We start from the raw sequence: 134,016 nt of genomic DNA on the forward strand, positions 1-134,016 counted from the left end.
TCCTGCATAATTTATACCTATTGAATATCAACAAGCTTCGACAAATGACTAATCAGTTAATAACTTTTCTTTTTCTCCCTTGTGATTAAACTATGATTGCTAATTTTATTTTTCATGTTTTCATTAACTTTTAGGAAGAATAAGAATTTGTCAGCTTGTTCAATTGCTTAAGAACCTATAGGCCAATGTACTAATATTATCAGGAAGATTTCCTTCCTGGAAAATTAGTGTCATATAGCCTTTGAGGTCTGTAAAATCTAGGTATTCCATTCTGTTATGTGGGAGCTGTTAACAAAGGAATTGATTCAGGGCAGTGGTTAAGAGCATAGGAGTTGGAGTCAGATGTTGAGTTTTATTTGTTTCAAGTTTTTATTTAAATTCTACTTAGTTAACATAGAGTGTAATATTGGTTTCAGGAGTAGAATTTAGTGATTCATCACTTACATACAACACCCAGTGCTCATCGCAAGTGCCTTTCTTCATACCCATCACACATTTAGTCCATCCCTCCACATCCCTCCACATTCCTCCAGCAACCCTATTTGTTTTCCACAGTTGATAATCTATTATGGTTTGCCTCCCTCTCTCTTTTTTTCTTCCTTTCCCCATGTTCATTTGTTTTGTTTCTTAAATTCCATATATGAGTGGGATCATCTGGTATTTGTCTTTCTCTGATTGAATCATTTCACTTCACATAATACCCTCTAGCTCCGTCCACATCACTAACTGCAAATGGGGCTAAGGCCCAACCTTGTGTCCCTTCGTAGGGCAGTGATTCCTGCAGTAGCTGCCATGTTATTCTGAGGGTCTAATCTTCTGCCTCTACTGGCCCTTGGGCACCCAGGGTCCAATTCTTTTGTTTGATGCTTAAATGTTTGTTACTACAGAAAATAAAACTTGCCTTTGCTTTAAAAAAATTAATTTGAGATTTTCAAATCTCAAATCTTCCACTCTGTTCTCTATTTCAAAAGAGTCCCATTTTGTGTTAAGTTTCTGGATGTTTCTTATAATTCCATAATGGAAGTAAAATATTAGATGAAGGACTTTTCTTTCCAGCCTAATTTATAAAAATAATCTCCACTCTCCATCTTCTGAAAAAATTTCTTAGGGTGAAGTATGTTAGTTTGCGTAAAACTAGATAAAACTATTTCCTTAAGTATTTGAGTCTCTGATGTATGTATTGGTTATGAGAAAGATTAAAAGATTCTCTGACAAATTGTACAGTATTGATATCAGTCATCATAAATTATAATCTTTGAAAAATTAATCTTGTTGGGAAAAGACTGGGAACTACATCCTGAGAGCCTGAAGTTCTAATAGGCTTTTTAAAGTATTCAAAACTCTGATTAATGAATTTTCCTTAACTCTTGTTGCCTTAGTTTTATAAAGATCTATAGAAATTAATTTTCTATAATGCTCCAAAATCTATTATTTCAATCCCAACACAACTCATCAAAGGAGGGGGCAAGTGAATGTTTACAGATTTCCTGTCATGTATCAGGCACCTGACTCAGGGCTTTCACAAATATTATTACACTTAATCCTAACAGCTCATTTATAGAGGAGGAAACTAAAGTTCAAAGGCATTAATCTGCTTGCTGAAGGTCATCCAAGTGTTTAAATGGGGAAGATAGTGTTTTTCAGATTCCAAAGCCCACACTTGAAATAATGAAGTCCTAACCATTGTGCAAGTTCAATTCACCAATCACCATTCAAAATAAATACGTCAGTGTCAGGCCTTGAAAATATTTAAAAATAAAGATGGTACAATATTCTTCAGGAAAATGGAAAGACTAAAATATGCATGATTTGGGGGTGGCTTATTAAGAGCTATAACTTATAAATCAGAAGAGTTAAAACCCAAAGTGAAGAAAATATCTAACTTAGCTAATGATGACTTATTTTTAATTGAGGTACTGAGAGTGGAGAGGGAGAAAATGTTGGTGATAATGTTTTTATTTTTATATTTTTAACTTTTTGTAGCTTGCTTTGTTTTAGGTTATGATATAAGCTTTATGAAATCTGCTTTAGGGACAAAGATTTAATCCTAACAAACTACAAAAATAAATGTGTTTTCAGCTTCTATTTTACTTCCATCTGCTCTGTCTAAAAGCATTGGTGTCACACTGGGAAGGTGAAACTAATATTGTTAAGAGGGAATTGAAGCCAGAGATAGATAAAGAGGTTGTAATTGGGGACTTAGTCCTTAAATGAATTTCCACCTGGAAGAAAATAAGTGCAGGGATTGCAGAGAGAACTGCTGTTAGTCATCTTTGAAGAATTAGAGAGAAGAAAATCGGAATTGTAATCCCCATCCTCACAAAATAAGAGAATAAAGTGGATTCTATAAGCTCTAAATATCCAAGGAGAAGTGGAAGGCTTAATGCAATCTATTGGTGGTGTTAATGGATGTGTGGCTGGCTGGGAGGTGACAGAAGAAATCAAACCCTTTCCTTTGCCCCCAGGAAACTTCACCTTTTTGCTTCTTGAACAAAAAGCAAGGATTTGGAGCAAAGATTCATAAAATGAGCACCCGAAACTCTCTGGGAATTGAATGATTACAAGTGTTCAGTCTCAATCCTTCATCTACAAGTAAAGTACACAGTAGATGAACTACTTGAAAAATCAGGTTTTTATTCACATGTATATGCCTTCCTGCCAGTATCCATGCTTTGGATACTGAGAATAAAGGTTAGACACCCTCAGTACAAAAATTGGCCAGCATGCTGCATGGGAATATAACTGAAAGTACATTACAAGGCCATTTGAAGTAAAATACCCCTGAAAGAGAAATTTCAGAAAGAATACATGGGTGTGAATGAAATTAACAGGAAGATATTATTGTCAGGCTACATGGTTTTTGGGTTTACCCCTCCAACAAGAGGTCCCAAGTTCCATGTATCATTTGTGGCAGTGGGTTGGGTTCAAGACATTTACAATGTGTGAGATGAATTCTATTGTGTTTCTGCTTAATGCTGGAGAACTGTCAATCCCGTTTCAAGGGAACATTGGCACACGGAGTCTGACTCATGCTAAGAGTTGAAAATTATAACCTTTCAGCAGCACATTAGTCTTCATTTCCCAATTTATTTGTAGCATTTTTAGACTGCAAGGCATTTTTACAGCATACATATATTACTGCAGTTACATAAAAGTCACATTTCATTCTAAAGCAAAGATGGATGATAGATAGGCTGTCATTCTCCATTCCCCTAGAGAAAACAGATTGTGGAGTATGAACTTAACAGTATAATTTGAGATAGCAATTGAAGTGAGATAAAGAGTAGTTTAGGGAGTATCTGAATACTAAATGGGAATCAAGAGGCACAGTTGTATTCCTAAAATTCAGTGTAACCTTGAACATGTTAATTTTTTATTATTATTCAGCTTCCTTTTTGATGAAGTTAGAATGATATTCAAATTGTATCTATCTCATGGGGGTGTTCTGATGCTGCAAAAGATGAGACAGAAGACAAGGGAGTCAGCAAAGATGCTCAAGATCTCTGCCTGTTTCCTTCTCTTTAACTCTCCCATTAGAATAGCAATTCTCTCTTCAGTGTTCCTATGGCTCTTACTCCATGACTTGTATTATAGCATTTTCTCAATGATTGTGTGTGTTGCTTGGATAATGATTTTCACCAATGAGCTTTGTTTTTTTAATTTAAAGGGGAAAAATCAGCCACAGTCAGCTGATTAAAAAGTTGTAGGGAAAAATAAACCCTGCATTTAGCTGATGTAGAAATCCACTGAACTCTCCCATACCAGTTGGTAATACTATAACCAAATTGTTTCAAACTAGTGGGTTTGTCAACAATGTGGTTCCTGAACCCTGCCCTGTGATTCCTTGGTTCTTGCCACTTCTGTGCATATCTGCCCAATTCCCATTGCTAGTACCTGCAGCTCATTCTAAGGACTTTTTTCTGAGCCAGAAACCCATTCTGTTCCTGCTGGGCTGATTAGGAACACCAGGGAATTGATGCTCCCAGGATGGTCTTCAACCAATGACTGACAAGAACTGATGAACAACCACTCCAACTCTGGCCAGAATCAGCTCTCACATCCAGAGCCAATCAACTGAAGCCACTGAAGGCTTTTCCCTGTGGCACCAGAGCAAGCACATATAGCAGAGTTCCCCTAATGCTACTCCAAAAGAATCACTGGCCATTTACCCATGTAGTTGCACACTGAAGAGAAGGGAATGACCACACCATTTGAGGACTATTTGGTGCGGAGTCTGAGCAAATCACTGCACAACACCTATGAGAGTGACGGGAGTGAAGACTGAGTGGCAAATGGAGAGCTGGCCCAAATCTGTCCCCTCAGGGGACATTTTCTCAGTCCCTAGATGCATAATTAAGATGATATTCTTACCCCCAGATAGAATACCTACATTAGTTTATGTCTGGGGCATAAGAATGTGGATGGCGCCTTGGTGAGCAAAAGGTTCTACCCAAGAATATGGTAGGGGTCCTACTAAAAGCTCTCATTTTGGACCAGTAAAGAAAGGAATTGTTACATTGCCAGAAATCATTGTCTCTGATCATTCCAAGGAAATAAATATGTAGCTATAGAGTGAGGCAAGGGGGTAAGGCTTGGGTAACCCAGAGAATTCACTGGAGCCCCTCTTATTGATGTTTGCATGCCTTCCTGTAACTGTACATGAGCCATAGTAACAACTACAGCATCGCTAAAATGTTAACCAGGGGCCCAGGCCCCTTGGAGATGAAAGTGTGGCTTATCCCATAGAGTTAGCAGCCTCCACACACCAAAGTCTCACCTGAGAGTGGGGGGATCTAGAATGGATGGAGGAGAGAAGAGATGATAAAAATCAATGATATCCTTGAAACCCGTCGCAGCAGTGGGGGCTGTAGCTTGTCTGCTAAGCCCTTGTGACTGGCCCCAAACTTGAAGAAATAGTATGAGATAAAGTGAACATGGGGCACAAGTGGAAGTCTGAGGGGCTAGGAACAGATTGCAGCAGAAACCCTGAGAGCTTTGCCTCTATCCCTCCACACTTCATCTTTTCTTTACTCAATTTCCAACAGCCAGCACCTTTAATTATTTGCCAAGGTCTTTCTTTGTCCTGGAGCTGACGGGATATGCCAAGGAATCAATCCACTCCACCTTGCAGCAGCCATCCACCAATGGCAAAGTGAACTGGTAGAGGAATATCCTGATCCCTGCCCCCTCCAGTGAGATAACTATGAGTCATGTCTTCTACACTGTCTCCCAGACTTCTCAGAGGGATTAAACTCCTGTTGTTATAGAGATAGCTTGTTATTAGCACATCCTTTTGTAGCACATCCTTTTATGGTTGCCTTTTCTTCCTGTTTCATTTGCCTACTCTTCTAGTGACTTCTTTGACCCTATTTCAAATAAACTTGCATCCTTGCCTCAAATTTGAAGGAACACAACTTACCAGAAATGTGTTTTCTGCTTTACAATTGCAAAAGAAGGGGTATATATTATATAATAATTCTCCTGTAAATAAGCAAAGATATGTTCCTCTCCCAGGATAAACCCACTGTTTTTATCCCCTGTTAGGGGATTTTAAAAAGCCAGTACTTTTTCCCTTAAAACTTCATGTTTTCCTATGGATCTTCATGAGAGGACAGGAGTAACTATTGAACTTTGAAATTCTTCACTCTAGGTGGAAATAATCTGAGAGTGAATGCATTTAGAAATGAAAAGGTTATAATCTTAATAGGTAACAGTACATCAGATCTTCTGTAAAGTGCTTTGCATACATTATTTCACTTTATTTTCACAGCAACTTTATGGAATACTTAGGATTGTTATCCCCACCTTACTGGTGAGAAGATGGAACAGTGTGCTCCTATATCAGAATATTCACTTTTGGCCATGGCTGCCACGGATTTTCATGCATACGCTTTCCAATCCACTATAGAAACTCCCTTCAATAAAATAAAACAGACTTTGTACATCTACTGTGCTTGGAGCCTGGAGTACACGCCAACTAGGGCAATCCCCCAAATCAGAACCAGTAAAAAGCCTAAGAAAGATTATCAATTGTGAGAACAAGGAGGAAAATGTTTTAATAAAGGCAGTTTGTACTTACCAGGACTTTGGTTATTGCCTATACTGCTAAACTGTGCAGCATCAGTGAAGCAAACTGTTCACCCAACATGAGTACATTGCTCCTGGCATGAAAACATAGGGAATTCACAGCAGTGTTCCACTCAAGAAAGTTTTCTTTTTAGCTACAAATATGCACACTTTGGAAAAATAGAAAGGGATAAACTTAAGGTGAGACACAAAAAATATGGTTCATTAGAGAAAAAAAATCTATTAAAAAATTTTAAGTGGACTTCATCAAAAGCAAAAACAAAACAAACAAAAACCTCACTTTTGCTCTGTGAAAAGGATAAAAAGAAAAGTTACAGACTAGGATGAAATATTTTAAAACCACATATCCAGCACCTAGAATACATATAGGACACTCAAAACTCAAGAAAAAAATCATAAATAAACAATTAGCAAATAAGCAAAAGACATTAACAGACATTTCACTGTGGAGGCTATACAGATGGAAGGTAAACACCTGAAAATGCTCAATGTCAGCCACTCTGGAAATGCAAGTTAAAACCTCAATGAACTATCATTATACACTTATCAAAGTGACTAAAATAAAAAACAGTGATAGCACCAACTCCTAGCAAAAATATGGAGACACTGGATTGCTCATGCATTACTGGTGGGAATGTAAAATTGGTATAGCCTCTCTGGAAAAGAGTATGGCAGTTTCTTACAAAAATAATCATGCATTTACCATGTGATCCAGCAATTACTCTTAGTCATTTACCCCAGAGTAATGAAAACTTACACAAATGTCCACAGCAACTTTATTCATAATATCCAAAATTTGGAAGCAATCTTTCCACCAGTGAATAGTTAAACAAGCAGTGGTACATTCATATGATGGAATAATACTCAGCAATAAAACCCATCAAACTATGATACATGTTACAACCTGAATAGATCTCAAGGGAGTTATGCCATGTGAAAAAAAAATCTCAGAAGTTTACGTATGGGTCCATTTATATAGCATTCTTGAAATAACAAAATTGTAGAGATGAGTAACAGATTAGTGTTGGCCAGAAATTAAGAAGTGGACAGAAAGAGAAGCAGCTGTGGCTATAAAAGAGTAGCGTGAGGGTGCCTTGTGATGGAACTGTTCTATATCTTTAATGTGGTGGTAATCCTGCTATTCTACACATATGATAAAGTGTATGGAACAAAATAGCACACACACATGCGCACACACACACACATACACAAAGAGTACATATAAAACTGTTGAAATCTGAACATGGTCAATGGATTGTATCCATGTTAATTTCCTGGTTAAGATATGGTATTATAATTGTGCAAGATGTCACCATTTGGAGAAGTTGGGTAAGGATATATGAAAACTCTGTAATATTTCTTATAAGTACGTATGAATCTACAATTATCTCAAAATAAAAAGGTTTTAAATGCAATGAAACTGGATTATATAACATAGCAATTTTTATGTTTGTTTATATACTGATTAAAATGGAGTTTTACTTTTACAAAATAATGGATGGGGAGCTTATTTACATTTTTGATGCCAAGGTTGATCAGTTATTTCTTTTAAGTAAATAGAGAAAAGAGAACCAGCACTGAATTAAAGCATATGTGGATGATCGAAAGAACTCTTAGTTTTTCATACCTCATATGTCAACACAAGAGTGGTAGAAATTTGCTCTAGGTAGTTTCACCATAAGTGTCTTTGCCAAAAGTATTTTGCTGCAAACATTTTCTCCACAAAACTAATTGGCCGTAAGGCAATTTTACCATAAAAGATAAAATCACAAAAAATCAAAGGACATTAAAAACATAATGAAATAGGAAAAATGAATAACAAAATTAAAAAGATTTTATTGCAAAATATCAAATATTTGAATATATTCAAAATGTATAATATAGACTCATGGGAATACTGCACAAATAGCTGATTTTATTCTGCAGATTGTACCTAAGCACTCACCTTCAAAGTCTTTCATTCACAGTATCATACTTCTTTTTTGGTTTTGGGGTGGGCGGTTTGATTGTTGATTCATCTCCTCCTTTGGTATTTCACTTTTTCTTTTTTTGCTAAATTTTTTTTCCTTCATAAAGAGAGGCATCCATTTCAGATACTAACATGCACATTTCTATCTGAGTTTTGTATTGTGTTATGAAAGCTGTTCTTGGCATATTGTCACATGTCTGTCAAAGCCATTCCTAAGTTAAATGGGAAATGGGGTTTAAGATTCTGTGCTACTGTATAGACCACTATGAGGGTTAAGACTTACACAATTTAAAAATTGAAATACTGCATCAGGGAGAAATGAAATCAAACTGTCAACCAGTTGGTACAACCAACAAACTGTCAACCACTTATCTCTTATGGCAAAATTGCCTTACAGCCAATTAGTTATGCCATAAAATGTTTGCAGCAAAGAGGCTTGTGGTTAAAATACCAGATACAGTGGAAATGCTCTTGACATGGGAATTAGGAACCCTACACTCTTTCAGAGCCTAAGGCAGTTTGACCTTTAGTAATAATACAACAAAATATAATTTCCTTTAAAACATCAGTATTTGGAATGTCCCTCCTTGCCAAATACTTACTGATACTAAAGTATCTTAAAGCAGGCAAGAACAATTTTTCTCATATTTCTCCTAGTTAACTTATATATTATGATCCAACCTTTTTTTTTAACAAATGCGTGGAGGACCTCAATCATATTCATAAAATTTTAGACATCTGTTCAAATAGCAAAATGTCCCCAAGCTAGAACCTCAGAACTTCTCTGGTTTCATAGCAGATCTCATTCCTTATATATGCTACTGCCAACCTAGTAGAGCAGACTCTTCCCAATAACTCATATCCTCCTCAGTCAAAGTAAAACTTGAATTCATTCCAAATAACTGTGTCATTATAAGGACACTTATTAGCTGTATGCATTGATATAACTACCTCTCAGCAAGAGCATAGTGTGATGAAAATAGCCAAGGAAGCACATACTGACATGGTTTCAGTTTGTTTTTGTCTTTGGCTTATATCTGGACAAACAAGTTATGAGCTTTAAAAATGCCAATCTGTGACTTTATCTTGCGATTAATGTTGCTGTGTCCACATTCTTTTTTTTTTTTGAGGTTTTAATTTAAATTCCAGTTAGTACTCAGTGTAATATTAGTTTCAAGTGTGCAATATAGTGACTCAAGGCTTCCAACCTGGTGTTCGTCACACCAAGTGCATTCCTTAATCCCCGTCACCTATTTCACCCATCCCCTCATCCACTTCCCCTCTGGTAACCATCAGTTTATTCTCTATAGTTAAGAGTTTGTTTTGGGGATCCCTGGGTGGCACAGCAGTTTAGCGCCTGCCTTTGGCCCAGGGCGCAATCCTGGAGGCCCGGGATCGAGTCCCACGTCGGGCTCCCGGTGCATGGAGCCTGCTTCTCCCTCTGCCTATGTCTGCCTCTCTCTCTCTCTCTCTGTGACTATCATAAAAAAAAAAAAAAAAAAAGAGTTTGTTTCTTGGTTTGCTTCTCTCTTTTTTTTCCCCTTTGCTCATTTGTTTTGTTTCTTAAATTCCACATGTAAGTGAAATCATATGGTATTTGTTTTACTCTGACTGACTTTTTCACTTAGTTTAATACACTCTAGCTCTATCCATGTTGTTGCAACTGGCAAGATTTCATTCTTTTTATGGCCAATTGATATTCCATGGTATATATAGAGATAGATAGATAGATAGATAGATAGATAGATAGATACATATACCACATCTTCTTTATCCATTCATCAATTGATGGATACTCGGGCTGTTGCCATAATTTGGCTATTTTAAGTAATGCTGCAATAAACATTAGGGTGCCTCTATCCCTTTGAATCAGTATTTTCATATACTTGGGGTAAATACCTAGTAGTGCAATTGCTGGATCATAGGGTAGCTCTATTTTTAACTTTTGAGGAAACTCTATGTTGTTTTTCACAGTAGCTATACCAGTTTGCATTTCCACCAACAGTGCAAGAGGGTTCCCCATTCTCCATATCCTCACCAACATTTGTTGTTTCCCATCTTGTTAATTTTAGCCATTTTGACTGGTATAAGGTGGTATTTCATTGTAGTTTTGATTTGTGTTTCCCAGACAAAGAGTGATGTTGGACACCTTTTCATGTGTCTGTTGGCCATTTGTGTGTCTTCTTTGGAAAAATGTCTATTCATGTCTTCTGCCCATTTTTAATTGGTTATTTATTTTTGGGGTGTTGATTCATTTTATATATTTTGGATACTTTGTAAAATATGTCATTTGCAGTATCTTCTCCCATTCTATAGGTGGCCTTTTAGTTTTGTTGATTGTTTCCTTCACGGATACAGAAGCTTTTTTATTTTGATATAGTTCCAATAGTTTATTTTTGCTTTTGTGTTCCTTGCCTCGGGAGACCTATCTAGAAAAAAAGTTGCTACAGAGACGTCAGAGAAAATACTGCATGTGCTTTCTTCAAGGACTTTTACGGTTTCCGGTGCTATGTTCATGTTCCAATACATATGTGACTGACACTATTTTCTCTCTTGAATGTTGAATCAACTTGTTGCAATGTCAGGGAAATACATTGCAATGTGGAGACCCCTATCTCCAATACATCTTGTTTGTTATTTTAAATCAGGTAATTTTTAAAAAGATTTTATTTATTTATTTGAGAGAGAGAAAGAGAGAGAGGGAGGGAGAGTGCACGCAAGCAGGGGGAGCAGCAGAGGGAGAGGGAGAAGCAGGTTCCCTGTTGAGCAGGGAACCCAACATGGGGATCAATCCCAGGACCCCGGAATCACAACCTGAGCTGAAGGTAGACACTTAACCCACTGAGCTACCCAGGCAGCCCCAAGTCAAGTAGGTTTAAAAGAACTTTGGAAAAACATATGGCCATCTCTAGCAAATATAGACAATAAAAAGGGAATCTAGTAGAACTCTCTTTGGATTATTGCTCCAAGAGAATATTTGTATTAAAATAATTTGTGGAAAATGTTCTTTAAGGGGTGGCAGGCTTTGAACTTGGGCAAATACCATTTGAAATTTATGAGTAAGAGGTGGTAGTTACGAAGTGATCATTAAATTCTGAAGATCAAAACCAGATTGAAAATTATATAGAATTGTATAAATAGACAACATTTTAAAGCTATCATCATAAAGGAAATCAAACTTTTAAGTCACAATATGGGGTCTGAAGGGTCCGAAACACAGTAATAACAACAAATTTTTTTTTTTTTTGGTGCATTGGCCAAGAATGGGTCTAAAATTTTGAAGGAGCCAATACAAAGAAAAAGCAAATAAATAACTACCCAGATGTTTCCATGCCACCAAGCCCCCAGGTAATTCAAACCTGTTTGAGATTATTACTTCCTCAATACAGGCTTCTTGGGGTTCTCAGCACTGAGACTTTATGGGGGTAAAAGACAGACATAGTCATGTTACTAGAGGAGACATTTATGTGTATAGACATTTCTTGTCATTCTTGTCTAATCTTCTCATCACTGAAACTGAAATCATCATTCCTCACCCCTCTCCATGTCAAAAATAATAGCTCGGAAATAAATAATAACAGGAGATTGGGTGAAGAAGTAAAGAAATAATTGCCTGACTTTATTTCTTTTTTAAAAATTTAAGTATAGTTGACATACAACGTTACATTACTTTCAGGCGTGTAAATAGTGATTCAAACTCTCTATGCTATGCTATGCTCACCACAAGTGTACCTACTGTCTGTCACCATATGCTATTGCAATACCATTGACTCTATTCCCTATGCTATGTCTTTTATTCCCATGTCTTTTATTCCCATGACTTATTCATTCCGTATCATTCCATATCATTCCAAGTCTCTCCCACTCCCCTTCACCTACTTTGCCCGAGACCTCTCTTCCTTCCAGCAACCATCAGCTTGTTCTCTCTAGTTATAGATCTGATTCTGCTTTTTGACCATATATTTATTCACTTGGGTTTTTGTTTTTGTTTTTTTTGTTTTTTTTACATTCCATATAAGAGTGATATCATGTGGTATTTGTCTTTCTCAGTCTGGCTTCTTTCACTTAGCATAATACCCTCTAGATCCAACCATGTTTTTGCAAATGACAAAAATCTCATTCTTTTTATGGGTGTGTAATAGTCCATTGTAAATATACCACATCTTCCTTATCCATCCATCGATGGACACTGGGAGGCTTCCACGTCTTGCCTATTGTAAATAATGCTGCAATAAACATAGGTGCATATATCTTTTCAAATTAGTGTTTTCATTTGCTTTGGGTAATTACCTAGTAGTGCAATTATTAGATCATATAGTATTTCTATTTTTAAGGTTTTGAGGAACCTCCATACTGTTTTCTACAGTGGCTACACCAAGTTATGTTCCCACCTACAGTGCACAATGGTTCCTTTTTCTCCAAACCCTCACCAACACTTGTTATTTCCTGTCTATTTTGCTTTAGCCATTTTGACAGGTGAAAGGTGATATTTTATAATGGTTTTGATATGCATTTCCCTGATTATTAGTGATGTTCAGCATATTTTCATGTGGTGTTGGCTACTTGCACATCTTCTCCAGAAAAATGTCTATTCAGGTGCTCTGCCCATTTTTAGATTTTTTTTTTTTTTTTGGAATTGAATTGTATAAGTTCTTTATATATTTTGGATGTCCTGGCTTTGTTTCTTTTCCTGAAGGCCCCACAGTTGGAACTGTGCAGAAATGTCAACAGCTAAGCACAATTACACACACATCAGTGCCCAGATTCATGGTGCTGTCTATAGTATATTTCCCTTTTGCAATCCTTTAGATTTTGGCAAAGCCTTTCTCTTACCGTCCCAGCTGTGTTTCACAGGGACTGTGAGAGAAAAGGGAATGGTCAATTTTCTTTCTTTCTTTCTTTCTTTCTTTCTTTCTTTCTTTCTTTCTTTCTTTCTCTTTCTTTCCTTTTTTTTTTTTTTTTGGAAGGGTCAATTTTCAATGGTGGCCTGGAATTCCAAAAAAAGGTTGGAGAATAGAGATGGCAGTGGGAATTGGACATGATCCCAAGAGGGAAATAAACCTTTGGGAAGAGTTGGGGTCATGTGCTCCTGCCACCTCACCCCACTTAAAATACTTATTATCTAATCTTTATAGAAATATTTTGGGGTGCCCGGCTGGCTCAGTCACTAGAGCGTACAACTCTTGATCTTGGGGTTGTGAGTTTGAGCCCCATGTTGGGTGTGGAGATTGCTTAAAAATAAAATCTTTAAAAATACATATTTTGCTGCCCCCAGTATAAATAATAAAAATAAGAAAAGAAAAAAGAACCCGGGATCCCTGGGTGGCGCAGCGGTTTGGTGCCTGCCTTTGGCCCAGGGCGCGATCCTGGAGACCCGGGATCGAATCCCATATCAGGCTCCCGATGCATGGAGCCTGCTTCTCCCTCTGCCTGTGTCTCTGCCTCTCTCTCTCTCTCTCTGTGACTATCATAAGTAAATAAATAAAAATTAAAAAAAAAGAACCCATTGTTTGTACTGAACTGCTTAAAACTCCTTTCATATATATAGCCCTATTGATCTATCAATATATTCTTTTTGGTTTTCCCACAATAACCCCGAAGAAGGAAAAAGCATGCTTTTTAAAAATGTCCAAATAAGAACAGGGCTTTAGTACAATATATGATAATAATCTATTTACTAAAATTTTCACATATTCCATTTGCTAGGAAGAGCAAATGCCAATCATGTTATTAATTTTTGAACTTCTCAGGCCGGGGGTAAAACTAACTGCTAATAATTTAACTAGCAATTCTTCCTCTGATGCGAGGGAAGTGGCAGTGAGAGCTGGAACTAGGACCTTCACACACTGGAGTTGCTAGCCATCTTGTCATCCCCAACCTTTGAGAAAAGACACATGCAGCAGCTGCTTCAGATGGAAATCATCCATGGAAAGAGTTACAGCCTCCTATCAAATATTTTCAATGTCTTGTGCATTGAGACTTCTTTTCTTGAGAAGGCTTAACATTTTCCTTCTTGGGGCACCTGGGTGGCTCAGTTGATTAAGCATCTGCCTTGAGCTCAGGTCATGATCCAGGGTCCTGAGATCAAGCCCCACATCGGGCTCCCTGCTCAGCAGGGGACCTGCTTCTCCCTCTCCCTCTGCCTGCTGTTCCCCCTGCCTGTTCTCTCTCTGTCAAATAAGTAAATACATTCTTAAAAAAAAAAAAGAAAAAAGAATTTTTTCTTCTTTGAGCTTTTTCATATTTTTCAAATTTTCTAAGATAAATATATATTACCTTTGTAAGCAGGAAAAAAAACTACTTAAATATGAATTATACAAGAGCCCATTGTTTTCATGTGCACTATTTAGATTATGTATATGTCATCCCACAAGGCTACTTTTCTCAAGAAATAGCCATTAAGGGATACCTGGGTGGCTCAGTGGTTGAACATCTGCCTTCAGCTCAGGGCGTAATCCCTGGGTCCTGGGATGGAGTCTCACTTTGGGCTCCCCACAGGGAGCCTGCCTCTCCCTCTGCCTATGTCTCTGCCTCTCTCTGTGTGTCTCTCATGAATAAATAAATAAAATCTTTAAAAAAAAAAAAGAAATAGCCATTAAAATGTGACCATGTCAGGGTGCCTGGGGGCGCTCAGTGGGTTGGGCATCTGCGTTCAGCTCAGGTCATGATCCCAGGTCCTGGGATTGAGTCCTGCATCAGGCTCCCTGCTCAGTGAGGAACCTGCTTTTCCTTCTCCACTCTCCTCTCATTCTGTCTCTCTCTCTCTCTCATAAATAAATATATTTTTAAAAAGTGACTATGTCACCATGCACAGTGTTCTATGGCCACCAAAGTATGTAGGATCTATTCCAGAGTAGTTGACCCACAACACATCTATAAGATCTAATACAAGATCTCCCAAATCTTGTTGGTTTTTTATTTTACTTTATTTTTAAGATTTTATTTATTCATTCATAGAGACACACACAGAGAGAGAGGCAGAGACACAGGCAGAGGGAGAAGCAGGCTCCATGCAGGGAGCCTGACGTGGGACTCGATCCCGGGTCTCCAGGATCACGCCCTGGGCTGCAGGCGGCACCAAACCGCTGCGCCACTGGGGCTGCCTGGTTTTCTAAAACATAGTTTAATTTTAGAGTAACTTTATATTACAAAAAAAAAATTGAGAAGATAATACAAAGTTCTCGTACACTCACCCCACATACAGGTTCCTCTACTAACATCTTACATTAGGATGGTTACAGTTGATGGTTACAATTGATAAACCAACAATGATATGTTTTAACTAAAGGTAAATTATTTCAATTTTTTTTTTTTTTTTTTTTTTAGTTTCCATCTCACGTCTTTTTCCTATTCCAGGATCTCATCCAGGATGTCATATTATATTTAGTCATTATATCTTCTTAGGCTCCCTCTGGCTGTGACAGTGTCTCAGGCTTTCCTTGTTTTGATGACTGGGATAGTCTGGAGTACTAGTCTAGTATATTGTAGGTTGTCCCAATGGGATTTGTCTGATGCTTTTTTTATGATTCCACTAGGATTATGAAATTTTTTTGGAGGAGTATCACAGGGATAAAGTAGCATTTTTCATCACATTGTATCAAGAGTATATGCTATTAAAATGATATATAACTATTGATGTTGACCTTGATCAACTGGCTAAAGTAGAATTTGGCAGTTTTCTCCATTGTATAGTTAGTCTCTTGTGCTTCTCCCTTTACATTCGGAACTCTTTGGAAGAAAGTCACTGTGTACATCCCACAGTTAAGGAGTGGGGTGTTTTGCTTCACCTCACTGAGGGTGGGGTATCTAAAGAGATTATTTGGAATCTTTCTGTATAAAACATTTGTCTCTTCTGCCCCATTTATTAATTCATTCAATCATTTATCCATTTAACCATTGGATATTTATCCCATATTTGAGGCTCTACGAGAATGCACTTTTCAGAGAGCTATAAAATAGTGTTCCAGAGGAACATAGGCCCTGCCTGTGCTGCTCAAACAATTGATGCTCTATATTGGAACAATCTATTTCCAGGTCCAGCTCTGTCCCTCTCGGGATGGTTCTCTGCTATGGAAAATAAAAAGGATGAAAAGTGAAATGCTGAGCCCAGCCTTTCCCATTCCAGCCACACCTGACTTGTGGCTTCTGCCTGCAACATTCATTTAAAAAGTACTTGCAAAATGATTGATTAATCAATGAGAGAGTGAAGCCCTACATCTTTTAAGAGGGCTGTTTGAGTGTCAGAGAATGGAGTAAAGGATATTTTCCCTAAGATATACTGCATACAGTCCAGATAGAAGCCTTGACTCTGCATAGCATTCCTTCTATTTTCCCACATGTAGCCATTGGATTATTGCCTCTTCCAGCAAAGAGGGGGAAGGCACACTTTTGCTCCTGCGATTGAACTTTGATGTTGAACTAAGAGTTTCACATCTTTCATATGAAAATTCATATATGCACATTTGGATTTTTAGTTCATTACCAAAAGACTGGGGTCTCTTGAACTCAGGGGATGGCCTTCCCAGAGAAACAAAGCACTTCTCTAAGAGGGGGGTCAGGATTGTGGGCAGAAACAGCACATGCACCCCTAGTGCCCACATACAATAAAGGATAAGTAAATATGTGATGAATTAGTGAATTAATTAATTAACTAGGGGAAGGAAATTAGCAGACCCCACCTCCTTGGCCTCTAGTTGGCTATCTGTCCTTGAGAAATCACATCCTTGCTCTGGGTCTCAGTTTTTCTTGGGCAGGGATCAGGAAAGACTATTTGTTCCAACTATTAAAAAGCAAAAGCATTCGATATACTTTGTACGGGAAGTTCTTAGGCTTAAAATATGTTCCAGGAACCCTACTGAGAAAATGCCTTTGCTGGGTGGAAGTAGCCAGATTGATTACAATAGTGTGACAGTCACAAAAAATGTTTAAGGCAGCCACTTCCAGCAGCTTCAACAATTGCTCCTGAGATGAAAAGGGGGATGAGAATAAACAATACAACTACTCTTCATAGCTATTTCTCTAAATTAAGCTGGATTTCAGCAAAATTGAAAATTAAACAGTTTGTGCTTTTTCATTCTCTCTCCTCTATGTGTGTTAGGATTAATAATTTTTAAAAGTCTTTTTTTAAAGATTTTATTTGTTTATTCACGAGAGACACAGGCAGAGGGAGAAGCAGGCTCCATGCAGGGAGCCCGACGTGGGACTCGATCCCGGGTCTCCAGAATCATGCCCTGGGCTGAAGGCAGGCGCCAAACCACTGAGCCACCCAGGATGACCCTTAAAAGTCTTTTAAAATAAACTGCTATTGCAGAAACAGGATATATGATAAATGCAAACAAGTAAAATCTATGATTTATTTTTTAATCATCAGTCTCTACATTATCTCTACTAATATCTAGACAATATTCAAATTTTCCCAACTGACCCCAAAATCTCCTTTAGCTTGTTTGTTCAAACTAATATCCAACCCAGGATGGTGATGAAATTGCATTTTTAATTTTTTCCCTTCAGTGTCTTTTAGCCTAGTTCACTGCCCTCCTCTGACTTATGAATTAGGTGGCCCCAAATATCCTGAAGAAGTTTCCACCTTCTGGATTTGGATTTGTTGCTCCCTGAGATCGAGCCCCACATTGGGTTCCCTACTCAACAGGGGTCTGCTTCGCTCTCTCCTCCCTGCTTGTGCTCTCTGTTGCTATTTCTGTCTCTCTCTCTCTCTCAAATAAATAAAATAAAATAAAAATAAAGACTTGGTGGATTCAAATTATATCACATTATAATATTGGAATGCTTAGCCTGACCCCTGGCTTAGAGTGATGATGGTCTCATATTATATTGTAGTAGAAAGTGTTCACCTTGCATCTGAGCACATAACTATGTGGTATTATCCTAGCAGTGTAGGGATGTTCAGTCATCCTTCAACCATCTGCCTAATGATCTTTAACATATTAATCATGACTACTTGTGTCAATACTTTCATTGTTGTTTCCAAAATAATATTTCCCTATTTCTTTCCTTCTTTGCACATTAAGTGTCCATTCCCCCTTTGCATATCACAACTGTTCCAGCCACAGTGGATTCTCAGGGTGCCTCATCAATGGTCCCTATTACCTCCCTGCCATGATGACCATACATGAAAGTACAAGTGTTCATATTTGTTTCATGCTGTTTAGCATGGGAAAGGCTAACCCTGGTCACATCTTCATGAAAATGTGCCTGATGCTTCTCCATTTTATAACAACTACTTGAAATGACACCTATGTAAAGGAAGTTGGGGTGGACCATTTCCGAAGTGGGATCATGAAATAGATCTTGAAAATACGCACACTCTGAAGTGCTTTGCTTTTGCATAGGAAGCATTTAAAAGTTGGGGTTTTTTCCCTTATGAGGTTTATCCTCTTCCCCTCCCTCTTCCTCATCACTTACCATCAGGCTCCTCTATGAATTCCAGTAGGAAGAGGCCAATCCTATCCAAGCCAAGTTCACTTGCCCCCGTCAGTTGTCCTATCTGGCCCCCATGACCTCAGAATACATGACTGTTGGGATGATAGTTTCCTGAAATTCTTAAGCTTTGGATGCTGGAAAGGAACGAACACAGTTTTATTGAGTTCATCTTGTGTACCAGGCACCCCACAAGGAACATAGCTTAAGCTGCTATAACAAATACCACAGCGTGGGTATCTTATAAACAATAAAAACTTATTTCACAATTCTAGAAGCTAGAAGCAAGCAGGGTGCCAACATGGTTAAGTTCTGGTGAAGACTCTCTTCCACGCCGCAGACTGCTGACTTCTCACTGTGCCCTCACATGGTGGAAGAAGCAGGAAGCCCTCTGGGACCTCTTCTGGGGCCTCTTCTGTATGGGCATGAATACCACTCACAAGGGCTTTGTCCTCATGACTTAATCACCTCCCAAAGCACCCTCCCCCCAATACCATCACATTGGGGATTAAGTTTCAACATATGAATTCTGAGGGAACAGAAACATTCTGTGTATAGCAGAACATAATTCTGAAATGCCAATTTACGACTAAAGAAACTGAGGATAGATGGGATGCCTGGCTGACTCAGCAGTTGAGCATCTGGCTTTGGCTTAGGGCGTGATCCCAGGTCTGGGGTTCGAGTCTCACATCAGGCTCCCTGCATGGAGCCTGCTTCTCTCTCTGCCTGTGTCTCTGCCTCTCTCTCTCTCTCTCTCTCTCTCATAAATCTTTAAAAAAAGAAAGAAAAGGAAGAAGAAAGAAGAAAGAAAGAAAGAAAGAAAGAAAGAAAGAAAGAAAGAAAGAAAGAAAGAAAGAAAGAAAGAAAAAGAAAGAAAGAAACTGAGGATAGAAATATTAAGATTCTTGCCCTGTGTTTCGGACATTTAGTTGCCTATCAGACCACACTGCCCTCACTTCATTGCTGCTGATAGTCTACCCCCATTCCATAGGCTAAAAATGTCACAACTAGGGCATGGGCATGTGACCTATCCAGGCCAGTGATACTCAAGAAGTGTTCAAGGGGCTTCTGAGATTAGTTTTCCTACCTCATAGAAAGAGACTGCCCCTCTCCACTCTTTTCCCTTTCAGCTATAATCATGAGAGAATGTAATACCTGGAGTTACAGTGGCCATCTTGCTACCATAAGAGAATATTCCTGAGGACAAAAGCTGGTACACTGATGATGGCAAAGCAGAAAGACAGACAGAACTGAGTACCTGATGGAATCAATTGAGCTACCTTAACTAGCCTTGGAACTGCCCCCCGGTTCCAACCTCTTGTTACATGAGATAATAAATATCATCTAAATAGCCTATTAATACACCTAGGAAAGCAAAGAGTGAGAGTTTGAAGCCCAGTCTGTCTCCTATGAAGATAGAAATTTCAAGTCCCTGGTTCTCCTGGTTTGTTTCGAGGCCCGTGAAATCAGAAAAGACTCACAAACTGCTTCCATGCCAAGTTCTCCCCAGCTGCTTGCCAACATGTGGTGTGACACTCAGCTCTTCACAAGACTCTGGTCTCTTTCTGAACTAGGACTTATTTTCCAATGATTTGGTCTGCAACTTACTGCCACAGTTGGTCCCAAGTCTGCCCCTCCACCGAGGTTTGAACGTGCCCTTAGGATCCAGCTCTGAGAAAGGCATCTCAAGCACTAAACCTCTTCATACCTTCAAGGGTAAACGGAGGAACTTTGCTGCTGCCTGCCAAGACAAATAAATGCTGAGCAAATACTTTCAGTCTTAAGTTTATTGGCCATGTAGCTATGCTTTTTGCCCATAGATTTGCTATCTATTCTCTATGTTTTATATATATATATGTCACTAATATATATAATTATACATATTTCATATGTGTGTGTGTGAGTGTATTGGCAAGTAAGTGCATACTACTTACCCCCCATCAAAGCTCACCTTTCACAAAGTCCATATAATGTATTTTTATACTAAGGGTTTTTGTGTTTGTTGGTTTTTTGGTTTGTTGTTGTTTTTCTTTTATACTAAGGTTAAAGTGACAGATAAAAGCTTCAATCTACTCCCTTAGCGGAATTGTGCTTTAAGGATTTCCACTGCCTTAACCCAAAGGAGAAAGTCACACAGGAAGCAGAGGTACTGAGGCCACCTGGTGGGAAGAAATTTTTAGTTCTGAGGTTCTTTTCCTGTGCCACTCACCTCCCTCCCACAGACACAGTTGTGACTGGTATAGGCAGATGTGCGTTTCTCAACATGGAAGGATCTCCACTTGGGGTCATGAGATCCCCAGCTCACTTGTCAGACAGGAAAGGGTCAGCAAGGCACTGCTCAGCCAACTGCCGGGAGTCAGGGAAGCTTGTGTCCAGGACCTGCCGTCAACCCCTTTTTGTCCGCTCTCCTCTCAATTCCAAGCCTGCCTATCTATTCAAATCTCTTACATTGTTTTTCTCCCCAGTAGTCCTCATTAAAAGATCCTCTCAGCTAAATCCTGGAAAAATGTTAAGACAGGATAAGAGGGATGCCTGGGTGGCTCAGTGGTTAAGTGTCTGCTTTTGGCTTCGGGCGTGATCCTGGAGTCACAGGATCAAGTCCCACATCCTGTTCCCTGCATAGAGCCTGCTTCTCCCTCTGCCTATGTCTCTGCTTCTCTCTCTCTCTCTCTCTCTCTCTCTCATGAAAAAATAAATAAAAAATTTTAAAAGAAAATAAGACAGGATAAGAGCTTAATGTGGTGTTCTCCTGAGGTCTTCTCATGCTTATCCTAGGAACAAAGCCCTTAGGGTAAAATCCCAGAAGGTGAGCACAGCAATGATGGGATCAGGGCTGTCCAGCTGCTCCTCAGAATGCCTCCTTGACCCTCTTTTTGACACAATGACATTAACACTCTGAATAATGCTGTTATGGGCTGAAATGTTTGGGTACCCCTCTGCCCACCCAAAATTCATATATTAAATGCTAACTAATGCCATGTGATGGCATTAGGAGGTGTGCCCTTTGGGGGATGATCAGGTCATGAGAGTGGGGCCTCCATGATGGGATTAGAGTCCACATATGAAGAGGAAGAAAGCTAGCTCTCTTCTCTGCTCTTCCAGCAGAGGATCCAATGAGAAGTCAGCCATCTGTAAACCAGATGGTCTTCACTGGAATCCAACCATTCTGGCACCCTGATCTTGGACTTCCATCCTCCAGAACCATGAGAAATAAATTTCTGTGTTTATAAGCCACTTGGATTATGGTACTTTTGTATAGCAGCCCGAACTGACTAAGGCAAAGGCCATTTCATACCAGCTGCATCATCATCAGCATCAGCATCACCATCGGGGCAAGGATTTCAGGGAGGCCAGGGAGGCACTCATGTCAGGTTCATCTTGAACCTTCACTTAGTCCTAACACCGATTACTGTCATCAGTAAATACTTAGGTTGCAAGCTCCTGCTTAAGGCCTGTATATGTTATTAATTTAGTGAATTAGAAGAGGAAATGGAGTCACAGAAATGGAATCAATAGACATCCTGTCTGAGCTACACAGCTAATGAAGGGTAAAGCTTAGATTTGAATTGTTGACAATAAACAGGTCCCCTAAGGTTTGTGCTTCCCTCCCCAGCTTTATTGAGATACTGACAAATTCAAGAGTGTGTATATTTAAGATGTCATGTGATGATCTGACAAGCATATGCATCGTGAAATGATTACCACAATCAAGCTAAGGTTCTGATGTTGGGAAACCGGGAGCCTTAGGATATTGACTCTATCCAGCACTGACTACAAACATATCTCTGCAAAAATCTGATGACTTATTTTTAATAGGAAATTTGTGGGATGAAGCAATGACTAAGAACGGTAAGTTAATCAATAAAGTTCTCCCACTGCCTAACAGTATGACCACAAGTGAGTCAATCAGCATTTCTGGACCAGTAAGGAAATTGCAAGCTCACATCTTTCCAACAGAAGCAACCGATAAAGAGATTAAGGAATATGGGTGCGAGATAATAGGGAAGCATGTGAGGTTATGGATATCAGTAAAGCTTCTGCTCTGTCTCCTGGTTTTCTAATGCCACTTATTTTCAACCTACGCTGCCCAAGCCAACATGTCTGCTAGTGAAATTCAGCTGCAGATTGGGTTGCAGACCCACGAAGTGAGTGCAATTTCCAGGGTGTATCGTCCACGGCCAGAAGCTAATTCCTAACTTGGAGTAACTGAAGGCATCAACTCAACATTTTACAGTAACAGCTAATGGAGATGCCAAGCTCTCTGGCTGAGCCAAGTCATCTGTGAAACGTGGACACAATTCAATTCAAATAATAGAACAGTAGCAGCCTGGATTTGTGATTCTGCGTGACTCTCTGCTTCATTCAAATTGGACCCACTACACCGCCCGATTTCTCAGCAGGCAGTTTAGCCTGTAGGAGACATTCCATACCCAGCAACAAATCTCATTTCCTCTCAGACTGAAGAAGACAGCAAAAGCCAGATGGCCTTTCAAGGCTGTTAATTATGCTCAATGATCCCAAGATGGATGCGGCCTACTTCTCGACTTTTTCCTCCTATACCACAAGGTGGGGCTGAAGCACAGGAAATGCTTCTTAAGCGGTCAGGTGTTGCCAGCTTGGAAAAGGCAAAAAGAAGGCAAAGGCAAAGATCCTTGATCTTGGGCAGCTGAATAAGAAAGGAAATCGCAGGCCTAGGAAGGCCCCACAAGGAAGGCCTCAGTGCATAGTGAATTCCTATTTATTCTTAGTAAACCCCACAGATGCCTGAGTTTCTGGAGCTCCAGGCTGCTGGTAAATTAGGTCTGAAAATTCAAAGGAGCTTAAAAAGCAATTAAATCACACTTTGGTTCAGTAATGAAGCCAGCATTAAGCAATGGGCCAGTTAATGAATATAATTGAGCTCAGAGCCGAAAGAGCCACCAAGTCTATGTTGTAAATTCTATGCCTGTTAAGAGCTGTGTGTGTTTACAGGTGAGTTAAACAGTGAAGGAACCCCCAGGAAGGCCCTGCTGGAAATTGTAAACAACTTGTCACCTCCCCAAAACCCAAGGAGCAAAGAGAGTAAGGAGGCAGGCTTCCCCACAATTTCTAGAATGGCATGGTCCACTTGTGGCCATTGGCTACTTCCTGAAGAGAGGTGGGAGGTGTGTTTAAAATACACACTGGATTTCAAAACAATGTGATCTCATTAATCACATTATATATTGATTATATGTTGAAATGATAACATTTGGGATCTACTGAGTAAAATAAAATATTAAAAGTAATTTCCTGTTTCTTATTTGGTTCCTAGAAATTCTTTATATATGTGGCTCACATTGTTTTTCTATTGGACATTGCTGTTCTAGGAGCTAGACAACTGGCACAACTATATCACCTGTAAAATACTGAAATATTTTGGGGGCATCTGGGTGACTCAGTCTGTTGAGTGTCTGACTTGATTTTGGCTCAGGTCATGAGTTCAGGATCGTGACATGGAGCCCCACCTTGGGCTCCACATTGAGTATAGAACTTGCTTAAGATTCTCTCTCTCCCTCTCCCTTACCCCCAACCCCAGCTCATGTGTGTGCCCATGCATTCTCTTACTCTCTCTAAAAAAATAATAAAATAAAATAATAAAATATTGAGATATTTCCATACCAGCCAGATGATACCACTGCCCTAGTCCCCAAGCCTTCCTGTATCTTCATTGCTGCTCAGTGCCTCAGCCCTGCAGTGCCCATCACTCCATCATTCCTTTGCTCAAATTCTTCCAGGGAATATAAAATGAAAACCTTAGAGTTTCTGGGATGCATAGTGGCTCAGTCAGTAAGCATCTACCTTCAGCTTAGGTCATGATCTCCTGATCCTGGAATTGCTGAGCAGGGAGTCTGCATTTCTTTCTCTCTCCCTCTTCCCCTCCTCACTGCTCATTCTCTCTCTCCCTAATAAATAAAATCTTAGAGAAACTGGGAGTTTCTTATAACAAAAAAAATGCATTTCCAACCTCACAACCCAGCTATTCTAAGTATTTCTCTCAAGAGGAATAAAAACATACACCCACAAAAAGACTTATACAAGAATATCCATAGGGACTTTATTCATAATAACCAAAAACAACCTAAATATCACCAAATTGTGGTACATTCATACTATTGAATACTACTCAGCATTTAAAAAAAAAGAACTATTTTTTAAAAAAGAACTATTAAAAACACGATATGGATCAAAGTTACCAGATTTAGCAAATTAAAATATAAATATTGCATGGGACATACTTTTACTAAAAATTATTTGTTGTTTTTCTGAAATTCAAATTTAGCTGAGCATTGTATACTTTATCTGCAAACAACAGGGCTTAATCCCAAAAACATAATGTTAAGTAAATGAAGTCAGATGCAAAACAGTAGATCCTAAATGATTCCTTAAAAAGAAAAACTTTATTTATTCATGAGAGACAGAGAGAGAGACAGAAACAGAGGCAGAAAGAGAAGTAGGCTCCCTGTGGGGAGCCCTATGCAGGACTTGATTCCCGGACCTGGGATCATGCCCTGAGTAGGAGGCAGACATTCAACGGCTGAGCCACCTCAGGCATCCCGTAAATGATTCCTTTTATATGAAGTTCACCAACAGGTAAAATTAATATTTGCTGATAGAAATTAGAATAGTGGTTGCCTCTGGGAGGTGGGAGGTGGAGATTAACCAATGGAACCTCTAAAGTACTAGAAATGTTGACTGGGCTAAGTAATTACACTGGTGCATACATTTGACAGAAGTCATCACTTTGCATATACTTCATTTTACCTCAATTAAAAAAACCCCAACAACAACTATCTTCCATGGATTCTCAATACCTAAACTCTTGACAATAGTATACAAGGTCCATCCTTCTCTTGCCATTATTTATCCATTATCCTTCCATTATTCTTCATGAGTCCTACAGGCCAAGTGTGATAAATCCTCTACTCATCATTTCACCTCTGCTTTGGCTCTGTCTCCTAGAAGCTGAAGACTTTCTAAGAGATGTAGACCAACAGTCTTTTCTGGTACATTATATCTTACAATCTACCTCTATGATACCACTGTCCTGTTGCATTATTGCCACTGTCTACACCACAGTAAACTATAAATTCCTGTAGGGCAGGGACTTTTCTTTCCTCTCTGTATTCATGCGGGACAAAGTAAGTCACTTAGTATCAACCATGAGTGAAGGAACCAAATGTTCAGTCTAACCTCTCTCCTTAGTTCCTTACCTAGAAGCACACATTTTTTTTCAAATACAACATTAAGCACATATGTATATATAAAAAACATTTTATGGTCAGAAGAGAATGAAGGGCACAGTTTCCCTAACCAGAAGTAAACACTATGTTTTATTTGAAATCATTCCATAAATGTTCTATGCATAAGCAAGTATATATTATTTGTGCGTATATGTACATAGATTTATATATTCCTCCTGTTTTTACAGGTGGGAGATACTGTGTCACTTATTCCCCCTTTGACACTCCCATTCCTAACCTATTTTATGTCCTATTTTTTGTCCCCAGGAGGTGGTCCATGTATGCCTCATTATCCAGATTTCTTTGCTGGCTGGTTTCCTATTGGGTTTATCTAGTGAGAGACAATGTACAATCACCAACAAGTGATCTGGAGGGTATGCCAGAGAAGTCTGAGTATCTCTTCTTCCTTTGCTTTGGCCCCACATCCCTGGTGGTAGCTGCACCCTTCCACATCATACCTCCTGCATAAAACACCAACTCCAGGCACCAGCACCTTCAGCCCCCTCAGATCTAGGAATAGACCTTAGACCTAGGTTTCCTGGAAACACACCAAGATGGTGAAGTGAATGCAGATGGCCTATTGAGGAATGCCCTTTAGATATACACCTATAAGGAGAGGAAAGCAGGACTGACCAGAAGGAGAAGCTAACATGAAATGCAGTTCAGTGAGACCTCAGATGGTGCTACAAGGAGCTCTGGAGCTGGGATGGCCCTTCAGAATTGTTCCGAATTGAGAAGAAGGGGCTGGGCTTTTGTATGCCTACGTCATTGGCCATGGCTGCTCCCAAGAGGGAACATAACCTGAATGAGGCTCTCCCCTATAGAGGCTGAGGGCAACCAAGAGAGGAGTCATCTGTGAGCCAACCACGGTTCATATTTTCAGCCCCGTGAATGTGTGCATCAACCATGAAAAAGAGACCTGCTTGGAGAACCTCAGCTTCCACTACAGGATGATAATGCCTTCCCACTGGTACTAGTTTCTAGATGCCTCCGCCCACACTTCTGTATAGCACCCACTCATTTGCTCCACCTGGACAAATTCTGTTTCCTAATGGGATCCTGACTAACATATATTCAACACACACACACACACACACACACACACACACACACACACACATCCTTATACTCACACTTAATATGTTCTGAAACACATTCCATTTCAGTCAGTTACTGTCTAATGGCTGCAGAGTAACTCACTATATCAATAAAATAGGATGCAATTATCAAGTTCCCTTGTTAGACACTGAGGTGGTTTCCAGCTTTGTTCTTACAAACAATACTGCAGTGAGTATTTGTGTACATCTTTGCATACATCTACAAGATGAAGATAAATTCTTAGTTGTGAAATTGCTGGATCAAAGAGTATGTACATTTTAATTTTGATGGATACTGTCAAATTACCTATGAATATCATGGTGAGAATGTGAGTAAGACTATAGAGGCACTTGTTGACCAGATGCATGTTCACTACTTCCAAAGTAGTCTGTTTGATTCAAGGTCTCCCCAGCATGTGCAGTCCTTTTACCCTTCTCTCGCACCTCTCCCCACCCCACCACACATGCACACATCTCTTTGGATACAAACTTATTGCTGGCCTAGAAGAAGACCTCTCTTAGACTATGTGGCCTTCACCATCTAATTTCCCTCACGGTCTTCAAGAGGTCCTTCATGTAGATGGTCTTATGCTACTTGGCTCTCAGGGCTACAGTAGCAAGTGTGATTAGTAGAGGATTTTTTTTTAAGATTTTATTTATTTATTCATGAGAGACAGAGAGGCAGAGACACAGGCAGAGGGATAAGCAGGCTCATCACAGGGAGCCCGATGCAGGACTTGATCCCCCGATCCAAGATCATGACCTGAACCAAAGGCAGACTCCCAACCGCTGAGCCACTCAGGCAACCCAGTGGAGGATGTTCTATCTGTCCTCTCTCCCTCCAGAATTTGAGATGTCCTTAGTAATTCCATTAAGTGTCAAGAACCATAAAACTGGAGGTTAACCTAGAAAAATGAACCCTGTCATATGGGAATTCACCTTACTCTGTAATCAGTAATCAGACCAGTGACCCCCATTCTGCAGACGTTCAGACACTCAGTATGTGTTTGCTGGTGGAGGATACTAATGATCTCATCTTGACATCTTTTTTTTTTTTTTTAAGATTTTGCTTATTTATTTGAGAGAGAGAGAGAGAGCACTAGGGAGAGAGCAGAGAGCACAAGTCGGGGGAGAGAAGAAGGAGCAGAGGGAGAAGAAGAAGCAGATTTCCTGCTGAGCAGGGAGCCTGACATGGGGCTCAATTCCAGGACCCCAAGATCATAACCTGAGATGAAGGCAGACATTTAACTTACTGAGCCACCCAGATGCCCCACCTTGACACCTTTTTAAAGCCATTACAATGTCTCAAAGGAGAACCAGCTTTCAGATAAAATTTAGCTTCATCAATTCTATCACCTCAGCTCCAAATTTTCCCTTTAATTTCCTCTCATCCAAGCCTAAAATATAGATAGATTTCATTTGCTTTGACTAAGAACATTAGTATGTGAACTACATTCTCTAAAATTAGTTCTCGAACATTCTTGGAAATGGAAGAGAAGTTATATAATCTCAAGAACACAAAAGAAAGGGACACCTGTCCTTTCATCTAATGCTTTAATCTCTTGGTTTTAAAAGGAGCTTCATTTGATTTTAATAGAAGTAGAGGTCATCCAGCACAATCTGCTAGGCTTGTCACCTCTCATCAAACTTTGAATCACAACTTGTGAAAAATACTGTCCAAAAGGGCCAGAGGTCAGGCTAGAGTTGACTTCCAGAAACTGAGGCAGACTGTGGTGCCTCAGATTGCAGAAGTGCCATGGTGAGGCCTACATGCTCTCCTTCTTTCCCTTCATATGACCAGGAAGACACGACCCAGGGGCAACAGACCAGCTGCTGCTCACTGAAGCCAAGTGGCAGTAGCATCTGACTGAATAGGAGATACATGGTCAGAAGTTTTAGGTGTCCACCCCGGTTCTATGCCATAAAGCAGTTCCTCAGTCACTGGAATCCTTAATTTCCTCCTCTATAAAATGGGGCTAACATCATTCCCTGGCCTAAATAGTGTGGGTGTTATGAGGATCAAATGAGATACTGGATAAAAAAAATCACTTTGTAAGCCAAGCAGTGCTATAGAATCAAGGGGAGTTCTTACTTCCCCACTCACTCATAGCACCTGCCATCCTATAGGCCCAATGGGAATGGGTTGTCCCAGTTTGCTCAATGCAGTAAAGATAACTTCCATAGGAAATAAAGCCAGGGATCAGACATCTCAAGTTGTTCTTCCAGGACTGCGGATAAGCTTGTAATTATCTGTCTACACTCTCTCAGGTCATCCTCAGAAGTGATTATTCTGGATAACCAAAGTCAGGAATTCATTTTTACCCAGGAGACAAAGCAAAGCAAACTGACCTTGTATTTAAACCTCACAGAGTAACAGAAGTAGTAATTTTTTGGCTAATTAGCACAGCCCCAAGTCGACTAGTCAACAGAGTTAATGATATTTTCATCACACATAAGAATAAAACTGCTTAGGAGTTGTTTGTATTCATGGTTCCCTATCACGTTTCCCCATTCCCTGTTGAACCTAAACAAGACTCATGTACTGACTGCTCCTCCATCCCACTTACCAAGCACCAGATTGTCTCCACACTGGGGAAACCAACAGTGTTTGTGGCCTTCCCTTTACCGGACCCATCTATCAGATGGCACAGGTGACTATCCCCCTTTCCTGAATCACTTTCTCCACTGGGCTTCAGAGAAGCCATTCTTTTTCCTCCTATTTATCCTCTTGCTTGCTCCTTTTTGGCCTCCTTTGTTGGTTCCATCTTATCTTCCAAATTCCTTTTTTTTTTTTAATTTTTTAAAATTTTTATTTATGATAGTCACAGAGAGAGAAAGAGAGAGAGGCAGAGACACAGGCAGAGGGAGAAGCAGGCTCCATGCACCGGGAGCCCGATGTGGGATTCGATCCCGGGTCTCCAGGATCGCGCCCTGGGCCAAAGGCAGGCGCCAAACCGCTGCGCCATCCAGGGATCCCCCAAATTCCTAAATGGTGGAATGCCCAGACTCGGTCTCTGCCCCTCTTCTCCCCTCTATGTACAATCACCAACAAATGATCTCACCAGACTTGAGGTTTCACTTTCTATGGGACTAATGACTCCCAAATGCATGGACAGCAACCCTGAACTTCACTTCTGTGCATCCATAGCCTGTTCAATATCTCTCCTTGAATGTGGAATGAATATTTCAAACTTAACACATCCATGGCAGAACTTTTATTTTACAACCTGCAAAATTGCTCTCATTTCAGCAAATGACAAATCCATCCTTTCAGTTGCTGAAGCCAAAAGCATTGGAACCATCCTTGCCTCTCTCTTTAATACCCAACGTCAAACCTGTCAATGGATCTTCCTGGCTCTACCTACCTTCAAAGTATATCCAGAATCTGGTTACTTGTCATCACCCCTGATCAGTTCCAATTCACCCTCATTTACCAACTAAATTACCACAGTAGCTTCCTGCCTTGTTTCTCTGCTTTTTCCCTAGTCTTCCTATCGTCCATTATCACCCCAAACCCAGAATAATCCTCTTAAAACATTAATCAGATCATCCTTCCTTCCTTCTTTCCTTTGTTCCTTCTTTCCTTCCTACCATCTTTCCTTCATCCCTCCCTCACTCAGCCTCTCTCCCTCTCTCACCCTCATCACTAGGTACTATCAATCCTATTTAGAGGAAAAGCCAACCTCTTTACAATGGTGTATAAAGCCCCATATGAATGCTTATAAGCACCTTCAATCTGATCTCATGTCCTCATTATTCTCTCCACTGCACCCACCAGTGCCAAGCACACTCCTGCCTAAGGGCCTTGGCACTTGCTTCCCCTCCTGGGACTGATTTCTCCCTAGACAGCCACATAGTTCACCCTCTTGTTTGCACCACGCCTCTACACACAAGTCACCTCACCAGCAAAATCTTTCCTAACAATATTTAAAAAATTCCTCATGCCCTCACACTCCCATCCCTCTTAACTGCCTTTCTTCCATTGCATGTATATATGTACACATATGCAGGCACATGTATACACACATATACACATGTGTGCATGTACATATACTCGTGTACACACATACCTACCCACACATGTGCACACATACATACACATGAGCGTACACATGCACACATTTATGTCAATGTATGCAGAGACATGCACATGTATGCACATACACACACAATATATTTGCTTTTATCTCTCATCTTTACTTAAAAATCTTAGCTTCTAAAGAATACTATGTGCCTGGCAGATAGTAGGCATTTGGTTATTTCTATAATAAATAAGATACAAGTATATTTAAGCATTCAATTTTCAAAACAAAAATATGGCTAGCATTTCACATGACTTCTCAGCATAAGACTCATGATTTTTTAGTTATATTCCATATGTTTCTCTAGGTTTCAGATGGAGAGAGAAATCACATCTCCAGCTCCCACAGTATGGACTTGGCATGCGTGAGCAATGCAGTTTCTGGTACTATCTCACAGGAGTTTATGTTAGATTATGAACTCAAAAGACTTGATCAAAAATTCCAATGGGATCAGCAAATTTTTTTCCTTAATGTTTCCTTTTCAAAACTCTCATAAAAGAGCTGATTAAAAAGATAAAGTATTTAATAAATAGGATGTATAGGTTGTTATTTAGGAAAAAATAGTAAGTTTGATCCCTAGCTCACTGCTTATATCAACATAAATTTTAGGTGGATCAAGGATTTATATGTAAAAAAGAAAGAAATTGTAAAACTACCCACTAGTGGTTTCTTCCTTTTTTCTTGCTCACAAAATCCAAATTATGCTCAGATATGTGGTGATCATTTGTTTCAAATCCTTCCCAAATCCCAGGGATAAATCTTCATTAGTCACTCCTGCTGATTCCATCTCCATGGCCAGGGATTACATTGGAAATGAGTGTAAGACACAGTTGGGACTTGAGACTCACCATGGGACTGCTGAGAATGATTTTCCAGAACCATAAGGAGGTATCTCCAGTGTCTACATCTGTAGTTGTTTGTCTGTGATACCTGCAACAGTGGTGGCCTTCTGAGGCCAGCCTGAGAGGTAAACTGTTATTATGGCAAAACAAAATGATAAAAAGAGCCTGTGTCAATTGATGACATTCTCGAGCCACAAAATTAATGAATATTGGGATTTTTGTAGCTCTAGATTTTTTTTGCTATACAAAATAATAAATATTCTTTTTTTTTTTTTAATTTTTATTTATTTATGATAGTCACACAGAGAGAGAGAAACAGAGGCAGAGACATAGGCAGAGGGAGAAGCAAGCTCCATATACCGGGAGCCCGATGTGGGATTCGATCCTGGGTCTCCAGGATCGCGCCCTGGGCCAAAGGCAGGCGCTAAACCACTGCGCCACCCAGGGATCCCAAATAATAAATATTCTTAATATAGTCACAACTTTTAGCTTGATATTCTATAGCTTATAATCAAATATATCCTGATGCATTTTTTTTATCTTCTTGGAGTTGTGAAGGCCTTCCTAAATGTGACACAAAAGTCATAAATGAAAGTATTCATGAAGTTCACCCTATAACATTAAAACTTTATATTATAATTACAGAACATTAATACAAGTTTGGGGTACTTGGTTGGCTCAATTAGTTAAGTGTCTGACTTAGGCTCAGGTCATGCTCTCAGGGTCCTGGAATGGAATGCTGCAGGGGGCTCTGTGCTCAGTGGGGAGTCTTCGCCCCCCACCCATTCCCCCCTCACCTCTCACCCGGCTCTAGTTTGTATGCGTGCTCTCTCTCTCTTTCAAATAAATAAATAAATAAATAAATAAATAAATAAATAAATAAATCCTACAAAAAGGAAGGTAATACAAGTTTAAAACAGGCACATAGCAAGTCTCTAAAATATTTAAATTTGTATTTAAAATCATCTTGAAAACATTCAATAAAAAATCTGTCAAATACAAACTAAAAATGTTTCAACATGGCAAAAGAGATCGTAAAGTACAAAGGCAAATGACAAAGTGGGAAAAATAATTTTAACTTTTAGTACAGGGGCAAATATCCCTAATATATAGAAGTCTCTAAAAGTAGAGAATAAAACATCAATAATTCTATAGAAAAGCAGTTTACAAAGAATAAAATGTCCCTTAAATATATGGAAAGATGTTTAAGCTCACATAATAGAAGAAATACAACTTACAAGGGTCAGGTTGGTGACTTAATTACACAGAGAGAAACTATTTCAAAGGACTAAAATACACTAATCTGAGTGCACATCCTGAATAGATTACCTTAGGATGAAAAGACCTGTAAAGTAATATTTCAGTAATTGTGTAACCAGTAATAATAGTAATATCATTATTTTGAAAATGTTATACACATGACAGGATAAAGCAAATATTGTCATGCAAATTGGAATTTTCAACATCAAATAGTCTAAATATAAGTATAAACATAAAATCAGTGAAGTTAGGTTTAAAAAAATGTGATCCTCAATTTAAATTAGAATTATCAATATTAGGGCAGCCCGGGTGGCTCAGTGGTTTAGTTCTACCTTCAGCCCAGGGCGTGATCCTGGAGACCCAGGATCGAGTCCCGCGTTGGGCTCCCTGCATGGAGCCTGCTTCTCCCTCTGCTCGTGTCTCTGCCTCTCTCTCTCTTTCTCTCTCTGCATGTCTTTCATGAATAAATGAATAATTTTTTAAAAAAAAAGAATTATCAATATTAGCACATGATGCATTTTCTGTTGAAAAAATAAAAATATCTATTTTGGAGAAACAATCCCCAACCCACCAGCAATGAGAATCCCAAGTACCTGGATTGTGGTCTAAAAATCATCCCCTTAGTTTCCTTGGAGGAATGGCTAACTCCAGATATGGGGTAGAAAATATACAAGATCGGTGAGCCTAAAACATTTTGTCACATCAGGAAGTAAAGAAACTAGCAAAGACAATGACCTTGTGTTATTTGTACTTAAGAGTCAACTTGACAAGAAAATTTGGGCATGTAGTTGTGTTCTGGACGCTGTCTCTTTTCTGGCCTACTTTTCTTCTGTGAGGTCATGGGGTTGGATCAGATCATTTCCAGATGCATATTTACTTCCCCATCATCATAAATAGACAGGAGGTATGCCTGTGCCTGAGACCCTGGCTGGGTGACCTTGGGCACATTGCTTGGCTCATTTGATTCTTTGGTTTCCTCATCTGTCTCATGGTGATAGTGGCTCCCTCAAGCAAAAGTTCTGCCCATGCAGACTATCTTCTGAGCAATAAAATATGCAATGAAGCACAACGCCTCTGAGTAGACATTTGCCCAGAAGCTATGACCAGTAGCACTTGGCTGTAACCTGATCAGAAGTTGTAGCATACTGGGGAGAGAACAGGGGTTGGTTAGCCACAGTGCTTTTATAAAAGGATTGTCATGAGGGCGAATACTGTCTGTGCCCAACTATGCACTGTCTAGAGGCAGTTCCTTAGAGTGACAAAGTTTAAACCAAGCTGTCTCTTCATGATGCTATTAGCACACACTCAATGAGCTACCATGGCTCTGATCCCGGGAACCTCAAATACTTTCCAATTAGTGGTATTTGGCTTCCTGTTGAACTTAACTATATGGACACGGAGACTACCAGGTGAACTGGAAGGTCCAGTCCTCTTGGTTATTATATTGCTCATACAAATCAGTAATTGGCATTTTGGCTCCTATATATATTCTTTTAGGAATCTTAGCATGAGTCAGAGGTGACAACGCAATTGGGACAATGTTGAAGGATCATTCCAGCTCCAGAGTTTTCCATAGGAGCTGAGGCTTCTACTGCAACTAGCTCTGAGGCCCTGACATGCTCCAAGAGGACAGGAACCTTGTCTATCTTGCACACAGCTATATCTTTGGTGCCTGCGAGAGTGCCTGAACACCCTGTGTGCAGGACTTTATCCCACTGTATTGAAATTACTGGTGTTTTCTGTCAGGTTTCCTGGTGAAAAACAAACTGTGCAATGCAATTTGCATGGCAGGAAGTTTACTGGGAAGTGCTTTCCAGAAAAGCACCTGTAAAGAGGTAAGGGAAGGAAGATGGGGCAGAGGGAAAAGTTAAGCTATGAATCAATTCCAACAGAGGCCTCAGTTCTAGAGGAAGCTTTATAGCTGGGATGGCTCTCTGGAGTAGTCCAAATTTAGTCAAAGAAGCCATTCATCAGCCACTGAGTCCAGCGTCACTAGACACTGTCTTCCTTGAGGAGGTAGTAGGATCCTTCCAGCTGAAGGCAGTTCCCAGAGCAGGACTCCACTGTGAGCCCTCAGTAGCCAATCCCAGTCCCTAGGGAAATGAATGCCCGGTACTGAAGGGTATCTAGGTGGCACACTATTGCATCTACTATCACAGCAAACATACATGTATACCTTTTCCTCCCCCAGGACAATCTTACAGAGAGAATTGGCCTTAAAGCACAATTACTAATTCGAGTACCATGGGATCTAACTTTTGCTATAAGAAATCATTGTGGGAGCACCTAGGTGGCAGTTGAGCATCCACCTTCAGCTCAGGACATGATCCCAGGAACCTGGGATGAAGTCCCACATCAGGCTTCCCGCAGAGAGCCTGCTTCTCCCTCTGCCTATGTCTCTGCCTTTCTCTTTGTGTCTCTCATGAATGAATAAACGAAATCTTAAAAAAAAAAAAAGAAAAGAAAAGAAAAGAAAAGAAAAGAAATCATTGTGAACAAAAGGACCACATTTGTCTTAACACCATTACCTTAATGCCTGTATACCTGCCACATGGTGTGTACTGGATAAAAATTTGTTGAATGAATATATAAATTAAAAGCAAATTTTTTAAAAGTGAGTTCTGTATTTATACTTTACTGGATATCAGTTGGTCCTACTGAAACATAAAATACTTATTTATTTATTTATTTATTTATTTATTTATTTATTTATTCTTGTATTTCTAGAAGCTAGAATGGCCCCTGCGAGTGATACACTCTCCCCTACCATACCACCACTATGCACACATTGTTTGCTGAATAGTTTGATAATATGCCCACATTATACAGCAGTGAGATAAGAATCCAATCTACCAGATTCACTTTATGGGAGCAGAGGTTAAAAAGGTTTTCTATGTTTTTAGAAAATACTACATACTGGACATTTTGCATCTACTATTTCTAAATCTTCCAACAAGATAGTTCACCAATAACAAAAATGAAGCTAAGAGAGTTTAACAAATGAAACTGAGATTACTCACCTAGTAGATGGTAGTTGGAGGAGCTCAGAACTCACGCCTGCTCTGTTGGACTCCAGATCCCATGCTTTTCCCCCTACGCCAGGCTATTTTCTTGTTAGCATCTATCCCGGATGTTCAGCTTACCAGACCCCTACACTTACCAGGTAGTTACAACAGCTGTTGTTGCTCCATGGATTTCCTGGGCATGATCCTAGTCAAAGAACAATCCCAGCTAAGTCGGCACTAAACTTCTGTCTGTCTCCTCCACTGAGAACCCCCATCCCTCCCAAAAATTTGTCAGGGAGTGTCTCTCCCCAGTGGGCAAAGTCCCCTAAGGCAAAGCCAATATCCCACAAAGGAAGTTTATCTCCAACTTCCTGAAGAAGCCCAGCTAAAGGAGGCTTCCTCTTACCTAAAAACAACCTGGAGATTTTCAATTTTCAGGTGTTTCTGGAAAGCCTGGGATGCCTCAGGTATTGAAACAAGGTCTTCTTGAGAAGTTTCATAACTATTGCCTCAGTGGACTGCAGGCTGAAGTAATGAGGAGAATCTCTCTCAAACACCAACAGTTTTACAGCTCTCTCTCTTTCTCTGTCTCTCTCTGTCTCTGTCTCTCTCTCTCTCTCTCTCACACACACACACACACACACACACACATGCACACACTTTCAGAGTTCTTTGCAACATCCATTCCCAGTTCCATCAGAGCTGCCAGTGGGGGTTTCTTCATGCTTCTGCTGACACCTTTCCTTGGTTCACACCACTACCCAGGGCTTTGACAACGAACCAGAGAGCCAGCTCTAATCCTCACTTGTGCCTTTCAGCTAGTGACAGCTAAAATGCCACTTGGAAGCTGCAGCTGTGTTCAGTCTTGAGCAGAGGAGGGTCTGCTATGTTATCCCATTTTATCAAACTGACATTCAACAGTTCTGTCCAGGGATGTGAACTCATCCTGACTCTGTGTGCAGCATGGCAGTCTTGTTGGCTGCGGGTGATTTCTCCATCAGGCCTTGTTCACACCTCACCTTCAGGGAGAATTTCCTTCAGGAGGGGATCCTGCCTAGGAATTCTCAAAATGCCACTCTCCCAGCAGCCATAGTGACTACATGAAAATGGACTGTTGAACCTGGCCCTTCATCTTTTAGAGGTTAATACAGCCAGTGCCATCTGTTCTCCTTGGTTATTATGGTTCTAGAGTCGTTTAGGCTATGCTGACAAATGCCCTATTAAAGCAACAGATATGGAGGAGCTTTCAGATCTAAGCTGGAGGAATGACAGCTTGCCTTATCACATGAGGCATTTTTCAGGAAGGAAAAGCACTCACATCTCCGGGGCTTTATAGTTTTAAGGTGACCTACAGCAGGGCACACCTTGACCACAGTTAATTATTCATTACAGAAAATATGCTTTTGGGGCACCTGGGTGGCTCAATTGGTTATGTGTTCAACTCTTAATTAGGTTCAGGTAATGATCTCAGAGTTGTGAGAGCCCTCATTGGGCTGGGTGTGGAGCCTGCTTGGAATTCTCTCTCTCCTGCTCCCTCTGCCCCTCCCCCCACTTAAAAAAAATCTGCTTCAAAAAAAAAAAGAAAATACGCTGTTTGCCAATGTTCGTAGACTATCATTTAGAAAAAAAATAAATTCTAAATATATATTGTTTTTATTTTTGCAAGGAGAGATAATAAAAGTAAATCACTCTTTAGGGCAAAGAATATATGTAGTAAGAAGCAACTAATGCGACAGACCTGATAGGAATAGAATCCCAGAAGAGCTGGTAAGGTATTACACTCCCCCAAGAGTAAATCTGAAAGATGTCCCAGGAAGGGAGAGGGAGGCAAGAGCCATGAGCTGAAGCCAATTAGTGTTCAATAAACAAATGTGAGCATTTTGCTTTCTGCCTCATTTCAGGCCCACCTTCCTAACAGCTCAGATGATGAGTTCTTAAGGAAATAAAAGTTCAAATTCCCATAGCAATTCAATTTACAAAGTGAATTTTATTCGATTTGTGGAAGAACAGCTTGTGTTTTGTTTTGTGTCAGAGCCTCTTAATGGTAATTCCAGAAAAAATGTGCTGAGTCATGAATCCCTAAGGGTAAAAGATTTTGACAAGAATATGCGTGGGGGAGGGCATTAGCTGTGAGAGCTGTACAAGTTTGGCATAACAGAAGACTCATTCTTCCTCTACATGAGGCCCTTTGAGGCAAGCATTTACCCCATACCTGTACCCAGGAACACTTGACATCTGCCTTGGATACTGAGAGGCCAACACTAAGGAATAATGATAGCAACAAAAATAATAATAGCTAATATTTACTGAACAGGTGCCAGGAATGTATATGGGTTATGTTATTTAATTCTCCTAACAGCTCTGGGGCAAGTTTGACAGAAGAGGAAACTAAGGCTTTGAGAGGCTCAGTGATATGCTCACATCACCCTAGCCACAGGACCTGGGCTAGGATTTGAACCTAGAAATCAGAGCCTGAACAAGTAAGCATACTGCATCTCTGAATATTGTCCATTTATCTCTGTCAATATTGTCCAAATATCTCTGATCATTTTAACTGACTGTAGTTGAACTCCTGTCTCAAAGAGGCATTTTATTAACTGGCATCCTTCAGACAATGGACTGTGGAGCAAAAGTTCCCAAGATAGTTATTCATGAAGGAGAAATTTTATGGCACTGCTAATGTAAACTGTGTACTTTATGCGTTTAAAATAACACTCCTAACTAAGAGGGGGGAAAAAAGCGAGGCATTTTTTCCTTCAAAAGCGAGCTCCCCTTTATTTCCTGGAACATCTTGAGTTTAGATAATCCTGGATTGATTGCTGGAAGTTGAGGCTTTCTGAGGTCAGGAGACTTTCTGGCCCCACAACACTAGGGAAGACGGTGCGGTCATGACCTCAAAGTGCTGCAACTCCTGGTTCTTGGGAATTGGTCCTCGTGGGGCTTTTAAAAGTTGGTGGCTGAAACTTCTCTCCTGATGACAGAGTCACCCTTGAGAAAATTAGTTCAGCAACTGGCTCCCAGGAGGCTAAATGGAGAGAGAATCAGAGAAAGGCAGAAGGCTGAAGGGAAAGAGGAGAGCTAACAAAAGTTTCTTACTTCACATCTTTCCCCAGCTCAGCAGCAGGCACTTGGAAGGTCAAAATATACCTTTAGAGTCACAAAAGAAAGACTGTATTCTAATCAATATAATTTCATTAAGTGTGTTTTTAAAATGCTAATTCTTGGGGCATCTGGCGGGCTCAGTAGGAAGAGCAGCGGACTCTGGATCCCAGAGTCATGAGTTTAGCCCCTTTCATAAACAAATGCATAAACTTAAAAAAAATGCTAATTCTTAGGAAATGGGCACCTCTTGAATAAATTATTCACATAAACATGACTTATCTATTCAATAAAGGACTGGCTTTATTGCAACCTTCCCATCTAAGCCCCATTTCCTAGCCATGTTATAACGAAATCAAGGGATTACTAGAAGCTTTTTTCATTTTGCTTTTGGAATTTACTTATATATGTTGCCCATATCATGACAGCTTCTTGGAAGGCAGCGGTCAAAATAATATAGCAGATCGACTTGAATAAGCTGAGGTCCACTCACCAAATTCTGGGCCTGGAGTGAACATGTGATAATTAATTTTTTTACATTCAAGTGAAATGTCACTGCAATTTGCAGGGGGAGGACGGCTAAGAAGAGAAAAAAGCAACCAAACCAATGCAAAACAAACCAAAGAAATATTTTATTGTAATGAAAAATTCATTCCCTAGACAATGGAAAATGCACACACTGGATGACATTAGTAGACAAAGTGAAGATGCATTTGGACAATTATCAACATTGATGAATGTGGGGATGTCATGAAAGTTAAACTAATTTTTCAGGTTATAGGATGTCCTGAATATAATGTTGGCACAAAGGAACTTTCAACACAAAAATATTTACTTTAACTTTTTAAAAATGTCACCTCTTTTATTTCTTAACCTTGACAGTCACTAAAGAATGAGGTACAGAAAACTTTCCAGAAGTCTGAGTACGGTGTAGAAGTCCAAGGCACTTTGGAGTCCCATTATTGCATTATTGAGTAGGGTTAACTCAGTTGTGAAATTGCCCCACACTCCGGGTTTACTGCATAGAAAAGCACTATCTACCTACCTCACTGAGGTGTGGTGGGCCTTCATGCTTATAAAGTGCTTCAGGCGCCTTCCAAGAAAGGCAACATAGAAGTATAAAATCTTACATATTTCAAAAGAAATGAAAAGACAATTTTGGCACAATAAGAAAAGTGCGTCCTATTTAAAGAACCACAGTTGGCTATTTATAAAACCCTCCTCACTTCAATAAACTGCTTTTTTGTTAGGATTTAAGAGAATGATTGTTTTCCCATTGCCAGTCTTATAACTACCATTCTCCACCTGGCTGTGCTGTTAAAATTCCTTCAAGAGTTCACTAAAAATACTGTTGCTTGGCCCACAGCCTAGACCTATAGAATTAAAATCTCTATGAGTAGTACTCAGGCAACTATATTTTTTTAAAGGATCCAGAAGATGCCAACATATAGCAAAGTTAAAAAAATATTTCTTTAGAAAAATGTCCATTTATTAAACATTGATTTTCTTCCAAAATCTTGAGATTGAATAAAGTTGGATCAGGGTATCAGTTTCTTATTGCCATTCCTTATTCTCTTTCTATGTCTCATACAGACTTGGAGTACACACACACACACACACACACACACAATTTTAGTTCTGCCCTTGAATTAAAATTTAATAGTGGTAAAATCTGATAGTGGCAAATAAACGCTTTGTTGAAAAGTTATGCAAGGATTTGTGACTCATCCCCACTGTGCCCAAAGCAGATGGATGTTTCCCATTTGCCAGAACGGAATGGTTTGCACATTTCCAATTTGGAAACAGGTAAAATCAGCACTTTCTGAGAAACATCAGTTGAGTGGATGCTGACAGAAAAGTGAGCATGGTTATGGCAGCCAATCATGAAGCAAGGCTATGGTGAGTGCTCCTGCTTGGAGACTGCCTTCCTCTCAGCAAACACCTTAGGAACTGAAACAATTTAAACTCAGTGAGTCCAAACATGGGGTGCTGCCTCAAGGTAAATAAAACCAAATAGTGAAAACTAGTGACTGTAATTTAAAATAGCTTTGAAAAAGAAAGATCGGCTTGCTCCACTGGAATTCTTAATGCCATTTTTGTAAATATTTTCACATACTAGCAGGTCTACTATAGAGAAGAGACGGATTTAGGCCCATAGAGGCCTTCGTATGTATCTCATCATGCTGCCTGATTCAGGTTTAAAATAGAAGAGCCCCCCTCTGGGTGCCTTGCAGTGGAACTAAAGGATCCTACAGAGAAATTATATCTCTTTACACAGAGATAGCCTTTCGAGGTGGGCCAAAATTTTTACAACATCAAGAACTCAGAAGTAATAGTAAAACAGAATAGTCCCACTTCTTGAAAAAAGAAAAAAGGGAAAAAATATATATACAGGAGATAGAAGCCATATATACAGTACATAGAGAATAGGATTTGTTAAAAAAAAAAAATCATTCAGAATCAGCCACAGTGAAATTTTGCTATGAGAAAACAGTCTGTAGTGCCTTCCAATATTCCTCTAAACATTAGAGGAAACTTTGTACAGAAAGGTTGTTGGAGCTGGCTTAGGCAGCAGCTTGTTGCATGTGTCCCAGGAGGGCAAGGCGGCCAGCAACAGGATGAAGCCTCCCAGCAGGACGCAGAAGCCACTGAAATAAAACGCAGTGTCGTATGTCTGGGTCCAGTCATAAAACCAACCTGAAAAGAGAGTAAGAAAAAAGTGAATTTGATATAAATAGGATGAAGAGGAAGCCCATTCAGTAATTTCCTCAATCTTAGAGACAGTAAGGATTAGGATATATATTACCCCATGCACTCTACAGCCGACTACTGGGAGTTAGCAGAGGAGAACCTCCCAAATAATTTGGACAAGGATAAACAGGCATTTTGAGTTTCTCTCAAATAAAAAAATGAACACAAGTCCTGGAGCAACTATACTGGCCTTCTCAACTATATCAAAGTGATTGTGAATAAATCATTACCATGAGACATCTTTGCAGATTTATTTCGTGCTAATATGTGCCACTATTCAATCTGGATTTCTATATCCAGAGATGTTACAAAGAACAGTAAAATAGGTTGGCTTTAAGAAATATCTTACCAACAATTGGTGGTCCAAGGCTATTTCCAAGTCCAGCAAAGAACATTAATATCCCATAAGCATGGGCTAATTTTTCAATTCCCACAGTTTTTGTGGTCACATATGGGAAGATGGACCAATTACCAGTCAGAAACCCTAGAATCCCAGAAAGTATTGCCAATGTGACATAACTTTTGGCAAATGGAATTGCACACAAGGCCAGGCCCATGATTATTAAGGTAGCTACATAAAGATATAAGGTATTAATCCACTTGAAGTCAGCCAGTATTCCTAAAAGGAGTTTACCAACTGCTGTCATAATGCCAATAATGGAAATAAGAGGCATAATAAGCTCTTCTTCTTTCACATTTGAACTTCTTGCCACATCTTCCATAAGTAACGAAGGTGGGAATCCTCCGATGTCAAAAAGAAAGATTGCAATGAAGAGCGCTGAAAATACTTTGTTTTTAAAAAGAGCCACAGTTTCTCCACAGTAGTTTTTATATAATTGCCACTTCCTCTTGGCAAGCTGTTTGCAAAAATATGTCTGTTCTGCAACTTTCTTTTTGTACGTCTCAGCCTCTTTTGCGTGTGCCATTGTTGGGTTTTTATGAAGCAGACTCTCCTGTTTCCGGCCACCACTGGCTAAGATGCTCTTGCATGTTTCCTCGGCACTGTAGCTCTTTCCAAGAATGTTTGTGTTTTCCTCCAGGTCCTTTTCTTTTTCACTGTAAATGGAGTATTGATCTGGTATACTTTCCAGAGCTGTTTTTTCAGGCAAAGGGCAATTAGAAGATTCGAGGGGTCTCATCAGGCTGCCACAGGCTAATATATTTAAAGCTAAGGCACCCACAATCAGCAGGCATCCATCCAGCCCATAGAACTCAATCAGCAACCTCTGCAGAGCAGCATATATAAAAAGTCCAACACTTGAACCTAAAAAGGAAATGGGAGCTGTTTAATCTTAATCTCTTATAATTTGGGACTCTAATAATAACCATTATTAATATAGGCCACAGAAAACTGTGAAGATTTTTAAACCAAGGAGCATGGTTATATTACAATAAACCTTTGTCTATGGACATTGAAATTTTAATTTCACATAATTTTCATATGCTTTGAAATATCCTTATTTTCATTTTTTAAATTAACTATATAAAAATGTAAAAATCATTCTTAGCTAAGGAGCTCTCCAAAAACAAGCAGTAGACCAGATCTGGCCTGCAGGCATTAGTTACCAACCCTTCGTCACCAGGGAACAAGATCACTTCCCCCAAAACCTTTGTTTCATGCCCATGTTCCTTTTTTCAGTGAGGTCACAATATTTCACATATTTTTATTTTTGGTTTCTTTTCAATTTTTAAAAAATTCTCCTTTGAGTTTTGTTTTGCTTGTCATCTTTCACCGATGGTGGATGCTATAGGTCAAAAGTCTGTGCCCCCCCCCATTCATATGTTGAAATCTTAACCCCCAATTTGATGGTATTAGGAAGTGAGGCCTTTGGGAGGTGATTAGGTCATGAGTCCATGAAGCACTCATGAGTGGGAGTAGCACCCATATCCAAGAGACCCTGAGAGGTTCCCTCCCCTTCCACCATGTGAGAAAACAGCAAGAATATGGTAATATACAACCTGGAAGAGGTCTATCACAGAATCCAACACACTAGCATCTCAATGTGGGATTTCCAGCTTCCAGAACTGAGAAATAAATTTCTGTTGTAGATTAGCCACCTAGTCTATGGTACTCTGTTACCACAGACCAAAAAAATGAAGCAGATCCATGGTTCTCCTTAATTTTGTCTCCCTTAGCTCCCTGTGAATTGAAACTAAAAACTCATTAATTCTTCCAAATCTTAACTGTGCAGTCGATCCATTTTTACTTAAGTGTGCCATGGCCGAGGTCCTTATGCCCTCCTTTCTAGACTCAGTGGAAGCATACAGCATACAATTTCTGGCATCTTCAGCACACATAAGTTTGGACATTAGGGGAGACTTAGGTCATAATTATAATACTCTCTGCTTTTAGAGCCCTTGGTATGTGCCTTACACATATGCTGCTTTAATATTCCCAATAACCTGATGTGATGAGTACTATTATCATCCCTGTTTTATGGTTCAGACAACTGAGGCTTAACTCAACAGTTCACTTAACAGAACAGTTAGATAACTTGTCTGTCACCAGAGAGCAAGTGAGTGATACAGGCAGGATTCAAAACCGGTTAGTGGTCTGGCTCAGGGTCTGTGCTTGTGGCTACACTACAATGCCTGTACAAAAATACAGTGCAGGGATGCCTCGGTGGCTCAGCGGTTGAGCATCTGCCTTTGGCTCAGGGCATGATCCCAGGGTCCAGGATCAAGTCCCACATCAGGCTCCCTGCGAGGAGCCTGCTTCTCTCTCTGTGTCTCTGCCTCTCTGTGTGTCTCTCATGAATAAATGAATAAAATCTTTAAAAAACAAAATACATGGGCGGCCCAGTGGCACAGCGACTTAGCGCCGCCTGCAGCCTGAGGTGTGATCCGGGAGACCTGGGATCAAGTCCCATGTCGAGCTCCCTGCATGGAGCCTGCTTCTCCCTCTGCCTGTGTCTCTGCCTCTCTTTCTCTCTGTGTCTCTCATGAATAAATAAATAAAATCTTCAAAAAAAAAAAAAAAGACCAAATACAGTGCAGGTAAGACCTATTGTCCTTCAAGCTCATGCCTACCCTTCCGCTCCCTCCCACATATGCAGGAGATCCTGGAAGGTTCTTTGAATTGTATCCCAACTGCTTTGGATTCTCTGTCTTCTGCTTTTGCTATTTCTTCTCCCAGTTCTGCTTCAAACTCACCGTGTCCTCAGACTCTGGCCCTGTCTCCTCTCAGACCATGATTCACATTTTGCACCTGGCAATGCTTCCTTCAACCACCTTTGGTAAATATCCTGCTCCATTTAATTCAATCTGGAATCACTTTGTTGCCACTGGGTTGGTCTCAGGAATAAAACATTAGTGTGGATTCTGTTGCCAGAAAGATCATTGAACTTATTCAGTTATCTGGAAGTCTGACCTCCCAGGAATACGTGCTTATTAACAAGTGAGTTGCATATATAAACGTACAACTTTTATTAAACTTGGCAACTCTGTCTCCTAAGCAAACTCATAAGATATTGGCTGCAGAAAATTTTGATATTTCCCTAAACTGTTTAGGAAAAAAATCCATCTGAAAAGTGCAACCCTACTTTAAAACAGTGGAGGAAAAAAAATATAAAATAAAAATAAAACAGTGGAGGAAGTCCAGAAGGCTTTTATATTTATATTTCCCACCAGTGATCATCTCTTGATTATTAAGGGAAGAACAAGAGTAAACAGCCTGACATTTGGATATGCACACGGCCAGTGAGATGCATTCATAAATCAGTACTTTAGAAAAATTGTACCCTGTGCAGTAAATGGAGACAACGAGAAGTCAGCATCAGGCTTCTTGACTGTGCCCGCAGCTCCATTTTCCTGGCATTTCTCCTACATCTTTCAAAGAGAAGGTGACTTACATAGTCCACTCTGCTTCTTTGAGTCAAGCTCTCACCAGCTTGTGACTCTCAATTGACTAGGCCTATAAGCTTTTCGTTCCTTTATTATATTGGTCATTAAATGCCCCAGATTTTTTGTATATGTATCCTAAGATTTTCTGGAAGCTATACCCTTATTTACAGTGGAAAATAAAATTTCCTTCTCAGCCTAGAGTAAAAAAATTGTGCTACCTAAGTGGCAGCCGGGAAGTGGTTGTTTTAGACATATCTCTGTTTGATAACTTTTTGATTTTAATTAGAAGGCTGGATAGTAACAATGCTAACTTATTTTGAAAAGTACCTGTTGAAATCAGGCCAAGGGCAAGGCCTCGGTGGCTGTCAAAATACTGGCACGTAATGGTCACTGTTGCCGTGTACAGTAAACCACATCCGAGTCCTAAACATAAGAAGACATTACGTAAATTAAGACAGACAATATTACGTCGATGCAAAGAAGAAAGAAGAAGGAAGAAGAAGAAGAAGAAGAAGAAGAAGAAGAAGAAGAAGAAGAAGAAGAAGAAGAAGAAGGAGGAGGAGGAGGAGGAGGAGGAGGAGGAGGATGAGGAGAAGAAGAAGAAGAAGAAGAAGAAGAAGAAGAAGAAGAAGAAGAAGAAGAAGAAGAGGAAGAAGAAGAAGAAGAAGAAGGAGAAGAAGAAGAAGAAGAAGAAGAAAAAGAAGGAGGAGGAGGAGGAGGAGGAGGAGGAGGAGGAGGAGGAGAGAAAAAAGAATAATTAGGTATCTCCAATAGGTCATTCTGTTACTGACTGGCTAAAACTCTTTAGAGTACGAATTCCCAGATCCTTTAATGTCAGTTGTGCAGCAACAATGAACATGTTTGGGTAGACTCAGTTCTCACTCCACACCCTTCCTAAGATTGGGCTCAAGTCAAAAAAAAAGTCCAATTTCTGAAGCATGAATGAATACTATAAAATTTAAATCAAGACATTAAGGGCAGATAGAGAAAATGGTAAAGTCACCAAATAGTAAAATTTAATCATATGTGCCCATTCTATCTCTGTTCCACGTCCTTGCCTTCAGCTCAGTGTCCTTCCTCCTCAAACTGCTCTAAACAATCTGAGAAAGTTCCCTTCACCCTTCCAAGCTATTTTGTGAGAGCTTATAGTTTGTACACCCCAGTCTACAAAACAAAGGCGCCCCCTCAGGTCCTCTGGGCTTCACAGATCATCCCATCACAGAAAAATATATATTCATAAGGTTTTTTTTTTTCTTTCACAGATAAAAAACTACCCCATTTAGCAGCAAAAGGTCTTTAACTTAGTTTAAAAATATCTTTACAGGGCAGCCCAGGTGGCTCAGCAGTTTAGTGCTGCCTTCAGCCCAGGGCGTGATCCTGGAGACCCAGGATCGAGTCCCACATCGGGCTCCCTGCATGGAGCCTGCTTCTCCCTCTGCCTGTGTCTCTGCCTCTCTGTCTCTCTCTCTCTGTGTGTCTCTCATGAATAAATAAATAAAATCTTAAAAAAAATCTTTACAAAAAAAAACAAAAAACAAAAAAAGCAAATACAATAAAATATTAGCAAACATTTAAGTGAAGTGTACAGTTGTTTGCTCTATGCCTCTCTACTTTTCTGTAGATTTGAAATTCTTTTATAATTAAAAAAAATACCTTACTAAATTTTTCTTTCTTGAGACCCAAGGGCAATATTCATCTCCAGAGTTCTCTAAATCATTTGTTTATTAGCTTAATCTTTTCTTCTCTATATAGCACCTGATAAACACAGTTTGTTTTTCATAAAATTTTCCTCTGGTTCTTAACTCATGACTTTTTGCCTTTCTTCTGCAACAGCATCTGCTCTTGAGGATTATTCTATAAACAACACATAAGCCATAGTTTAAAAACCAGATTTAACCATGGCCCATTAAATGAAATAAGATCATTTTCATTACTTTTAATTAGTACCTAAACTGTGATTAGAAAGAATACATGGGGGGATCCCTGGGTGGCTCAGCTACCCCATTTAGGAGCAAAATGTCTTTAATTTAGTTTAAAAATCTCTTACAGGGCAGCCCAGGTGGCTCAGTGGTTTAGCGCTGCCTTGGGCCCAGGGCCTGATCTGGATTCCTGGGATTGAGTCCCACGTATGGCTCCTGCATGGAGCCTGCTTCTCACTCTGCCTGTGTCTCTGCCTCTCTCTCTGTGTGGCTCTCATGAATAAATAAATAAAATCTTAAAAAAAAAAAAAAAAAGAAAGAAAAGAAAGAATACATGGGCTTCACAAATATACTGCAAGTTTTAGGAAATTAACACTTTTAAACAATCTAAGACTCAGAGGATCATCTGTGATTCCATAAAAAGTCTTCTTAAATGAGATAGACTAAAACAATTACACTTTCAAGGAAACCTTTTAGAATAAAGTGCCCTTCTTATATGATTTAAGGGAAAAAATATCTCATCAACTAAAACATGGGTTGCATTGATTATACAGTTATTACATATATATAGGACACTTCAAGATATGAAATAAAACTGTTTCTAAACAATCAATTTCGAAACCAAAAAATGTCACCCTTAACTGAGACTATACTTCAGGAAGCCTTTGGAGGGGGAATGAATTTACTTTTTTGTGATTTATTTGTCAGGGCTCTGTCAAATGTCAGGCATTAGAGACAAGGGGGGAAAAAGGCATTTCTGATTGCTAAATGTCAATGTCAGAAAAGTTGAAACAGCAAATTTTAAACTTTAGCCTGAGACCCAAAAAAAGACATTTTTAAAAATTATTTCAAGGCCATGGATTTCAGTTAAGGTTATTTCACTATTTTTAAATGTAGCAGTAATTTGAAATGCTTTCTTCTTAAGCTTTTCAAAAAGGTAGCATGATGCCTTCCCACATCGTATCAGGCCAACCTTAAACTGGAAGTTATTAAAGAGGATCCCTAGAATCTCCAAGATATTTTCTAGAGTGCATAAAGTCAAACTAGTTTCAAACTGGTCTCCTAGTTATGACACTAGTCTCCTGTTATCCACAGTTTTGCTTTCCATGATTTCAGTTACCTGCAGTCAACCATTCCCACAAGCAGATGATCCTCCTGACATGTGGTCAGAAGGTCAGTGGTAGCCAAATGCTATGTCACAGTGCCTACGCCATTCACCTCACTTCCTCTCATCACACAGGCACTTTGTCATCTCACGTCATCACAAGAAAGGTGAGTACAGTACAATAAGGTATTTTGAGAAAGATACCACTTCACCTAACTTTTATTACAGCATATTGTTATAATTGTTTTATTTTACTATTAGCTATTATTGTTAATCTCTTACTCTACCTTATTTATAAATTAAACTTGATCATAGGTGTATACGTATAGGAGAAAACATAGGGTTTATTACTGTTCACGTGTTCAGACATTCATTGATGATCGTGGGCCGTATCTCCCATGGATAAGTGGGGACTACTGTAATACTAACATGATCTCTGCTTTTGTTAGTATTACTGGCCATCTCTTTCACTGTGTTTGCATTTACGCTGACCGAGCAAAAGAGACGGTGAGTAAAACCACAAGGGCCCTGGCACAAATCAAGGTTTGCTACCAAACTTTGGTATCAAAATATGCTGCATAGCCATATACTCACATTAAAAACGAACAACATTTCTAAAAAATGCTTCCTTTGGATGACAACAATTGTTAAAAGGAAAAGCCCTTAAACAATTGTTTTAGTAGCCAGCTCAAACAGCCTCTCTTCTCCCGTGTAACCCTGTTCGTATTTGAAAGAATATCTGACAGATAAACTGTGGTTACTTAGACTTGGGTATGTGGCAAAAATTTTTTTGAAAACAAACTAAGGGTGACAACTGGCAGTAATTGTTACCAATGATAAAATCCAAACATTCCAGAAAAAAAAATAGAATTTTAGGAAACATGTATCCATGACCATGAATTTGGACAACTTCCCAATACATAAAGATTTTCTGATGAGTCTGTTGCTGATAGTAGCCAAAGCAATTTTTGATGTTGTATAATGAAATTTGTCGACATTTATAAGTTCTGTCATAACTCAGTGAACCAACATTTTTCAAATAACCAATTCATGATAGTACACAATCAGGCTTGAATGACAATCCAAAGTGCAGAATGTGCCATTTGCAATATGTAGATGGAGCTAGAGAGTATTATACAAAGTAAAATAAGTCAGTCAGAGAAAGACAAATACCATATGATCTCACTCATATGTGGAATTTAAGAAAGAAAACAAATGAACATATGGGAAGGGGGAAAAGAAAAAATGGAGATTGGGAAAACAAGCCCTAAGAGACTCTTACAGAGAACAAACTGAGGATTGACAGAGGGAGGTAGATGGGGGAAAGGTTACCTAAGTGATATGTATTAAGGAGGGCATGTGATGAGCACTGGGTGTTGTAGGTAAGTGATGAATCACTGAATTCTACTCCAGAAATCAATATTGTGCCAAATGTGAACTAACTACAATTTAAGTAAAAATTTGAAAAAATAAAAGTTAAGTATTTAAGGAAGAAAGAACAAAAGAAAGAAAAGGAAGGAAGGAAGGAAGGAAGGAAGGAAGGAAGGAAGGAAGGAAGGAAGAAAAAAAGAAAGAAAGAAAGAAAGAAAGAAAGAAAGAAAGAAAGAAAGAAAGAGAGAGAGAAAGAAAGAAAGGAAAGAAAAAAAGAAAGAAAGAAAGAAAGAAAGAAAGAAAGAAAGAAAGAAAGAAAGAGAAAGAAAGAACAGAATAAATAAGTGGGTTTAATATAACAGAATATAAAAATATATTGACATGACATCAGGTTCCATATTACAATTAACTTTGGACAGTCATCACTCATCAAGTTTTGGTACAGCATCAAAGAAGAATAGCTATAATTACCTGAAAAGGCTGTTAAAAACTACTCCCTACTACATCTTCGCGTGTGATGAGATTTACTTCACACACTTCAATCAAAAAACAGATTGCAATGACTGTGTACAGAGCCAATATGAGAATCCAGAAGTCTTCTAAGAAGCCAAACATTGAAGAGATTTGCAAAACTGTAAAATAATGCAGTTCTATTCACTAACTTCTGTTTTTCCTTTGGAAAATAGAGTTATTTTCATAATAAGTACATTATTTATTTTAATGTGTACTAGGTTTGTTTATTACCTTTAAATGAATTACTAAACAAATATTTTCAAATTTCTCAGCTTTTAATATAGTTAATTTCAACAGAATAAATATCTATAAGTATAATCCATATATTCAAAAGCTCCTTGGGGTCCTACGTAAAGGGAGTGTGAAGGGTCCCAAGACTATGAAGTTTGGAAGCCACTGTTTTAAAGCGTCCCTTGGTCTCCAGTCATTTTTGATCAGACTCCTATTCGGTGAAAAATAATTTTGAGCATCAGCCTGCAGTATAATTTTTATTTATTTTTTATTTATTTTATTTTTTTAAGATGTTTTATTTATTTATTCATGAGAGAGAGAGAGAGAGAGGCAGAGACACAGGCAGAGGGAGAAGCAGGCTCCATGCAGGGAGCCCAACGTGGGACTCGATCCTGGAACTCCAGGATCACGCCCTGAGCCAAAGGCAGATGCTCAACCCCTGAGCCACCCAGGCGTCCCATGCAGTATAATTTTTAAACTGAAAACCTGTATTAATAACAATTCAAAGCACAAACATTAGTAAAATATTATTGTTTCCCTTTACTTAAATAGGTAAAATCTAAACGTATTTTCATGTTCTGACATTTCCTTTCCACACCTTACATTCCATTTCACACAGCTCCAGGCAAGACCACCACTTCAGAGGCCTCTTTTCTCTCATCTCCTCCCATCAAACCAGACGGAAGCTCTTTATCACACCCACTAAATGATCTCAACCTCCCTGTGTCTCAGCACCACCACTGCCTCCACTCATCTCATCTTTTCTGAGCTGAATTCTGGCTTCCTGATCACTGTCTCAAGCCTCCAGTACTTTTCCCACCAATCTATCTTCCTTTTTCTTCCTTTTCCATCAATCTATCTTCTAAGCTGCTGTCCAACAATTCTCATTCCAGCACATTCCTGTAGTAAAGTCCACATAAAAACATTTTGTCATCTTGCCTCTGGTGCATACCAGGCTTTGATGTATTTGCACCTCCCCACATGACTTCTGCAGTCCTTCAACAAAAACTCTTATCCGCAGTATATCACACTTCTGAGCATTTGAGCTCCTGCAGAGACCTCCTTCTACCCCCTCACTTCTTTTCCAACCCCATGCCCACCTGACCACATCCTACCTGTCTTTCCAGACCCAGCTCAAGCATAAACTTCGGCATGAAGCAGGCTTCAGCACCCCTCTCCCCCACAGGTACATATTACACCAGCACGGAATGTTGGTTTCATTTTATTATTGCACTTATTTTCCTGTGTTACAAGTTGCAAATTTACAAGTTTATTCCCCCAACTAGACAATGAACTGTTTGAGGGCAGGCTGTGTTTTATTCATCCAAGTACCCTGGTTCCAGGTCTGAGCCTGGCACAGAGTTAAGTGTTTTTAAAAGTTTGTTGGATGAACCTTCCCACAGAAGTTAATCTAGTACCTTTTCCCATAAATCTCATTTGAGTTCTTGCATTTTTCTCTTCCTGTCTGTATCTCTATACATATAACAAACACAAAATATATGTATGTACGTGTATATACTTTTTAATTAGTATCTTTATATATGCTCCCTGCTTCAATGATTTTTTTTTTACTTTTTACTTTAGCCAGAAACTCAATCTTAGCTTAAAAAATATTAAAGAATTTTTTTCTCTCATAGTAATTAATTTACTAGGATAGCATCATTAGAAAGACAATTAGAATTATATGGTTTGAAAATAAGATACAACTAATTTACAACCTCCATGCATTATGTGATGATGTTTTGGGCAAATCACACTAAACTCCTTCATTTTCCCACTTTTCTCAATTTTTATCTATTAACTAAAAAAAATAAATAAAAACCCTAATCAATTAAACTGATAAGCTTATGAGGAGAAAATATAACTGGGGTAAAACACTGATATGATAAAATGCTTCTAATTTGGAATAAATAAAGCAGGCATCTCTAAAGAACTAGCATGTGAATAAAAGCATGCAAAGTGAAAGTCTGGTCTATTTTACGAAGACAAGCAATAAAACATTTGAAATCATGTACATATTTTTGAAAATGCCTACAAATTTTTTTAAATATCCTTTCATCATATACATATTTTTGTGTGTAACTGAATAGATATCTATCAAGCCCCTACATTTACATATGAAAACTTCTCCCTGAATTATTAATTTTATGAAAAGGAAACATTTTAGTAACCGTGCATTTTAACATGGCAATCTTAAAAAACAATATGAGTGAGCTACAGAATCCAGACACTGTGTGGGGTAGGGGAGAAGAGGCAGTGCCCTGGACATTCCCAGTTTGGCTACTAGAAGTCTCATATCCTGGAAAACCCGTCAGTCCTGGGCAAACCAGGACAGTGGTCACTGTAGTGGAGGGACCTGTCTCTTGGTCGTTTGAGAGAATTCCCATCCTGTGTGTTTCAAAGCAAGTATTTGAGCCACCTCTTAGAATAGTTGAGACAAGATGATTTACTATCCTGACCAAAGGTTAGGATAGGCAATTGCATGTGGTGTTCCAGAAATATCTACTTCCAGAAATGAAATTGTGGGAAGGTAACTTAGGGCACCATGAAAGATAAATAAGCTTAGTGTATCTAAATGCGGGTACTTTTTAAAAAGATTTTATTTATTCATGAGAGACACAGAGAGAGAGAGAGGGGCAAAGACACCGGCAGAGGGAGAAGCTGGCTCCATGCAGGGAGCCCGATGCGGGACTTGATCCCACGACTCTGGGATCGTGCCCTGTGCCAACGGCAGACGCTCAACTGCTGAGCCAACCAGGCGTCCCTAAATGCAGGTACTTTTATGCTGCTAGCTTCAAACATCTGCCTGGAAAGCTTAAAAATGCAAGTGACTGGCTAGGTTTTTTAATAAACTGGCTCTGACTGTAGCTTGAACAGTGTCATGTTCATGAGTACTCTGAACATGACACTGACTAGTTAAGGTCTGGAAATAAGGCAGGCTTGGATTCAAATCCCAGCTCCATCTCTTACTGGCTGGGTGACTCTGGGGACTCTAGAGTTTACTGAAACTCTCTAATTTTAGTTTCTTTATCTTTAAAACAATTTCACAAAATAGCTGTAAAGATTAAAAGACATAAAAAATATAAAATATTTAGTATCTGTGCCTAGAATATAATATAATAAGTACTAAAAAATAACCATTTTTTGACATGTTTTCACTTTTCACCTGAGTATTATAGCATTATATCACTAATAGCCTTAGACTAATTAGAAAATCATAGTTCCTTATTACAATTGAACATCCATGAGAGAAAAAAAGACTATCTTTAATGATATAACCATTAAAAACTAAACTAAACAAAAAGGCTTATAAAACTCTAACTGCTAAAATGAACGTGAGGAAATGACCTTTATCTCATTTGCCATAATTGAGTAAGAGAATCAGACTCTCTGTAAACATGGTGTTTTCTTACCCTCCCCAATCTCAAGAAGCTGTGCGGATTCAGTCTACAAGCAGATATTATCATGAAAATGAAGGAAGCGAAAATTGAATTTTTCCAAAAACCAAGAAGGAACAGTAAGAAAACACTAACCAGGTAACTAAATAACAATATACTCAGAAGAAAACAGAATGGAAGACCTTGATTTTGAGTTGTGCTTTTCAGAAAAGCAAAAACAAATAACTGGAGAGATGCCTGAGCAACTCATTCAGCACATATTTTCCACACCTATCCCCATCCTGCACCCCACTTTCTTTTTCCTGATTCAGTAAAGTAATTGAAAAAATAGAAGCCTGAATTACCAGGTTTGGCAGTGTGGCTTACAGTCAATTGACAAAAGGGAAACTGCCATTTTATGTTAGAAAAACTAAACGAGATAACATCATATTTTCATTATGATACTTTTTAAAACATCAACTAAGTGGCAAAACAGAATTATGCTCATTAGTACAATTTAGTATCCTTTTTGATATTGTGTATTATAATTAAACATACTAAAATGCTTTAATTTCTTTATCTATCTTCTTAATCTATTATGTCAATATTGTTGATTCAACAAAGCTTCCTCAGTAGCAAAACATTGCTGCTGTGGTCTTGAACTAAGTGGTCAGAAAGGAATTGAAGGGGAGAGGATGTATGCAACACCTCTTGTGTCTCTGTGTATACATTATTTCACAAATAGGCATAATCGCTCTGTGAAGTCTTTTGATAAAAATAAAAATAGAAGCTCAGAGAGATTCAATAATTTTCCAAGGTCACAAAACTGATAATAATGGTTATGCTAGCTAGTATTTGTTGTTGCCTTACATCTTCAATTCACAAAACCTGAAGGTGGATGTCATTATCACATTCTGTTTTAAAAAATGAGAAAATAGAAGTTAGGTAACTTGTCTGGAGGCACACAGCTGGCAAGTGAGTAAGATCGGGTTAACCCAGATGGTTAGACCCCAGAGCCTGCCTCTTGGCGCTTGCTCCTTCCCTCCCATATTGTTGCTCGTAAGAGACCATCTAGTTCATTCTAGCAATGAAAATGCTTAGTATAAAATTCTGCACAGAATTGGTGCTCAATGAATATTATCATTAGAATGAACCTTTCTTGTTTTTTCTAAGAAACTCAATACAAAAAGGAAAATGAGTTTAGGCCATAATAATTTCCTGTCACTTCCTTTTCAACTGGATATTCTAAATTGCGATAGAATGTAAGAATCATTGTTCACTATCACCTCATTTATTTATCCCCAAAATATTCAATGAGCCCTGGACTATGTACCTACTGATGAGAAAGAAAAGAAAGAAAGAAAGAAAGAAAGAAAGAAAAGAAAGAAAGAAAGAAAGAAGAAAGAAAGAAAGAAAGAAAGAGAAAGAAAGAAAGAAAGAAAGAAAGAAAGAAGAAAGAAAGAAAGAAAGAAAGAAAGAAAGAAAGAAAGAAAAGAAAGAAAAGAAAGAGAAAGCAAGAAAGAAAGAACGCAAGAAAGAGAGAGAGAGAAAGAAAGCAAGCAGAAAGAAATAAAAAGAAAGAACTAGAATCTAGAAAGCAAGAAAGAAAGAAACGAAAGAAAGAAAGAAAGAGAAAAAAAGAAAGAAAGAAAGAAAGACAAAGACATCTACCACAGTAATAAGTATTAATTATCTCTGGCTAGGAGTAGCTCACAGGGCCTCAATAATTACCAGGGGGAGTGATTTTTTATTAATTGAAATACAACTCAGTTCTTTTATTTGTTTTATTTTTATTTATATTTCACCTGACTTTATTTAGTCCTCACAAAACCTTGTGAGGTAGGTTTCCCAATGTGCCTTCACAGATGAAGGGGGAGCCATTTGTTATCAAGCTTGCTGAGGTTCACAAAATCTCCATCTCCTGACCCTAAGAAGGCCAGCACTCTCTCCACAAGCTTACAATTGCTTCTTAGTTGCAGGGATTAAGAACCTATTCTCACAAATCGAACTTCAATTATATATATATATATATATATATATATATATATAGAGAGAGAGAGAGAGAGAGAGAGAGAAGAACCTATTGTCAAATCAGAGCTTCAGACCTGAGTCTGTTTCCTGACCCAGAAACATTAAGTGAAGGACAGACTGGGATTCGAGGAGGAAGGACATGGCAACAAATGCTATGACAAGTATAGATAACAGTACCCTAAATACTTCCCCAAAGATGACTATGGCCATTTATTTAGGTAATTGTGCACCAGGGAAAGTGGGATACCCTTTGAGCATTGTTGGACACAGGACATGAGCTGGCAATGTTAACTCGGGGCCTGAAGTATTTACATGGCCTTCCCTTAGAGTGTGGTCATGCGGGGCCAGGTAATATATAGGATCATGGCCCACTTCTGGCTCACAATGGATTCACCGAGTCCATGGACCCAACCAAATTCCTAATATTTCATTGGCTCACACATTCATGATGGTGAGTATAACCCCCTACATTGTTCCTTGGCCAATGGAGTAAGAGTTATCATAGTGGGGAAAGCCAAGTGGAAGTCCTATAATACTACCAGAAGCCAAAAGTGTCAATCAAGACCAATCTCAGATCCCATTTAATTAATTGATAATCATAGATTCATGGAGGTGGAAGGGCACAGTTAGTTCTCAAAAGGTTTCAACAACATAAGCCAAATAACTTCACATTGCTCCCTTCATTACTACAGAAATTAAAATTTAGTTATGGGAGTTAGTTAATATTGTCTTTTTCTTTCTGTTTATTATTAGATAGTCTTCCAACACAATCAAATGTATATAACTCTTATATATTGCAAGCCAATTTTTAACTCTTAAAAATTCATTTTAATCTATAAGTAATGCATGCTATGGTATCACTCACTGCATCAATTTCTAAGTTGGTAACAACTTTGTATGCCTAGATTAACCTTGAAACCATGTGAAGGAGGAAAATCCCATGAAATTTTAAATGTGTAGTCCAGAGCTTGGGGAAAATGCTCAAATCATATCAATGACATCATAATTCAATTTTCTATGTAAAAAGGGATTTGTCCTAAAAGGAATAATACAATAGTCATGCATAAACACAGATATCTACCTTTTTATTTTAATGGCTTTAGACAACAATGCAAAATGATTATTCAATGGATACTCTCAAATTTTACACAAGAGACTAACGTATTTTTACCCACAGTCCAAAACTGTATTAAGCACTATAGGGAATATAAAATACCAAAAATATATTGCATGCTCTCAAAGAACGAACACAGGACTTGCTTATTTAGATTCAGATCTCAGCAATATTAGAGTATGTAGTTAAATTTAAAATAGACTTTAAGTGTTCAAAAAGCACAAAAATAGTTACAAAAATGTGAACGGGGTCAGGATCTGGTGTCAGACTGAATGGATTCAACACCAAATATCCTAGTTATATATCTTCAGTTAGTAATTTCTCTGAGCTTCCCTTTCCCTCTCTGTAATTTGGGTTCTTGTGAAGATTAACTGAGGTCAGATAAAGCATTCAGCACAGAGCCAAGCACACAGGGAGTACTCAGTGCATATTAGCTGCTATTACTTCTATTATGTTTATTTGGGAAATAGTCCCAAGTAAAAAAAAGAGGAATATTACTAGTCAACAAAATTAGGTTCCTTCAGACACTAGGAAAAACGTTGACTGCTGGAATCATCTTTTTCAAGTTCCCTATCAACGCCTCTAGGAATAGTCTGATGATGCTGAACATTGAATACAATTAGTATAATATAGGGGCGCCTTGGTAGCTCAGTTGGTTAAGCGTCTACAGTCCGCTCAGGTCATGATCTGGGGGTCCTGGGATGGAGCCCCACATCAGGCTCCCTGCTTAGCGGGTTGCCTGCTTCTCCCTCTCCTCCTGCTGCTCCCCCTGCTTGTTCTCTCTCTCTCTCTCTAATAAATACATAAAATATTAAAAAAAACAATTAGTAAAATACATCACAAAGGCATCTGCACCAAAACTAACTGTCAGTGCTCTCAGGCTCCGGACCCTCTCCTGTAACCAGGATCATCATCAATTATCCCCACCACTCAGTTTTTCTTCACTTGTGCCTTATCTTTAAAAAATAATAATAATGATGTGTTTTAACATCTACTTTTTATTTCTGCTGTAACTTTGAGTTGTGCACCCTGGAAGGACAGGATGTTTAGAATACAAATAGCTCAGCAGAGCCCTGCTTAACTGGCAAATGTGACAGTGACCATTTCCTAAGTCAGTGGGAAGTGCTGTCAAGCTCACGCTCCCCCCTCTCTTTTTTTCCTTTTTTGTGCTTTAGAAACCAGTGCTGAAATGAAAAATCTTGTGCCTCGCAAGAGAACATAATATGCATTGATAAAACATGTTTATCTTTTCAAACATTTTGACTCACTGAGCAGACATGTTACTAAGGCAGTAGCTTTCAGTGATTTGGTGATTGAAAGTAAATTATTTTTTATCATTTTCATGCCTTATATTAATGGAATAATAAACCTGACATTGATAAAATGATGTTTAACTCTGAAGCTTAGAAAAATTATAGTGACCAGCTTTCTTACCGACAACAATACCATAGGAAAAAAACAGAAAGTAGAGATTGGGAGCAAAACTGCTCAACATCAAGCCTCCAGCTACCATGAAGCCACTGAAGATTGTCACAGGTCTTGCTCCAAAAGACGAGACACAGAGGCTGCAGACAGGACCTAAAATAATAAATGAAATCTTCACTTATTTGACAATCCCATCATAAATTTAAAATAGTTTTTTCCACCACACAACACCACTAACAATAAGCATCTACTGTGTATTTACCATATTCCAGACACTCTGCGAGATACTTCCCATAAACAATCACATTTCATTTTAATCTCACTGCAGCCCTGGTAGGTGGATACTACTGTTAACCTCATTTTTTGATAAGGAAATTAGTTTCCTGATGGTAAGGCCACATAGTTAAGAAATGGGCATTCTGGAGTCAGACCTTACTCAAATTTGGAGCTCTGCTACTTGCTGGTGATTCAATCTCAGGCAACTTTTTTGATCTCTCTGTGCCTCAGTTTCCACATCTGAAGATTGTAATAAAAGTACCACTGCACAGCGTTACAGCAAAGACAAATGAGAGCACAGGTGTCAAACTGATCACAAGGCCTGACACGAGGAAGTCCCCAATCAATGCCAGCTCTTCAGTGATGAGAATGGCAGCAGCAGCCACCAGAGTAGTAACAGGGGAAGAAGTAAAAACACAGGCAGTCTGACTCCTGAGCCCAGCATCTTAACCATCATACTATGCTGAGGATTTTTGCCTCTTGCAAGTTCCATGCATTTTTCCTACACTGCAAAAGGGTGGTCATATAATTGATGAGAAAATAAGCTTGATGACTGACTGAACACAACCAATTGTGACCCTGTAGAGAGATGGGGGTGGTGGTGGTTATTTACTCCCTAGAGACTATTCTGGCAGGTGAGGTCAAATGGAAAAGCATCCTACCCATTTGGGTATGAGTCAGTCAGTACCATGGTCCTACATTCTATGTGTGATCTGGAACTTGTGGGAGGAAGTACACCATCGAATGACAGGTAACAGTGACACTACCTGGATCTGTTCTATGGGTAAGTGGGCAACTACTTAAGTAATGGGATTTAAGTGATAGTGAAATTCTTTCCCAATAGCAGGATACCTAAAAGACACAGCTACAGAGCTGAGCGTATCAGAAACGAAAGGACATTAAGGATTATTCAGCCCATTAGTCTCATTTACATGGAAGGAAACTGAAGCTCAGAGAGGTTATCCAAGCCCATGGCAGAAGAAAGAGCCCAGACTTTGAATGCAAGGAGAAATACACCTTAATTAAGTTGCCAACAACCTTTCAGGTACAAATTATCATCCCCAATTTTTAAAAAGCACAATCACCAGGATGACAAAAGGCAGACGATAGTATTATAAGGATATGAAGCAATCAGAACTCTCATATTGTCTCCTAAAGCTGAACATAGCACATTGTATAGCCCAGAAATTCTGCTCCTATGTACACACTCAATAGAAATACCTGTTTCAGAAGTACATAAATGTTCATAGCAGAACTATTCACAGTAGCCTAAAAACCCAGATGTTCATCAGCAATAGAATGTATAAATGAATTCTGGTATAGTCATACAATGGACTATTACATGGCAATGAGAACAAATGATTTATAGATACACATATAGAAGTATCTCATAAATATATGTTGGGTGAAAGATGCTCAACACAAGAAAGTATACATTGCATAATTGCAATTATAAAAAGTACAAAAACAGGAAAAATTAATCTATGATTAGTAGTCAAGATAACAGTCATCTTTGATAATGGCTAGGGAGTTATAACCAGAAGAGAGCACAGCCCACCTTCCAGGGTACTACCAATGTTCTGTTTCTTGATGTGACTGCGCTTATCACAGGTGTAACTTGGTTTGTAAAAAATTCATTGAGCTATTCTTATGATATGCACACTTTTCTGTATATATCTTTCATTTAGTAACCTCAGAGAAATGAGTTTCATTGTTAGTAAGTGATAGAGACAGGATCTGACCACTCCAACATTCCTGCCAATACCAGAGAATCTCTCAAGTGCATACTTAAGAACAGGATATGACCACTGAGATAGCACATAGCTCTCTCCACATGTACAGCTCTCCCACATTTATCCCTGGTCATGAACTGGCCCCTGACATTTCAGGCCTTCTATGTGAGCTGGTATAGAAAAGCAAACTGATATATTTATATGATAAACAAAGGGGAATATTCTGTGCCAGTGTTTTAAAAGGAAAATCCACTTGAAAGACCAAACTTATTATCCAGTAGTTGAGCTATCTGTATAACCAATGAGAAATACTTAGACACTTCAAAAATAGAACTGATTTTAATGGTCAAATTTCATAAAACATCATAAAAGCATGACCCTTCTGTGGTGTTTACCAAACTGCACTGACATTGAGATTCGGTGTCAACAAATTTAACAAGCACAATGGAATTAAAACACAGAGATAATTATTGGCATACCTGAAGAGTTTCAAGTTCCAACCCCAAAAAAGGACTTTAAATGTATGCTCCTTAATGCATGATAACTCCACAAGGAGACGCAAAGTATGGGAAACTAGGTATGTAGATGAAGGGTAATAATTTTCATAGCATGTACACTTACACTAGAATTATTACATGCTAGTAAGTACATAACCATTATCAATTATGGGATAAGTTCCTAAATCATTTTGGGCTAACATATGACTCTTTGAGAAAAAAATTAAGCTTAGGGGAAAAATGAGCAGAAATTCTTTGATAAAAACAGTAAATTGAGAGCTCTTTTTAAAAAATTATCTACTTTCATACTGCCATCTGCTGCTTACTTAGAGAAAAAAATCTTGATGTCAGAGATTTAAAGCAGATTTTTAGAGCTAAAAGAGGCCTTGAAAGAGTCCAAACACTTCATTTTTAAAATGATAAAACTGGAATTCAGAATGACCCTGTAATTTGACTAAGAATCCATAGCCAATCAATGATAGGGGTAAAGGCAAAGTCAGCTTAGCATTTTTCCCAACTGAGAAGTATTTCATTTGACATCTTAATTATTTCCTAAAAATCAAAATACTAGTAAAGAATGCCAATATACTTTTGTTAATAGCTTACAGTTTAAGTAGTTCTGTGAATTGATGGCAGATGAAAATGTACATTCATGCTCGTTTTGGTGTTTAAAATTTCAAAGCAAACTATTTTATTCTCATCCTCAGAACTAAAGTATCTCTAGATTCTATTTACGTAGATTTAGACCACAGCGGCCTCATATTTCATCAATAACAATTAGGGCAAAGTATAACTGGAATTGACCATTAAGTCACATCTGCAAGACATAACACATATACATGCTTATTAGTTCTAGCAATTTCAGGCAACTTTTCCAAGACGAGAAACCATAGAGTACTCCTCAGTACTGGATCAGTTTCAAGAGATAAATTCAATAAAAAGACGACTCTCAGAGGAGATTTCTTATAATGCTTCAGGTCTCATACTTTGCAGAAGGGGTCTTTGGAACAAGAGTTAGTTAACTCATAATATGAGCCAGTGATTCTACTTCTTGAAAGCTGTGAAATTTTAGACAGAAAGGAAGACAGAAAGCTTCATCTGGTGCCAGTTTTTTTTTTTTTTTTTAACAAATAAAGTCTTTTTAAAAATGTAACAACCATCTATTATTGCTGCCATTTCTTTCAAGAGGAAGAAGGATTTTAATAAGGAAATAGTGAGAAAGATAGGACTTGAGAATAAAATAAATGTAAGATAGTAAGAAGATAATAGGAACCTTATACACACACACACACACACAGGATATCAGTGCCTTTATAATCATTTTACCTTCAGTGAAAATGTTTCTTGGAACTACAGTTGTATGTATATGGTGTTTGGTAGCCATTATTACCATTACTACATTCTGTTTGGGAGATTAATACTGACGGATTGGTTGAACTGAAAGTCCTTGGCTACCTGTTAAGTAGCAGAGCTGGCAGTCAGCACAGAAGAATGGTCTAAGGATGGAGATGGCAGTGTGGGGCACTGACAGGTGAACAGCTCTAACCTTCCTCACAAATGAGAGTCAGGGCTCTTAAAGATATTCTATTCTCCTGGCAACATTATTGGCACAACGGAGACACATTCACTCAAAAAAAAGTAAGAGCCCAGGGAGTAGCCCTACAAACCAAAGTCAGGAGCAAAGAAAGAAAGGAAGATAAGGATGGGATTACCTCAATCAATCGGATTTGCAGATGACTATTAACAAATTGCTTTATATTTTTTGCTTCATTTTGTGCTTATTGAGGTAATTTTCAGCAATGAGGGGAATAAAAAGGGAAATGAAAATGAAAATTCTAACTGAAAAATTGTTTTGTTGTTGTGATCATGGGTGAATTAAGAAAATGAGAAGAATGGGTTGTTATAAGGAAGTCAGAATGATCTCCAAGTAAGTGATGAAATTGTTTGCTTCAGCCCTCAGGGTAATTTAGGAAGAAATAACAGAGCTAAAGTTTTGCTGGCTGTTAAAATTAGCACGGAAGAAGAATCCTCTTCTTAAAATTTAAAAGTATGTTAGTAATATTATATTTAAGTCTGCATCAATCAAACAAAAGACTAAACATTTGACCACTGTCATTCCTTCACTATTTAACAAGTGTCCACTGGAGTAACACTACACATTAGAAATACAAGAAGTCACACATATGAGCCACATATGGAATTCTAAACTACCTAGTAGGCACGTTAGAAAAGTAAAAAGAGGCAAAATTAATTTTAGTAATACATTTTATCTGATCCAATACATCTAAAACATTATCATTTCAGTATCATTAATGAGACATTTATATTCTTTTGTTTTGTGGTAAGCTTTGAAATCCAGTGTGAATTTGTTACACTTATAGCACATCTCAGCTTGAACTAGTCACATTTCAAATGCTCAATAACCACATGTGGCTGGTGACTGCTGTGCTGGACAGCACAGCACTGGAGTCTTATATTATGATAGAAGACACAGAGAGAAATACACACAATCCAAGACCTACACCAGAAGACAAAATAAACACACAAGAGTTAAATTAAAATCCAAAGTCACAGACAAGAGGCACCCAAAGAAAGGTTTCATATGTTTTGGGATTTCAGAAAAGAGAGAGCACCTTGGGCCAAAAAACTGAGCCTTGCACTGGGCCATAAAGTATGGTTTTATCAACAAAAGGGATGAAAATGCTAAATGGAGGAAATAGAAACACAATGTGGTTTTCCACTTTCTCATTATTATAAGATAGCTTTGGGAAAGAAATCATGCCCTTTGGGAAATAAATCAACTTCCATACACTTAGCTCTCCTAAACAGTTTCAGAATCCTAAGAGTGGTAGGATGGCCAGGCCTACAGCACTGAAGCCATAAATAGGCTGACTCATAAATAGAGTGAGAAATAAAATAGAGCAGTAACCATGCTGTATTAACTGTAGCATAGCAAGAATTTCCTAATAGAGCAGATGACTGGGTCATGAGAGACTTATCCCTCTACCCACAATGCAGGCAGCCCAGCAAGTTTTTAGAGGTTTCTCACCCGTTGTTCCTGCTGAGACCAGAAATTCAAATTCATCTCCCTAAAGGAAAAGAAAGGCACTAAGGAGCCAAACCCAATCAAATCCTTGATCTCGTGCAGAGTGACTGCCTTGCTTGTTGATTGGTTTGGTGATATACAGAGAGTACAGAAAGCTAATTCAAAAATCCAGAGTTATTCTCACCAATCCTGGAAATGCCTAGCATACTGGGAACTAGCCAGTGCAACAGAATTCTTGTAGGAGGCAGAAATTCAGTCCTACTTGAAGGAGTTAACAGAGCTTGGGAATAAAATCATCCAGATAATCCTCAAATGCTACTCTGTCAGCAGTCACAACTCATTCAGCAAGCCCAAATGGCTATACTGACTTACTATATTAATCTGAGGATAGATTTACTGACTCATTATCAATCTGCAGGTCTGTGGAGGAATTAAGGAGAAAAGGGAGGAGAGACTGTTAAATCTGCTTAGAGTACAAAAATACAGAACAAAAGGTCTCCCTGCTGTTTCAGCAACTCTGTTGTCTGAAAAACGGCCTCACCCTTCTTAAATTTGAAAAATGACGTCTAACCAAGAAGCACTTTAGCTCATCTGAAACCAATGCAGAGCCATGATCCTCCTTGAGTTAAGTTCATCTCTCCTCCATCAGTCACGTTTCAGGCAGAGAAACAGAACCAGAAGATACGTGTGAAGAGAGATTTATTGCAAAGAACTGGCTTATGCAATTGTGAGACCTGGCTGGGCAAGTACGAAACCCCTAGGGCAGGCCATCAGGGAGGACAGGTTGGAACTCTTTGGCAAAGGTGGAAGCTATCATTCAAAGATGGTATTTCTTCTTCTGGAAAAAATCATTTCTGTTCCTAAATCTTTTTAATGGATTGATGTTTCAATCCATTAAAATTTGGGTGCTGAGACATTCACCCAAATTATCTAGAATAGTCTCCCTTCCTTAAAGTCAGTTGATTATGGACTTTGAGCACATCTATAGAATACCTTTACAGAAACACACTATTGCTTGACTAACTAGGGAAATACAGCCTAACCAGGTTAACATTGACCATCACATCTCCCAATGCACTGCTTCCTTCTGCAACCAGATTTATTCTACCAGAATGCATCAGAGCAGTGCAGGCTCCAAGAATCTGCATAGAGGGAATCCATATGGATGGCTTTCTCCTTCAACGGTCCACCATGTACAGCCCATCCTCCCATCTGGCCCACCTCACAACCAATCTATATAAAACTCCAGACACTGCTTTGCCCTTGCATTTTTGAAGTCTCAAATTAGTAAGCTTTTTTTCTGTCTCCTCCCTGAAACTAAAATCTCTTATAAGCACAAAAAATGTCTTCTGTCTTGGAATCACGAGCACAGAGGAGACTCTATGGATGTATGTAATGGAAGTGAGCTCACTTACTATGTGTAACCCAAATTCCCAGCATTATTTATCCCAAGGATCACCTGGACAAGCAAATAATTCAGACAAGAGGAAGAAGTATTTTCTCCTCAATTATTCAAGTTTCAAAGAGAAGGAATGAAAAATTAAGATTATGAAGAATGTAAAGAAGTACATGTCTTGCATTGTTCTACTGTGCTACTGTGAGCTACTGTCCAAGTCTAATTTTGCCAGAGAAAAGGGGTGGGCCTTAAACTTTGAGATGCTTGGGGACAATCTTACCAAGTTCTAGTTCTCCCTTCAGCCCATCGCCCCAGAAATATCTTTGTCATTCATTCTGAAGGGTCCCTTTCTTTTGCAGATTCCACAGTTTGGTTGGAACTGCTTGGGAAAGTGATTTTACTTTATTGTGGCTGATTCTTGTTCTCAAATAGCTAATGTTTGTGGAGCACTCACCATATACCAAGCACCATCTCAATTATTCTATACAACAATCATATTAGGTAGTACTTTTATTGTCCCCAATTTAAAAATGAAGAAACAGGCTTAATGGGTTAGAGAAACTGGAGCTTGGGTGTCACTATTCCTCTTAGAGAATGGACTTTATCTTGGGCTTCATCTTCATGTGGGCATCTTGGCCCCTAAAACTTAAGGACAATAATGCCTACTTCAGGGCATTGTTGGGAGGATCAATTAAGATCAAGTATGTGAAAGTGGCTGGTATTGAGCCAGGCACAGAAGGGGCTCTTAGTGAACTGGAGGGACAGGCAAATGTAAGCTGCTTAGCAGAGGTACTTATTCTTCTGGGTCTACCTCAGTTATAAAGCCCCAGGAGCTGGACTGTAGAAGAGCTGTATTGTAGAAGAGACCTACTATGTCTTCTCTGGACAAAACTGAGTAAAGACAATAACTCATGTACTAGAAATATTATGGCCTACCTGCATCATAATCATCTGGGGAGCTAGTTAAAATGAATACACCCATCCTCACCCCCCATCTCCACCCCACTGCACTGATAGGTAGGAAAGTGCTTTTTTAGACAAACTTGAGTAATTCATATATACTCCTGAATTTAAGAGTAAATATACACAAACACACATATACACACATACATATATATGTGTGCATATATGTATGTATATATGTAAAGTCCATCTTTATCCCAAAAAAGTATGAATATAACTATATATACACAAATATAAATTATATTTTTTATCAAAAAACATGCAAAGAAGTCCATTTATGTGTGTTTTTTTCACCAAATCAGAATCAGTTGGCACTATTTTTCATGTTTTACATGGCATATGCACTGCTACAACCAAGCAGAAACCCTACAGTAGCTCCCTTTACAAATAAGTGAAGGCAAATCATACATTAGAGAATTATCGAAAACTGCAAGATTGAAATCTAAGTTAAGAGGGTTTAAGCCAGTGGTAGTTCCCATCTGAAAATCACTTCTCAGGTTATAAAAATTCACATATGTGGGCCCTATCATAGACTGACTGAATTAGAATGTCTGGGGGTCGAATAAAGGCCTTTATATGCTAAACCATTTCTATAGATGATTCTAGCTACCTCCCTGGTTAGGAACTGCTGATAACCATTTGGGTCACCAAAATAAGCTATACTTTTCCCATTTTCAAGGTAGTACTAATGTGTTTGTTTCTCTGTACAACAAAGTTGTTAACAAAGGGCTGACATGGTTCACATGCTGTTAGACACCTCTTGCTAATACTTCACTAGCATGGTTTCCAGGCTTGTCCTTTAATTTATGTTATGAAGAGACGGGGAGGCCAATATCATGCATGTTCAGTGAATATCAACTAAAGTGCTCACACCTGGGCACATATACACACCTATCAGGGGTCACTCTTCAGCCATTATATTTTTCCTACCACTCCCTCATTCATAAACACTCTGGTCTCTTTATTCCATGTTCACTTTCAAAGGGTATGACCAGCTGGTCCAAGTGCCTCCTAATCTAGCTAATGACCCTGAGGTGAAGTGAAGTGGGACTTACACAAGGTATCTCAGCTAAGTAGTCTTAGCATCAGGATTTGAACTAGCCATTGACTTCAATCCAATGCTCCCTCCCCACCCCAATACTTGTTCTCTCCCCTGAACATTGGAGGGATGCTCTATTTCCACAGCTCCTACAAGCAAGCCTGGCTTTGTAGGCTTAAGCCTACTCTGGCCTCACAGAGCACAGCTCTTAGAAGGGTCATGCACTTGATTTACTGCTCTGCTGTTGCTGTCTTACAATTCTTAACAAGAGGTCTTGCATTTTATCTTGTACTGGAGCCTGCAAATTATGTAGCTGGACCTCCTAAAAGCTAAGGGGCCCACTCATGACCCTTGAAGCAGAGGGAGCTTGGGGAACGTGTAGAGCTGCAGTTCAGAGTCTCAGCCTGAGTTCTGCCCCAGCCATCCCTAAAGAGCTCTCAGCTTCTCTGAACCCTCAACTTCTACCTGGACAGACTTAGTGAAAAAATTTGTTCTCTGAGTGTGTGCTGAGACATCATTTCCATTACCCTTGACCCCTGCTGGAAGACAAAGTAATGACACTTTTGTTTTACTTAGTATTCGGTAATAGAAATGTAACTAATTGGAGAACATCAAAAAATTCTGTCCTCCTCATACCAGATCATTTTCTAGAAATCAATACTTGCAAACCCCTATATTAACAAATCACATATCATCCATTTGTACTTTGACAGCGTTGCAAACAATCCACATTTTGAAAAACTCTTTCAAAAAATCTTGAGCAAACTCTTCCTGTTTCTCATAAGTTCATAATGATAGTATTATTTTCATTTGTTTAGTTATGTTTAGTTATCTTATCTGGCATGGCCAGATGATCCAGCATTGTTTTTCAAGTCTTGCTTTTAATTTAAACAAGGTAATACATTAGTTGGAAGCAAATGTTTTGTTTTGTTTAAAGAAATTCTCTTTAGTGATATTCAGGAGGAGGTATGGCTAATGCATTTTGTTTTCATGAAATCATTTCAAAGCTGAAAATTACTTTACAAAGCACCACATTCAATGTCCTTATTTTCTCCTTATATACCCACAGAATAGAGATTGTGATTTACTCATGAACCATGTCATAGCACACAGAAAGAGACCCCAGGGCTACTGATCCCAAACCATTTTAGCACATCTGTGCTTAAATAGTTCCAAGTAAATTAGATGACCACTAAATATTGCTGCAGAGTTCAAACTATTACTTCAGAAACTAAAGTGCCATATGATTTTTATCCTTTAAAGGTAAACAAAAACCCTCCACTGTTCTTTCTAAAGATGACAGGAGTCACTATTATATATAAATATTTATGAAGAACATTACTTTTGGAGACATTATGAGAAGTCTTTTGGAGACAAAATACCTCACATCTGTATCATATATAATACTATATTAAAATTCTGACCAACGTCACCAGTGTGAAATGGGACTTTCTTATGAAGGTGACACAAATGATGTTCATACAATTTGATCACAGTGTACCTAAATCTGAGAGGAGTAATTTTGAATCATACAGGAACTGCTTACAGGACTGCTTAACATCAAACAGTCCTTTGGTCACCATCATTCACTGGACATGCTTGGATCTATGTCTTCATCTCCCTGTGTCATTCTTTCTGATGTGTGTCTTTCACTAAACTGTGAGTCTCTTAAGGACGGAAACAATGTGTTTACTGTTCATCTTTTTAATATCCAGCATCTAGCACACTGCCTGGCACATAATAGCAAAAAAATGAATAAATAAATGAATGAAGATCTCATGGAACTCTGTATTTTCACACAGATTTATTATAGAGAAAGGGACCATGATCTCAACGAAGGCAGGGAAATATGTTATACTTAAAAAATATCCTCCTATGCCTTGCACAACATTAGTTATGCAACAAATCTAATTAAATGATAAAGGGGTGAGAAGAAGCATAAATATATCCACTTACTTGCAAGCAAGCCAACTCCACTTGCAAGAGATCCGACCCAGGCTGTTTTTCCTTTCCCTTCACCAAAGGTGTCCAGCCATTCTATGTACAGGACTCCAACAGCCAATGGTGATCCATAACACAAAAACTGAGTGAAAAAGGAGACAAGCACAATCACCCAGCCCCATCCACCATCAGGTGACTTTTTAAATTCCATCGTAAGGTAAGATCGTGAGGTATTCCTCTATAGGTCCTAAGCAAAAACAAAAAGAAGAAAAGCATATTTAGAGCATGGTAGGGCACAGTATTTTGGATTAAAAATATCTCCTCCTAAATTAAATCATGAAAAGCTTCTCTAAAAATACACATGGAAAAGCATTAAATATCACTGACATAACAAGTAACTTTAAAATTTTTACTGATGATTTGAGTAGGGAATACATCCACATGGTTCAAAAAAAATTTTTTTTAATTATAAAAAGGCACAGAGTGAAAACTGTCCCCACTCACCAAGTTTGGTTTCTTGTCACATGTTGGCTTCCCCAGGAAGCAGACTCTTGTAAGAAGGAGGTTTTTTATAACAGGCAGGAGAGGAAAAAGGTAAGCTGACATGTAGTGTCAAGAAACAGAACTTTTGTTTAAGATTTTATTTATTTATTCATGAGAGACACAGATTGAGAGGCAGAGACAAAGGCAGAGGGAGAAGCAGACTCCTGCAGGGAGCTCAATGCGGAACTCGATCCCAGGACTCAAGAATCATGACCTGAGCCAAAAGGCAGACGCTCAACCACTGAGCCATCCAGGTGCACCTAGAAAGGGAACTTCTAAAGCTGAGATGACCCTTCAGAGTTGCCCTGAGTTAGGCATGGAGAGTTGACCCATCATATCCCCATGTTGATCATTCACCAGATTCAGGCCATCCAGGAAGAGGGCGTGACCTTAGGTGAGGGGACTCCCTTCAAAGGAGTCAGTCATTCCCTTAGGGCTGTCAACTGAAGGCACCCTGCTGGCAGTACTCTTAGCAGCTGGGGCAAGGAATATCTCATTCACAGAGGGAGTCTGGACAGGAATTGGCAGCATATGACAATGTCCACCAATTTGAGTATCCTTCCAGATTTTCTTCATGAATATACAAGGAAAACCAAGCAAATGTTCTTAGATTTTCCTCTTTTTCAACAAAAAGTAGCATATTGTACATTCTATTCCAGACCTTGTCGCATGCACGTAACATCCCCAAGATTTTTCCCTATCAATATATAGACAGCATCCTTAGTCTTTTTTTCTTAATAAGCATAAAGTATCTCACCAGATGGCTACACACTTGTTTATTTACCGAATAGGCAAACAATACACAGCCTTTTAGTCTCTTTAGGTGTTTGGCTATTGCTATATGATATATAATATATATATCATAATATATTATAATATATTATCTAGTTTATTAGCTATCATCTAGTTCAAAAATGAAAAAGAAGGCTGAAAGCTATACAGCCCACACCTATCTATTTCCCACCTAACTCCCATATCCTCCTCAGGAAAACAATGCTTCTGGTTTCCTTTACATTCTTCCAGAGTTTGCTTATGCATATATTGCTAACTCAAATATAGATTTCCTCTATTTTTTACACAGAAAAATAGTATGATATACATACATTATATATATATATACACACACACACATATATTTGTATATGTCTTGCTTTTTTTTTCACTTGACAAATATCCTGAAGATCTTTACCATCAATGCACAGCGACCTTCCTTATTTTCTTCTTCATGCTGCACTATGTTTCAGTATAGGACTTTCTCTTAATTCAACCAGCTCCCTGTGACTTACAATGAAAACACTGCAGTGAATAACCTTACATATACATATATCTTTCTGCATATATGCATATCTGTTAGGTAAAACCCAAAAGAGGAACTGCTGAGTCAAAAGGCATGTACACTGTAATTGTAACCAGCATTATGAAATTGGCTTCAAGGGATTAAACCAATTTATATTTTCCCCAGCAATATGGGATGTGTCATAAAACTTTTGGGTTTTTGCTGGCATGGTAACTGTAAAACAGTATTTGAGTATAGATTTATAGTGTATTTTTCAGCATTCCTTGAATGTTGTGTTCCTTTCATAGATGAAAAGTCATTTGTAATTCCTATCTAATTCTCGGGTATATATACATAGGTGTATTTCTGAATTTTCCATTCTGGTCCATTGATCTCTCTATTCACTCACCATTTCCACATTAGTTTAATTACAAATTTAACTGTTCCGTGAGTTAAATTTGTAAGTGGATTTAAGGCAATTTGATCCTTTTATGATGTTGAATCTTTCTATCAAAAACATAGTGTGCCTTTGCATTTGTTTAAGTCTACTATTGTGTTCTTAATGTTAAAATTTTCCCTAACATTTCTTTTTAAGTATTCTATTCTTTTTGCTAATATTATAATTGGGGTTATTTCTTTGTGTATGTAAAAGTTATTGATGTCTATATGTTAATTTTGTGTCCCACTACCTTACTAAATTCTCTTGTTTGCTGTAGATTTTTGGATGATTCTCTTGAGTATATACAATATATAATACAATAAAGCTACACAATCATCTACAAACAGTGATAGTTTTACATTTTTATTTTGAATATTTATACTTCAGATTTCCTTCTTTTGCCTTTGCATCGAACAGGGTATAAAGAATAATGTTAAATAATAGGTAAGGTTTATGTCTTTGGTTCCTAACTTAGTTGGAACACTATCAAATGCCAAGCTTCTGTCTCTGGGGCTTAGATCAATTTATTTCACAAAGTTAAGAAAACATTTATATGTCTCTATTTTTGAGTATTCTTATAAAGAATGCTTACTATATTTTATCAAATGCATTTCTGGCGCAGAAGATGATTAAGATTTTTTCCATATAACTTTTAATGTAATAAAATCTGTATTTTCTACTATTGAACCATCCTTGAATTATTGCATTAAATCATCCTTGGTTCATGCACTATTTTGATTATCTCAGCCTCTTTGGGGGAAAAGGGAAGGATTTAAATTGATAAGTGATATTTGTCTTTTTTGGTTTTAACTTTTACTAAGTTGTGGTATCAAAATGATATTTTAAAAGAATTTGAAAATACTACTTTCAGAGTTCAAAAACAGTTTACATGGCAATGGATTTGGAGGCCCAAGCCTTGATCTCCCAACAAGTCTTCCCACTTAATCCATACCTCCTATGTCTCTGCACTATGTCAGGTTTACAATTAGTTTCGACAGAGTCTTCTTTGACCACAGATTTTTCTAAGCCATTCCCTTGGCTGTGATTTCATCAGATAATAGCTAACAACAGTGGAAATCATCATCCATCCATTCATGCACATCCCTAATTAGATAATGGAACATTTGGTTACCTTAAGAGAATACAGTTACATCCATCAATTTATCTGGGGTTCAGTGAATTTCTTCACTTGGACATTCAGAACACTAGGCAGAAATCACTTCACCACCTGCCACAGGCCTTTGTATAAATCAACTTTCAGTATTTCGTAACTGAAAACTGGAAGATGTTACAATTTGTACATAAAACTGTAGAGTCTAAAAGCCAGTCTCTTAGACCAAAAGATTGTGTTAGTAGACAGAATACTACAAACTTCCAAATGTCTAAATTCTTTGAAATAATTAGATATGTCCCTTCATCAGAAATTAACTCCCTCTAGTACTTACTGTGCTGTAAAAGCAAGCAATGTAATTCTGGTCCTTCTAATGACAATTTGGTACTTTGTAATTTTTCTTGTTCAAAATCCCTTTTAAAGAAAATATAATCTTGATTTCCTAAACTAAATAATATATGATAGCAATGGCCAAACATCTAAAAAGACTAAAAGGCTGTATAAGAACAAATGCATATGAGACTGTCCTTCATTTAAATCTTCAAATTATAGCACTTCAAGAAAAGCACACAATTACATAGGCAAAGCACCAGAATCATGAAGAAAGTCAGTATTTTCTGGAGGGTGGGGGTTGTGAATGGGTGAGGAGTATCTCCCCTGCCAGTTTGCAGACCTAAGTAGACAGAAATGCCTTTATACATAAAATACCTTGGCCTTGATTTACTTTGCCTTGCCTTGGGTGACATTTCAACACATAGGACAAGAGCCAGAGAATTCTTCTCACAGTAAATATTTGGGAGAACAACCTTTGAAATACAAAGCTCCCGTTTATATCAACTCTGACTAGAAAGACAAGTTTTTATAGAGTTGGCTAACAGCTTCTGACCTTTAATTGTCTCATCGTTTGATATACATGTAGTCTCAACAAAACATGGTGGAAAATACCATTTTGTGATTTCTTGTTTTCTATCAGTATAATGAGTGCCTTTCTCCTAGTTTCCTTTATTCCTTAGGTGCTAATTCTCTGAGATTATATATGCAAGGTGACTTCACAAATAGACTAATCTTTATTTTTCCTCCTTTTGCAATGGTTTCCAGCTTCCCTTGGGGGACTTGGGTCATGTTTATGGGTAGACAGTTGGTAGGACTATTGATCAAGATTCCTTGATCTTGACCCATAGTGTAGTACTTGACCCACACAAGGCCAGCAGGACCTCTCTCCCAGGATTCTGAATTTTAAGAAAACTGCCATAAGGAATAAAAGAATAGATATTTATTGATACCAAAGGTCGTACATTTTGAAGAGACTCTCTGGCAGTTCCTACTACCTTACTACCTAGGGGATATCCCAAATTTGTTTCTCCAGCCTTTCATTTCACTCTAAGAGCAAACCCAATTAGCTGGTTAAGTTAGCTGTTATTTGTTTCTTTTCCTTGGAACAGAATTAACAAATTTGAGTGTGCAGTAATTTCAAGTTGATTATTTTACCTTTCTATACCCCACTTTGTTCCATTTGGGCTAAAGGGTAAATTTAGGAATATAATCTGTGACCACATAATATAAGAAATATAGATATGCCATATTTTTTCTCTGAAATTTCTAATTATCCTTTCTTTGTATCTTATGATCCCAATATGGTAAAAAAAAAAAAAAAAAACTCTTCTCTTCCATTCTTTTAAGTAAAAACTTCTAATTAACTGAAATATCCACTAAGCACACTTATTTTAATATTTACAAAAATACAGTATTATAAAAGTTATCTTTATTCAACAAGTTTTTGGTCACTTACAAATTAAATTATATTGCACTAGATACCAGGGGAAGTCAAAAGAAGTATAAGACATGGCCTTTGCCCACTAAGACCTTATAATCCAGTGAGGGGTGTAAAATGGCATGAAATCTTTGAGTCCCAAAAAGGTGGCTGGTTTGGGAGTCAGAGGGAAATGAAAGCAGGAATGGATGGCCTTATGAAGAAGTTTCGTCCTAAAGAACAATGGAGAGATTCAAGAAAGTGAGGGTCTGGCAGGAAAAACATGAATGTGGGTGTGGAATCAGGATAGGCCTACTAGGTTTGATGGAAAACAAAGAAGGTAGATCTTCGAGGGGTCACAGAGGAAAACAAGATTAGAAAGGTAGCACTCTCATTTGAAATTTAAGAAGAAAGTGTCTCAAGAAGCTATACTTATAACCCCAAGATAGTATTTTTTTCATATTTACATAATATATGCTGGCACTAATAATCCATTTATGTTATCCAAGTGATGAACTATTTTCTCCTAAAAAATAATAAGATCTATAAATATCAGAGAGTGCTCTTTTATTTGGAATAGTGTTCCATAAGTATATTCATAGTTTGGGGCTCTTATTCATATAACTGTATGAAGATAAGCTTCTATAAAATACATACATTGTAGTATTTTCTAGTACATTCTTTGACAATTTGGAATCTTTTTTAACCAAAGTGTTCACAAATCCAGACTATGAATGACAAGACACCTTATAAAACTCAAAATTACAAGCCATTTTGAGAAGACCATTTGAAGAGCACTGTAATTAGGGGCAGCTTGCTGTACTACAATTTAATGGAACATCACAAAATTAACGTTAACTTATACTTTAAGTGTACTTCTTGTTCTTAATTTAAATATTAAATAGGTTCTACATATTATAAACCTTGTTTGGAGTGGAGAGAGAGGGCAGTATGAAATACAACTAACCATAACATGATATTATTAGATTATCATAGTATAAAGGACAATATATCTCAATGCTAAAATTTGTTTTGTCAAGGAGCAATTATCAGATTATCATAATAAAAGGGACAGTATATCTCTTAATTCCAGAATTTGTTTTGTCAAAGGGCAAATTCCAAGATACTTTCTTTGGAAAATCAAAGGGACTCTTGATGAAAGTTGACATTTTACTCACGATGATTAAGCTCCAATATCTTAGATTGCATTTAGTTCTATTCAAATAATGCCAGTCCTTTGTTATTTCCTTAAGTCTACACCAGCAGAAAATGTCTGTTCTCCACGTATAGGATCCCAGAACTGCAAATTTGACATTTATGAACATTCACTGTTGACACGGAAGTTTTCTATCCCTGAAGTGTGTACATATGTGCTATACTGTTATTCACCAAATTGAGAGTGATTTACAATTGATCTTACTTTCAGTCCATGGTTCCTCTTGCCTTTGTTCCCCTCATAATAAACATTCTCTAATAAGACAATAATCATTCTCTAATAACCCCCTTTTGACTGTTACCTATATCTTACTAAAGAGTTCTAGATACATTTTTCACTCAAATCAAAGGATGTAAAAATAACTTTTAAAAAAAATCTCCATCACTGCCAAATTAGCTGGTGTTGAAGCATGTTTTTGTTATTTATCTTATTGATTGATTTTCGGTTTTGTTTTTATTCTAATTAGGAGCCTAAGATCATGTGATACACCCTAGGAAAAGAAGTGGTTGATTCCAGATTGATTTTGTCTTGACCTGGTCATTCATCAGGTGTGTCAAAAGTCTAAATCATCCTGGGCTTTGAGTTCCTTCAGTTACACCGGTGCTACTCTTGTTAAATGAAAGGCTCTAAAACCACAGGCCAAGATGAGGCAAACTGAAACCCTGGCATGTCACTGGTGGGGATAAAAACACAGCAGTCACTCTGGAGAACAGTTTGATGGTGGGCATGAGCTCAGACTGTCAAGGGCACAAAGTTTCTTTTTGAAGTAATGAAAATGTTTTTAAATTATTTAAAAATATTTTAAAAGTAGATTATGGTACAGCTTGCACAACTCTTGAATAAAATCCATGGAAATGTACACACTCAGAAGATGAACTTTATCATAGATTAATTATATCTCCACAAAGTGGAGATGTGTTAAACGTGTTACAGCACAACATGTTCGAAAGTTAGTGGATCTTATGGCTTCATTCTGACTCCAACGTCGTTAACAAGTTACAAACTACAGAGCAGACCTGCTCTGCCAGAAGCAGTTCTAGCATTGATAACTACTCTTTCCCGACCATGACTTTTGGCACTCCAAGCATCCATCATGAATTCTCCACCACCTCAGTTTGGGTCCAGGGATGCTGGAAATTAAGAAAAAAAAAAAAAAAAACTAGAGGGAATTCTAAAAAAAAATATATATATATATATGTGTGTGTGTGTGTGTGTGTGTGTGTGTGTGTGTGTAAACAAATCATTCTTTGGGTGTTTTAACAAAAATTAATATAAGCAAATAATTATTTGGAAATTCTAATAAAATATAGGTTAAAAATACCCTTTAGCATATACTGAGCTTCATAATTCAGATATAAGTTAATTAAATTCCACTTAATGGGAGGCAAGCACAAGAGAAGCAGTTCAGAAGTACAAGTAATTATGCCTGCCACTGGTGCTGGAGTCCGCCTCCACCACAGCCATGATCTCACTTCTACTTTCACTTTCCTATTTCTCAAGTAGCTTCATTCTATAATGTCTGAGAAGTAAAAAGTGCAACATGTGTAGTCATCAATTGCAAAAGAGTCAACATACTGATTTTTTATCATTTGGGAGTAGCATAGAGATTTAAAATAGTGTAAGTTCCCTCTGGGTCAATGATACAAACTTTCAAGTGAAGCTACTCCACTTGGTGATTCTATATTAGTGAACATAGTCACATTAACACCAATGTCAGTCCTTTAAAAGTAAACGTCACTGAATTAATTTTGTCACTTTCCAATGACATTTCATAATTAGTACAGTTTTGATTTCTCTTCTGAAGTAAAATAAACTTAGTTATAGATTAAGATCATTTTTAAAAGAAATGTCCTTCTAATAAACTATTAAAACTTTTTAAAATCATATTAAGATATTCTGATTTTATATAAATACACATTTCTATATCTACAATTCTGTAGTATTTTCTACAATATGACACAGCTATAAAAAGAAGTGAACTCCAAATAATAATTTTAGTATGACCATAAGTCCAATTGTGGTGGCCTTAAATGGACTATCTCAGAAGTTAAGAGAGAATTAAGCCATTTCAGACTTCTGGTATATTAAATATTGAAGAAAAAGAAGCTAAAATGAGGTTAGAAAGATATCTACTTGAAGTTTACACTTTAAAAATTAATGCTATCAGCCAAAAAAGTGCAAAAACCCAAATTCATCAACTGATGAATGGATGAATAAAATGTAGTCTAGCCACACAATGGAATATTACTCAGCAATAAAAAGGAATGAAGTGCTGCTGGTACATGTTCCAACATGATGAATCTTAAAAACATTATGCTAAACACAAAAGACCAAACACAAAAAAAAGCCAAACACAAAAGACCGCATATTACATGATTCTCATTTATGTGAAACTTCCAGAATAGGCAATCTACAAAGACAGGAAACAGATCAGTGGTTGCCTAGGGCTAGGAGATTTGAGGAGAAACAGGAAGTGACTGCTGATGGGTATGAGGTTTCTTTCGGGCATGAGGAAAATATTTTAGAATTAGTTGTGATGATGGTTGCACAAGTCTGTGAATATACTGAAAACAATCAAACTTTAAACAGATGCATTATAGAGTAGTGGATTATATTTTAATAAATCTTATTAAATTAATGTAAACTCCAACTGTATATATTTGTCAAAATTCGTTATATTATACACTTATAATTATTGAATTTTACTGTATATAAATTATACCTCAATAAAGCTGACTTTACAAAGGGAAAAAAATTAATTCTACAAACACACACACAGTTACAATGACCAGATATGGGGCCTGATCTTACAATCTTTGTATGAGGTCTTTTAGCCATGGGAGGCCCCTCCTCCAGGCCAATAGTACTTCTCTTCAGCCATGTCCACACACACTGCCCCAACACACATGTCCAGACTTTTAACCTAGAAACAAGTTATACTAAGGAAATGAAGTCAGGAGATGATGAGTTGCTTATTTCGATGTGTAACTCCTCAAACAAAGAATTAACAGAAAGCAAAGCTGCTTTCTATTCAGGTGCAGGAATGACCACACATCATAAGAGAAGAATCTAAGCAATGAAAATGAAACATAAATTCAGGATTTCTGAAGTACATCAGTGGTGTTTGGATATTTTATGTATATACACCAAAAGGACGTAAAAAGAATGATGCGAAGCAAGTTAGCATTTTCAATTGTTTAATAGCTTCTTTTTATTCTTCTTAATTTTACCATAAAGATGGAGTAGAGAGGAAGAGGGAGATTTTTCTAGTAGGTGGTTCCAGAATTTTAGGAGCTTTGTTATAATTAAATAAATAAATAAATAAATAAATAAATAAATAAATAAATTGCATATATATTATATATATATATATATATTTAGCTTCCAATTCAGTCTATGCTACTTACCATTTGTTCTTGAGCCAACTACTTAATGTCTCTGAACCACATTTTTTTTTGTCTTAAAATGGAACAACAGTGAATTTCAAGTGCAAAGCTCAGTGCCTAGCACACAGTAAAACATTTTAATAAATGTTAGCTATTACTTTAAAAATCATAAAGGATTTCTGGTAACTTGATAGCCTCTTTAAGGAGTAGGTACTAGTTACTCATGCCAGAGTTTTATAGCGACTAGTTACTGAATCATATTTAAACCTATGGTTTATAAAAGACTTTTTCATCTTTAGTTACTCCTTAATATTTAGAAAATTTAAACCAAGATCTGGATATTGCCAGATTCCAATTTGGGATAATTCAAAAATCATGTTTACTACCAGATTTGGTTTCCTTTTATTACAGGTTCAAGGCCTAAGAATTGTTAGTGCAATCTCAGAAATTATATTTTTTTAAAAAAATCACCCTGTGATTCTGACGGAGGTCATGCACAGATGCACTCTGAAAACAGCTGCCCAACCACAGTGGTTCTTGACGTTGACAACGCTGGAATCATCTGGGGAGCCTAAAATATCCATGATGGAGGTCTCACCCCACACTGCTCTGGGATACAGCCTGACCCTCCTGTCAGTCTAATGTGCAGCTAGGGCTAAGAATCACTGTCCTTTAGGAGCAACAGCCTCTGACCAACTGTCACATCTCTCCCAGTGGAAAGGGATACAGGCAAATGAGAGAAGGGGTTAAGAGTTGAGGATAAAAAGGGAGACTAGAGTATGTGAAAATTCTTACCTGAACCCATCCACCCCAGCGCAGCAGCCAGAATTTTGCTCTTCTTTTAGCTCAACCCTGTTGTCTGTAATATTGTGAAGGACAAAGCTTATTTACCCCCAGATCTCTATTGATCAAAAGTAAAAATTCCTATAGAAGTGATGACCATGATGAAGTTATTTTCTTGATTTTCTATGAAATGTTCGAGAAAATGCAAAAGGGGAACACTATCTCTGATACAAAATTTAAAAGATGATTACATCCATTTATCTGAAGATTTGCAAAAGCTTCTTTAATGAAAATAGGAGAAAATAGCGTTAGAAAGTGTATCAACTCAAAAAACTTCCAACATATTAATGCATCCCAGTGAATTGGAAGGCTATAGACAAGTAAGCATCTCTCTCCAAAGAATCCTAACTTTACAAAACAAGAGAGCAGAATAATTGGACCTTCTCAGGAGAGCACAGCTTTTATTTTTCTAACCACCCCGAAGCACAGAGGGCAAACAAAGGAATGGATGGTTGCCCGCTCTCTCTTCATTTGTGACATTTGGCTCTGTCCCCACTGGTGGTGGCAATGCTATTAACCCCACACTTTGATGTGGCAACTCCCCAAAATCTGTTGGCTGGTTTCCGGCTGGAGAATGAGCAGAGTTCCACCCTTGTGGCTCCAGAGAGAGCAAGTACACATCATTGCCAGTCAGAAAAGAGAAAAGTTTTTTCCTCTCTTTCCCTTTGTCCACAATGGCCAAGCCTGGACACGTTACTTCTAGAGAGTCATTCAATCACCCATAATGCTATCCTACTGCTGTACAGGAGCCCAGGAAAAACCTGAGCAGAAGCAGCTCCATAAATCTCCAGGCAGTCAGTGCAAAAATGGTCACCCCACTTCTCTGGGTCCAAGTTACATGCCCCAACAGAGAGTATCTGCAGTCCTCAGCTCTGCAGTCCCCAACAGAGCAAGCATGTTGCGGCAGGTAAAACTCTGAGCAGATCATCATGATGATGATAATGCTGCTGCTGATGGTGATAATTATAATAAAGCTGTCAACATAATGATGGAGTCACTTATTAATTTGTTCAAATTAGCCAAGCAATCTCCCAGTTGGGGAAGGTAGGTGGAAAGAAACTGAGATCTAGTAACAGTGTTATGTGGTCCCAAAAACTGATTAGTAGAATTTCCACGTTTCTGTTATGTCAAAAGCTATAGCTTCATACAAGTACATACACAGATATTTATATCTATAAATACAGGAAGACATATATTCTAGAAAATTTAGCATAAGGAATAAGAGTGTGGTCTTGGGTACTAGCCAATCTGGGTGTACATCTCATGTCTGATACTAGCTAAGAGTGTGACCTTCAGCAAGTTACTGCAATATCTCTGTGCCTCCATTTTTTCATCCCTAAAGGGAAGGAATGATATAGCACTTACATCATCAGACTATTGTGATGATGAAATGAGCTCATTTATGTAAAGCACTTAGCAAAGTGCCTGGCACATTGTTATCTCAATGTAAATTATTATTTTTTATCCTGTTAAATGCAACTGCTTGTCATAAAAATATTATTTTTATATCTTGGCAGAGAGCCTCTCAAAATCTGAAAGTACTATCCCTACAAACGCAGCTGGCCAGAACATTCATGACTGCTCTCCTTCTGTCACGACAGTGCGCATGTGCATGCATACACACACACACACACACACACACACACTACCAAATTCCTCTCTGGAAAAAAAGGGATATGGAAATGACATTCTCAACATTTCATATAATTCCTGACAGTAAAAGAAAAGGTCAGCAAATGGGGAGAGGGGAGGTTCAGTGAGGAAAGAACACAAGGACAATGACCGTCTGCTCTTAGATCACCAACTGTCAAGAAAAGACAGAAACAAAGAGGTGCTGAAGTCCAAATGAGGTTTGCTATCATTTCCTTTCTTTTGTTCTCTTTCTCCTTTTCATTTCCTTCCTTCCTTTTCTTCCCACCTCAGGAAGCCACACAGGTTTCCAGCACCCCCCCCCACACACACACACACACAGTTGCGGTACAGTGAATAGGGTATTCGTGGGTAGAGTGGAGGTGAGCATTGACCACCAGAGTTGACGCAGGCTACAAGCAACTTTTATTTTATTTATTTATTTTTTTAGGAACCCATAAACATTTAATAAGGATTAATTAACAGATTCGGATATATATTCTTCAGTATCAGCTCCAGAGTAAGTTAGCACATAAACATTTTGAGACATGGCTCTCACCCACTGACCACACCAACCCTAATGACAGAGTTGATGTCTGAAACTAGATCCTGAAATAGAGAGTATTTTCCATTGATAAGATAGATTTAGCAGTGACTCATATTTTATGTCACGCTATCACTTTTGAATTCCTTTTATTTTTTTATTTTTTTAAGTTTTTTTTATAAATTTATTTTTTATTGGTGTTCAATTTGCCAACATACAAGCGACTTTTAAATCAGCTACTTTGTCTCATAAAGCGCTACGTGAACTCACGCTCGTCTTTGTATTCTTAATGCCCCAGTTTTTTAACCTTTCCCCCTTTCTTCTTCCAAAGACTCTTAAGATCTGCCTTTCTAAACCAGTTCTCAAGAAAATGTGGTAACTCCAATTGCATTGAATGGGCAAATGAAGAACCCCATTTTGAGGCTGTATATCCACTTGAGCTTATTTCTAATCATCAAAAGCATCCTAACCTTACTCAGCACATACATATCTAAGCACTTAGCACAGTGAGATGTGCAGGGGATTGCAAACCTGGCTACACCACAGAACCACCCTGGGAGCTTAAGAATGACCAGTGCTTGGGCCCACCCTGGAGCAATGAAAACAGGATCTCTGGAACGGAGGCTCCAGGTGATTTTATCATGTGGTCACTGAGCTAAAGAAGAGACAAGAGCACTACAGGCCATCTTCAATAATTGCATGTCCTAATGTACAATCATAAAATGAAAGACTTGGCTGCTTTTATTTTAATTTATTTTCTTTCTTTTTTTTTACCCATTTCAATCAATCATGGCAAAGGAGAAATATTTGAAATGTCCTTAAATCTCAATGATATCATACTTTCTTAGGAATTCCCTAAACAGCGGACTTAAGAAAATTTTCTGAGGTTTAAACGCACTACTACCTAACCATATCATGGAATAACTTCTAATTATCATTTTCTGGGGCACGTGAGTGGCTCAGTCGGTTAAGCATCTATCTGCCTTCGACTCAGGTCACGATCCCAGAGTCCCAGTATGGACCCCTGCTCAACGAGATGTCTCCTTCTCCTTCTCTCTCAGCCCCTTCCCGTGCTTATGCTCTGTCTTTCTCGCTCACGCTCTCTCTCTATCAAATACATAAATAAATAAATAAATAAATAAATAAATAAATAAATAAATAATTTTTAAATTATCATTTTCTATTAACACTTTCTATTTATCAGACACAGTACCAATAACTTTTGAATGTTATCTTTAAAAAAAAAAGATTTTATTTATTTGAGAGACAGAATGAGGTGAGGCAGGGCTCCTATTGCCTGGCTCAATCCCATAGGACCGGAGCTGAAGGCAGGGCAGATACTTAACCTACTGAACCACCCAGGTTCCCTTTTAATGGGTATACTTTAATATGACTGGGCTTGCTAATATCCTCCAGGGATACTGAACAAACTGATGACTAAATAATAATAGTATTTAACCACTTCAGGACCTTTGAGAAAAATATACAGATTATCATGGTCTTCAAATCTACTTTGGCCTTTATTCTTAAAAGTCTTTACTAAAGACATTTCTATTAATTTCATAAAAGTTTTAATATTATCATAGCACAAAAAAACACTAAACACTACTAGTCAAATTGATATACGTTTAGAGCCAGGACTGATCACTCAATGCTCCCATGATATGTTGCATACAGCATTCTTTTCTTATTCCATTCTGGCATGCATTATAGTTAGTCATTTACTCATCTTCTTCCCATTCTTTTCACTAACAAAAAATTTCGGTTGTCAGGGGACATCTTATATTCTTTACGTTCTTTCTGCATCTATGCATACAATAGGCACTCAATAAATGTTTGTTGAATGTAACAGGAAAGAGCATTAAGCTAAGGTTTGGAAAGGAATGTCAAGCAGTGGGCTAGAGTAGTGTTGTCCAAACCCTGCACTGCATCACGGGTCATGAAATCAACTGTGGGTTGTGAGTAGCATGTTCTAGAACTGGAATTTAGAATAGAATAAAATAGGTAAGAATCTAAAATGTAAGAACAGCTCCTACACTGTGGTAAGTGCTCAGTATTAGTCTGTGAAACTGTGCTCCAGGATTTGTGTGTCTGCCTGTGTGTGTTTGTGCAGGGCCAGGCCCACAAACACATCTCACTAAAGGTCGCGGTCGAAACCACCACAAGTCCATGGGCCAGGACACGGATCCTGGCGTCATTTCTTCTGGGGTCATGGCTGAACTCTGCCATTAGGCATATGACTCTAAGCAAGTTAGTGACTTTCTGTTTCTTCAACTGTAGAATGGAAATAGTTAGAATTCCTTCCTCTTATTTTAGGAGGAATATAGGAAACAATCTCTATGAAACACGAGGCCCAGGGCTTGGCAAAGAGTGAACGCTTACACTCCCTCATCAATGAACAACATTATTTAAAACTTATAAATGAAAATGAAAAATGGTTTACAAATCCATGTTTTGTCCATATATTAGATACTTACATCTTCAAATGCCCAGCAAGTTACTAGATTCCTTTTGTTTTCCTCTAATGATTTGCAACAATCCAGCCCCTCCAGGATGTCCCTTAAACCTGTGGTCCCCAAGCCACTGTCGCAATTCAGCACTTGAGCCACGCTCCTTTCTTCCTCTAGAGAGGGGCCAGATGCATGTCTCCACTTTGCTTCGACAAACTTCTCCTTCTCCTGTCTCCTCCTGCTTGATGCCATCCTGACTCTGCAACAGTCAGCAGTTCCTCCTCTAAGATCTCACACCAGTCTGGGCAACCTTGTTATTATAACATTCATCACAACATATTGTTATGATTTGTTATTATTTTTTAACCTTCAAGCCTGGCCAGTATCCCAAGTACTAAGAATTGTATTTGCCTCATAGTAAAAGGTCAGTAAATGTTTAGGAAATTAATGAATGCTAGAAAACCTACTTACCTAACTCTCCTATATATCAAAAGAAGTAATCAAACACCTCTCATTCAACAAAATGAATTAAGTGCATTTAGAAGGTATTGTGCATTTATTCAGAAGAAAATGAAATGAATGCATTTAGAAGGCTCTGTGGAATGAAGACAATGTGTCCCTGCCTCCATGGAGCTTACAGCCTGCTTCTATCACTGCATCTGAAGGACTAGCCAAATATGTGGTAAAAATAAAGAAATTATGCTTTTTCTTAATTTAAATTTTTTACCAATATAACATCAAATGGTATGTCTTTACTGGTCAGAAAGTTACCTGATTCTCTCAGATTTGGTTTTAAATGTTAAACATGCTTGGCACACTCTGAAGTGCAACGGGGGCGTTGACTCATTACTGGAGCCAGGACAAGGACACACTGTGGTTTAGAGCCATCATCCAGAGCTTTCTGTCTGTCCTCTTGAAATTAGCTCAGTCTCAAGAAGATATGTGGCTTCTCTAAACATGCCATTCTTATTTTATTTACTCAAATGCTTCCTACTTATTGTCAACATCTGCCCTGAACTTTTCAGTTAGAGTCAGATTCTCTTGTTTGTAAGAGAGCTCATTGATATAAAGTGAGGAACACATCTTAGCCAGTCAAATCTTTACAATAAACTGAGCTTTAAAAAAATCTTATATTGAAGAACTTCACTGCAGAGGAACCAGAGTTCTTAAAAATAATTTGCGATTGGAATCACACACAAATCCATTAGTTTTTGTTTTCATTTTTACTTTGAGGTCCATCTAAATATGTTTAAAAAAATAAAAACTTAAACTGCTGTATTAACACAACTCAAAAGCCAAACCTTAATTCTGTCTGCAGTTCAAGAACATTCCAAAATACTTCCAAGTTTAAAGAGAGAGACAGACCACATGGTGAAATTTTGCCAGAGTAAAGATAATGAAGATTTCTTTGAGCACCATAAGTCAGGCTACAAATGCAACTTGCCCAAGTGGGAAGCAGGATCAATTTCGCAACTGGTTATTATCTCACATTGGGGTGAGAAGGGAGAGCAGGAAGGAAAATGTTTTAGAGAAATAACCCTAGGCCCTGGAATTAAATCACATTAATTGTCCCCAAAAGGTATAATTAACACAAGTAATTAACTGCTGGAGCCTCTGAGTTATGAAAATAGCATAGCCATCCAAAAAGGACATCCTTTGACTTTGTAAGACCTTCTAGATCTATCATCGTTTAGCACTTAGCAAAGAGCTCCTCCAAAGCTAAGTTATCCTCCAAAGCACAACTTATATATGGTGAGTACTGGCCTATGTTTTAGCAAAATGGAAGAAATAGGTTAGAGATAACACGGTTTGAGTGTGGGATCATGGAAGCGTAAAGCCAGAAGCCGGGGATCCCTGGGTGGCTCAGCGGTTTAGCGCCTGCCTTCTGCCCAGGGCATGATCCTGGAGACGTGGGATCGAGTCCCACATCGGGTTCCCAGCATGGGGCCTGCTTCTCCCTCTGCCTGTGTCTCTGCCTCTCTCTCTCTCTCTGTGTCTCTCATAAATGAATAAATAAATAAAATCTTTTAAAAATAAATAAATAAAGCCAGAAGCCTTGGGAATCCTCTAGCAAATTGACAGCCCTCAGGCCAGATCTGATGTCTAAATCTCTCAGAGGCATTTTGTTGGCCTGCATAATATATATTTTCTTTTCTTTTTCTTTTTGTCTTATTTTTATTCATTCAGAATTGCCAAAGTTTTAAAACTGGAAAATTTCACGTAAAAATCTGAATTTTTGGATTCTCTTGAAAATCCATCAGAAGATCTGGCAACACTGGGCCCTTGTTCCCACATAACAGTTGGCTGGGACTGAATAGCTTTCACCCTCGTTGAATGAACATGTTCTCTCCAGTTCCTTCCACTCTCTAACATCTCCCTGACACAGGACCAAGGTTGACCTGCTTTTAGAGCTTCACCTGTGCTCTCTCCACTCTCCCTTCCTCATCCGCTTTGTCGGTCTCCTCTGGGTGAACCTTGTGAACTTGCTACCACTGATTTTATCAACTCCTCAGTCGCCCCTCTGTATGAAGACACAGGTTTAGAGATGTCACGCTATAGGCAAGACCAGTACCTGGGTCCTCACTGACCAATCCAGGGAGCAGTCACCCATTTCCAGTCCTGCTCTCAGGCTCAGAAGAGAAAGTAGCAGAATTTGGAAACCACTCAGAACCTGAGAAGAAAAGATCTAGATTTAACAGAGTTACAAAAAGGAAAAATGGGGCAGCCCGGGTGACTCAGCGGCTTAGTGCCGTCTTCAGCCCAGGGCATGATACTGGAGACCCAGGATCGAGTCCCACATCAGGCTCCCTGCATGGAGCCTGCTTCTCTCTCTCTGCCTCTGTCTTGCCTCTCTCTCTCTGTGTCTCTCATGAATAAATAAATAAATTTTTTTTAAAAAATAGGCAAAATAAGGGCCAGACACTTAAAGACAGTTGTTATAATCATTTCCCTGCATCTGATACTCTTATCATGTTCCCTATGCTACTGGGCTCTTGTTTCAGTTTTTCTCTTTTCCAGTAGATGATATCCACACTGATATGGCTTGTGTGATGATGATATCCACACTGGTGTGTTTTTTGCTTATTGTAGGTTTTGCATAACTTGCACATGATTATGCAGAGTCCAATCTGTTGTCTGAACATGCATTTGACTATGTCACATACAAACTAGTATATCTGCTACGTCACTTTCAGAGTAAAAACTCAAGACACAATGCAACATACACAGGATGCTGAAATACAAAAAGAGCTGGTGCATTTGAGGGGGTGTTACTGGAAATAATGAGAAGAAGATTTGAAATGGACACTCTCCCTGAGAGTCTGGCAGATCCAGTCTTTGTATTCAATGTTGTCACATTCGCTAATGTTTTTGATCTTAGGTTGATAATCTATTAAGGTCAATTATAACTCAATTTAAAAAATAAAATCAGAATGATAGGAATGAGGATGCAAATTTTAAAATAGAGAAACACTTCTATAGGTAGCAGGCTCAATTTCTAATTTCTTTTAACAAGTTATCTTGTACGTGATAGTTCAACAACTTGTCAAAGGATGGGCTTTTGACAGACATTTCTTGGCTTCAAATCCTGGTTCCATCATCTACTTAGCTGAATGACCTTATTAAAATTATCAACCTAAGACCAAAATTATGCCTTCTTCAGTGAAATAAGGTATGTGGCTCACACGATATATCATGTTTAATAAACATTAATAATAATTATCATTATTACTGGCAACTGAAACAGAGAATAGACAATGGCTCTACTCTGCATTTTGCCCAGGGAAGTAGAAGTGTCTTTCTATCCAGAGTTTTCATCGAACTAAGAGTTGGTATGCCATAAGACCAGATTTGGGGGAAAAACTTGAAACACATTACTCTTTTACAGTAACGTTTATAGGAAACAAATACCATTGAGATTTCATCCATTTATTTATTTTAGGGTATAAACAAAACTGAACTTCAAGGTATAAACTACAGTTAAGGATGCTAACATTGCTGGTATCAATAATAATAACAACAATGATGATGATGTTCAATAACATTTTTAAATTTCTTTGCATGGCTTGCCATATTCTCCACAGTCTAGCCCCATCCTACCTCCCAGTCTTATCATCTTAAATTTCAGGCTCTAGCCACTCCAAACGACTCTGCTTCCTTTGGATACATTGGACTTCCAGAACTCTGTGCTGTTTGCTTGTTCCAGCAAGGCTCGTTTCAATGGAGGAAATCCTCTTCCTTCTTCAAATCCCAGCTCAAATGCTACACCTGCTATGTAACTTTTTTTAGTTCTTAACCTTGAATGAACCTTTCCTTTTCTCTGCCATTCAATAGCACACTATTGATGTTACTGCCATATGACTCCTTTTATACTATCTTGTATTGTAGATATTTGTAAACATACCCATTTTTCCCACTAGACTAAACTCTTTGAAGGTGGAGACCATGTGTTCTTTGCTTGAACTCAGTTGTAAATTCTAGTTCAATCTCATCATCCACAGGAATACTTTGGTATCTGCAAAGAGCCTCTCAAAGTAAAGGCCAACTGCCTCAAGATATATGCACTCTTGCAATCTTTAATTAAAATTAAAGTCACGGGATGCCTGGGGGGCTCAGTGGTTGGGCACCTGCCTTCGGCTCAGGTCCTGATCCCGGGATCTGGGATTGAGTCCCATATCAGGCTCCCTGCAAGGTGTCTGCTTCCCCCTCTGCCTGTGTCTCTGCCTCTCTTGCTCAGTCTATGTCTCTCATGAATAAATAAATAAATCTTTAAAACAAATTAAAATTAAATAAGTTAAAGTCACTAGGTGAAATTTTCTTGAAAACCTAGAGTTATACAAGCAAGACATTGTGGTTTTTTGCACCTTCCCACTGGCTTTCTATACTCAATATACTGGTATTCTATAAACTCAAGAGCTATCTCCCCTGAGTAAAAGATCACAGAAACCGGGGTTTCAAATGATTGAGATGAGGAAATAAAACTTGAAATATCTGACCTCATCTTTTAATTGTCCTCCTCTAGCCCCAGTTTCATGACCAGAACCAACCGAAAGCACCATGGTCTGGTTTGTCCTGGTACAGATTCCAATACCAACCAACACACACCGTCACCTCCATCTCTTCAGTCACAGCCAGAAGCTGGAGGAGATTTCCTAGCATCCTGGTCCACTTCCCCGTATTACCTGTCCTCCCCTATATTCACCCTCCACCAGCCTACATACAAAAGGGAAGCAACAGAGGATGTTCTTAACGCTGTTAAAACTAAGAGTTGTCTCAAAATTGCAGGTTGAACTATTCTATCATGCAATTTCCATTTCCTGGGGCCTTAAAAAAAAAAACCTTATTTCTAGCAATGATATCGATACTAACCCTCTCCTTTTCATTCACGTGTTCTTTAAAAGAAAGTGTGATCAAGTAATGAATACTGATACTTTCACTGCAGAACCTTCCCCAGCTTCCACAGTCTTCCCCCTGGACCAGCCAGAACAATTTCTCAGAGCTAAAACCAACGTGAGTCTTAGAAACTGTCAGGACATACCACATTAACACAATTTGATGGAACAACTAAATATTCTACTCCGGGGATAGTGGGACCCATCTGCAATCTAACTACTATCCAGATAGTTTAAGATCTGATTAAAAAAAAAAAATACACTCAAAGTAATTGTGACCCAGGAAATTGGTGATTTTCGTGACTTACTGTGTAAGCATATTATCTAGTGTAAATCCCGCCTCAGCAGCGCGGGTGGGTTGACCTGTACTGAACCAGACCTGGCGACCGCAGGCGCACGGACTGGTTTCTGACCACCAAGGTTCTAAGTGGTCGCCGGCTCTTTGCCAAGCCTGCGCCTCGCCCCGGCACCGCGTCGTCGCAGGTTCGCGCCCGGGGTCCGGGCGGCCGAGGTGCCGCCGCCTCCCCGGCCGTCGCCCGGACTGACCCGGTGGTGCTGAACCTGGCGCGGCGGCGCGGAACCCGCCAGCCCCGCGCGCTGCCTCCGTCCCCGCCCCGAGCAGCCCCGCGCGGCGACCCTCCCCGGGCGGCGGCGCGCCCCAGGCCCCCCGGACACGCAGGGACCGCCGAGCTCACCGCGTCCGCCGCCCGCTCACCCGGAGACCTCCGCCCTGCGCCCGATCCTTCCTCCGAGACCCTCGTCTGTCTGTCTGTCTGTCTCCCTCTCTCCCCCCTCCGTGCAAAATGCCTCCCTCCGAGTGCTGGGAACCTGGCCGCCCGCAGCAGCTCCCCATCCCGGGGCGCGCGTGTCGGGCTGCGCGCCCAGGGCGCTCCGAGCCCCGGTGCCCATCCCAAGGCGGCAGCCCGCCCCGAAGTGCCTGCCGCGGGCGACAGCGGCGCCGCCGCCTGCAGCTCCCGAGCCAGAGGGGCCCCGCTCGCCTCCGGGAGGCGCCCGCCGAGCCTCGGCGCCGTCCCGCGAGCCCCAGCCCTTTACCTGAGTGGCGGCCTCGGCCGGGGCTCCGGGGCGCGGCTCCGGGCGCAGAGCCCCGGGCGAGCCGGGCCGGGGGTGCGGGGAGGACCGCGGCCGCCGCTCTCCCCTGCCGCTCCGGGCCTGCCGGGCGCTATTTATCCGGGGGCCCGGCCCGGCCCGGCCCCGGCCCCGGCCCCTGCCAGGGTATTGGGCAATCGGTCCGCTACGCGCGGCCCCGGGAGCCGCCGCCCTCCGCCCCCGCCGAGCCCCGCCGAGCCCCGCGTGCAGGCAGAGCCGGGCCGGCCCGCGCCGGGGCGCCAGCTTCCCTTCCCTTCCCGCACCTCCTTCCCGCGAACTTCTTCCCCGCCGCTCCCCCCGTCTCCCTCCTTTGCGGGGCACCCCGGCCAGTCTGAACCGGTTGTGACTGCGCGGGTGGCGGGGGAAGGAGGAGAGGCGGCGGAGATGGAGGCGGAGAAGCCGGCGGTAGGGGCGCTGCTCCTGCTCTCGCGGCTCCGGCGCGGGTCCGGCCGGCGGGGGCGGGGGGGGCACCCCGAGGCCGCGGTGCTCGGGGCCCCCGAAAGGCCTCGGGAGAGCCGGCGGCGCGGGCCGGGCGCCCAACACGCGCGCGCCCCCGCCCCCGCCCCCCGCGCGCCCCCGCCCCCGCCCCCCGCGCGCCCCCCGCGCGCCCCCCGAGACCCGCGGCGTCGGGGGAGCCGGGTCTAGAGGTGAGGGCCAGGCGCCCCCGCTCCCCCGGGCCCCCGGGGCCGCCGGGCGCCCTTCTGGCCGGAGCTGCATCCCCAGCTGGCGGGGATCCCAGGGAACCGGGCACCAGAACTCGGCGGAGTCGGTGCTCCTGGGCAGCGAGGAGCGCGGACGCCAAGTGCTGTCCTTTGTGACAGCTCCACGGGAGGGAGGGCGACCCCGCGGCGTCCCCGCCGGCCGAGACACGGTGCGTCTGAGCGCGCCTTCACGAGTCTCGCAGGGGGCGCTTTGGCTGGAGGATCAGGGGCTTGGGAGCCGAGCGGCTGAGGGCCCCTGCAGCAGACCGCGGGCAGCCCAAGGGCCCTGGGGCCTATGCGTGAGGGGACCCCCTAAAGTGGTACGCGCTCTCGGTGGATGCATATTTCTGGGAAGGGGCCCCGTTCCTCCTACCAGCCTCTCGAAGAGGCCTAAGGCCATGCCCATCACGGGGACATCCCTTTATACACTGAAGCCTCCGGTTCTGACCAAGACAGAGACCCCGCACTCTAAAAAGGGTTGTTTTGGGGATCCCTGGGCCGCTCAGCGGTTTAGCGCCGCCTGCAGCCCAGGGCCTGATCCTGGAGACCCGGGATCGAGTCCCACGTCGGGCTCCCTGCATGGAGCCTGCTTCTCCCTCTGCCTGTGTCTCTGCCTCTCTATGTCTCTCATAAATAAATAAAATCTTTAAAAAAAAAAACAAAATAAAAAAGGTTGTTTTCCGAAGTCCGGAGTAAGCTGCCTCACCTTCCCGAGCCTCTGTTTTCTCTCCATGGTGGAGTCTACATGAAACGAGAGCTCAAGTCTCGAGGACCCGACCATCACGTCAAGTTTTCTTACAGCCAGGAAAGCAGTGGCTCCTCCTTTTGCTCCACACCATTCCTTTGAACCCAATTTACTGACTTTCAGGCTATTGGGAAGAGAATAGCCAGTGCTAGTTGATGTTTTGTATTTTGTTTTGTCCTAAGAGGGAGAAAGATGGGGGGGGGGGGGCTAGTGGTGAGGTAAGAATGATAGGGAGGTGGTCCCAGGAATAGTTTCTGGACAAGAAAATGGAGAGGTGATGCTGTCAACACCATCAAAAATGTATGTCTGAGAAGGAGAGAGGATAGAATAGGGGCTTCTCACTATGTTCTATTTTTTAGCTGGTCTGTGGTTACTCGAGTGTGTTCACTTTATTTGAATGCATTGACCTGTACACTGATAGGATGTGTACTTTTCTCTGTATGTTTTGATTAAAGATATTTTAGAAAGCTTTTTCTTTGATTCAAATACTCTCTAACCACCAAAGCCAGTGTCATCTTGATAGTTAGTTGATTGAACAAATACATGTATATAAAAGTATAAAAATATAAAAGAAAACAAGGAAACTGTATTTGAAAAATACTTGTGCTCACCCATTGGTTTCTGAAGGTGCTTTGTCCCTGTTCCCATCTCCACCAACTTTTTCCTGGATTTTTTTTGGTTGGGGGAGGGGACATTAAAGATTTTTTTTTAAAGATTTAATTATTTATTTTTAGAGAGAGACTACCAGCAGGAGGAACAGAGGAAGAGGAAGAGAATTCCAAGCAGCCCCTGTGCTGAGCACAGAGCCCAACACCGGCCTCAGTCGCAGGACCCTGAGATCATGACCTGAGCCAAAAGAAAGAGTCGGTGGCTTAATCAGACTGCACCACCCAGGCACCACTCCCAGATTTCTTTAACAGAGATCAGCACTCCTGTGTCTCCTCAGCCAGCCCACACCTACCAATTAAGAACTGAAAATGAGCTCATTCTTACACACAGGAGCATGTCCCAACTTTAAAGTAAGACTGGATCCCAAGGGGTCAAAAACTCAAATGGCTGGGGATCCAGACTCATATTGTAATGAGTGGTGTGGGCAGAAGCAGCCTGGAGCACCTAGGGAGTGTGGAAGGTGGCTCTGGGAGCAGCGGCCACTGGCTTAGGGAGCCACGGCCATGTGTGTGAGAAGTACCCTACCCCCTTGTGAAAGTTCCTTGTTCAGTCATATCTCAGTAGAGCAACTAGACATGCGAGAGAACTCTGGAATCTAGCCTACCCCTGACACTTTACCTATGAGTGGAATTTGACCCCGAGAAGCGGGATGTTCTGATCATACCCCCACCCCTAACCACCAGCAGGGCAGGGCGGGGGGGGGGGGGTGGAGAGCAGGTTGGCAGGGATAAAAATAAAACTTTCTCTCTACCATCCAGAATTTTCATCCCCAATGACTGGAAGAAGCAAGATTTGCTAGTGAGGTGGGGGTCAGATAAGTTTCAATAACCATCTAGTGATCGTTCTATAAATTCCATTGCATTCACTCGCACTGTAACAGATTAAAGGTTAAAAACTGCTAGAAGTGGATAAGTCATTCTCTCACATACTTACAGAGATTTGTTTAAAAGGACAAATTTTCAAATGTTAAAAATGACCTTAAAGACATACTTCATCACATTTTTACTTGTAATTCTCCAGAATATTGTTTCATCTTTTTCTTGCCTTTACTTTCATCACATTATTGGGCTCAAATGCTCTTTAATCTTAGGGGAAGGGATAAGAGAGAGAAATGCCATTTTTGGAGCACATGGTAATTGCCAAGAACTATGCGATCTCATGGGATTACATATTGTTATCTTCGTTTTACAGATGAGAAAATTGGAATTCAGAGGTTCACTTACTTGCTTGGTTGGTAAATGATGGAGTAGGACTCAGGCTGTGGTCCGACTGGCTGCTAAGCCTGTGCCCTTTCCACTCTACTTTAGGAAAACGATTAAAGGCTCGTAAGAGGAGTGCCAGCTCAGTAAACTCACTACAATCCACAAAAAAAACTAAGAAGTAGGTGCTAATATAATCATCCTCATTGGGTGCTAATGAAAATGAACTACAGAGAAGTTTTTGCCCCCAATCGCACAGTTAATGACAGACAGGCCAGAATTTTAATCTAGGCATCCAGGCTACAGAGAACCGTGCTCTGAACCACTACTCTATATCCTCACGAAAGTGGAAATCAGGGACATAGAGGTACATAGAATGTGGGTACACTTCCTTCTCTCTCTGTGTGTGTGTGTGTGTGTACATATATACACTTTCCACTTCACATCCTTCTGACTTGCATCGCACAGCCTCAAGGCCATAATAAAAGATAACTAACCTTTTATATGTACCAATTCCCAAAGCATCTAACACACATCCACATGTAGGACTCCCAACCCCTATCATGTACTCATTGTTTTCACAGAGAAATTATAAAATCCTGAAAGCAGGTACCTGGTCCGTCCTGTTCATCAGTGCTCCGGAGAGCACAGTGGCAGCAATAGGGTAGCACTTTGCTTTGAACTTTTGTTGAATGAATGAATGGCCAAATGAGCAATGAATACATGAATGCGCGCTCAAACTGTTAGTGACTTTTTTGCTGCAAGAGTGGCCTTATTCTGCCAAGCTCTGTTCTATTTTTTTTTAACAGAACAGCAATTGACACATAATATTGTATTAGTTTCAGGTGTACAACATAGTGATTCAGTATTTATACACAGTGTGAAATGGTCACCACACTAAATCTAGTTACCATCTGTCACTATACAAAGTTGTTACGATATCGCAACAACTGTGCTGTACATTACATCCCCATGTCTTACTTACTTACTTACTGGAAGATTGTACCCCTGAATCACCTTCACCTATTTCATCCAGCACCCCTCTCCCCTCTGGCAACCCTCCATTTGTTCTCTGTATCTATGAGTCTCTTGCTGTTTTGTTTTGTCTGCTCTGTTTTTAGACTCCACATATAAGTAAAGTCAAATGGTATTCGTCTTTTTCTGCACAATTTCTTTCACTTAGCATAATACCCTCTGGGTTCCACATTGTCACAAATGGCAAGATCTCATTCTTTTTTATGGGTTAGTAGTGTTCTATTGTGTATATATGCCACATCTTCTTGATCTAGTCATCTATTGATGGACACTTAGGCTGCTTCATTATCTTGACTATTGTAAATAATACTGTGATGAACACGGGGATTTTTTTTTTTCAAATTAGAGTTTCCAGGGCAGCCTGGGTGGCGCAGCGGTTTAGCGCCACCTTCAGCCCCAGGTGTGATCTTAGAGTCCCAGGATGGAGTCCCACATTGGGCTCCCTGCATGGAGCCTGCTTCTCCCTCTGCCTATGTCTCTGCGTCTCTCTCTCTCTCTCTCTCTCTCTCTGTGTGTGTCTTTCATGAAAAATAAATAAAATCTTTTTTAAAAAATTAGTTTCCATTTAACAGATGGGAAATTAAGGCCCCATGAGATTCAGTGAGCTGCCCAACATCAGAGGGCAACAAAGCAGAGAAATGGAAGCAAACAGGCAGCATGAGTGCAGAGGTCACGCCTCTGAAACTCAGCTTTCTGCCTTCTCCCTGTCCTCACCCACGGCCTTACCTCAGGACCCGGCACAGAGCTTGCACATATGAGGTTCTCCATCTGTGTATTGAAGAAGGGAAGGACAAAATTCCCAAAATTCCCTGAAGGACAGTCTCAGGCCACCTCTCACATCTTAATTCACTCATGGAATTGTGTATGTTACAAATCCAGCTCATGTGATCTACGATGTAATCATGTTGGATAATAGATCACCAGAGAAAGTTTTAATCCCAAAGACAGGCTGTCGGGTTCAAATGTACCAATGAATTCAATTTCTTTTTTTTTTTAATACAGGTAGAATTGATTAATGTTATTTTATTTTTTAATATTTTATTTATTTATTCATAAAAGACACACAGAGAGAGAGAGAGAGAGAGGCAGAGACATAAGCAGAGGGAGAAGCAGGCTCCCTGTGCAAAGCCTGATGCAGAACTCGATCCCAGGACCCCAAGATCAAGACCTGAGCCAAAGGTAGATGCTCAACCATTGAGCCACCCAGATGCCCCTGATTAATGCTATTTTAAAATAAACATAAGACTGTTGAATTGAATCTTTTGTTGAAACAGTGCCAATTTTTATCATGTGCCTCTGCCTAACTGTCGACTTCCATGTGCAGTACATAACAAAGTTTCAGACAGCCCCAAACAACATTTCAGTTCCAAATGTAAAGTTTTAGCCTTCTCTTCTCCATGACATGATGTAGGTGAAAAAACCTGACCTCTACTCTGTGCACAAGATCTATGCAGTCCAAAATTGTGGACAATTCAAATAGCTTACTGCGTGGTTTCCACAAGCAAACATTCAAGGTTTTTTGTTTGTTTGTTTTTTTTTTTTCATTTGAAAATATGGTCACCAGAGAACTAGGCAACATGCTGCCCCTTTGGCTTGTTGAACCTGTTATTGAACATGGTAGCCCACTTGTGAAAGTAAAAGGTATAGAGAAAAAAACTGCAGCCTTGAGGGACAAAAGTGTACAGTCAAGCATGTCCTGTAAGAGTTCAGACATGGGTAGAAAATGTGTAGATGGAATCAGCCTAACAGCACACCCCTCATCCCAGACTGTGCTGGCTCCCTCCCACCCCCACACTGTACAGCTTCTTAAACTGCAGGCAAAACAACCATCCATAGAATTGAAATGTGTTTGAAGTCCTCTGCTTTATTTTAAAGATGTACGTGACTCTTGCTTTCTACTCGATAGCCATATGTGTTTTAAGATCATAACAATATTTAATATATAATTACCTACTTTATTTTCCATTAATGGTATTTAATATTAATTTTTAAGTTTAGTAAATAAACATTTAATATTAATAAATATAATAAGAGCTTACATTTTTAAGCCATTTATATATACGGTGGATTAGTCAAGGTCCAGACAGGAAACAGAATACATCCCAGTGAGTCAAGGGAAGGAATCTAAAGGGAAAAAGTAATTATAGCACTGTGGGCAGAGTTAAAGGAATAAACTAGAGGCACCTGAAGACCAGACAATGGGAAGTGATTTGTGCTGCTGGATCCTAAGTAACAAAGAGAAGACCTAGCATTACCAGTACCTATGAAAGCAGAACTTGAAAAGGAGGGACCATCCAAAGGGAGCTGGAATTGGGAAGAGATGCAGTTTGAGTCAAAGACAAGTGCCAAAATGAGTGAGGAGAGAAAACCTCTGCCTCTTTCTTTGTTCTCAAGTCTCTTGATGGTGCTTATCATTGGCCAAGGCACTGAAGGAGCCCAAGAGGTGCTGTCCACAAGTAGTCAGCGTACTGGGCACAGAGCAGGACAAAGAAGTGCAGAAATTGAGTTGAGTGGGAGAGAGTGGCAAACGGAGACGACCAGACCCACTAGACGTTGTACTAAGCACTTAAGAAGTAGGTACTATTTCCTCCATTTTACAGATGAAAAAACAGAGATACGAATTTTAAGCCAAGGTTGTATGATTCTGGAGTCTCTGCTCTTAATTACTATACTTTTAACCAAGCTGTATTGAAAATTTTTTTTTTTAATGAAAATAGTTTTAAAATTACTTACCTACTTGGGCTTCTGGGTGGCTCAGTTAGTGTGGCGGCAGCCTTCCACTCAGGTCACGATCCAGAGGTCCCGGGATGGAGCCCCACATCAGCCTCCCTGCTCAGTGGTGAGCCTGCTTCTCCGTCTCACTCTGCCCCTGCTCATATATTCTCTCTCTCTTGCTCACTCTCTCTCTCAAGTAAATAAATAAAATCTTTAAAAAAAAATTACCTAGTCTAAAAAAAAAAAAGGGATCCCTGGGTGGTGCAGCGGTTTGGCGCCTGCCTTTGGCCCAGGGCGTGATCCTGGAGACCCGGGATCGAATCCCACATCGGGCTTCCGGTGCATGGAGCCTGCTTCTCCCTCTGCCTATGTCTCTGCCTCTCTCTCTTTCTCTCTCTGTGACTATCATAAATAAATAAAAATTAAAAAAAAAACAAACCTTTGTAAAACAAATGCTATGTCTGTCTTTGTCACAAGATTTAGTGATCATGACCACCCTTATTCTGACAAATTTGCCTTAATCTCATCAGCAATTTACCTTACGGTTAGTCTCATGCAATTTATATTGATTCTATGATCTACAACTTGCAACCCATTTTCTGAAATCTGTGTTGTCTATAACCCAAGTCTCCGTGCATGAACTACAAAATATACTTCCAGTTCTTATTTATTCTTATTTACTCATTCATCAAATAATTCTTAATCGTATACTTTGTGCCAGGCATTATGAAAACAAACGACCTTGCAATCTAGGAGGGAATACTGATAAGATAGTTACTAGAATGTACTTAAGTACCTTAGTCAAGGTACTCATGCTGCATTAAGGGAACACGAAAACATAAACACAGCTTGGATTGAGAGGGAGGCATCCCAAGACAGAGAGGAAGGAACATGTGCCAAGTCTAAATGGCACAAAAACTTCTTATGTTAGGGACTACATTGAGGACTACAATGGATAACTACAAAGATTTAAAGATAAGAGTATTTGTGGGAAGTAGAAGGCAAACAGGAGCTTTTGATTGCAAACAACAGTTCCCATCTCTTGGTAGGATTGCATAAATGGAGAACCCAAGAGGACGTAAGTCTACTTAGAGATCTAGCTGGCATGGACTCACAGTCTCATCAGCAAATGAATGGGCTCTGACCATTTGCTCCATCCTTGCAAGATTTCATTCAAAATTCGGAGTCCCAGAGGAAAGAGTGTTACTGACCTCGCTTGGGCAACATAACCGTCTCTCAATTAGGGAAAAATGGAGCACTTTGAGAATACTCATTGGGGAAGAGGTAGTTCTCCAAAAGCAAATTGGATTGCTGACTAACCAAAACACAATAAATGTCTTCTCCTATGGGCTAGACCATGTGAGTTCTGGCCTCCATATGAAAGCTTTATCCGGGCAGCAAAGAGGAAGCCTTGAAGGATTCTAAACAGAGGGGTGACATGGTTAGATATGTATTTCAAAATGATCAACCTTCAAAAACACATTGGAGGACAGACTGAGAGGAAGACTAGTTAGGAGGCTGATTAAACAGCCAAGGACAAAACTTATAAAAATGTAAAGCCTATGCAATTATAAAAAGACAAGGGAACCAATTTGAGAGATTAAGAAGTACCATACAAGAATTGGGGAAAAAGGTTTGTGATGGCTTCCAGGTTTCCCATAAGAGCTTTATAGGAAATTGTTGGAAAATCCAGGAAGTGAGCTTCATACTGCAGGATCCTCCACAATAGTCCAAATGTCAAATATTATAACCATTGTTCCAATAAAACATAAAAAAATTTCCCCAAAACTCCAAATCTAAGATATATCTCCAAGATTTATTTTGCAATTTGAAATGTACAAAATTCTTTTGTCAGATTCAAGTTTCTAATTCTTGGTTTGGTTAATGTGGTCATAGTTGGGTGAGCATAAGCAACAGAGACAGAAGTGAGAAGCCTATTCAGAACCAGTATGGTGAGTAGTGGTGAGTAGTGGTGCCTGCAGAGAAAACGCTAAAGTTTCATTAGAAATATGCATCACTTGAATAAGAAGAATCAGGGTTGATTGTTTGGCTAGAGACCCGAGAGGAAAACCAGATCCTTTGGCAGGAACAAGCAAACATCAGTCAAATCCCAGGTGTACAGCTGGCTCAGGCAGAGGCATGCCAACAGCCCTATGACCCACAAATCCAGCACCCTGTACTTAGAGGAAAATCATTACGTCTCTAAACCTAAAGTGCTATGACTCACACTATAAATACCCGGATTGATCACACAGCCTTTGCCACCAAGGAAAAGCTGAATTAGTTCTCAAGATTATGCACAATGATAATTATGGGCATTTCCTTCCATTGAACCTGGTCCCCCAAACATCCTTGGAGGCTTAAAGAGGCTGCTCCTGAATATTTTAACATTACCAGGATACTTTGTGACTTGATTATTTCTCTTAGTCACACATGATCATAAATATACCTTTCGAGACTGCTGGCTCTGAACCGGAGTCTCAGAACTGGAACAGGCCTTGGAGATTTGCCAGTACAACTTCACACTCAATAATCTACTAGTTATTCAGATGAAGAAACAGAAGCTCCAAGAGGTTGAATAATAAGAGGCAAAGGGAATAGAGAACAGGAGCAGAAGCCAAGATTCCGTTAGCTTTGTAACCTTGATGAGGTTGCCTGTTTCCTCATCTGTAAAATGAGGAGAGTAATCTCATATGGTATTGTGAAGATTCAGTGAATAAAATAAAATAAAATGCTTAGAATAAGCGCAACACATAGTTACTGCTACGTAAGTGCTTTTTCTCATGTGTACACTGAAGAAACCCAGCGAGGGTTCTGATCTTACCTCTCCTGTACATCGTTAGAAGAGGGAACTTCTATCCATTGACAAATTTACAATGATTATGAATGGTTGTCATGTATAATATCTTTTCAGAATGCCTTATCAAAACCTGTGTCTGAGCTCTTGAAATTCATTTAAGAAGAGTTTCCGTAATGGCAGTCAAGCATGATAATGAGTCCAGGAAATCAACAAAGTCCAGCAACAAAGTCTGAAAATTAGTCTTTTAACCAAGACTTTGAATCATTCCTCAGAGGTCATCTTGGATCCAATCTCTGTCAACCATGGTCTTCATGAACTCAAGGGTTGAATTCTGGCTTAGATGTAATTCTTGGAAAGGCTGTTAGTTCAACTTTTCTTTGGCTGGTCAAGATTGTTTTCCAACAGATTCTTTAGCCAGTAGTGTTACAATATACCACCAGATAAATCAAGAAATGAATATTGCTGCAGGGCAGATAAAGAAACACCTATTGGAACTCTTGTCATGCTGACAAGATAATCTGCAGCAAATTTGACTCACTATGTGCAGCCTGAATACTATACATTACAGGAAACACGCAGCTAATGTATACCAAGAGCCAAAAATTCAATCTGCAAAGGGTCTGCTGATGGAAAATGAACTACAGAATCATTTGTGAGGCACCTTGGTGGCTCAGTCAGTTAAGCATCTGCCTTCAGCTCAAGTCATAATCCTGGGGTCCTGGGACTGAGCCCCACATTGTTGGGGTCCCAGCTCAGTGAGGAACTTGCTTCTCCCTCTCCCTCTGCCCTTCCTCTCCACTTGTGCTCATGGTCTTCTTGTGTGCTCTCTCTCAAATAAATAAATAAAATCTTTTTTTTTTAAAAAGAATAATTTGTACTACACAGTATTCCTCCAACCATGTAACTAATAAAGTTAACCTTCTGAAGTAAAAAGCAGAGAGGAAAATATCCAGCATCCTGAACATGCTTGGCTCAGAGTAGGTATCCAATGAATTGTAATCAAATAAATCTAACCTCTGTCAATGAAAAAGTATCTCATGTTAATTTGGATTTTTTTTTTTAACAGACCTAAAGTACTTGAATGAAATGTCAGGAATTTTTTACATAATTAACTTTTTGAACTGAAATGGGTAATAAAGAACCCAAATAATAACTTGTGATTGCTGGATAGCATAAAATAGAGATTAAAAAAAAAATAATTGGGAAGGGGAGGAGGGTGGGGGGTGGGGGTGAATGGGTGATGGGCACTGATGGGGGCACTTGACGGGATGAGCACTAGATGTTATTCTGTATGTTGGCAAATTGAACACCAATAAAAAATAAATTTATTATTTTAAAAAATCTTTAAAAAATAATAATATAATAATTGAAGGTTTTAAAGCTCAGATCTAGAGGAAGGGGCAGAGCTTTCATCTTTAGCCTTTATTTCATAATCTACCTATTTAATATTTAAAATCCTGAAGATTATTGCCTGTGTCTCTGCCTCTCTGTGTGTGTGTGTCTCTCATGAATAAATAAATAAAATATTTAAAAATAAAATAAAATAAAATAAAATAAAATCCTGAGGACTATCAAGGTGACAAAAATGTTCTCTAGGGGCACCCAGGTGGCTCAGATGGTTAAACCTCTAAATCTTGAATTTGGCTCAGGTCCTGATCTCAAAGTCATGAGATTGAGCCCCACATGGGGTTCCACACTGAGCATTGAAGCCTGCTTGGAATTCTCTCCCTTTGCCCCTCCCCCACTCACACTCTTGCTTTCTCTCAAATAAAATAATATAACACATAATATATAAATATATATAAATAACATAATATATAATATACATAAATAATATGTATATACATAATATATGTATATATAATGTTCTCTCTCCCCCTAGAAATCAAGAGAAAACCTTTTCAAAAACTACAGGTTGGGATGCCTGGGTGGCTCAGCAGGTGAGCATCTTCCTTGGGCTCAGGGCGTGATCCCGGAGTCCCTGGATCGAGTCCCACATCTGGCTCCCTGCAGGGAGCCTGCTTCTCCCTCTGCTTATGTCTCTGCCTCTCTCTGTGTCTTTAATGAATAAATAAATAAAATCTTAAAAAAAAAACTATAGATGTGGGCAGCTGCTTTCATAAAATAGTCTGCAGCTCCTCAAAAGTTTAAAAGAAAAAAAAAAGAAAATGTTTAAAAGTAGAGTTATCATATTACCCCATATGTATAACCCCATATATAGAGTTATCATATAACCCAATATAACCTCCCTCTACTAACTGGTTAAGTATCCAAAATAAAGGAAAAAATATGCTTTCACAAAAAAATGTACACATGAGTGTTCCTAAAAACACTATTCATAACCAAAAAGTGGCAATAATCCAAATGTCCATCAGCTGAAGAGCAGATAACTAAACTGTGATGTATCCATATAATGGAATATTATTTGGCCATAAAGAAGCCAAATGCAAAATGTTATCTGCTGCATGATTCTACATATATTAAATGCCCAGATCTATAGAGACAGAGAGAGAGAGTCAGTAGTCACCCAGGGCTGCTGGGAGAGGGGTCACTGGGAGCAGATAGGAATAACTGCTGATGGATACTAATTGGGGTTCTCCTTAGAGTGGTGAAAATGTCCTAAAATTAATTGTGCTGAAGGTTGCACCACTTGGTAAATATACTAAAAATCATACAAAATATACTAAAAGAATTGTATACTTTATTGATGAATGGTATTGTATATAAATCATAATAATAAAGCTGTTATTTTAAAAACTACAGCAGATACAATTTTTGCTCTGCTTGTGGTTTTTATTTTTTTTAATTTTTTTAAAGATTTATTTATTTATTTATTTATTCATGATAGACATAGAGAGAGAGAGAGGCAGAGACACAGGAGGAGGGAGAAGCAGGCTCCATGCTGGGAGCCCGACGTGGAACTTGATCCCAGGACTCCAGGATAGCAGCCTGGGCCAAAGGCAGGCGCTAAACCTCTGAGCCACCCAGAGGTCCCCTGCTTGTGGTTTTTAAAATGCTGTCCTAAAAACACAACGTTTAAAATTAATGAGTAGAGCAATGAAGCTGCCTCACACTGCAACAAGTTAGGAGCCAGATACAACCAGCCTAGAATAACCATGGAAAAATCACAGTCCCCAGAGAGGGTTCACTGTGGGGTGTGTGCCAGTGTAAAGGACACAGAACGCGAGATCTGCTCACATTCTTTCTACAGTTTGCCATGAGAAAGTTTCACCAACTATCCAGGTGGTGCAACAAATATTCAATAAGTCATATAGAAGCTGATTTTTATCAATCCCGTAAAACTAACTCTCTACTTGTTCACTAAGTTATAGTCACACTGGCTTTCTTAATGTTTTGGTGACCTCTACCTGCCTACCTCAGGGCCTTTGTACCTACTATTCTCTTTACCTGAAGTCTTTACCAACAGGCCTCCATTTTAACCCCACATAAACTCTCTCTTTCTCATTGCTTTGTTTTCCTATTTTCACAGCATTTAGAACTATCTGAAATTCTCATGAGTTTATCAGTTTGTTGTCTGCTTTACCCACCAGAAAGCAAGCTCCATGAGGACAGGGCCCACAGTCTTTCCCTAGGCCTGCAGCACTACCAGATAGGCAATAAGTGCTCGCCAAATATTTATTGAGCAGATGAGCTCCATAGTGCAAGTCATAATGAGCTTCGTAAACAACACCCAAAGGTCAGTCCAGTACCTTGAGATCACACCAGTCCAGGGACACTGACCATCCAGAAAACAGTCTGTAGCCAGCTCCTGGCTGAAAGGGCAAATGGTTCAGGCTGGAAACCCAGTTGGCCATCAAGGACTTCCCGTGCTCTCTCACTAATCTCTCCCCATCATCCCGAGTCAGAAGGCAGAGCACAGTCAAGGGGCCCTTCCTGCAGGTTTATAAATAAGTCTGGGCTCACTGCTGATCCCAGACTGGCCTACATGGCAACTTGCCCTCAGCTTGCCCAGTTAGTAGGACCGCTCCCAGTAAGGTTAGCAAATAACCGTCATGAAGACAGCAAGCCGGAACAAAACCTGTTCTTCGTGGTCACAAAAACACCACACCTTAAAGATTCTCTCTCAAACCTCGACCCCTGTCTCCACAGAAGCACTTCTTCCCAGTCCTACCCCAGAGTTAGCAACCGTCCATTCCAATTCCAAATGGCTATCTGGCTTTTTTTTTTTTTTTGATAAGTCATTTCATTCAAGTGAATGCTGAATTACTGCATAAACTGTAGAGTCCTTGTCACCCGAAAGATGTTATATTAATTAAGCCCAAGCAATCACCACATCTACCAAAATGTCATTTGTGAATTCTTTGGGAACAAATTGCTCAAAATGGCATTTGAGATTTTGCAATTATAGAAAAATTGACATTACATGATTTTATGGACACGGCTCATATTTCTTTGTATATTAAGTGCAGCACAATCATCCAAGATTTCCTTTTTATAGCCTGTCTACAAATTGGATACCATGAAACAGCGGGACTCGATGACTAGAGGGTTCATACGCCATTTTATTACAGATGGAAGCCTTAGAAAAGACAGATGCCGGTACAGGAGATAGGCAATACATTACAAGATTTCACAATAGCTTATACGCAACAGGTTGCATTTCCCTTGGTAAATCCCGAGCATAGGATTAGGAAGCTTCATTTAGCACAAACTTCTAGCTCTGCCAAGTGAAGAGCCAGTGAGATGATTAACCTGCCTGGTTTGACATGAAGATAACTGAATGGTTGAGGCACATTGTTTTGAGTCCAGGGTCTTGGTTTGCTCATTTTCAGCTGTGTCACCACAGCTTCAGGTACTACCATTTATGAATTACGAGGTTTCTAGCAGGCAGCTTCTGACCTCTCTTCTGAAAGTCTTCATGGACCACAGAACTAGGAAGGATGCAAGGCCACTTGAATTGATACCAAGATTATGAAATTAAGAGCATGTAGACAATGAGCTCAGGCATGGCCAAACAATTCATATGTAATAGTCACAAGTTTGAAAACACCATCCAGTTCAGTCAGTGGGTTGATTAGAACAGTGCTTGTGGAGATTAAGTTCTATGAAATTCCACAGAAATTCATCCAAGAAAACACATTACCTAACACATCCATGCAGTGGATATTGTTGCCATTTAGGAAAACAATTATTTTCTAGTTCTTCTAAAGGGAATCACAGATCCCTTACCTCCCAGAGTCACTCCTGTGTTCTTGATGTTCATAACTTCTTAGATTTACATAACTATTTTCTGTTATGCATTTCTATGTGTTTCGGTTCAGTTCATTTAAAATTCACAATATATCTATGTGATATGCAAAGCATAAAGCCATTTTTTGGTTTTTCTTCATTCTGTTCTATTTTAATGCAGAAGGAGTATGAGACCCAGAGAGGTTAAGCAACTTGCCCAGAGGTCACATATCTGTCCACTAATCAGACAGTAGGAATTCTTAATCCAGTGAGCTTCCTTCCACATAAACGTGTTTCTCAAACTGTAGCATGCATATGAATCACTGGGGATCTGATTACAGGGCAGCTTCTGAATTCAGTAGGTCAGAATTCAGAAGGGGAACTAGGTTCTGCAATGTCTAATAGGATCCCAAGACTTGCTGCTTCTGGCAGTACCCAGAACATCCTCCACCACACCCTCCAGAACATCCCTGGCGTGTCCTGCCTACTACTTTACCCAACTGCAATTGCACCATTTGGGTATCCATTCATTCCCTCTTCACACACTGGACTGTGAACTCCCTGAGAGCAGGAACCACATTTTGCTCAATCCTTTACCTGGCTGTTCAGCACCATGCCTGTCAAAAAGAAATTGAACGAATATTTTTGAACAGTGAAAAAAAAAAGCAATATATTTCTAATTATATAGCCAAGACTCTGATTACTTATTGCAAAAAGATATTTATCAATTTTCCTTTGTTGTCTCAAGCCACATTGTATCTAGTCATAATTGCCAGGTCCCAAACTAACATAATCCAAAGTCAGCCCTGCAGTGTCAACCCATTTAGATCTACATTTTGCCCAGAATTATGCTTGTGGCAAACAATCACATTCTCAGGCCAAGGGAATGGGTTAATGTGAGGTCATTCTAAGGGCACAGGAGAAGCATAGAACAGGCAGGTGACTGAGATCCGCTACCATTCAGCTTAAAGGAAGCCAAGTCACTTGTGTTCCCACTGAGGATGCCAATAACACGTATCTATCACGGTTTCAGGTTTTTCATCCTCTGAGAACTGTGCTAAGTGCTTTGCACTAGTCATCTCATTTCATCCTCTCTACAAACCTATGATACAGGCACATGTCTTATAGGGAAGGAAAGGGAGACATGGGGTTCTTAAAGTGTAAGAGGTGAAGCCAAGATTTGGATTCAGGCAATCTGACTTCAGAGTCAATGCTTCTAACCACATTGTCTACTGCCTGGAAGCACACAGTGGGAGGAAAAAACAATTTTCAGAAGACGGAGTGTCTTACTCTCTTGTCAGTAGCCTGGTACTAGGCTCCAACAAACTCCAAATCAGAGGACTGGGGAGAAACACATTGCATCAACAGTACATGACCCTTATATCCAAAAGGAAGGCTGTGAATATATAGCGTAGAAGAAGTAGGATTTTCTATGACAGCAAATCTTCAAATAGTTTGCCTCTATTTGGCTTATGGTTAAATATACAACACCACCGAAAGGTTAAGTAAGAGTCAGTTCAGTAATAAGTCTCAAAGGTCCTAGATTCCTTTCACACTTCATTAGGACTCTTATGAAATCTTGCATTAATGATTGGGCCAAATCTGAGAAAATGGGCATCACATGAAGAAATCACTTTTGTGAAGCAGGTGTATTCAATGTAAAAAGTCAGAGAATTTAAAGGACAGAGTGACCTTTGCTTTTCAGAATCTTAAAAAGCAGGAGTTCAACAGTTATATATTAACACTGTCAGAAAAGGAGGTTATCAAGAAAACAAGAGGATCCGTTGTCAAGCAGGGTAAACGATCTCTCTTTTTCACGAAAGATTTTTAAATGTGGGAGTTCTTTCTTAAAAGATTTCTTTATACTATTTTATTCCTAACTCTGTGTTTTTGTTGTTAGAAACATAAAATTCTCCAGGGTTCAGAAAAACATATCTACCTTCACACAGATAGGTATATAAGAAAATGAAGTAAACTACTGGCATATTGTATGGAAAGATTATCATATGTTAAGCTTGATGTGTTAAAAATAGAACCATATAAAATTTCATGTAGGTATGCATCCTGAAAAAAATCACCCATAATTATACCTATAAATTTTAGTCAATCTATCAAATTACAATCATGTTTAAAAGTCAAGAAGTTTTAGGACTCAGTTGTGTAGATTTATGGGGGAAAAATGTCAATTTTTATGGTGTTTTATAAACCCTAAGGTACTAAGCAATGCATGATATTGTTTTTATTGAAATATCATTTTAGCTTCTAGAATAAGTGGAGATCAGAATAATATCACTCAACAAATTAAACTACAAATTTTTATTCAGCAGAATTAATGTGAAATTTACATGTAAAGCAAGAGAAGTCTGCTCTTTAGGAAGTTACAATGACATACATAATAGACATAAAGTCAACAAAGATAACAAACAAAATTTTTAGAAGTCTTCCAACAATTTCATCTTCTGGACTTGTGGGAATCGTAGTAGATATTAATATCCAGTTTTTACACATCATATCCAACATGCTCTTGCTCCCTGGGGGAAAAAAAAAAAAAACAAGAAAAGTACCCTGAAATAAACATGTTTATAATCTTGATTCTTTAAACTCAATGGAATATTTGCACTGTAAAGAAATAGTGATGAGGGAACATCTATACACACCTGTAACCCAACAATAAAGTAAAATACTTTCCCCTCTAATGAATTAAATTATTTCCCACCTACTCATTTTGACCACTTTATGTCATAATCATACATTTTTCTACATGTCAAATATGCTTGCTTTCTGAAGAGAAACAACTCAAGGAACTATTAAAACGACTGTTCTCTTGTCATTATCAGTAATTACTTATGAAATCTTATCTGCAAAGTCCTTTACCATCATTTCTGTTGGCATCAGTGAAATTGCCATTCTTCCAACCTGTATCGGCAACATCACCAGGAAATGTGAATTTGAAGACACAGAAGAAGGCAGGTGATAAAATATTTTTTTAATTAACCAAACAAAAGGTCTTTTTCATTGTCTTGATCTTTCCTCGGGATCCCCTCTCATCAGTTTGGTCACCTAATAAGTTATCAAACATTTAATTTCCTCCACATTTCTGTGTTAAACAGTTTTTTAAATAACAGGAATTTCAAAAAGTGTTATGTATTAATGTGAGCTCTGTTTAGCACACTGTTGGAACATTTTACCGAATGCCTGTCAGGTAGGGAGTTTAGAACCATTCTGAACTCCTTTTTCAGGAATTCAAGGTCAAATAAATCAAGTAGTTTTCAAAGACTTGCATCAAAGTTCCTTTTATACAGTCAAGTTAAAGGGAGCGTCAATACTTTTGAAAAAGAAGCAATATTGGGGTAGAAGAATATTTTTTGCTACTTTCACCCAAAAACCAAAAAGGCAGGTTGAGTTGTAAGAGAGAGGGGAACAGATGAGGTTTATACAGTGTTGTCTTCTCCCATTTAAGCAATCTTGGTTAATTTCTGTAATAACTAGCCCCGTTCCTGGAGAAGGGAATGGTATGGCCCAAATTACACAGCAGGCACTAGCACAGTAAACACCTAGAATTTCCTGGACTTTCAACAATTCCTTTGGCCTATGTTTCAGAAACAAGGAGTGAAAATAATTCATGGGTTTGCAAAGTGATTCTCCTTTGCTGTGATGGCCATGGCCTCCAGTTTATGTTTGTTTAATCTGTGCCCTGAGGGGCACCTCTACTTTCCTCCAACAACAGAAAGAGACCAAAATAGGAAGTTCGGGAGAGACCAGGGAGCTGTCAAGGACTGATGAGTGAGCAGAAACCCATTTCTCACCTGCCTTAATCCCAGGTAGTGGTAGATAACCCTGCTCCTTGGTTTTCTCTTGGTAAACTGTAAGCTCTTGCTAGGACAAAGTGCATTCAGCACGGGTGGTCTCTTAGCAACCTTGGTCCCTGTGTCAAAGCACATTAAAAGGTTTTACTGGAAAGTGAGGTAGTATACCAAGTGGAGCAGCAGAGAGCCTGCTTGGAGAAACTCTAAAATTACTTCCAACGAAGTCAGGAAGATGTCAAAAAGTGGACTTTGGAAAGAAAATATGACAGTTTAATTTTAATTTATCACAGATTTGTACAGCTAAACACTGAACCTTTAACAGAAACATTAAGCTGGATTCTAGAGTTTTCCTGGCAGGGCAAACATTCACCATGTTTTTAAAACAACATTTCTCAGGGGTGGGAGAAGAGGAGAAATGCTTAAAGACACATACTTGAAACTAGTAAGTTCTAAAGACCCAATACACAGTACAGTGGTTATAGACAAAACTATTATAAGCATTAGACTTGCTAAGAGATTAGATTTTAATTGCTTTCAACACAAGAAGAAATGATAATTATGTGGTGTTATAGAGGTGTTAGCTAATACTCCTATGGCAATCATACTGCAATATAAATGTATCACATCAATGTGTCCTATACCTTACACTTATGTAATGCTGTAGGTCAAACACAACTCAATCAAAAAACTTCCTTAAAACTTATTTAGAACATATTTGCTTCAATATCTTCTAGGACAACAAACAAAACTTCTCTGTCTACATAAGACCATAGTTCATGTGATTGTATGTCTGCTATAAATTCTATAAATTTTAAGATTTTGTATCACTTTTATGAGCAAATTAGAAAGTGGAGGAGTAAATTTTTTTTTAATTTTTTTAAATTTATTTATTCATGAGAGACACAGAGAAAGAGGCAGACAGAGGCAGAGGGAGAAGCAGGCTCCATGCAGGGAGCCCAATGTGGGACTCGATCCCAGAATTCCAGGATCACACCCTGAGCCAAAGGCAGACGCTCAACCACTGAGCCACCCAGGCGTCCAAAGGAGTAAATTCATTACAAAAGACCAGGCTATAATATTTGGTCACAAATGGAAATTATTTATTCAATATAATGATGGTGATTACAACTCCGAAATAATAAAAATGCTACTTAGAAAATTATGTTTATTCAAATATGATTAAAACCCATACCTTATGATCACCCATTACACTCCTAAGTATACACCTGATGCAGGGATATCTGCACCAGGACACACATTGTTCATAATATTCTCCACTTAGAAGCTACCCAGGTGCCCAAGATAAATAGATAAATTCATACATATAGTGGAATATTACACAGTAATGAAAATTAAGCTACAGCTCCATACAAAAGCAGGGATAAATTTTACAATCATAATATTGAACTTTTAAAAGGCAAGGCACAAAAGAGGTGCTTGGGTGGCACAGTTGGCTAAAGCGTCCAACTCTTGATTTCAGCTCAGGTCATGATCTCAGGGTTATGATATTGAGCCCCACCTCAGGCTCTGTGCTCTGTATGGAGTCTTCTTGAGATTCTCTTCCTCTCACTCTGCCCCTCTCCCCACATTTTCTCTCTCTAAAACAGATAAAATAAATCATTTTTTAAAAAGTGTGAAGTTTGGGGTGCATATGTGGATGGCAACAGTGTAGAAGGTAAATTTATCAAGGAAAGCAAGGGATTGGCTACCATACATCAGGAGGGGGTGACTTCAGTGAGGGTAAGGGAAGGGATAGTCAGTTTGAGGCACTCCCAGCAGTTTTATTCCTTGCTCTGGGTGGTGGTTACACTGACAATCAGTTTTTAATCACTTATTAAACTGTATATATAAGTTTTATGTGCTTTTCTATATGTATATTAACCTTCACCTGAAATACAAAAAGAAAACTAAGAAATATCTGCAAATGATCACAGAGGCCAAGTTTGGAAGGAAAGACTATACGTGATATTTTTTTTTATTCTTGCTGTTTCTATTTCTCACATTTTCACTTAAAAGGACATTACTTGCTTATATAATTTTAGAAAATAAGGAAAGTAGTTTCAAAACTGCCAGGCCTCTTCCTTCTCCATATATTGAAAAGTAACATATACTGATTTTATTTTGCCAAACCAATCATTTAAACAAATATGAACTTGGGAAAAATTAGATTTATCCTTGAAACATTTTAATGAAAATATGTAACTTTTGTGAAAAAGTATAAATTACATTATTTCAATTAAAAAGTTTCATTAATAAAATTAACTTTCCTTGAGTTCATTTTAAATTTCTTTTGCTAAAGAACATGTTCTTGTCTCATTCAAAATGCTCATGATCAACAGGAATATGGGTGGTTCTTATTTGGTTCTTCTACTTGATGATAGATCTGCTTCTAGATGTAATCTTTGGAAGGACACAGACTTGTATCACCACAAGCTTACTAACATGCTCAGATTTTACTGTGGATTACAATTATGAGTGTCATTACACTTTGATTTACATTTTGATTAGTTCTTACTTAACTAGAAGCTTTGTAATCAGGTGTTTTTTCTTTGGGATTGGACTGACATTCTTTTTTGGGGAAAAGCTATTTAACACCAGCAATTTTTAGGGGGAAAATGATTCCTAGTGTCTTTTTTATTGGATACAACATGTACCAAGAATATAAATTTCAAACAAAGTAGGACACTTCTAAGAGTATGCTAGAACATATTGAGTGTGACTGTCTCAAGACCATGATCTTATCTTGAACCTGGTATTTAAAAGTCATAATTAAAATAACCTCCAATTTCTGATATAAGACATCCCAGATTACTTTGGGCTTAATAATACTTCATGTTGAAATTTCAGATGACTGTAAATAATTTATCATCTCATTTGCAATGTTTCTACCTATGTTTCTTTTCCCTATTTCCAGGAGGCACTGGGCACCAATTTATTATTTTATCGAATGTTGTGCTGTCTTATCTAGTTGTTTTTTTTTTTAAATTTGTACTTATTTTATCTTTTGACTCCAGGAAAAGCCCAAATAATCTAATTCAGAGTGATCTGTTCCTTGTTTCTTGAGTGGTTGAAAAGCGGTATCTCAGAAAGTAAGTTGGACAAATGGAAAGTAGCAATAAACTTCAGTCTCTGGGAGCTGAATTTCACTGTATCCCCTCTTCTTCCTCCTGCCATCATCTTGTAGGCTCTTGCCTTTAAAACCTTTACAATCTTGTTTTTTTTTTTTTTTATGTAAAATGGGGCTTCTCAAATCAACTCTGACTTCTGCAACCATAAGAGTGGATTTGCTAAATGGCTTGGCCCCCCAGTTAGACTTCACCATTTTTTCAATTTCTTTCCCTCTACTATTTCCCCTTATTAGGTGTGGATTCTTGGTCAAGACAAAGAACAGAACATACTTTGTAAAGTCTCTTTTTTAATCAAAAGAAAACACTTTTCGTTGGATTCAAGTTTATAGTCTTAATCTCTTGGGTCATACTTCAAAAATATTTTCTTTTTTGACAAGAATGTGCTAATCCTACTCCTGTTTCCATCAGTATCTAACAGTCAAGATAATATTGAGCAAAGTTCCCTAGAGACATCAGTTGGAAAATGACACAAAATTGAAATCTGTCCATTTTTACTTAATAGGTCACTTAATTAAAGTACAATAATTACCATTTATTGAGGGTCTAGCAGGTGTTAGGCTGTGGTTATATGCTATTAAAACATAGAGCAACTATCCATAGCCACTAAGTTTTCTGTGCTGGATCTTGGATTCTACTAACCCAGGATTCCAGTTGGCACCATCTTTCAACTACATATATTTATTAATATTTTCAAACAAGAAGTTACTTTTGAAAAGATCTATATTAAGGTACAAATTGACCATACTGAAATGCAAATATCCACATGTTCCACATGCTCTTCCTTTGGTCCTGGCTCCTTTGTGCATTATGTGAACTACTGGTCAATAATGCAACGGACAGTCTTGCAACTACCCTTCTGGGCGAGATAACCCTGAATTTGCCAGGCTAGCTATACAACAACCAGCTGTTCATTTACCCAAATCGAAATAATCTGCTTTTTGTAAATGGGACATTCACAGACCACCAATGTGAGCTAACTATCTAGCAACTAGGTTTGCTGAAAGTAGAAGTTTTTAAAATCCTACTAGCTTTTTTATTTGCAATTTTATTCTTGTTTATCATTACTTATCTATCCAGTGATCAACCTTTGACTGACACATTTTTCCCCTTGATCTCCTAATGTTAGCTGGACAAAAAAATAACAAGAATGTTTTCAGGACATAGTGGTTGAGCGGTGAGTCTGGAATCAGACTGATGGTATTTCACTCAGATCTGCTACTTCCATGAGAACTTGGACAAGTTACATCAACTCTCTGTGCCTTAGTTAGCACTTCTACAAAATGCGGATGAAAATAATAGTACCTATGTCTTAGGACAGTATGAAAATTAAATGAGATGATACTTGTGCCTAACAAGTACCTGTATTAAGCACTGGTAAATATTACTGTAACTAATCTAGTGTATTACCTCCTAGATGGTATCCTTGAATGAATCATTCTTGGGTTCTCTTTAAACACCTGAACACAAAACTGTCACACACCTTTGAAATGCAATTACCTCCTCAGTGATTCATCCTGACTTTCTCAGGCAAAATTAAAGCCAGCTTGTCTATAATATTTCCACTCACTACACTGTATTATGTTTGTCTGCATAGAACACCCCATAGACTGCTGTTATTTTACTAGAAAGTAAGAATGGCTTTATCCACCCTGGCTGCCAGTACCTCACAGTATCTGACACCAATTCATTTTCAACAAATATTGATTTAACAACTGCACTTAAAGTAAGAGCTTTTTCGGAAGACTGAAAGTTCATTTTGTTTACATGATAATTACAGCAAGAAAAACACATATATTAAGTCAAACTTTTCCAGCATATATTTAAAAAGTAAAATCCCAAAGTTGGGTGCTTTCTCTTTGTCTCTATACAGAAAATGTCTCTTTCCTATAAAGTTTATGTTCAATAAAATTATCTTTTAGAAACTTGAGAAATCATATGGGTGTTATGTTGTGTTGATGTCTTTGCTTCTGTATTGGTTTTTTCCTTGTAATTAGGGAACCATGTCAAGTTGTTGGAAGGCAACAAAAATTTGGCATCAGCAATATGGGATTTTAGGATAGGAATGTCCTGTTAGGATGGCTACCGTTTCTTTTTTTTTTTTTTTTTTAATTTTTATTTATTTATGATAGTCACAGAGAGAGAGAGAGAGAGAGGCAGAGACACAGGCAGAGGGAGAAGCAGGCTCCATGCACCGGAAGCCCGACGTGGGATTCGATCCCGGGTCTCCAGGATCGCGCCCTGGGCCAAAGGCAGGCGCCAAACCGCTGCGCCACCCAGGGATCCCTGGCTACCGTTTCTATGGCATAATGGAGATTTGTCCCCTTAGGACTCTAGAAATGGATGCTGGTGTGGCTGAGCAGGAGACTCTTCAAATTTGAGTCATTCAGAAGTTAACTAAAAACTCAAGTCTATTCAATGATAAATGGGTTTTGTGTGTTATGTAAGTTTCTAAAATTTGAGTTCAAATTACATTTTTTGAACTAGTGATGGCTCCATTAGACTCTGCTCAAAGCTGAATTATGTGAGAAAGGAAATTTAACACACATCTGAGAAATTAATTCATCAATGCTATGTGTCTTGTGTGAGAGAAAGCTTGTTGAATGAGAATCATAATAAATGGCATATGGCTTTACACTTAAATGACTGCCAGCATGATTGTTGTACCTTGTTTCCTGCTCAAGATATGATTTCAAAGAGATTTTTCTCTTTCCAGCTAAGAAAAACAATAGTAGTAAAAGGTCTGAAATATGACACGAATGTTGGCACTGGAAAAGATATTTGCAATTTTGTAAACTTCCCATTGGACAAACGAGGCCCGGAGAAATACAGGAAGTACAGCAACTTGTCTGAGGTTCCACAGCTACTTTTTTTCACAACTACCATCATAATTGCCTCAGCAAATTTTTGACATTTGAGATAAATGGGATTCTGCATTTCACTTGGCTATTTGGAGATATGCTACCTTCATCACCTCCCAGTTTCTTTGATTCGGGCCAGGGTCAGACCAGAGAGTCCAAAATAAAGTCACAAGTGAAAACTGAAACACTTGGCAGGCCAGAACTTGACAAAGTGGACTTCGACTGAAAACAAAAACATGTGCTTTGTCACAGACGGTCAGTCAGCAAAGCGGAGAGAGGAGAGAGCTTTGGCTTTAGAGCTGGATGGAACTGGTTTTAGATCCTGGTTCTAGTCGGTGTTACCCCGTAGCTTTGGACCTGGCACTTAACCTCACCTGCCACCCAAAGATAATGCTTGTCTTGCAGGGAATGGAAAGGATTTTATTCATGGGACACCTGGGTGGCCGGCTCAGCAGTTGAGCATCTGCCTTTGTCTCAGGGTGTGATCCCAGAGTCCCCAGATGAAGTCCCACAACGGGCTCTTCAAGTGGAGCTTGCTTCTCTCTCTGCCTGTGTCTCTGCCTCTCTTTCACTGTGTGTCATGAATGAACAAATAAAATCTTAAAAAAAAAGAAAGGATTTTATTCATAACTATCATTAGGAAAGGCCTACAAACTCTTTGATTATAATCTCCTATAATCTTATACGGTGAGTAATTAGCGCTCCTATTTCCTTGGTTGGAGAAACTGAGGAGTAGAGAGGTTAAATCAACTATTCAAGGTCACACACCGGGGATAACCAGGGACTTGAGTGAAGGGCTTCTGGCTCCACAGCCTGAGGCACTCCAGTGTCTCAGGACTGGTAAGGAGGTAAGCTGAGGGCCCAGCAAGCTGCCTGGCGCTTGATGGGGCTGTGGGTGTTACAGTGAGGCTGGGGGCTCAGAAGGATGGCCCCTTCCCCACAGCCCAGCCATGGGGAGAAGAGGCTGATGAGGAAACAAATGGACCTGGAGGTGGAAAGCCCTGGAAGTGGAGGCAGGCATGCAGGCATGTGGGCTGGAGGGGTCCCCAGACCTGCGTGGATCTACTCTACTTCTCTTCAACTCTACCTCTTACGCTCTGTTTCTATGTCAAGGCCTCTGCGCTGTGAGCCTCCCCTGGCCACCACTGACCCTGCCTCGAAAGGTTTAAGTAAATATCTTGGCCTTAAAATGAACTATTTTTTCTACACATAAACATCTCCTCTTAATCATCCATTACCAAGACTTCTGAAGGTTGAGATTTCCCATTGGCACATTCCTGCCCCAGATAGGAGATTGTGCGCTACCCCCAAGAAGATATAAATCGCCCAGTTTATAGGCGCTTAACATTAGGAAATCTTCTGGCACCAAAATAATCAAAATGTTATCAAGCTTCTCCCTGTCAAGTTCCCCAGCCCTCTCCATGAATCACAGCTGTAGTGCGCTCACCCAAGGCCAGATGAACTGCCCTGAGCCTGGCCAGGGATCAACTGCAAGGTTTCAGGAGAAGCCCGGACACGTGTTCGTGCCCCTGTGGTGTGAGGCAGTGGGAGTGAGACTGAGGGAGTTTGTTAGTTTTTTTTTTTTTTTTTTTTTTTATCTGCAGAATTCATATAGTGGCCAACAGACTGCCACTCCAAGCTGGGGGCTGGTGTGTGGAGGAGAGTGGGGAATGTCTGGGCCCTTTGGAGTTCTAAAAAGCATCTGGCAAAATCTTTCGATCTATTTTCTGCAACACACACTCTGCATACATTCACCAGTGGCAAGTTTTGATTCATGAAGGTGCAGATTTGATTTCTGAAACCAGTTAAGTATTTTTTTTTGGAGTCAAGTTTAACTTGAGAAGGTAGATGGCTGGGTGGGAGAACAGAATTTCAAGTTAAATGAACGTCTGTGACCTTTTTAAAGGCAGAAATATATTTCCAGCATTTAGCACAGGACTTAGAACAAAATGGTGCTCAATAATAAGTAATGGTGGGGGGTGCGCCTGGGTGGCTCAGTAGGTTGTGTCTGACTTCAGCTCAGGTCATGATCCCAGGTCCTGAGACACCACGTCAGGCTCCCCTTTCAGTTGAGGTCTGCTTGTCCCTCTCCCTCCTCTTCTGCCCCTCCTCCTGCTCATGTGTGTGCATGCGCTCTCTCTCTCTCAAATAAAATCTTTTAAAAAAGGGGGGGGGGATTGAGGAGGGAGGGTAGAAAGGTGAGGATGAGATGCAGCCTTGGGACGCCTGGTGGCTCAGCAGTTGGGCGCCTGCCTTTGGTTCAGGTCTGATCCCGGGATGTGGGATCGAGTCCCACATCAGACTCCCTGAGAGGAGCCTACTTCTCCCTCTGCCTGTGTCTCTGCCTTTCTCTCTCAGTCTGTGTCTATCATGAATAAATAAATAAATCTTAAAAAAAAAAAAAGAGATGCAGCCTTAAGGTGCTGTTCTTCTACACCTCACCAGCTCATTACCCAAAAAAGGACCAAAGGAGGAACCCTGAAAATCTCTGAACTATTTTCCAAGAATTTATAGCCTTCCAAGGGGAAGTCTAATCAAAAATGCCTGTTTTTGGTGAATCAGTCTTGGGTGTGAAGACCCTGTGAAATCTGGGCCCTGTCTGTACTTCTCACGTACCATGGAACAAGCCCATTATGACTTGTATCAGAGTTACTCATGAACTGACTTCTTTCTCCTACTATATTCAGAGCTTTTTTTAAAAAAGATTTTATTTATTTATTAATGAGAGACACACAGAGAGAGAGAGCTTTTTTTAAAAAAAGATTTTATTTATTTATTAATGAGAGACACACACACACACAGAGGCAGAGACACAGGCAGAGGGAGAAGCAGGCTCCATGCAGGGAGCCTGACATGGGATTTGATCCTGGTCTCCAGGATCATGCCCTGGGCTGAAGGTGGCGCTAAACCACTGAGCCACTTGGGCTGCCCTATTCAGAGCTTATTGATGTCTTGCTCACCCAGCACTATGTCTTGCACACAGTAGGAGTTAAATAAATGTGTGCATAGTGAAAGCTTGTAGAGCAAAGCAAAAATCTCATCTCCTGAATGATAGGGGGGCACTTTGGGAAGCAGGAACTCTCATCTAGGCATGAGTCCAGTCAACAATGGGGAGGAACCAGTCCCTTCTAGCCACAGAAGCACACAACCAAAAGGAAAATTTTAGAATACTGGCAAAACAGGCCAGTTTATGAAAATACTAGCTTACACTTTGAAATTGTTTTGGGAGGTTTGCCAACTTCATTGATCTTAGCTATAGCCCGATGTCCCGAACTGCTAGGTATGCCATCCTCCAATGCCTATCCTCAACACCCACACAGCTTGCTCAGCCTAAAGATGAAACCAATTATTGTTGCTACCATTTGCTTTTTTTTCTTCTTTCTTTTTTTCCCCAAGATTGTATTTAAATTTAAGTTAGTTAACATATAGCATAGTCTTGGTTTCAGGAGTAGAATTTAGTGATTTATCACTTCCATATAACGCCCAGTGCTCATCACAATACGTGCCCTCCTTCATGCCCTTTACCCATTTTGCCCATCCCGCACACTTCCCTCCATTGTCTCTACCATTTAGATTAATATTTTCCATCAAAGACCACACTGGGGGCTCTAGGTTTGAATCTGAAACAAACAAGAGGCAATTAAGAAGATTCAGGGGACACCTGGGTGGCTCAGCAGTTGAGCCTCTGCCTTTGGCCCAGGGCGTGATCCTGGAGTCCTGGGATTGAGTCCCACATCGGGCTCCCTGCATGGAGCCTGCTTCTTCCTCTGCCTCTGTCTCTCCCTCTCTATCTGTGTCACTCATGAATAAATAAATAAAATATATATATTTTTAAAAATAGAAGATTAAAGACAAATTCCAGTGAGGGATTTCATAAATAATGTTACTATACTTGGCTACTTATACACATTATGAGTTCAACCCAATCCCTTCTAAAAGAGCTTATGACTCTCATTTTACAAATGAGGAAACTGAGGCTCAGAGAGGTACTTGCTTAAACTCACACAATTTGTTAGTGCTCCAAGCCAGGGCCCAACACCAGGATAGCATCTACCTCATTCCCGTTTGTGGTAACACCTCCCTTCCACGTTCTGTTGAGAAGTGTGATGCACCTGTTCAGGAGCAATGAATATACGTAACCAAAGCAGGAAGCTGCATTAGTCCCTGGTCCTGAAGAATGACTGGATTGTCTGGTTTCAGCTGAGCTCACAAGGACGGAGCAGGGCATTGGCCTTTCTGAGCTTCAAGGTCCTCCTTTTCCAGACAGAAAACACAGTGACCTACTTTTCAGGACTCTCAGAAGCAACCATTATAAAGGAGGCTGCAAAGACAAAGCCTTCAGCTGGAAGAAAACAAGAAGGCAATGAATCACTGGAACAAGACAGGTGCCGTGTCTGAACCAAAGCTCAAACATGGTAGAAAGACCAGACCCACACCTCCTGTGCAGCTCCCCATGAATATACCTTCCCTGTGTGAGATTTCCCTTTGCAATCACTGCAGTGACAGGCGTACCAAGCCTACCACCAGGCGTGGCCGAGTCATTTAGGAATTATTAATCCTAGCTTCTTCTCCTACCTTCATTTAGCCAGAAGGAAATGAGAGGAATAGAATTCCAACTCATTAATCTGTTGTGCAACCAGCCTCGTACAAATTGGAGGGATGTTGAAACCCAGTGAGGGGAAATTGGCTGCAGGCGTCTAAGTTTTAGCTTACTATAGTCTCCCCCTACCACAGGCAAACAGGAGTTATACTAAACTTTCCTCCCACATCAACATTTTAAAATGTCACATATTTTAAAAACCGAAACTTACTGTTCAGGGGCTCAATAAGCGAAGTCCAAAGTCAAGGAGAGGATCTCTCTTTTGTGAAAAACACCATATGCTCTAGGTAGATCAGGAGACTCGCTGGGCTGTTATTAATAACTGGCTGAGAGCTTGATGAAGAAACATGAGCCAGACTGTCACGGGAGGAGGCAAGTGGAAAGGAACTGACGGGCACAGGTGGGATAAATTATAACAAAAATATCCTTAGGCCCATACAGGAGCTCAAACAACTAGCTCCCCCGCCCAGCAATCAATAGACCCTTATGTCAAATGTTCTGAGAATTAAACAATAACTAACAAAAATGTCATCTGACTCTCTTGGAAAACACCATGACTCATTTAATGTTATACCATCCTTTGTTCTTCTGAGCAATTTTTTTTTTAAGATTTTATTTACTTATTCAATGAGAGACACACAGAGAGAGAGGCAGAGACACAGGCAGAGGGAGAAGCAGGCTCCCCACAGGGAGTCCGATGCGGGACTCAATCCCAGGATCCCGGGATCACACCCTGAGCTGAAGGCAGACGCTCAACCACTGAGCCACCCGGCATCCCACTTCTGAGCAATTCTTTTCCATGGATATCTGAATATCTTTTCAAGTTTATACATTTTGCCTTGTTTACTTTGACTTCCCTCTCTTTATAAAATATATAAGCAAATGGATTTTCAAAGGCACATTATCATTTTGCGATCTATTTACCTGTGAGCAAATCAGTCTCTCCCCCCTTAAGGAACCCAAAACAATCCCAGGAAAAGTGTATAAGCGAAGTGTATGTGTGGGCAGGGAGGGGAAGGGGAACAGATCTCAGAATAGTATTATAAAAGGGAACCAGTAGACTTGAGGTCTGAAGAATTGATAGCGCATCACAACCTGGCTGCTCGTTTTGAAAAATTAGATGTCAAAAAAGCCCCAAAACAATACACCTCCCTTGTCCCCAACAATTGATGGTAAGTGTTTGGATCATTAACAGTATGCTTTCAGACCTAAATTATTTTAAACACAGGGTCTGCCTGTCTGAAACGTTAAAAGGAAACTGATCATTAGACAGTTATGGAAATACAGAAGGATACAAATTTAAGTGAAAAAATCTTGTCAAATCACCACATTCTTAAAAGTCTAGCTCCCTGTCACCTTGGCTCAAGCCTGGTAACTGTCTTTTTTTCCAAACTAAACCCTTTTCCACCAAATCCTGGGGATGGGGGAGATCAAAACACCTCACTAGAGACAGTGGACTACTATTTAGCCAGGGCAACTGTTAAAAAGAAAAAGTAATACACCAGTGACCGCCAGTTTAATAGATTGTTGAGAAGGAGTGGCGTTGAGAACAGGGCCTAAAACTGTTTAATCGCCCACTGACCATTTACAATTCTTGCGTACCCACTGAGTGTACGTAGCTTTATAGAACACAACATGCATGTACTACTGTAAATACATTATGTACATCATAAAACATTAGTGGAAACTTTTAAAAGATGAAATTTTAAAATGGACATTCTAACAGTTTTTTAAAAGATTTTATTTATTTATGAGAGACACAGAGAGAGAGGCAGAGACACAGGCAGAGGGAGAGGCAGGCTCCCTGCAGGGAGCGCAATGCAGGACTAGACCCCAGGACCCCAGGATCACGACTTGAACCAAAGGCAGATGCTCAACCACTGAGCCACCCAGGTGCCCCTCTAATAGTGTCTTAACACTCCTCAAGGGTCATTTGTAAAGGTCCCTGGGGGCACAAAGATCCCACTCTGCAGATGACTGGGGATGCTTCAGAGCCCTAGCTTACTAAGTACTGTGGGTTGGATCGTGTCCCTCAAAAGGATACATTCAAGTTCCAACCCCCAGTACCTGTGAATGTGGCTTTATTTGGAAATAGGACCTTGATCATGTAATCAATTTAAGATGAGCTCTTACTGGATGAAGATTGGTATACTGGGCCCTGACCCAATGGCTGGTGTCCTTAGGAGAGAGGGAAATTCGGACACAGAGAGACACACGGTGAGCACACCATGTGACAGAGGAAACAGACACTGGAATGGCACGTCTACAAGCCAGGGAACACCACGCACTGCTGGCAGCCACCAGAATTGACGAGAGAACAAGGAAGAATCTTCCCTTAGTGACTTCAGAGACAGGATGGCCTTGTGGACACCTGGATTTTGGCTTTTAGCTTCCAAAATGGAGACAATAGATTTCTGTTGTTTTAAGCCACCAAGTTTGTGGTCACTTTTACTGCAGCCCTAGAAAGAGAATATATTCATTCTGTGACATTAGCGACATGATGTTAGTAATGCTATTTACTCTCCTTGTGCCTCAGTTTCTTCATCTATAAAATGGCATTTGAAAGCTCTGCTGATGTAATCAGGTTGTTTTGAGAAATAAGTGACATAAGGCATGCCGTGTGCTCAGCATGGCACCGGGAACATGCTAACAATAGCATGTTACACTTATGGAAGCTTTATGAGTGAGGACGGGGGCTCGCCAACTTTGGTGGAGCATTCACTCACCACTCAGAAACTTGTGTCTCAGGAGGAGGGAGAGCAGTTGCAGGGGCGTGAGATAGTCTCTAGATCTTCTGGGAATCTAAAGCTTATGCTAGATTACCCAGATCATTCCTAACAAGATAAAACATTGAAATACTAATTATTAAGCATAATTTTAAGACTTTCTATATTTTGGTCTGAATGTGTTGATTTTTGCTCACATTGAGAAGCTGTACTGCAAGGATGTCTATGGCTATAAAAGGTTAGGAGATAGATGTTCATAAGCTTTGCTACAAAATGTTGATGTAGAACAGTTCACGATTATGTACCTCACAGTTATCTCCGGGAAATAGAACTTACTGTGGTTGACAGTTATGATCAATACATGTGAATGAGGCTCTCTGGGAGAAACAATTGCAAAGAGAATACAAGGTGTCCAGGATGTACACTTGTTATGGGAAGGAGAGTAGATTTGTCCTAAAGTAATGACTGGGTGTTTAAGAATGAGGAAGAGGAATGTGTAGGGCAAAATCTGAATGGATACAGAAAGTTGTAGAAGTTTCACGGAGAGGGAATTGTATTTGTCGTGGTCAATGTTGGCCAAAGTTTTGATGGTCTTATTTGTAAGTTTTTCTTTAAAAGAGCTTTAGTATCAGATATTATACTAATGCAAAACTAAACTTCTGTCTCTGTTAAATGCATGAAATTGTCCTACTTTGGGAAATAGCTAAAGTTCTTTATGATCATGTTATTTCCTTTTTAAAAATTAATTAATTAATTATTCATTTATTTTTAGAGAGAGAGAGAGAATCTTAAGCTGGCTCCATGCCCAGCTCAGAGCCCTACTCAGGGTTCGATCTCATGACACTGAGATCATGACCTGAGCCGAAATCAAGAGTTGGACATTTAACTGACTGAGCCACACAGATGACCATAAACCTTCTTTTATTTTGTAATCTTGTTTTGTCATTTTAATTTTAGATCGATCTTATTTTATTTTCCCTGCCACAGGAACAAACACATTCATTGCCAATTGCATTTTTTTTTTGATGAACTCTAATCAAATCTCTCACTTTTGAAAATTATCATTAGTAAGCTAATCGCAACCATTTTAAGGCTTTTGTGTTCTACAGATGGTTGGTTCTATTCTAATGCTTCCCTTAACACATTTGCAAACCAGCTACAGGCCAGAGTGCTCTGACCCTGACAAAGGATGGTGGTCTCAGAGCCACAAGGGAAAGGGCTCAGCCAAGTACCCTTGAGCACAGATTTCTAATGTCATCGCTTAAACAATTTGGAGACCATACCACTGAACTGGGTCAGGATTTCAGCACTAACAAGGAAATTAATGGGTTCATGAGATTGCTAATCCAAGATGGAACGGAACACGCATTACCCAGAGCTGAGTGAGCTGATGAGGGATGATTTTGTTTTGTTTTGTTTTGTTTTGAAATTTACTAGTCCTTTAATATTTTGTTTTCTGGACATAAGGAACTCCTTTTTCTTTTCTCTTAACCAGCTATAAAAATTTTGAAGGCTATGTTTTTGAAAACATAGAAATGAAACACATCTTTTTCTCTCTTGTCTGATTCCTCCAGAATTTGGAAACTCTTACTGAGTATTCTTATTTTCATGGCAACAGAACTATTTGCATAGGTTTAATAAGAATCTGACCTCTTTATTGATAGGATATAATAGGAAACACTGGTTATACAACCAAGGTTTTGTCCAGAATGTTACATTTGAGAATTAATTAGGTGTAAGCAGTTGTTAGTTTTAAAGAAATAAGGTTGAGTTCTTAGAGCCAATGTTTATGAAACCCTTTTGCGAAAACCAGCACATTTCCTGGCTTACAGTGTTCCCAGACTTACAGAGGAGTACTATGTTCTCTTCCTGACAAGCTCAGGATATGAGCTGATGGACCTTGAGAAGAGAGGAATTCACTCAAATCTATGTAATGCGGGTGAAATCTGATGGTGAGTTCTTGGCGTGGCATTCAAGCCTCAAGAAGCTTTGAGAAGTCCATTCTGGGGGATGCCTGGGTGGCTCAGAGGTTGAGCGCTTACCTTTGACTCAGGGCATGATCCTGGAGTCCCGGGATCGAGTCCCTCATTGGACTTCTCACAGGGAGACTGCTTCTCCCTCTGCCTTTGTCTTTGCCTCTCTCTGTGTCTCTCATGAATAAATAAATAAAATCTTTAAAAACAAAAAGTCCATTCTGAGATTTCTTATGAAAACTTCCAGCAACACAAACTGGATTTTAAATCGCCATTCTTGCTACACCTCTGTAAATAATCAGGTCACATCTAGTGAGACTAGCTTTATTTTATGATCCAGAATAATCTCTCCTTGTGATTATCTTTGATCAAAAGAGGGATAATTCTGGAGAGAATTTTTGTTTTTCAGTGGAAAACAGTAGCACATCCTGTGGGTTACCAGATTTTGGCCCTTTTCATTGTTTCTAAGCTGGTTTGAGTCTCTTTGTAGATAACTGATGGATATAAACTCCTGCAAACTGAACTAGGTCCTATCATCTTTTACACATTGTCAAACCTTATTAAATTTCTGATTCTTTTATTTTTCTTCAGGATCTATCTACAACCATTTGAACTAACATTTCTAATTTATCTCCTTCTCTCTTTTCTTGGCATTGCCAAGAACTAAAATATGACTGACTAGATCCTCCTTGGAACTTTAGGTTGCCTTGTCATTGGCTTTTACCCCCAGCATCTGAGGAAGTACTGCAATCTAAAGCTTCTGTAGACCTCAGAAGACTCATCCCTGCAGCAGCCCATGCACAGGCCAGATTCTCCCTGGAAAAGGTACTGTCTGGGCTACCAAAGAAGTCTGGTAAAATGCTCAGGTCATGTGTGCCTGCATATAAATACAAGGCAACCAAGACCATGGACAGCATTTCCAAGAGCATTGACAGCTTCAACAAATTCAATGAGCAGTGCTGGATTACCTCCTGCCTCTTGGAATCTACTTGGAATAAACACCCCCAGGGTGCAACTCCTGGCTCTTTACCTAAAATAACTATTTATATTAATATTTCTCTATTTCACTCTAGTCATCCTTAAAAAGCCTGATCAGTAGGATTCTACATCAACTGATCTTAGCCACTACCTCTCAGTAGATGATTTAACTGATTTTGCAGAAGTAATACCAATAGTCTTCAGGAGACTATTTTTTTAGATGATTTTTCCACTCAGGAGATTTAAGAGTACCTCTGAGTTGTTCAGTGATAAATGATATTTATTCATCTTGAACAAAAGAAGGAACTGACAGGGGGGCACCTGGGTGGCTCAGTCAGTTAAATGTCTGCCTTTGGCTCAGGTCCTGATTCCAGGGTCCTGGGATCAAGTCCCTGTTGGGCTCCCTGCTCAGTGGCGAGCCTGCTTTTCCCTTTGCCTCTGCCCCTTCCCCCCACCCCCAAATAAATAAAACCTTTTCTTAAAAAAGAAGTTATTAAAAAAAAAGAAGGCACTGACAATGTTGAATATTTTTAAAATTTTTATTCTAGTAAAAGGCACACATCATTACATATACCATCTTATTCATTTTTAGGAGTACAGTTCAGTTTTATTAAGTGCATACCCACTGTTGTACAACCAGTCTCCACAACTTTTTTTGTCTTGCATTCTTGAATCTTTATACCCATTTGAAAACAACTTCCCACTCTTCCTCTCTTCCCTCTGGTAACCATTGTGCTACTTTCCATTTCTATGATTTTGACTAGTCTAGATACCTCATGTAAGTGGACTCATACAGTATTTATCTTTTTGTCACTGGCTTATTTTACTTAGCACAATGTCCTAAATATTCTATTAAATGCATTAATCATGTGTTGGTTATCCACTCATCCATCAGCAGATGATAATGTTGAAATTTACCTGAGCCCTATGTTCCTAGGAAACAGTAGTCAAGAAATCCCCCTACACTTTTGTGCTTCAAAATGGCTTTCTGCAAAGAACCACAGTTTATGTGACTTAGATATGACCCATGGATGCCCGTCTGTTTGCCTAAGACAAGAGCAGACACAGACTCTCCAACTTCCCCTTCCTTGTCTCATCAGATGATTAGCTGAATTGTCTGTCCCCACCAACCGATCTGGATGAAAAAATGACTAATGTGACTCAACCAAACTTTAGTCAGGCTTCTCTCCTACCTATAGCCTCTGGACTCTGACCCTCAGGTCAGAATACAGAACAGCCTTTCCTGACTGCACCAGTCTGCAGAAACTTTTGAGACTCTTGCAGATCTTCTGTTCAGAATGTTCTCCCCATTGCAATAGTCTTTTCAAATAAAATCTCTCCATATCTTAGTCTGGATTTGTTCTTATTTGATTGGGGTTAGTGGGAAAGTGCTGAGAGGTGTACCACTAGATGCAAACTTTGAGGACCATGGCTGCAGTCCCAGCCTTGACGCGGATAATAATTTCTTAATCCCATTTTATAGGTAAGGAGGTGGAGCTAGAAGGTGAAGACGTGCTGACAGTCACAGCATCATGACGGAGTGGGAATCCGTGCTCTGATCGCAGACAAAACAGTGCCCTTTCCAGCACAAACGTGCCTAATCTTGGTCAGTGTTTGCAGATGATGAAAACATTCTCCAATATTCCAAGGAAAGGGAAATGAATCCAAGAGTGAAAAAAATAAACAGGATACCCAGAGTTCAAAAGAATCTCTTTCAGTCTGTGGAAATGAATGAAAACCATCCAGATGAGAACAAGCAAAGGCTGTTTATTCAGAGGTTGTTCTAGGGAGGGAGTAGGCCACGATCACTTACATTTGGCAGAGACTTAAAGGCAGGCAGAAGACTGGCAAGGGTTTATAGTGGATAAAAAAGGCAGCTTCAAATGTGCCCTGACTGGGAGGCCTGGGGAAGCTGTAGGTAGGCTAACTAGAAGTGGGGAGTCCTATGTGACTGCTTAGGGATTGTATGGCTTTCTCTTGTTGGTCCTAAATTGAAGTGGATGCAAACACCAGGGAAGCTGTCAGTTACTGAGTCTTGGCTGTTTGGGGCTGTTTGCCACAGGGGTTATGGGTTGGCTTTCTGGACTGGTTACTGCTGTGAGCAGGTTGGCTTCCTGGGCGGATTGCGGCAGGTTGTGGGTCAGGGTTCTGTTTTTATGGATAGTCTGATCTCTGTATATTCATTCCGTCCATCTCTCAGGGACTCTACATTCATAAGAGGCCTTCGCACCAGCCCTGCAGATGATCCCACACTCAGGCCAAGGAGGGTGGCAAGAGGCTTTCCGCTTGCGTAGGAGAAAGGCATGTAGTGGCTAAGTTCGCTTCAACTACCTTCCCCCACATTGTCTCTTTTTAAAATAAAAGTTGAAAAGCAGGGCCTGAGCATCATCTTTGGCTTTCCAGGGCTCACAGACAATTCACAGATGAAGACCCTCCTACTTAGTTTCTATTTCTTATGTGGTTCACAGAATCTCAGAAAATCCAAAGGACTTCAGCAGTCTCCTCGCATGGCCCTTATATGTAACAGATGGGGAGAGAGAGGCCCAGAGATCACAGTGTGTAGGTCTAATTCTGTTGAGGCCTCCTTGAGGCAGTAGAGGGACAGGATGTCCTTAAGGAGCTCAGCCAGTGGGTGACATGAGTACATAAACACACTACTCATTTCCCGGGCCTACCATGCACTGCCTCAGCTCTGAGCTCATAAATGCTGTTCCTTCTAAAGTCCCTTTCCTTTCCCTAATTCCTCTCTGTGAATTCCCCTTCACCCCTCAGTTCCTAGTTGCAGCATTACCTCCAGGAAGACCTTCCACACACGCCATCCTCCTCAACACACATATGTCCCCAGAGAGTGCCCTGTGCCCCCCTTCCAGGGCTGAGCGTACTGTTCTGTGCCAGGGTCGTTTGCCTCTTTCCTCAAGTAATCAAAAGACCCTGAGGACCACTCCTAGATCTAGTCTCTGTTGTCTTGTTCCTAACCGAAAGCAGCCCCCCTGACATTTGGAGATGTGCCACTCAGAAGGGAAAGACTTGGCCAATGGGGGGGGGGGGGTTGTGTGTCAGGGCCAAGTCCCAAAGGAGAAGTGGGAACTTGCCAACGAGTCAACGGGGACCCAGGGTGCTTGAGGCAGAGCTCTGGAGAGGAGCAGAAGCTTGGGAACAACTGGGAGTGGGTATGGGAGGGGGGCGATGGCTGGCAGCTTGCTTCTTTGAAGGACATGGGACAAGGCGGAGGCGGCCAGACCTGAAAGTGACACTTGAGGGCTCAGGAGCTGGGCACATGAGGTGAAGGGGTGTGGGAGGAGGGGTTGGGGGATCAGGACGGGAGGCCAGAAAAGCAGCTGGGAAACCATTTCTTACAACAGCCCCGTGGACACTCAAGACAGATCTGACCTGGGGCGGGAGTGGAAAGGAGAAGCATGCTCGAGTCACATGCAGCAGGTATACGGTTGGCAAGATGTAGGGCCTGGCTAGAATTGGGTGGGGAGAGACTGCAGGAAGTCCAGGACACCAGATTCCTGGTTTAGGCGGCTGGGTGAGTAAGATATAAAAATTCAAGGAGTTGATGAGTCTTTCCTATGTATCAGACCCAGAGCTAGATTTTGATGCCAAAGATGCTGAGGAATTGGTCCTGGGACACAAGGAGCCAGCCAGTGGCCAAAGGAGACTTGAAGTTCTTTCAGGTTATGTACTTTCCAACACTAGCCTATGCAATCTGAGACATGGGTCCTTCCCAGGGATACAATTTCTGACCCACACACATCACAGCTCTTAATCCTGCAGGACCAACGAGGAAGGTTCAGACACGGAGGGAGTAGGGAGGGGGCACTGCAGAGCTGCCAGGGGGTGTCCACACCAAGACAGGGAGAGCGGCTTACCTCCAGCCACCTCCCACCAGCGAATCTCTCTTACTCCATGCATTTTGATGCAAAGATATTACATAAACCTTGCCTCTAATTCCCATTTTTATCGTTGCAGACAGATCTCTAATGTTTCTTTTCTAAATTTTAAAAAGGGTTGTGATTTAAAACTGAAATAATGAAAATAAATCCGGGGGCATCTGAGTAGCTCAGTGGTTGGGCATCTGCCTTCTGCTCAGGTGGTGATCCCAGGGTCCTGGGATTGAGTCCCCTATAGGGCTCCCTTCTTCTCCCCCTGCCAATGTCTCTCTCTGTGTATCTCTCATGCATAAATACATAGAATCTGGAAAAAAAAAAAAAAAGAGGATGGGTACTGGGTGTTATGCTATATGTCGGCAAATTGAACTCCAATAAAAAATACATTTAAAAAAAGAAAAAAGAAAAGAAATCCTATTGGAATTATGTATTTGAGCTGTTTTTCAAGTACTTTTCCCCAATTTCATCTCAAGAAGTTATTTGGGTTTTTGTTATTAAGGAGAGAACCTGGCTTGAGAAACATACGTTGAAGGAAGGAGTCAGTGCAGTTAGTAAGAAAACTAAGCAAATCTTGCAGCAGTACCTTTCGGGAACCAGCACGACCATCCCCACAAGCCCCTGGCCCTGGGGGGCCCTCGGAGCCCCGGAAGGGGGTGCTCATCAGGCTGCAGGTTCCCAAGCCCCTGGGCCGCGCTGGTGTTTTCATGCGGCAGGACGCACAGGGGCCCGCGCTCAGGGAGGGGGCCTCTTGCAGGAAGCCTCATCTGGGTGCAGGGAACTGGCAACACGCAACTGCCCGCACGTCCTTGATAACATTTGTCAGGAAGCTCACTTCCTGCCCTTAATGAGCCCCGTGTTTCCTAAAGCACGGAGACCGGCCTGGGCACGGTGGGGGGCAGCGGGGAGGAAGTGACAGCCATCAGAAGCTTTGCCCAAAGGTGCTGCCCTTTGCAGCACCGCGTGGCCCAGTTTCCGTTTCTGGGCACGGCGGGGGAAGTTAGGTGGCGGTGCAGCAGCCAGTGGGGGGCGGGGGTCTGCTCCGGGCCTGGAACTGCTGCGCCACGCTCTGAAGGCCGCGAAGGCCTCCTAAGAATCCAGCACCTACCGGATTCCTTAAGAAAGCACAGCGCTCCGAAGAGTTCATAAATGACTCAGAAGGATCCTGAATCTTACATATTTTGCATGTAGCATTCACACAGCGCCACTGCCAACAGAAAGTAAGTGGCTTTGGAAGAGAGCAGCTGCCTTTTTTTAATTGCATGTGCAGAAAAGAAAAACTTAGGGATAAGGCAAGCTAAATGGACATCTATCCTCAGCACGCAGTATCATGACAATCCTGCAGTGATGAAGCCACAGGATGGAGGAATCACAGCAACAGTTCTCATATCTTGAGGGCTTGTATTGTCCTAAGTTCCAAGTCCCTGTTCTGAGAGCTTCACCTAGAGGAACATACCTGTCCCACACAATCCATGAGGGAATATAAGAAGGATGCAGAGTGCTTATGCAATTCATCCAGGGATCCTTTTTTAAAAAAGATTCTTTAAAATTTGTTCGTCTGAGAGAGAGACCGAGAGAGCACTAGCAGGGGCAGAGGGAGAAGGAGAAGCAGGCTGCCGGCTGAGCAGGGAGCCCAACATGGGGCTCGATCCCAGGACCTCAGGATCATGAGCTGAGCCAAAGGCAGACGCCCAACCATCTGAGCCGCTCAGATGCTCCAGAATTTCATCCAATGTCTGACATCAGGCACTCAGATCCCAGTGCCCATCGATGTTCTCACCTATGTTTTCAAGATATACATGAGTAGCTAAAACAAAAACACATTCTGATGCAAAACAAAGAAAAGAAAAAAAGTGAAAAAAAGGAGCCACCTCTCATATCAACTGAATTGTTTAATCTGTCTCCCTGTTGCCAGGTTGGACAAGCCAGTAAATCCTGGAGAAGGAAAATGCTCAGAAACGGATTAATCTGGAGAGGTCGAGATGGATGAGTTGCTAGCGCCCTCTTTCAGGTAGGCTCGGCTTTCCTTCAGAAACATAAAGGGGCTGATCCAAGCTTATAGGTAATTCCTTTTATCATGCAAAAGCAAACATGAGTGCAACCCAGGGTATGGGTTCATGGATATTTCAGGTCAAGCTGGCTCAGGGTTTGAAAGGTAAGTATTTTCCCTGTAACCCTTGGGGGGATTCTCAATGCATAAAAAAGGACAAAAACATGAGTTATCTGTGCTTTGTCTGAATGGTAGTAATATCTATCTAACAAGTGAACATCTTGAGGCCAATTTAAGGCGCTTGTTTTCCTAAAGCACACAGAGAATAAATAACATAAAAAAAGAACCTGGTTTTAAATGCCTTCCAAATAAAACCGCTCCTCTCTTCCTCCAAGCTGCTATAATTCCCATCTCAGTGATGCAGCTCTGGATCACTGAGCCAAACTGGTCTCTGAAGGATATTCTTTAGGACCAAGGAAACCTCGGACCTCTTCAGATGACGGGATGCACCTCGAAGACAGGGTTCCTCACATTAGAAAAGTGACTGGAAGTCTGAGTATCAGTAGAATCTAATCCAACTTCTGTGCTTCGTGGCTCAGTGGTCACTGTCCGAGACTCCAACCCAGTCAAATCAACAAATTATACCCTTGTGGAGAAGTTAGGAGAGTAGAGAATATTAGAGGTTTCCTCCACCCCATATTTATTTATATTTAGTTTTAGTAAACCATTTGATTTCACAGCCAAGACAAAATAGGTGATGATCCCTTTAGGGAGGAGCCCAGAGAATCAGAAATGGGCTGCCCACATCCATGTGGCCATTGAAAATTCTTTCAAATTACTATTCTTAAGCACTGACCTAGGGCTAGTGAGACAAGCAAATTAGAAGCTTCTGCAAAGCTCTGAAGTTGTTAAACTGGGTATGAAGCCCACCTGAGAGCCAGGCACTCAGAGAATTCGGCAGGTCACCTTCATTTCTGCCCCGTCGAGCTATCCACCCGGGGTTACACGTGCATAATCTGAAGGGCTCATCCAGTGAGTCACAGACACTCACCACAGAGAAAGGCCAGCGATTTTAAAAGCACCCGAAAGTTTAGCCTCATATTTCCACAAAGATTGAAAAGCAAAAGTGAAATAAAGCCCAGTGATTTCCTCTCTGTCGTGTCATTCTTGAACTTAGGTCGACTGCTGGGGGGTCTCTCGATACGCGACCAAGTATAGACTGGTTCTTCAGAAACCTCTTCCTGATGTATGTTGGTCAGGACTCCCAGGCCAGTTATGGTCCCAGAGCTCCCTAAGGTCATCCTAACACATGACAACACCACATCCCGACTAAAAATTTGAACACCCTTGGACAACTGCAAGCAGTGGCCTTTTCCAAGCAAAGGGATGCCCCCACCACGTGAGCCCAATTATCAGTGGAAACGTGTCCATGGGAACAAAAATGTGAATAAAGGAGAGAACATGCCAGGTGTCTAACTTTACCAGGATGTCAAGTCACTTGCTCAGAGTCCACAGTTCACAAAGCCATAAACTTGTTTTCCGGACAGAGAACTTCTTGCCATGGTTTGCGTTTTGGGGAGTGATGCATGAAACACTTTCACTTTCTTGCAAATATTAG

At 39.8% G+C, this 134,016-nt stretch overlaps 2 protein-coding genes across 9 annotated transcripts; both read right to left on the reverse strand.

Annotated features, from left to right (window-relative positions):
* Nucleotides 1-39,748: 39,748 nt before the first annotated feature.
* Nucleotides 39,749-98,634, reverse strand: SLC16A9 (solute carrier family 16 member 9). Of its 7 annotated transcripts, none has more exons than XM_049108950.1 (7): nucleotides 98,478-98,607; nucleotides 87,471-87,569; nucleotides 69,727-69,958; nucleotides 58,830-58,973; nucleotides 46,062-46,157; nucleotides 42,241-43,155; nucleotides 39,749-41,837 (listed from the first exon to the last, which is right to left on the reverse strand). In XM_049108950.1, exons 3-7 carry the CDS (start codon nucleotides 69,920-69,922, stop codon nucleotides 41,659-41,661), a joined length of 1,530 nt encoding a protein of 509 aa, XP_048964907.1. In that variant the 5' UTR covers nucleotides 69,923-69,958; nucleotides 87,471-87,569; nucleotides 98,478-98,607; the 3' UTR covers nucleotides 39,749-41,658. The 7 variants fall into 7 exon arrangements, with proteins under 7 accessions (XP_048964907.1, XP_048964906.1, XP_025290388.1 ...); XM_049108949.1 differs by lacking the exon at nucleotides 98,478-98,607 and adding an exon at nucleotides 91,342-91,436; XM_025434603.3 differs by lacking the exon at nucleotides 87,471-87,569 and having other exon boundaries at nucleotides 98,478-98,634.
* A 10,116-nt stretch (nucleotides 98,635-108,750) lies between these two features.
* Nucleotides 108,751-121,318, reverse strand: MRLN (myoregulin). 2 transcript variants are annotated; one of them, XM_025435192.2, is made up of 3 exons: nucleotides 121,053-121,318; nucleotides 110,256-110,374; nucleotides 108,751-108,980 (listed from the first exon to the last, which is right to left on the reverse strand). In XM_025435192.2, the coding sequence occupies exon 3, from the start codon at nucleotides 108,967-108,969 to the stop codon at nucleotides 108,820-108,822; it is 150 nt and encodes a 49-aa protein (XP_025290977.1). In that variant the 5' UTR covers nucleotides 108,970-108,980; nucleotides 110,256-110,374; nucleotides 121,053-121,318; the 3' UTR covers nucleotides 108,751-108,819. The 2 variants fall into 2 exon arrangements, with proteins under 2 accessions (XP_025290977.1, XP_025290980.1); XM_025435195.2 differs by lacking the exon at nucleotides 110,256-110,374.
* Between the last annotated feature and the right edge of the window lie 12,698 nt (nucleotides 121,319-134,016).

The sequence above is a fragment of the Canis lupus genome, chromosome 4 (assembly GCF_003254725.2).
Source record: "Canis lupus dingo isolate Sandy chromosome 4, ASM325472v2, whole genome shotgun sequence".
Taxonomy (NCBI): Eukaryota; Metazoa; Chordata; class Mammalia; order Carnivora; family Canidae; genus Canis; species Canis lupus.

Excerpts from the sequence above, each read along its gene's own strand:
- MRLN (XM_025435195.2), bottom strand. The coding sequence starts at position 108,969 with ATGTTGGATATGATGTGTAAAAACTGGATATTAATATCTACTACGATT.
- SLC16A9 (XM_025434603.3), bottom strand. The coding sequence starts at position 69,922 with ATGGAATTTAAAAAGTCACCTGATGGTGGATGGGGCTGGGTGATTGTG. Across the intron at positions 58,974-69,726 it reads TGGAGTTGGCTTGCTTGCAA|GTCCTGTCTGCAGCCTCTGT; the intron begins GTAAGTGGATAT and ends TTATTATTTTAG. Across the intron at positions 46,158-58,829 it reads TTCCTATGGTATTGTTGTCG|GACTCGGATGTGGTTTACTG; the intron begins GTAAGAAAGCTG and ends TCTTATGTTTAG.